Source organism: Lithobates pipiens, unplaced genomic scaffold, assembly GCF_037356315.1.
Source record: "Lithobates pipiens isolate NorthernLeopardFrog02 unplaced genomic scaffold, aLitPip1_a1.2 Scaffold_8, whole genome shotgun sequence".
Taxonomy (NCBI): domain Eukaryota; kingdom Metazoa; phylum Chordata; class Amphibia; order Anura; family Ranidae; genus Lithobates; species Lithobates pipiens.
Genome location: NW_027507903.1, coordinates 309,397,313 through 309,541,491, shown reverse-complemented (window position 1 = coordinate 309,541,491; position 144,179 = coordinate 309,397,313). Strand labels below are relative to the sequence as shown.

Genomic DNA, 144,179 nt, shown 5'->3' with positions numbered 1-144,179 from the left:
GAAGGGCATCCCAGAGCTATATGGCCATGTTTAGCGGCAAGTGAATGTATCTCTGGCACACAGTGTCGGTGCCAAGATACATCTGACCACAGACACGTGGTCTAGCAAACACGGGCAGGGACGGTATATCACTTTTACTGCCCACTGGGTGAACCTTCTGATGGCCGTCAAGCATGTAACCCATGGCACCCGTGTAGATTTGGTTTTACCGCTACAGATTGCATGCAGGCCTGGCTCTTCTTCTCCTCCTCCTCCTCCTACTCCATCCTCCTCCCTCTCCTCCTCTGCTGACTCCTCCTTTTCCACTGCTAGCGTCTCTTCCGCTGCGCTGCCCAAGCTCCCCAGAACCGATTCAACATGCCAGGTGAGACGTTGCCATCCCGTGCTGCGTCTGTTGTGCCTGGAAGCCAAGAGCCACACTGGCCCGGCACTCCTTTCAGCTTTGCGTTCACAGGCAGATCAGTTGCTAACACCGCTCAATTTGACAGTTGGTAAAGTGGTGTGTGACAACGGTGCCAATCTGCTTAGCGCATTGAAACAGGGCAAAATCACGCACGTGCCATGCATGGCACACGTCTTAAACTTGGTCGTGCAGCGATTTCTTGTCAAATACCCTGGGGTCCAGGACATCTTGCGGCAGGCAAGGAAAATCTCGGCCCATTTCAGAAGATCTTATGGCTCACCTTGCTGACATTCAGCGGCGACACAATCTGCCGGTCAGACGTCTTATTTGCGATTGCCCGACGCGATGGAAATAAACCTTCTATATGCTTGATAGGCTGCTCCAGCAGAAACGTGCAGTTAACGTCTACCTGTATGAACTCTGCAGCAGAACAGGTTCTGGGAGCTGGGGTTTTTTTCACCGTGCCAGTGGCTGCTCATGCCCGACGCATGCAGACTTCTGCGGCCATTTGAGGAGATCACCAAACTGGTCAGTCGCAGCCATGGCGCCATCAGTGACATGGTACCTTATGCCTTCTTTATGGAGCGTGCATTGCGTCGTGTCATTGATCAAGCTGTGGAGGAGCAGGAGCGGGAAGATGAGGAAGTCGCAATGCTGGATGAATTCCCAGGGGGGGCTACTCTATCTGAGACAAGTCAAAAACAGGTGACTGAAGAGTAGTCAGAGGAGGATGGTGCCGGGGCGGATGAGGAGGAGCAAGAAGAGCATGCTTTAAACCTTTCTGGGACCCCTGTTGTTGTGCGTGGATGGGGAGAGGAGAATGAAGAGGACGACATTATCCTGGATGATGAGCAGGAGCCAGGCCACCACACCGCTTCCAGTTTAGTGCAAATGGGGGCCTTCATGCTCCAGTGTTTTAATAGGGACCCCCGTATAAAAAGCATAAGGGTCAAGGACCAGTACTGGGTGGCAACGTACTTAGACCCCCGGTACAAACACAAAATGGCGGAAATGCTACCGCCGTCACAGGGGGCTGTCAGAATGCAGCACTTCCAGGCCTTGCTTCGAGAAATGCTGCATTCTGCTTTTGCGTGCGCTGGCAGAGGAGCAATTCCCACTCCCAGAGAAGGAGTTGCGGGTACCAATCCAACAGCGCCTGCAAGAAGAGGCCGGTTTGAAGATGTGTTGGTGACTTCGGATATGAGGTCATTCTTTCAGCCGACCCATCGACAGGTGTCATCCGGATCCAGCATCAGGGAACGCCTAGACCGTCAGGTGTCCGACTACATCGGGTTAACGGCCGATGTGGATGCTCTGAGGAGTGATGAACCCCTGGACTACTGGGTGGGCAGGCTTGACCTCTGGCCAGAGCTTGCCCAATTTGCAATCGAACTGTTGGCTTGCCCCTCGTCCAGTGCCCTGTCCAAAAGGACGTTTTTAGCGCAGCAGGGGGGATCGTGACCGATAAGCGTACTCGCCTAGCTCACGACAGTGTTAACTACCTCACATTTCTAAAAATGAATGAGGCATGGATCTCGGAGGAATTCAACACATGTGACCAGTAGACCATGTATATGTCTATAAACAATTTTTTTAATCGAGCACACAGACCTTCTTTCTTCATTTGGCTCACTTCCTTGTCCAAAAAAAACACACCGTACTATATGCCCATACCCTCCTCTTTGAAGAGGTTGAGCGGTGTCATATTTCTACTGGGGCTACTTATTAGGAGGGGCTCCCACCATCCCTGTGCTGTGCTGACTTCCTCCTGGGGCTGCTTATTATGAGGGGCTCCCACCATCCCTGTGCTGTGCTGACTTCCTCCTGGGGCTGCTTATTATGAGGGGCTCCCACCATCCCTGTGCTATGCATATTATGAGGGGCTCCCACCATCCCTGTGCTGTGCTGACTTCCTCCTGGGGCTGCTTATTATGAGGAGCTCCCACCATCCCTGTGCTGTGCTGACTTCCTCCTGGGGCTGCTTATTATGAGGGGCTCCCGCCATCCCTGTGCTATGCTGACATCCTCCTGGGGCTGCTTATTATGAGGGGCTCCCACCATCCCTGTGCTGTGCTGACTTCCTCCTGGGGCTGTATCTCTGCTGTGCATATTATGAGGGGCTCTCACCATCCCTGTGCTATGCTCATTATGAGGGGCTCCCACCATCCCTGTGCTATGCTCATTATGAGGGGCTCCCTCCATCCCTGTGCTATGCTCATTATGAGGGGCTCCCACCATCCCTGTGCTATGCTGACTTCCTCCTGGGGCTGCTTACGGTGCAGGTGTCAGTGCTGTATATCACGGTGCTGATGTCAGTACTCTCTATCACGGAGCTGCTGTCAGTGCTGTATATCACGGTGCTGGTGTTAGTGCTTTATGTCACGCTGCTGATGTCAGTGCTCTCTATCACGGTGCTGGTATCAGATCCCTCTATCACGGTGCAGGTGTCATTGCTGTATGTCACACTGCTGATGTCAGTGCTCTCTATCACGGTGCTGCTGTCAGTGCTGTATATCACGGTGCTGGTGTTAGTGCTTTATGTCACGCTGCTGATGTCAGTGCTCTCTATCACGGTGCTGGTGTCAGATCACTCTATCACGGTGCAGGTGTCATTGCTGTATGTCACGTTGCTGATGTCAGTGCTCTCTATCACGGTGCTGCTGTCAGTGCTGTATACCACGGTGCTGGTGTTAGTGCTTTATGTCACGCTGCTGATGTCAGTGCTCTCTATCACGGTGCTGTTGTCAGATCACTCTATCACGGTGCAGGTGTCATTGCTGTATGTCACGCTGCTGATGTCAGTGCTCTCTATCACGGTGCTGGTGTCAGATGACTCTATCACGGTGCAGGTGTCATTGCTGTATGTCACGCTGCTGGTGATCATCTCCTGCACCCTCTTCTTTGCCTACCCTGGTCCTTGACCTTCCCTCTCCTCCATTGCCTTCATGCGCTCCACAGTCCTGAATTGTCACAACAATTTCCCATATAAAAAAAGAATGCCTGTAGTTGTCGATCCCAGATTCACCTCATACATGTGTTATGTCATTGGCCATGTGGTAGGACTATGTTTGCACAGCTATTAATTATTTTGTGGCTGCAAATTTGACCTGTAGATTTGCAAAGTTCGCCTCCCATTGAAGTCAATGGGGCCCGCCGCGAACGTTCCGGTTCGCGAACTATCGCCCGCGTTCGCGGTCGGCGTTCGCGAAACGCCCCGTCGGAAGTTCGTCCATCACTATTCCGGATCTTCAGGCAGTTCTGTCGGAGATCCGGTGACGTCACGGACATCGACGTCATCAGACTCCTCTCCCCTTCCCCAAGTGCCTCCGTCTGCTAACGAACGGAAGGGGGGAGGAGTCCGGTGACATTGAAGTTCTGATTGAACGTAACGCGTGCGGAGGAGGAGCTACGTATGTCGTCACCCGCTGCTGCCCTAGAGAACTAACACGATTGTTGGCTTTACATGCTGTGTTTTTATCATCTTTATGTGAGTAGTTTGTTTTTGAACACAAAAATGTAATGTGAGCACTTAGATCTTTTCTTTCTACCCATGACCTGGCATCCTTGCTGAGATCTAAGGAGACGTGAGAGAAGTTTATGGTCCATGTTAACCCTTTCGATACCCGCTTGCATGAATAACTGTTTACACAGGGGTCCATGCCATAAGGTGAGAGTGATTAGTTAGACCGGAGGTGGAGGGATTGTCACACTACTGTGGAAAAAACAATTACTTACGTCAGTGCTACAGTCGGGTGATTGTATATAGTGTATACCACATTTACCACTGACTAATGCAGAGTTGCAATGCAAGGAGATCAACTAAAAATAGTTGGATCTGTATGTATGTATTAAAAAGAAATCGATTAAGCAAACACAAAAATGTTAATCAGTAACAGCCCTAAAATATATATGTTGTATATACAACCCTAATTCCCAAAAAGTTGGGACACTGTGCAAAATGTACGTAAAAACAGAATGCAATGATATGCAAATCTTATATACCCATATTTTATGATGTCTGGTATGACGAAACGCATCTGTCAGGGCATGAATACATGACATCGTTGCACACATGGACAGCGGCCATCTTACTGGTTGGAAACCAGAGATTTTACATGACACGCTTGTATATTATTGCTAATGTGTGAGTATAGTCTATACGTTTTTAATAAATACTTAAGTGCTTTGATATATTGCACTATGAAGCAGTCTCTGTTCTTATTCTTTTCCATCTAACCTGTGGAGAGACGCTCTCAGAGGGGACTACAGGATTTGAATCGTGTTTGTGCAGTCTGTGATGAACAGGAGCAAGGCTGATGATGAGCATTATTAGACCATCTATAATTTAATGGTCCACTCCCAAGATTAAGAGGCCCGGCGGTTTACTGTGGTGCTGGTGGAGGACTATTATTTCACCTGCAGGTTATCTCCATTGCACACCTTAGGTGCTCCCTAGGAATTGTGGACTTTACTTGTTAATGGACTTTTATTAGCTCTGCATTTCCTTTGGAAGATTTTTGATTGTTACATGCTAGCTGCTGTACTTTGTTACTAACAAACCCCAAGCACGGTGAAGTTTTATTTATATTTTTTTACCAATATTTTATTCACAATAGAAAATAGAAAACATCAAATGAAAGAAATGTACAATTTTAAGAAAAAAAAAAGGTAATTTTGAAATTAATGGCATCAACAAGTCTCAAAAAAGTTGGGGCAGAGCAACAAAAGATTAGTAAAGTAAGTGGTACTAACAAGAGAATGCTGGAAGAACTAATTAGGATAATTGGCAACAGGTTAGAAACATGATTGGGTATAAAATTAGCATCTTAGAGAGTTTGAGTGTCTCAGACGTAAAGATTGAAAGAAGTTGACCTATCTGTTAAAAGCTACCATCACTTTCAAAATTACCATTTTTGTTTTTTTTTATATGGGACATTTTCTCAGTTTAAACATGTGATATGTTTTCTATCTTCTATTCTGAATAAAATTTCGGTTTATGGGATTTTTTTTTTAAATTGGGGTTGTATACAACTCCAATTCTAAAAAAGTTGAGACGTGATGTAAAATCTACATAAAGAAAAATACAATGAGTTCCAAATCTCATAAACCGATCTTATGAATATCAATACATTATAAGTACCTTTTTTTCATAAGTGATTACATAACTACTGTTCTTAACTGCAAATGCGGATTAGAGAGCTGGGGTGAAAAACAGCAGTACACTGATCTTCCCAGTGAAGCACTGTGCAGGGAGGCATTTCAGCACACATCTGACCATTAGAGGACAGGCAGGCTGTGCTCCCAATTAGAATGTAAGATAGAAAATTGACCAAACTGGGAAATATGTGTTTATATGCCTGGGTGTGGTCAGTTTGAAATAGAAAAGCAGAGGGACTGGCAGAATCACCAGGGATTTCACACAAAAGGAAGCAATAGAAAGAGAATACCATACTTAGTACAAGATACAAGTACATGGCACAGCAGGCACATATCAGGAATATGAAATGTTGGGGTAACATTCTTTAACCACTTGCTACCTGCTCACCATCAAATGATGGCTGGGTGGTGCATCTCTCGTTGTGGGTGGACGTCATATGACAGCCTCTCAGAACGACCACTCTTGCATGCCCCCCGGGGATGCGCAGCGAGTCAATTGTGGCCGTGCTGTGTTGCTAGGACAACATGACCTGTGTAAAGAGCCGCAGCTGACAGAGTGTGAGGAGAGGAGATCCGATCAGTGGCATGTCCTCACAGGGGACAAGCTAGGTATGTAATCAGGGCACTGATAATCAGTGCCCTAATTACAATTAAGTGCCCACCAGTGCCAACAATGATTGCCCACATCTGCCAGCAATCAGTACCAGTACCAATCAGTATCAGTGTCCACAATTGCCACCAATCTGTGCCCACAAGTGGCAGCAATCAGTGGCCATTAGTGATGCCAGTCAGTGATGGCTATCAATGCTGCCCATCAATGTCCATCATCAGCCAGGAGTGATTAAATACCACCAAAAGAAAGCTCTATTTGTGTGAAGAAAATTATAACAATTTCACATGGTTACAGTGTAGCATGACCACGCAATTGTCATTTAAAATGTGAGAGCGCTTAAAGCTAAAAAATGGCCTGGGCAGGAAGTGTGTAAGTGCTCTGTATTGAAGTGGTTTTAAGAAATCAGGAAGTGGAAAAACAATAATTGTAAGTAAAAGAAAAAAAATTACATTCTGAATGCAAGAGGATTTCATATCAGCATGCAGAGCCGTATGCTGCTGTAATTTTTAGTGAAAGCATGAAGGGGGCTCTTTAACATTAATGCTTCCCTTGCAGCCCATCTTCACTCAGCTACAAACACGTCTGGGTGTGTTGAATAAATATTTTTCTGTAGTGCACCACCCCCAGCTACTAATCCACTACTGGTTTGTAGCCAACCTGTGCTTACTAATCTGCAGCGACACCAATGATAAATTACATTTAATTCCCAATGCATTTTAACTGAAAATGTACTATACAGGAGTTTTTGTTGCCATTTTTATTTTAATATTAATTTTTCCATTTCTCCCACATATACAAAAAACTAATTATACTGTAGTCACTTTTTTTGTTCCTACTATAATCCATGCGCCTGACCCCTAATCTACACACAGGGCGCCGGACGCATGGATTTCAATCGTTTTTTTTTCTTTTTTGAAGCACATGATTAGAGCCTGAGTCCACCATGTTGTGTGACATTAGAAAATTAATATTCGCTAATGCCTTAGTATTCCTGGCCAATGAGGTCTCAGAACCCAGTTCCTGTTTGGCCTGGGAGTAGAAGCAATGGCCCAACTCTTCCCTCAGCAAGCTGCAGCAGGTGAAGGGGCGGAGGGGCAGCTTCCCAGAGCACTACTCTGGATCCAGCACCACCTCCTACGCTAAGGACATGGATGGCCACCCATCTGGGTGGGGGTGGTGGTGCGATTGAGGGGACCAGGGGCAGCTTCCAGGAGCCCGCACCACCCCCGATCACAGCCCACTATCCGATTGCCCCCATCCCAACCATCTCCCATGGGGGGGTTGGCGGTTGTGCGAGTGAGGGGGCAGGTTTGCTTGCCAGCCCCCAAAAATATTGAGCACCAGCCGCCACTGGTTTAATACTGCTTTATGTCTTCAATATGCAACTGAGGTCCCTTGTAAATCCAACAACTAGAAAAATTAGTTGTTGGAATATGAGCCATAACTTTCTCACGGGTGAAGGAAGAAGAGGCTTTTGTGATTGAAACATTTCTAGGACATGTATTTTTCTAAAGCCGCGTACACACGTAGCCGTCTGTCCGACGGACTTAGTCTGGCGGACTGCCCGCCAGACTGTCCGTCGGACTTTCTGAACGGGCTACTTGCCCACACACGGCACTTTTTCAGCGGACTAATACGGCGGACTAAGTCCGCCGTACTATCCACCCTACTTTTGAAATGAACGGACTCGCCCACACATGCGGAGGAAAGTCTGCTCATTTCGAGCGCGTCTCCAGGTAGGCGGGGCCCGCAAAGGAGACGTGGCTGGCCCCGCCACCTGGTATGGACTTAAAGGGGAACCCCAACGCCGAAAAAAATCATTGTGGGGGTCCCCCCCAAAGTCCACAACAAACCCTTGTCCGAGCACGCTACCCGGCCGGCCAGGAAAGGAGGGGCGAGCGCCCCCCCCTCCTGAACCGTACCAGGCCGCGTGCCCTCAAAATGGGGGGTGCCTTGGGGAAGGGGGGGCGCGGCCCCCCCACCCCAAAGCACCTTGTCCCCATGTTGATGCGGACAAGGGCCTCTTCCCGACAACCCTGGCCGTTGGTTGTCGGGGTCTGCGGGCGAGGGGCTTATCGGAATCCAGGAGCCCCCTTTAATAAGGGGCCCCCGGATACCGGCCCCCCACCCTATGTGAATGAGTATGGGGTACAATGTACCCCTATCCATTCACCTGTGAAAAAAAGTACAAAAAAAAACACAACACACAAGATAAAATAATTTATTGCACAGCTCCGGGGGTCTTCCGTCTTCGGGGGTCTTCTTGCCGGACTCCTCCGCTATCTTCTTGTAGCTCTTTTGCTAGCGGAGGAGCCCGGCATTCTGCTTTGTCGCCGCGGCCTCTTCTTCCGACTTCGGGGGTCTTGTCCCCCTCTTCGGTTCTTCTGCCGGGCCACCGCGCCTTCTTATAGCTCTTTTACAGGCGGTGGCCCGGTCTTCTAACGCCGCCCGACTGGGTGCACTTACGGTTTTCAGCAATGTGAATGGAACAATGCTCAGCCGGACTGACAGCGCCTGTAAAGAGAGCAGAATGTCCAATCAGGAAGATGTCCACAGGAGTCGCAGCCCCTACGCTTTCCCTCCTGATCAGGAATCTTTCAGTACCGTTAACACTGTCCCTGGCAGGCTGGGTACCTTAACCTACACTGCCCACTCACAAAATGCACACCAAACCCAGAAACGAGGTCCTTAAATAGGCTCTGCCTAACCCAAGATGGTGCCAGAGTCACATGGGGAGGCAGCATCCAATAGGATAGCTTCCCCGGTGACCCAGGAAACCATAGAGGAACCCTATTCCTCCTGACATTCTCTCCAACAACAGTGCCGCTGCAGGGGAGGGCCACCTGCAGTAGAGAATATAGACTGCCCCTGCCTACAAACAGCCACTTGTTCATTTTCCACCTGGATTAGTTGATTGCTAAAATGACTTTTGTCGAGCTGGGTGGTGCCTGCATGGCAAGACTGTCAGGGCTGGACTCTCAGCAGCTCTCTTCTCTGTGCTCAGGTTGATCGGCTGTCGGATATTTGTCAGCACTCAATTCCACAGTGACTTGCCGGTGATCCTTACCTGCTTGTCAGTCCCACCTACAGCCAGCCCCTTCTGGCTAAACTGCCTTGTTAATTTCTTTCCTGCCTTTGCCTTGGTCAACATACCTGGAATTTCTCTGCTGTGTTCCTGTGAAGGACTTTGCCCGGTTGACGTCCCTTCTGGTTCCTGATCCTGTTCTGCCTGTTACTACGCTGATCTCTGGTTTCCATATTACTGGCTTGTCTGACTAACTGTTTTGGCTTCTAATCCCTGGCTTATGTTTTGACTATGTTTACTGATCTATACCATTTTTACCATTACATCAAAAAGTGTGATTTTTACTGCATTTCTGTCTCCGTCTGATTCATGGTTCCTGACAGTAGGCGAAGGCCACGAATTCAGAAGATGCACACATTCCACCGAGTGGTAATATTTTTTTACAGATTGAATGAGCAGGACCACCACATGGATCAGTTTGCCATAGTGTTACAGATGTTCTGGATTTGCACTGCTCACCTGGATCCTCCGACTGTGGCTGTTCCGGTACAAGCAGTGTTGCAGGCCATCCCTTCTGCTGCTCCAGTCTCTGTGCAGGCACCCGTCTCTAATATTACCTCTTTAAGATGTCCAGTTCTGCTCCCCAGCTATTTGTGGGTGATCCAGTTCAATGCAGAGGATTTCTCAACCAGGTTGGGATATACTTTGAGATGCTGCCCCAGGTATTTGACGTTCCTGCTCGCTCCACTTCTGCTGCAAAGATCCTCATGTCCATCAAACAGAGTACAAGGATTATTGCCGATTATGCCTTGAATTCTGTACTCTGGCAGCAGAGGTTGCTTGGAACAATGAGGCCCTCGTGGCTGCTTTTCTCATGATCTCTCAGATAACATTAAAGATGAGATAGCAGCCAGAGACATATCTACGGATCTGGAGAAGTTAATCCTATTTGCCATTCTCATTGACTCCAGACTCTGAGCGAGACCTTCCTTTAAGGAGTGCTTGTGGAAGCCTCCAGTATGTTTGACTCTGAGTTTTGCATTCCCACCCATGCCTCCTGGTACCGAGTTCCCCAGTGAAGTAGAACCCATGCAGTTGGGCTTCACACATCTCTCTGTGGAGGAGAGGGCCTTTAGGAGGATTGTGTCTTTATTGTGGCAAGGCAGGTTACTTTTTTAAGTCTTGCCCTACCTGTCCAGGAAACGCCTGCACTTTGAGGTCCTGGAGGGGACAGACCCTAGGTGGCGTTGTTGTGTCCCCAGTTATCCTAAAGTATAAGCCTCTAGTTTCGGTTAGCCTTTCTTGGTCTGAGTCATCCATCGATACACAGGCTCTAATCAACTCTGGGGCTGCAGGCCTGTTCATACATAGTTCCTTTGTGTCTAAGCACTTGATTCCGCTGCAGCTTTGTGCACTCCACTTGCCATTCAGGCTATTGATCAGAGACCTTTACAGCCTGCCCATGTGACTCATGAGACTGCTCTGTTGACCCTGGCCATAGGGGCTCCTTACTATGAGATGATCAAAGTGCAAGTCATTTCCTCACCTCATTACCCGGTGGTCATTGGTTATCCTTGGTTACAGAGGCACAACCCCTCCTTCAATTAGCATCATGCTGAGATTCTTTCCCGATGCGCATTGGCGCGTGTGTTATTGTGTGTGTGGGTATGCACGCTCTTGTGGGCACTGGTGTGCATGTGCCGGCTGGCCCGCGCATTGGTGCACGGACGTGCACTCCTGTGCGCGACGGCGCGCGTGTTCTTGTGGGCACTCGTGCCAGTGTTCGGGCGCACAGGGGCGTGTGCATGCCTGTGGGCTTTGGCACACACACGTGCGCACTGTTTGGTGCCAACCGGTCTATTTAGTTCTGCAGCACCCTTTGACTAATCATCAGCTTCCCGTGACCTTGCTCCTGTACCCGTATCTGTGTTCTGATCTCCTGACGACTCGGCTTGCTTCTCAGACTGGATTGCTGCCTACACCTGACCTCGGCCTGATTGACTCGGCTTCTGCCTACTCCTCTGTACCTCGCTGCCTGCCCGTTGCTGAACCCGGCCTGAACCTGGACTTGCCTGCTCTGCTCCTGCTCAGCACCCGTTGCATGTGTTCCTGTCTACCATCTTGCTGTCTGAAGGCCCCCTACTTCCAGCATCAGGATCCTTATTACCAGGCTCTTATACCATTCTGTACTCCTGTGCTACCTGTCCTCTCTACCAGGGACCGCGAGTAAGGGAGACCACCCTCTGCCCAAGTGGACTCACCAGTCAGGTACGTAGCAGTCTGATAGCAGTAAAATATTTTCAGAAAGTGGTTAAGGTCTTGTGCACCTCTTCACTCATCTTCCTGCCAGAGTATCGCAAATTTAGCAATGTCTTTGACAAAGGTCAAGCCGGTAGTTTGCTTCGACAATGGTCATATGATTGCACAATTGACCTTCAACCTGGTGCCCCCTACAATCCATACCCAATGGAGAGAGGCCTTTGACCCACTTGTCTATGAATTTTATTGTGGAGTTACCCAACTCCCAGGGCAACACAGTAATTTTTAAGGTGGTTGACTGGTTCTCGAAGATGTCACATTGTATTCCACTTAATAAGTTGCCCACATACAAAAAACTGGCACCCATTTTTGCTCAGGAGATCTTTTGGTTACATGGGCTACCCAAGGTTATCATCTCGGACAGGCATAGCCAGTTTTTGTCCAGGTTTTGGCAAGCCTTTTGTGCATAGTTCAGAATTAAGCTTTCCTTTTCCTCTGCGTATCACCCGCAGTCCAATGGGTCCACAGAACAAGCCAACAAAGCCTTGGAGCAGTTTCTACATTGCTATATTTTTGACCAGCATAACACCTGGTCAGACCTCTTACCTTGGGCAGAGTTTGCGCACAATAGCGCTGTCAATTCCGCTTCTAGATTGTCTGCATGTATGGCAAATTATGGGTTTCAGCCATCCATGTTGCCTGACACATTTGTTCCTCAAAGAATTCCTACTTTAGAGGAGCAACAAAGTGATCTTCGATCCACTTGGGTGCAGGCCAAAGAGTCCTTGCAACATACCAGTCAGAGGTACAAACTCCATGTTGACCGGCGCCGCCTACCTGCGCCTTTCTACCTAGTCGGGGAGAGGGTCTGGCTATCATTGCATAACCTATGACTCTGTGTTGCCTCACTAAAACTGCCACTGCGGTATATTGGGCCTTTTTGTATTCTCCATAGGATCAACCAAGTGGCCTACGCTTTGAGGCTTCCTTCCAACATGCATATTTCCAATGTATTCCATGTTTCCTTATTTAAACCTTTGGTGTGAAACCGCTTCACCACCTCGCTACCATGTCTTTGCCAGGTTCAGATTGAGAACAATGAGGAGTATGAGATACAATCTATCATTGACTCGCGTAGCTTCCGTGGGTACATACAGTGCCTTGTTCATTGCACAGTGTACGGTCCGGAGGAACACTCTTGGGTCTCATCCTCAGACAAACATGCTCCTGTCCTCCTCCGTGCTTTCCATAGATGTTTTCCCCTCCAACCTGGTGCCCCTCTAAGGGGGAAGGGTCTTGGAGGAGGGATTATTGTCAGGGCTGGGCTCTCAGCAGCTCTCTTCTCTGTGCTCAGGTTGCTCAGCTGTTGGATATTTGTCAGCACTCATTTCCACAGTGACTCACCTGGTGATCATTACCTGCTCATCAGTCCTGCCTACAGCCAGCTATTTTAACTGCCTTAATTCCTTTCCTGCCTTAGCCTTGGTCAACATATCTGGAGTTTCTCTGCTGTGCTCTCGTGAAAGACTTTGTCCGGCTAATGTCCCTTCTGGTTCCTGATCCTATTCTTCTGCCCCTGACTACGCTGATCTCAGGTTCCCTGATTGCCGGCTTGTCTGACTATCCACTTTGGCTTCCAATCCCTGGCTTATGTTTCGTGTGCACACAAGTTTTGTGTATTCAAGCGACTGCGTGCAGGACTTTGGCACATAAACGTGCTGGCATCCTGATTTCCGCCGGTGAACAATGCTGACGGCATGGTTATGCCAGCCCTGGCATGACTGTGGTCATGCCGGCTATGAAGAAACCTCACTCACTGGCTTCATGGTGGAGGAAGACATGGCGTTGGCTTTGTTAGCCACATGCGGTTTTGTAGGTAAGTATATCACTAGCACTGCCATTGTTCTCTCGGAGCCCATAATTACGTTATCAGCAGCAGCTGCATTTTCTACACTCAGTTTAACCTCAGCCCAATATGAGTTGTTCTCCTTAGTCTTTCTTCTTATTATGATTTGGACCCCATTGTTATGCCTTGCCACCATTGGCGCACACTTATCCCCACCTCCTGCATTAGGCTTCATTAGGAGGATTCTAGTTTTGTCTTTAATTGTGGCCATTGGTGTTAGTTTGGAGAAGCCGCCCACAGTACATACAGACTCTGGTAAGCCACTTTTGCTCTCCCAGATTTCATATACAACATTTGAGCTTCACCGTTACTTTTTATGGATGGGGAATTTATACTCTTCCTTACTGTCTTTACAGGGGGTGTACTATGCTTTAGAACACTCCTCTGTTCACTCAGCATCTAGGAAGAGATGACCTTGTCTTCTATTTTACAACATATTCAAGGTGACTATCCTGATAATTTTGCATTATTAATTCCTGCAAATTTTGGTCTATGGTTATGCAATAGGATAACTTTATCCATGCCCTCTAATTTAGCCTACGGTATATATGTTTTTTGCAGATATTCAAGTTTTGGCTCTGATCCTTCTGAATCCCTGCTGAACTTTAAACAATCAATTTTTCTTTAGCTCTTTTGGCTATACAATCCCTTCAATATAACTGGTCTTATAAGTACTAATTATACTGCCCTTGACCATATATTTGGATATAGCCATTTTTGGTTTGTACTTTAGATAAATCTATAATTTGTGATTTTCTCTTTATATTTAATTTGTATAGACACTATTGCCTTTGTCTCTGGTGAGCTGTGTGTGGTTTATACTTTCTCAAATGTCCGCTGGCCCTTTCTCAATCCTGGTTTATTTTAAATGAATCCATTAGGTGAGTGACAGTGGTGTCTTGGGATATTCCCTATGGCTGTTTTTGCTCCCTATCCCGAATTACTCATTGAATTCACAATATTTTATATGTTGGAAGGATCCTATCCTTTTTGCCATCTGTGGATATATTTATAAGCATCTGGACCTCTTCCGGCGTTGTTACGGGATGCCCAATTTGGTGTTAATTTGTTGTAGATTAAAACTGTACAATACTTGTAAACTATGTGTAATAATTTATGGTTATGCATAATTGGATTATAATTTTTCTGTTTCTTATGTAGGTTTACTGTTTTATATAATTTACGATTATTTCTGTCTACCTGAACCCCCTGAAGAAGACTCTATGTGTTGAAACACGTAGAAGATACCTGATCTGTGAAGCTGCGAACCGGGCAATGTCTAACTGCCTGTGATTAGCCATGTGCAGGGTTGGCTTCCTGATGGGATAGGACACATGGGGTTTCAAACACGCCCAAGCCCATCTCTAAAGTGGAGTATGAGCGGAACTTCCCTTTTCAGGTGAAGTTCTTCTTTAAGTTGAATGTCTTCATACGGTCTTTTTTTTTTTTGGAGTGTTTGTACAGACATTTTTGAGCATTTTTCGAGTACCTTTTTTTTAATATTGATAGCCAATGTAAAACATGTTACTAGGGGACAAATTGCATAATATGTGTGCTTTCACTCATTTTTTTAGACATTCCCATTGAAGTCTATTGAGGCCAAAGCTTGTAGCTCAGAAGAACCTCCTGTACTTTTTCGAACTAGAAGCTTCAAGCAACACTAAGGCCGCGTACACACGGGCGGACTGTTCGCCCAACTTTGTCCGTCCAACAGTTTCGGCAAACAGTCCGCTCAAAATTAGCATGGACGGACATGGCCACACACGACGAACGAACAGTTTGCTGAAACCGTGCGCGATGACGTGAACGGCACGTACGACGGGACGAAAAATACGACGTCCTATACACTGCATTATAGCTTTCGGCGTGAAAATCCTTTCTGAGCATGCGCGCAACTTTGTTTGACGAACAAGCCTACACATGAGCGGACTGTTCGCTGAAACAAGGTTTCAGCGGACAGTTTTTCGGAAATTCCGAAAAACCTTGTCCGTCCAACTGTCCGCTGAAACTGTCCGCTGAAAGCCCACACACGAGCGGACTGTCCGCCCAAACACTGTTCAGCGGACAAAGTTGGGCAAACAGTCCGCCCGTGTGTACGCGGCCTTAGCTTAGGTGTGAACAGGCATCATGGAAAAACATGAAATTTGGGATTTTGAGCATTTTGGAGCTTCGAGCTCCAAAATGTTCAGATGTGAATAGGGCCTTTGTTGTACTTTATATAACTTTTATGCTGTGATAAAATGCTGAGTGATATGTTGTAGAAGTGCACGGGGTATTACAGTAAGCAGCAATACAGAAGTGCATGCTATATGGCGATATGTGGATTCCTTAGTATGTGGGTGAACATGATTTGCATTTTTAAATATGAATGAAGCCAAGAACACTACACAGTGCAGTCACATGGCATGTATGCAGCCCTTAGCCTTCTACCCCCAGATGTCTCCCTTGCACCCTGCTGCTGATTGATTTACATAGATCTAACAGCAGATCATTTACATTGGAGCCAAACACTAACCTTCTGTTCCCCAGTTACCTCCTGCAATTCACATCTTACCTGGGGCTGCTATTCAGCTACTTAAATCTATCACTCCATTGTGATCACTTCTTTCTATTATGCATTATATCTGGTCAGGGATAAATATCATACTGCTAGCTACAAGACTTGCCCCTCACAATACAGATCACCAAGTATTTTAATGGTCTACCCTCTCCTTCCAGCTCTTCCACCTCGGGGTATTACCATGTCTCACAGATCTGATGACCAAAGAGGCAATTGCTATTGTTTTAATAAATATTTTGTTTTCTTCTGTATTTTATATTTTCTTGCGTATCAGTGCTGTTGATTTTCTGCAGTCTCTATGCAGCCACTTCCTATCTACAGTACATGCAAGCACTCCACTGATGGCATCTCTCTGGTTAGGTTTCCTGGTAGTGACAACAATGGACCATGTATCTGTACAGGTGGCCATACACATTACCTAAACCTAAACATTCCAGTTTGTTTCAAATCATGCAGGCCCGTAAGCTACATCATTTTTGGTAGCTCTAAAGAAGATTGCACAATCAATTTGTATAGTGTGTGTGTGTGGCCATCTTATAGTGTGTTGAAAGCCCATGTGATAGAGAGTTTTCCCCTTCTAAAGCCCCATACACACTATCAGATTTTCTGCTGAGTTTTTCCTTCAAATTTACCAAAACCATGTAGTAGAAGGGCCTGCCTGATTGCATGCACATTGAAATTTCTAAGGTTTGACCTCATATTATATGGTTTTGGTAAATCTGAAGGAAAAACTCAGCAGAAAATCTGATAGTGTGTATGGGGCTTTACAGGAAGTGATGAGCAAAGACTTTAATTAAAACTAGATTTTAAAAAGATTAAAAACAACTTTTGGAATACACCTATATAAAAAGTTTAGAATTTGGGTTTACAGTAGTAAAGCAGCAGTGGCGGCCCGTCCATTAGGGGCGCCTGGGCACCACCCCTTCTATCCACACCACCACCTATAGCAGTGATGGCGAACCTTGACACCCCAGATGTTTTGGAACTACATTTCCCATGATGCTCCACTACACTGCAGAGTGCCTGAGCATCATGGGAAATGTAGTTCCAAAACATCTGGGGTGCCAAGGTTCGCCATCACTGACCTATAGAATAATGGATAGATTCATGCATAGCATGAATCTATCCATGGCCACCACGGCCACCCCCTATTCATGCATCAGGCCCCTTTCAGGACACCTGGTGCTTGAATTACAGCGGTGGGGATGTTTTTGAAGCACCCGATTAGAGCCATGGGATCTAATAGGCTTCAAAATAGTGAATATTACCTGTGGCAACACTGATCCTCAATCAGCCAATCAGAAGCAGGTCTTATTGTTTGCCGCCCCCCCCCCCCCCCCAAAAAATAATAATTACCACTGGCCGCTACTGACTGACAGTTTAGTTCCACTTTGTACATTTCTCTGATGTACTCAAGTGATTATATTCTCCTTTTTGCACCACTTTGCATGGTTCCTGGTTTTCTCAGATATTTAGCTGCAGAACTCCTAACCTACAGCAATGCTTGCCAGCAATCATAGTGCCCCCAAGTTCCCATAATAACCACAACCTCCCCCCACAGTGCCCCTAGGTCCCCTGAGAATGCTCAACCCCCCACAGCATCCTCAGCCTCCCACAGTGCCCCCCAACCACAGTGCCCCCCAACCCCAAGCCTCTAGTTTCCCTCTGGTGCCCCCAACCCCCAATAGTGTGCCACAGTGACTCCAAACCTCTCATGGTGCCTCCTAGCCCAAACAGTGCCCTCCAGCCTCCTACAGTACCCCTGCAAAGCCCTCCATGCCCCCACACAAAAAAAACACAACCACTACTGGTTGAGTTTGCTGCAGTTAACCCCCCAGAACCTCCTTCCCCCCACAGTGACATCCAACCCCATCCAGAGCCTTCTTCCTCCCCCAGTGACACTCAACCCCATCCAGATCCTTCTCCCCTCCCCCAGTGATACCCAACCCCATCCAGAGCCTCCTTCCCCCCCAGTGATATCCAACCCCATCCAGAGCCTTCTTCCCCCTGAGTGACACCCAACCCCATCCAGAGCCTTCTCCCCCCCCCCTGAGTGACACCCAACCCCATCCAGAGCCTTCTCCCCCCCCCCCCCCCCCAGTGACATCCAACCCCATTCAGAGCCTCCTTCCCCCCAGTGACACCCAACCCCATCCAGAGCCTCCTCCTCCCCTCCCCCCCAGTGACACCCAACCCCATCCAGAACCTTCCAGAATTTCATTACTTATTTTGCATTCCCATACTTTTATAGTGCGAGGATAAACTTTTTAATAGTGTTGAGGCTTGGAAGGTTTTTTCAGGGGGTCCTGGTCTCCGTACAGTTGAGAACCACTTGCTTTACCCAGCTAGCTTTATTTACATTTATAAAATAAACACGTTAGATACATTAGTAATGTTTTGAAAACACAATAAAGAGTTTATAGCAAGCAAAAACTTTAGCAACAACAATTTTAGTAGTGCTGTCTTTGCTTGCCTAGCACCCAGTACAAACAGGCTCTATTGACCTGATTTAGTGCCTTTTCATATGCTCACAGCTAGTAATTAGTATATAAAAAAAAAGAAAAAAGAAAAATGTTATTGTCAAAACAAAGAAAATGGATATGAAATTCTGGATGCCCACAGACAACAGACGTGTAATGTGACTGCAGAAAGATCATTCATGAGAGGGATCACCATCAAAACATGTACACTGGTGTCTGCCAGGCATGAAAGTTTATCATTTTACTGGACACCCCTGTTCCAGCCTCTTTGGGGGAACAATAGGGATCAGCTGGGGAGATTGAGGCTGCTCAGTCCATTTATCCACACGCTACATACTGATGATTTTTTTGTGTCTCAATCATGCTAGTAAAATCAATAAACATTGATCATCCAAGCCTTGTACACACTGGGTTGAATAGAAAAAGCTTGAGCTGCTGTACTAAGAATCTGATGTTAGTACAGCGATCTCCCCTGCTGTTTTTTTGTGTTCTGACAAAGGGATAACCCCCCCCCCCCCCCACACCAGAACACTCCGAGCAGCTGACCGGGAGCCAGCCAGCAGACTATTTTGGGTCATGACCATAGGCGTGAGCACAGGGTGTGCCACGTGTGCCTGGGCACACCTTAATCACCCCGTGTGGCATGCACATTAACATTATTGCTCTGTGTGCTGGTGTTCTGGCAGATAGTGTCCTGCCATCATATAGTGTCCGCCCTGTACTGCGCATGCGCAGTACGGAGCAGAAGAAGCTTCGGAAAATCTCAGAAGATGAACGGCGCCTGCGCCGTGAGTGGAGGTGGTGGCCCCACCATCCAAGCGAACATAGGGTTGAGAAAATTAGAGGGCCCCTCGCGGGCTCGCTTCGCTCGCCACGATTTGGGCTCAGGCCTTGCTGCGCTCGGCTCTTTTATATTCCAACTCTATATCCACTTGGATGGTGGGGATAGAACCTGGACTCAGGTCGCAGGTGCCGTTCATCTTCAGGCATTTTCAGAATCTGTGTGTGCTGTGTACTGCGCATGCAGCGGACACTATCCGATGGGGGACAGTATATGATAGGACACCGGCAGGGAGATGGGAAAGGTTTCTCTCTCACTGGCTCTTCCATAAGAGAAGTGCTTCTGTGCTTCTTTTTCACTGTGCTGGGGGAAAATCAATATGCCGACACTATATATATATATATATATATATATATATATATATATACATATACATACACACACACAGTATCTTACAAAAGTGATTACATTTTTGTAAATATTTTATTATATCTTTTCATGTGACAACACTGAAGAAATGACACTTTGCTACAATGTAAAGTAGTGAGTGTACAGCTTGTATAACAGTGTAAATTTGCTGTCCCCTCAAAATAACTCAACACACAGCCATTAATGTCTAAACCGCTGGCAACAAAAGTGACTATACCCCTAAGTGAAAATGTCCAAATTGGGCCCAATTAGCCATTTTCCCCCATTTTCTCCCTGGGATGTGATGTGACTCGTTATCGTTACAAGGGCTCAGGTGCGAATGGGGAGCAGGTGTGTTAAATTTGAAAATAAATGCTGCCTAAACAAGCGTGGTGTGATTTGTTAGTTTTGCAGAGCGTTTTGGGATCACTGGGCAAAATCGTGGCCAGCAATCACAAACGCCCATGTGTGAACGAGGCCTGAATGAAGGATGAGCAGATGAATTAAAGTTCCACCCCATCCATTCATAGAGCACTTTTCATTAAAGCGTCTCTTTTTTTTTCCTTACCTTCAAAGTAAAGACATAATGTGCTAGTATGCATCGCATACTAGCACATTGTGTGAAACGTACCTGAAAACAAAGCATTTCAGTGATGCAATGTCATCGCTGGAGGCCACTTTCATCTTCACCCGCCTTCCTTCTGCGTCCACAGACTCCGGCTCTGTGACTGGCCTGAGGCGCCATGACGTCACTCCCACTCATGCATGGGGGAGACGCAATTTACGGCACAGGACTCTGAAGGAACAGCCCGGATGATGTCATCGGTTGCATATATAGTAAATAGCTCCTAAACAATGCACGTTAAGGAGATAATTACAATACCCATAGGTAAGCCTTATTACAGGCTTACCTATGGGTACAAATGGGAGATGGAAGTTCACTTCCACTTTAATGGAAGCTATAATACAGCTTCTATGAATGGAGGAGGGGGTTTGAAAAGGCAGGAATCGTTATCACTTTTGACGAGTGCCTGTGACAGGTCCATCTGATCGTATTAACCCCTGCAGCACCTGCTGAATTTCGATCCATCTATGGCTGGCTGATGCTGATTTAGGCTACGTTTCCACTAGTCTGACTTGTCTGCGACTGCGACTTGGGACTGCAAAGCTGCATGACAAGTCGTACCCCATGATTTCCAATGAGTACCGTTCATATCTGTGCAACTTCAAAGTAGTCTCTGCACTACTTTGGTACGACTTTTATGCGACTTGACGTCCATAGACCTCAATAATACACAAGCAATGCTTCAAGTAACATCAAAATCGCGGCAAAAAATGTGATTTTCAGGTCGCAATAGTGGAAACCTATCCTTATGCCCGGTACACACAATGAGATTATCGGACGAATGATCCTCCGTTTTTTTGCAAGCTAATCTCAGATCGAAGCTGATAAGTTTACTAAAGTCACAAAAATTTGCGCATGACAGAATAAAAATTCAGAAGTATGTCATGTGTTGTAATGCATTTTTTTTGGAATGGCAGCTGTACTGATTAAACAAAAATCCTATGATCTGGCATCGTACAATAAAAAGTTTTGTTATGTCTGATCAAATAATAACGAATGAACTGTCCTGATCGGCTCTCAAAAGCTCTGTACTAACGATCAGATTATCGTACAATCGCTCTGTATTTTTCATATGATTTTCTAGAAGATTTTTTAGAAGCGTATGATAATTGTTTTACAGCTTCAGGCACTTCTGTTTAGTCAATAGAAAGCACTAGGGGAGGAGGAGAGGAAATTAGGGGTGAAGAGCTGTATGAGAGAGCAGAAAACGCATGACGAAAAACTCTTAAAATGCTCAAATCAGGCATTCCTATTGATGTCTATGGGGCCAAAAATGCTTGTAATCTGCCAAAAAGAAGCTCATGTGACAAGCGTTTTTCTCCACGTAACAGAACACATGTGAACAGGGGCCTTTGAAATGAATAGGATTTGGCTTGTTGACTGTTTTAGAGTTGAAAATCACTCAGGTGTGAACCTATGCTTTTTGTTGTGCTTTTTACCACCATTTGCGTTTTTTTAGGCAAATTTGCTTGTTGGGCAGATGAATAAAAATGCAAATCACAGCAAAATTTTTTTCAGATGAAAACTGTACTTATTAAACGAAACTCGGACATGGAGTTCAAATCCGACAAAAATGTTATAGTCTACACATCCAGCTTTTGTCGGACGAAAAATCGGGATCAGCTGTCGAAAGCACTGTAGTAACGATCCGAAAATCGGCAGATCATTTGTCCAATGAAATTTTACTTCCGATTTTTGTATCGTGTGTATGGGCCTTTAGTGGGGGAGGATGAAGGAGGGCAATGCCTTGCCATCCTAGACTATGGGGCTGTGTGTTTTTATTGAATCACGCAGTGTGGGGAATTTATCAAGCAGCTTTGCATGGCAACCAATCAGCTTCTATCTACAGCTTATTCAGTTAAAGAGGAGCTTCAGGCTCCTTCAGAAAAATTTAGAGTCTGTAGAGACTTTTAATATTAGGCTGACTTTCAATATTAGGACACATACCTGTCCCAGGGATCCAGCGCTGTCTTCACTTGAGACAATTTTTCAACTGGCTCTCGGGTGCTGCCACCGACATCTCAGGCTAAGGTGAACCAGCAGTGAAGCCATGCGTCTTCACAGCCGGTTGTCTTCTGCGCTTGTGTGCTGCACTTTCAAACTTTCAGCTGAGCTCAGCGTGGCAAGATCAGCCAGAAGTGGGAGCAGGTACCTGTCAAAACCATGTACCCACTGCCCCCTGAAAGGTGCCAAATGTGGCGGTGGGGGCCAAAAAGCGGAGCTTACCCTTTTGGATGAAGTTCCACTTTAAAGTGATTGTAAAGCTTTGATTTTCTTTTTTTTTTTTTTTTAAATAACAAACATATCATACTTACCTTCAATGTGCAGCTTATTTTGCACAGAGTGGCCCTGAACCTCGTCTTCTGGGGTCCTCCAGCGGCTCTCACGTTTCCTCCCCACATCAGATAACCCCCTAGGAGAAGCGCTCTCCTGGGGGGGTTACCTTGCAAGTGCTCTCCTGAGTCCATCATTTGGCGTCCTTAGCCGCCAAATGTATGACTCAGCCCCGCCCCCGCATCATTGGATTTGATTGACAGCAGCAAGAGCCAGTGACTGTGCTGCTTTCAATCTATCCAATCAAGAACCCCGGTCAGAGAGACAGCGCGTCCCCGCCAGGTCAAGATCTAGGGCTCAGGTAAGTAAAACAGGGGGGGTGGGCTGGGTGGCCGGTCACTGCCAGGTGCTTTTTCACCTTAACCATTAGCCGACCAGTGCAGGACGATATACGTTGGCACAATGGTACAGCTGGACAAATGGGTGTACGGATATGTCCCCTTTAAGACGTGGCATTGTGGGCAGCGCACGTGCACCTGCCATGTGCTCCGTGACCATGCCCGCAGACTCGATGTCCGCCGGTGGCCCACAATCGTGTCACGGAGCAGAAGAACAGGGAGATGCCTATGTAAACAAGGCATTTCCCCATTCTTCCTAGTGACATCGGAAGCAGTGATCGCTGCCATGTGAGTTGACGCCCACCCCACCCCCCCCCAGGACACACTTAACCCCTTGATCGCCCCCTAGTGTTTAACCCCTTCCCTGCCAGTGTCATTTACACAGTAATCAGTGCATTTTTATAGCATTGATCGCTGTATAATTGACAATGGTCACAAAATGGTGTCAAAAGTGTCTGTGTCTGCCATAATGTCGCAGTCACGATAAAAATCTCAGATCGCCGACACTACTAATAAAAATACAATTAATAATAAAAATACCATAAATCTATCCCCTATTTTGTAGAAGCTATAACTTTTGCGCAAACCAATCAATAAACGCTTATTGTGATTTTTTTTTATACTATAAATATGTAGAAGAATACGTATCAGCCTAAACTGAGGAAGAGATTTTTATATATATATATTTTTGGGGGATATTTATTATAGCAAAAAGTAAAAAATATTGCTTTTTTTTTCAAAATTGTCGCTTCTTTTGTTTACAGCGTAAAAAATAAAAACCGCAGAGGTGATCAAATACCACCAAAATAAAGCTCTATTTGTGTGGGAAAAAAAAGGATGTCAATTTTGTTTGGGTACAACGTCGCACGACCACACAATTGTCAGTTAAAGCGATGCAGTGCCGTATCGCAAAAAGTGCTCTGGTTGGGAAGGGGGTAAATCCTTCCGGGGCTGAAGTGGTTAATGCATAGGATGCATTAAGGTGAAAAAACACAAGGGTTTACAACCCCTTTAAGCTTTAAAAATTAAAGATAGAAGCTGATTGGTTGCCATTAAGGATAAGCTCAGGCGTGTTTGCACAACTCACGTGCAGAGCCCGCCAGGAAGTCGGCACCGCGCTGTGCTAATCACAGGCAGTGAGACACTGTCCCGATGCATGGTTGCAGAGATTGGGAAATGTCTCATTGCCTGGGATTAGCGCAGTGCCGACTTCCTGGCGGGCTCTGCGAACACGCTGGAGATCATCTTTAGTTGCCATGTACATCCACTCCAGTAGCATGGAGAGACATAACTGTAGCCTCTGCATGCATGGGTGACTCCATAGGATGCTGCAAGAGAAAGGAGCCACCCCCCCCCCAGACAGGAAACCTGGCACAGAGGTGCCATGGCACCAGCTCAAACAGGAACATAGAAAGGATTAAAAGATAAAGAGGCTGCATGTTCACTAAATGATAAAGTCAGATGCTGAAAGCACTAAAAAGCTGAGAGTTTAATATCACTTTAAGAAAAGTCTCTAAGAAGATGGAGCCATGCCTTGCAGCACACCTGTTACCATGGGGTATATTTCTGGCACACACACACACTCCAATCTCCCATAGGAGAGAATGTGAGGAGCTCTTGGAGTGGAAAGAAGGGTGAGGCAGGGCACTCCTCAGCAGCAGACCCTCCCTGGAAAAGCTTGTCAGCAATGTGTGGGCTTTGGAGTGGAGTGGAGGGGAGGGGGTGGGGAATGACTGGGACCCTGTGTGTCCTCTGATCTAGGGGCAGGAGGAGGCACAGGACACAGGAAAAAGCTCACTAGTTGCTTCAAACTCCTGCCTGTCAAAGCAAGGACAGAGGAGGGGTGAGGGCTCAGTGCAGTCACTTCAGCTAAGACCAGCAGCTCACATCAACAAAGACTTCTGGCAGACAGCAGTCCTCATAGGGAAGCAATTAGGAAAGGTGAAATGTTCACATGAAGGACTTGGAGGAGGATCTCTGGCCAGTCCCAGTGATCAGATCAGGAGAGTCCCAATAGTGGAGTCCATTGACTGGCTGCACAGTGACAGCGCTGGGGGCACAGCTGGGAATGGTACACTGGGCACAGGAGCATGGAGAGGATAAAAGGTGAGTGCAGGACATGACTTTACATGGCATCTCTGGCCATCCACATACGACTGTCTTCACTCCTTACAATCTGATTGTACAATTTATTTATTTTTATATCAGAAAAGAGTTTTTATTTTAACTTTCACAGTGCATGGTATATAACATTCCGTATACAATAGCAAAACAGGACTGTAAAACGTTCGACTTTCTATAGTATATTGTCAATTGCTACAGTGTATACAGAAACTTTTTTTGTTAGTTTTTTTTTTTAGTACTGTGGCATATAGTAATATATTATAAGAAGTACAATCTATTTTAGATCTGGCACCAACTACTTAGTACAAGAGCCTGCCTGATTATATACAAATTGAATGGATCGTTTTGGTCCTGGTATTGCATAGCTATTAGATATTACACCGTCTTTGTAGATCTGAAGGAGATTGTACAGTCAGATTGTAATGTGTATGGAGATTGTAATGGGAAAACCATCCATTCATCTTACTAAGCTGACTACAGTAAACTTTACTGTCTCCCTTCCTTCATATTGTAAAGTGCTGTGCAAACTGTTGGCGCTAAAAAAATTCTGTATGATAATAGTGTGGTAGCTACTGGTTACTGCACAGGTTGATTGGAGTTATTTTGGTGAATTTATTGGAAAGAATTTGCTTATTGAGCAATATTTTGTTTCTTTATTGTATCTTTATTTATAGTTTTATATAATGTGTTTTTTGTTTGGCGTTTTTTTTTTTTTGTATTTGTTTTCCCTTTTTTGTTTTGTATTTATTTTTTTGTATTGTTACATTAAAACGTTTCTGTGACTCAAATAATGAGGCTAATAAGGGACAGCATTTTTTTTTTTGGCTCTAGAACAAGTCCAGAACAGTCAGGAGCCATTGAGGGTTCATTTATAATTGCATGGTACATCAATATCCTATGGGGGTCAATTTACTAAAATTGGAGTGTGCAGCTCTGTATAGAAACCAGGTTTTTTTTTTTCTGTCAAAGCTTAATTGAACAAGCTGAAGTTAGGAGATGATTGGCTACCCCACAGCTGCACCAGATTTTGCACTCTAGCTTTAGTAAATCACCCCCATTATTATGTCACACATTACCTTGCTGTTAAGGTAGCCCGTTGAAATTAGTATACTGTCGTCACACGACAAAATCCCAGTTATCAGACATGTCATGATCATTTTGCTGCATGAAACTATGGTACATTGCCATGCGTTACAATGTGCTGCAATGCATGCATGTCCCCACAGTGCATTGGGATTTCAAAATGAATAGTGCCACAATATGTTGATGCATGTAACTTGCTTTGCTGCAAAACATTGATGTGAATCTGCATTCAAAATCTATTTCACACTTAAAAGTGTATGTAAATGCTAACACTTCTCTTTTTTGCTCTTGTTCTGATCTGTTAGACATACCATTAAAACAATGTTGTATCTTTATGATGGGTATCCGAAATAGGGATGAGCTCAGGCGTGTTCACATGGAACACGTGCAGAGCCCGCCAAGAAGTTGGTGCAGCGCTGCGCTAATCACAGGCAGTGAGACATTGTCCCGATGTGCGGCTACAGAGATTGAGCAATGTCTCATTGCCTGTGATTAGCGCAGCGCTGCACCGACTTCCTGGCGGGCTCTGCACGTGTTCCATGCGAACACGCCTGAGCTGATCCCTAATCAGAAATAGTTGTTCATCCAGCCAGAAATCTTGAGAGCTGTTCTCTTTCTATACACAGCGTCTCTGGACTGTTATCATTGTTCCCTGGCATCTTTGTGAACCACAAAACAGATGGTGGTGTTATGTAGTCCAAGCACAGTGTTCTCAGTTAGCATTGCTCCCAGTTATCTCCATGGACCAAAAATACCTCACCATTATGCAGCAAATAGGAGGGTTTCATGCAATCCTAACACCGTATTATTATTCAGGATTTATATAGCGCCAACAGTTTATGCAGTGCTTTACAACAGGGCAAACACAATTAGGGTACAATTACAATACAATTCAATACAGGAGGAATCAGACAGCCCTTCTTGTTAGAGCTTACAATTTAGAATTATCAGTTAGCATTATTCCCTGCTATCACCATGGATTACAAAATACCTTCCCTTTAACAAACCGAGGAAGGTGTTATGTAGTCCTCACACCGTGTTATCAGTTAGCATCGTTCCCTTCTATCTCATGGACTACAAAACACCACCCCTTTTTAATGGAGAGGGCAGGGAGGTGTTTTATGCTCCACATACAGTGTTATCAGTAAGCATTGTCACCTGCTATCTCTGGACTACAAAACACCTTCACATGTTATGGAGAAGAGAACATATTTATTTAGTCCTAACACCTTGATAATGCTGTTGGTACAGTTGTCACCCTAGGATTGAAACAAAGTTAATGTCAGAATTACCAGGTTAAACTAAAGGCTAAAAATAAGAGGAATGCAGCCACCACATCTAAGGACCTAGAATCTGTAGTAGTATCAGCTGTGTTCTTGGATTTAGATATGCTTTAATAACGACCCTAATTTCACTTTGTCTATTTACTCCAATGCAGTTCATCATATGGGCAAAAGTTACCAAAAACTCCCAGTTTGTACTGGAATTTCTCAATTTTACTCATGCCTACTGCACACTGCTCTGAAAGCCTAAAGCTCTTTCTTATGAGCAGTCATGTACTCATTCAGGTGTTATCAGTCTACTACTAAGGAGTTTGAGAAGTGATGTTTCACTGAGAAATTCAATCTGATTAGTCGTATGCAGAAGTTTTCTTTCTTGAATCAGCCTATAATGAGCAGTTGCATCTGAGTCCTTTGTTGTCTACCAAAGCCAGCTCTTTGGATTTGTGTTGGAAAAGTAACAATGTAGTGTATGCGTACTTGGGTGCAGCCTGTGGTTGTGGTGCTTGCTGTGAGTCATCAGCTACAACTTTTTTCTATTATCCCTTAGCCAGAGAAGCTGACCCCCTGTAATCCTTCAGTCTCATATTACTGCTGTGTCAGATGAGTCTGTTCAGGTGTCCATAGGCATGCATAATGCCAGGGGGGTATAGGTTGACTTGCAGCTGCTAAATTCCCATAGGGAAAAGTGAATTTTTAATGTTGTTGTGGCCAGCAGGTTGTCTATCCCTGGACAAGTAGTAATGTTTCCATCTCTAAACTTTTGCATTGTATAGTCCCTAACTCAGTGCTGCAGATTGGCTGTGAGGTTAGAACGCTTGGCTTGATGCTTCGGACATTTGGGTATGATGCCAATGACCATAACTGCATTGGGTTTATGCATTCTCCCTGTGTTTGCATGGCTTATTTCCCACAACCTAAACATTTACTAGTAGGTTAACTGGCATTTGACAAAATTGGCTGTAGTATGTATGGGCAGGGTAGGCTTGAGAGGTGAATTCCTCTGGGGGCAGGGACTGTTATGGCCATATGCTGTACAGCTTGAAATGGATGAAATAATAAAAAAAAAAAAAAATGCACATTTATGGCAAAACTTTTTTTTAAATAACCTGGAACTTAGCAGAGCTTCCATTGCAGAAGCTGCTTGGCCAACCCTATACACACACTTTGCCAGGGATTTTTTTTCAGAAAATAGGTGCAAGAACTCCCCCCTTTTGAGTTGTCCCTTGTCTCCACCCCCTACCCACCTCCGAGTAACATCCCTTGTCTCCGCCCCTATCCACCCCTGTGTAACATCCCTTGTCTCCGCCCCCTACCCACCCCTGAATAACATCCCTTGTCTCCGCCCCTATCCACCCCTGAGTGACATCCCTTGTCTCCGCCCCTATCCACCCCTGAGTGACATCCCTTGTCTCCGCCCCTATCCACCCCTGAGTGACATCCCTTGTCTCCGCCCCTATCCACCCCTGAGTGACATCCCTTGTCTCCGCCCCCTACCCACCCCTGAATAACATCCCTTGTCTCCACCCCCTACCCACTTACCAGTAACATCCCTTGTCGCCACCCCCTACCCACCTCTGAGTAACATCCCTCGTCTCCATCCCTTCACACCTCCGAGTAACAACCCCTTGTTTCCGCCCCCTACCCACCTCTTTTAGAGAATATAGTACCAATTATTATTTTATGGCATTAAGTCATTTGTATACTATTTGTTAATGAGAACAAAAAAATAAAATAAAATAGATCCCCCCCCCTCCCCAGAAGCCAGCATAATAGACCCTCCACTATCACGTACCATTGCATGCATTCAGTGCTGGAGGTACGGGAACTGCGTTTCCCCCGCATTCCCGCTAAAAAAAAGCCCTGCACTTGCAACCCCTTTCAGCCAGTGTACTGTAGTAGCACTAGCATGTTGATGGCTGCTTGTCTACCGCCCATATCACTAATCCCCATTTTACTTGCTGTACTTATAAAGTATTGTAGCCAGATTCAGTACTTGTCTTCTCATAGGTTTCCTTTTAACAAGAGCAGTTCAAGGAGCATTTTTAATTTTAAATATTTCCACACTAGATATCATTAAAGTACCTTATACCACAGGGGTAGCTGATAAGAACTTCCAAAATTTGGTTGCCACACCTTACAGGTGTAATTAGATCTCATAATGAAGTGTTTCCAAAGTAAAGTGAGCAATGATTACCTTTTGAAGGACAAAGTCGATATAACATGTAGTTATGTATCATTTATGCTTAAGAAGAAAAGGAAAGAAGAAAAATTTACTTTTACTGGTTCATGAGAGATTTTTTGACAAGTCCTTTATTAAAAAAATAAAAATAAATAGCTCTGTCTTCTCCCCAAGCTGTCTTCTCCTGCCACTGTCTTCTTCCTCTCTGCTGGTTACCCACTAAAAACAAAAATGTCGTCCGCTCTTGTCCTAATGCTGTCTTCCTTCGTTGTGACGACCACCCCCTGTCTGACATCTCTCATGTAGTCATGGGGCACGGCCATCCGATGATATCACAAGGGGCGAGCTGTCTGGTGACTTCACCGGATGGCCACGCCCCATGACTACATAAGAGATGTCAGACAGCGGGGAACATCGCAACAGAGGAAGACAGCATCAGGAAAAGAGCGGATTCTTTTGTTTTTAGCAGGTAACCGGCAGCGAGGAAGAAGACATTGGCATGGGAGAAGATGGAGTCGGGAGAGACGACGGCAGGAGAAGACGGAGATATTTCATTTAAACCCGCTCCTTAGCAACCAGCTATATACTGGTTACACGCAAAACGCTGCAAACATGCTTTGGGGGGGAGAGGGGTGGAGCTCATGACCCTTTCCAAAAATGCAGAGGCACAAAAATGCATTGATGTGAATGTGTTCCATAGGAACCCATGTGAATGTGGGAATTTTTGTCTATTCAACCAAAGTAATGCTTTCTGGTACTGATGTCAGATGAGAAGTCTTGAATTGCAGTTAACATTCCAGTTTACCCAAAAGGTGTTCAGTAGTGTTGAGGACAGGGCTTTGTGCAGGCCATTCAAGTTCTTCAACACCAAACTGATCTTGTCTTTATGGACTTGGCTTTGTACACAGGAGCACAGTCATGATGGGAAAGGTCCTCCCCCAAATTGTTACCACAAGGTTAGAAGAGCCTAAAACATCTTTGGTTTAGCATTCACATTACCCATCGCTGGAAACACCAGAACGCAGTCATTTGGGTTGGCATCCACATACGTTTGGCCTTATAGATCATCCCACCAATAGACTTCCCTACAGATATAAGAAAATCTCCCAGCAGCTACCAAAAATTGAAAGACAAATTGGGTATGCTGACCTTTTTAACAATGCTGGTGTACGTCACCCCTCCCCCACCCCATTTGTTACGTCCTCCTCTTTGTTTGCACAGGTTGAGTTTACTGTACAAATTAGTCATTTCTATGGTGCGTTGAGCTAGGTGAGGGGCAAAGCTGCAAGTTAAAACGCGTATCTTACCAAGTGGTTTGCCTGCCTCAGCGGAAAGTGCAGAAGAAAAATTATGTAGCTGTAAAAGAATGTGACCACTACAAGACCCTCTCTACCTCCTGGCTTATATTTGCCACTCTATAAATAAATAGTATTAGAAAACTATGTGTTTCCAAAGCCTCATCCGCCGACAGACTGATCCACCTGACTGGCTGATGTTGTTATTACTTTGGGAATATGGTTTCAGTTGACAGATAGAGGCACTGCGAAGTAGATTTGCTTATATAAAGAGCTGCTGATGAATACATTGTTAGATTGTCTCTGCAGTTATTATGAAATTATATCTGTATATTGGCGTTATATCTGCAATCATTATGAAATGTAGTATAAAGGAGTAAAGCCCAGATCAGTTAAAATGATTTCTGGCCATTTGCACAATAAAAATAAACTGGCTCTAATGAAGTGTGATCCATTGTTACTGCAGCGTTTTATTACACATCTTACTTTTACTCGGGTAGAAGTCTCATCGACAAACATTCAGGAGTAATTAGACTTGTAGTTCTGTTTGTAGTACACTGACCACTGTAGGTCACTTGCTCAGCACCTCCTCCTGCAAGATAATTTGCGATTGGAGGAGGAGCCGATAAGCGTCACAATCTGCCTTTCTCTAATCACAGAAGGATCATTAAGCCAACTTGCTGTTTGTGAATTGCAAACTAATATTTAAAGCGGAACTTCAGTAATTTTTTCAACTTTCCAAATATTAAATCTTCTACTCTTGTTGTTTTAACTTTTGGATAGTAAAAGATTTTATTTTCTGCCATTAAATCCCTTTATACAGCCACTTCCTGTTTCATGTCCACTAAAAAGCCTAGGCTTATGACATCATGCACAGCTTGCTCTCTCACTCTCCTGAGTTTGCCAGGAAGGGAGGGGGTGAGTCATAAGAGGGCCAGTGAGAGCTGCAGAGCTGGAGTTGTGCCTCTGTGTAAATCCAGGAAGTGAACAGACAGCAGCTCCAGCTGCCCACAGTTAAAATGGATGCAGCCAGACTCGGTGGAGGGAGAATTCTGCATCATATTTGGCAAGTACAGAATCGCAGTATATATAAAATAATATGCAAAGTGGTTGGAGGGAAGCGTCAGAATGGCAAAGAGGTTTTTTTACAACTTGTGTGAGCAGACTGCAGTTCCTCTTTGAACTTTAAGTATTGCAGCTCTATATTAGCAAAAAGGACTTCTACTTCCACTTCTGCTGACCTGCAACAATGTATTCCTGCTTCCAATGTACAAATGAGCCCCTAAATTGAAGCTTAAAGAGCTGACTCTTTTCATGATTATGGAGAAATGAAAACGAGAGGACACAGGTTTTCATGTGCTGTTGGAATGCACACAATTTTTTGCATGCTTTTCCCCAGCGCAAAAATGTGAAAGCGAGCATATACATTATTATATCCCAAAATGCCTGGCAATCTCAGCGTGCAGTGACACTTGAAGTATCATAATTAGTTTCTTATCTTAATGTGGACACTGGATTGGCTAGAAAGGAGGGTTATCGAGAGGGGAAAGCAGAGATAATATAGCAGACAGTCGATGAAAAATACAATAAACACATTTTCAACATTTCTGGATCATTATTCACATATTGCAATTTAAAGAGGGATTCCACCTACAAAAAAAATATTAAAAGCCAGCAGCTATAAATACTACAGCTGCTGACTTTTAATAAATGGACACTCACCTGTCCCAGGGTCCAGCGATGTCGGCAGCCGAGACGGATCGATCACTCGGGTCTCGGCTGCTGCTGCCGCCATTCTAGGTGAGGGAATCAGGAAGGGAAGCATTGTGGCTTCACTTCCCGGTTCCCTACTGTGCATGCTCGAGTCACGCAGCGCACTAGGAATGGTCCGCACTGTCTTTGGGACCTGTGTGTGTCCCAGCAGACAACGCGCCGGGACAGGAAGAAGCATAGACTCCCGTGGGAGTCTATGTCCGGAAGTGCATGCAAATACCTGTCTTAGACAAGTATCTGCACCCCCCTCCCCCCTGAAAGGTGCCAAATGTGACACCGGAGGGGGGGGGGGGGCTTCCGATGAGCGGAAGTTCCACTTCAGGGTGGAACCCCGCTTTTAACCTTAAAGCTTGGGAGGAGTCAGATGAGGTTTTATCCTTGATTATTTTGTTCTGCTGTCTAGGATTTTGGTGTCACTAATTCCCTTATAAGGCTGGATTCACACCTTTGCAGTTTTAGTGCTTTTTGTATTTTTCAGATTTGCACTACAGTCCATTTAGCATGGTTTCCTACGGAGCACATTCTCTGTAGTGCAAATCTGCAAAATGCAAAAGAACTAAAAATGCGTAGGTGTGAATCCAGCGTAATAGGTACTGAGCATAGACTCCAAGGGAACCTGGAAGTTCTCATCAGATCCCCCTACTGCCTCAGAAGGACCAGAGTTTCATAGTGTCTTGGACAGCAGTATAGATCCAATGGAAGAAATAAAGAGAAAAACTTATTTTTTCAGTTGAATTTTACTTTAAGAAAGTTTAACAATGTCACAGTCTAATGTACATTGAACATTGTGACATTGGTGTTTGCTAAGTTTTTATTTTTTATTTTTTTTTATCTTACGTATACATGTACACAGGTTCGTTTTAATGTCGTTTTTAGGCAGTTGTGTTTACAGGCTTTTCTTTGAAGGCAAAAAACAAGTTCAGACGCTGAAGTGTCTGACGTTTCAGACGCCAAACACGGTAACTTGCGTTTAGCCATGTTTTCATTTTTGGCTATTTTGAAAAAAATAATATTTTCTTTTTTTTTTTTCAAACGCTTCTAAACGCAAATGCAGCTAAACGGACATTTTAAACATGGGTTAATATTTGTCAAGTTAAATCGTTCAGGAGAGGTTGTAAAAATGTCCCGTGTACAATTAAGCCTTAGTGTGTATTGTGGAGAAAAAAAAATCTTTGTCCTATCCTCAGTACAGTACTTCATTTAATGTAGGGGAACTTTTTAAAGTCAAATGATTGCACCGTGGGTAGCAAAGGTAAAAGGCAGAGCTTTGTCAATTGTCAGGGTAATTGTCTGACAGAGATGGAAGTGATCATTGTGACACAGTATGTGTCATATCCTTTGAACATTGCGCAGTAGGGGTCTTAGTGGACTTATTAAAGAGGCCTGGGGAAACACATTTAATTTGTCTGTAAGACGCCCTGTGATCTCATACAGGATACATTCACAGGTGACTTTGTAGTAGCAGTGCTAGTGATTACAACATACCTAGGTTAATTACCCAATAATGATGTGGTCCTTCTAATCTTGTAGAAAGAGAACGGCTAGTGCCATATATTGTCCTTGGCTGTGATCAAATCATGTAGGTTAAACATGTACTGTCCTCTTCTAAAAAAAATAAATAAATTATATTCTCACCTAGTGGTTTCCATAATTGCTACCCCCAAACAGTTCTGAATTTGCATCCTATTCTGGGTTAGTGACTAAGACAGTATGAAAACTAGAGACAGGCAACTAGCACATTCAGAAGTAGGTGGACAGTGTCAACCTTCTTTGACATTTCATTTAAGGTATCTAAAACCTGCCTGTAGATGCACAATCCTTTTTTATCAGCCAGTGCTTCCAGAAACAAGATATGGGAGTAGTGCCCTCTCGCACATCTGGTCCTGGATTATCAGAGGAAGGACATTGTGAATGGACAAGGTTTCCTAAAGTGTCACTTCACGTGAGCCTTGGATGGATGTGTATGTTAAGGCCAGTAGTAGGTTGGGGCAGTTATCGTTTGTTTGTACTGTTGGTTATTTGGTGAGGGGGCGCACTGCACACCTGCCATTGTGCAATTGCTGGGTGTCCATTGTGCCCCTGTGCCTTTTGAGGACTGGGCTCCCTCCAGGCAAACCTGACCTCAATCTATTCATTACTATATATGCACTCCTACTATGGAGACTCTCAAAATGTATAGAGTTAGGACCGCAGACAATACTGAGGTGTCTTGTTGCGGTCTCTGCAGCTTATTCATGTATTTGCAAAGGTGCACAAACTAAACACCTGTTTTTAACGTGAACTGTTAGGACAATTCAGTTTGTTGCAGGCTGGTTGGTAAGTTGAGCTGGGAATTGTTCTTTCTCAATTGACGTTGGTTGTTGGCGATTTGAATTTGTAGTTTATTATTTTGCTTTTGGACACCAAGAGAAAACCACAGTCAGCTTTTTTTTCTTTTCTTTTTTTTTGATGGCTTAATTGATTTCTCCCAGTTGGGTTATTTGGCTTTGAGCCTGTAGGCAGGTGCAGTTTACTTTCTCCACTGCAGGTACCCTGCCTGTTCGTAGCAGTAAGGGGAAGCTTCCTGACTAGGAGGGGAAGCATAGGGTCGCTACTTCTTCCCACTTGGGCGATCTGATCTCTTTACAGAAGCTTTATATTCGGCTGATACCTGCTATCTTCACATTACTGGAAACTTCGAGTGATGGGATACTTCTGGATACTATAAATTCTAGTCCTAGCTATAACCTTATTATTGTTAATCTTACCTTTATTATAATTACCTGTACTTCTCCGTTCGCCACACGCATATTCTGCGTGGGGAACAATGTATATATAAAAGTGACCCAACACAGATGATTAGATCTACACACTGTTCAATTTATTGGTCCTGGTACAGCATATTTATAGTATACCTTCAAGATATAGCCCACCAATGGAATATTACCAATTCAAGCCATACCAACCGCCTCTCCCCATGTACATACAGTTATTCATAACATTTCTCGCTTGTCACTGTTCAGACAGGTTTTTATAACCGCTTTTATAACAATACACAGGCTTCACATCACTTTGACCCAGGCGTTAGTTTTGTGGTTAGGACACGCTCTCCTTCTATATGAACCTACACACCTGGTGTTTGAAACAATTATTTTAAGTGTAATAAAATGTGTTTTATGTCCATACATCTGACCACTACCTAATATCTTTTGGTTAGCTTGATTCAGACATTAGGCTGAATATACAAACTAACACCAGACCATGGTGAGGATCCTCCTTTATTTGCCCAGCACAGGATGTAGATTAAAGAATCTGGTTGCTTCACACAAAGCCCTTTCATTTAAGAATCTTAAAGCATTTTCCTAAGGCAGCTCTGTCTGAAAAGAGATTTACACCATATGGAAGGAAAGTCTCGGGTTGGTCCAAATTACAGTATCCTATGGCTAGATCCATATTTGCAGATGAAACTAACACTTTATCATGTTCAAAGCCTAAAGCAAACAGTTGCTTTCTCCACTTTCCAGTTCTGACATGTAGAAAGAAAGCACTTTATAAATACTTTCCCCAGCTGTGTGTGGCCTTTGTGCTTCATGCCACAGAACTCTAGTGCAAGTGTTATCATCTGCAATTGTTCTACTAAAAATAAAGACGAAGGATCACATTTCTCTACACTCTGGCAATGGCAGTTTTGGCTTGCTATAGTGGGCTCTATTTAGCAATAAGAGCAGTCTGATCTGATGTAAGAAATATGGAAAAAAAATATTATTTTAGTCTTGGATATAATAATATGCATTCATTTAAAGAGATAATGTCCCCTAAATGGGCACAGTGACAGTGCCTCCTGATAGCTCCCTTCCCACCAAGGTGTATTCACCCACCTGTGCCCTCTCTCCAGCTTCAATCCATTGCTTTAACAGAGTGTGGCTTTCAGGTATGGGGGAGACCTGAATGAGCAGATACCAAAAGTGAGTACACCCCTCACATTGGTGTAATTTTTTTAATTATATCTTTTCATGTTGTAACACTGAAGAAATGACACTTTGCTACAATGTAAAGTAGTGAGTGTACAGCTTGTATAACAGTGTAAATTTGCTGTCCCCTCAAAATAACTCAACACACACACGGTGCCATACATGGCTAAACCACTGGCAACAAAAGTGAGTACACTCCTAAGTGAAAATGTCCAAAGTGGGCCCAAAGTGTCAATATTTTGTGCGGTCACCATTATTTTCCAGCACTGCCTTAACCCTCTTGGGCATGGAGTTCACCAGAGCTTCACAGGTTGCCACTGGAGTCCTCTTCCACTCCTCTATAATGACATCACAGAGTTGGTGAATATTAGAGACCTTGCGCTCCTCCACCTTCTGTTAGGGGATGCCCCACAGATGCTCAAATAGGGTTTAGGGCTGGAGACATGCTTGGCCAGTCCATCACCTTTACCCTCAGCTCCTTTAACAAGGCAGTGGTCGTCTTGGAGGTGTGTTTAGGGTTGTTATCATGTTGGAATACTGTTCTTCAGCCCAGTCTCCGAAGGGAGGGGATCATGCTCTGCTTCAGTATGTCACAGTACATGTTGGCATTCATGGTTCCCTTAATAAATTGTAGCTCCCCAGTGTCAGTGGCACTCATGCAGCCACAGACCATAACACTCCCACCACCATGCTTAACTTTAGGCAAGACACACTTGTCTTTGTACTCCTCACCTGGTTGCCGCCACACACGCTTTACACCATCTGAACCAATAAGTTTACCTTGGTCCCATCGGACCACAGGAAATTGTTTCAGTAATCCATGTCCTTAGTCTGCTTGTCTTCAGCAAACTGCAGGCTTTCTTATACATCATCTTTAGAAGAGGCTTCCTTCCGGGACGACAGCCATGCAGACCAATTTGATGCAGTATGCGGTTTGAGCACTGACAGGCTGACCCCCCACCCCCCACCCCTTAAACCTCTGCAGCACTCATACGTCTATTTCCCAAAGACAACCTCTGTATATGACGCTGAGCACGTGCACTCAACTTCTTTATGTAGAGCAACATTTCTTTTTTTCAGATCCTCAGAGAGTTCTTTGCCATGATGTGCCCTGTTGAACATTCAGTGACCAGTATGAGAGAGTGACACCAAATTTAACACACCTGCTCCCCATTCACATCTGAGACTGTAACACTAATGAGTCACAAGACACCGGGGAGGGAAAATGGCTAATTGGGCCCAATTTGGACATTTTCACTTAGGGGTGTACTCCCTTTTATTGCCAGAAGTTTAGACATTAGGCTGTGTGCTGAGATATTTTGAGGGGACAGCAAACAATTTCATTGTTATACAAGCTGTACACAAAGTGTAATTTCTTCAGTGTTGTCACTGATGAATAATAAAATGTGAGGGGTGTCCTTACTTTTGTGAGATACTGTAATATTAGAGCATGGCAGGGGTAGATGTACTGGCAAAAAATAGATCCTTCAGGCAGAGCTGTGCAGGGGAGCAGCTGAATGCAGAGAACAGTGATGATACTCATGCTATCATGGATCACATGACATAATACTTTCCCCAGCTGACACATAACTAAGTCCAGGAGAAGCACGGGTCCCTGTCACTGTACCAGCCATCTGCAACTTCCCTGTGCAACTTCCCTGTGCAACTCTGCCAGGAGGATATTTTATTTTATATTATGTATTACTATCCCTGTCATGCTCTGGTTAAATTGAATCCCTTCCTAAAAGAAACACGAAGGCTGCTATTGCTGACACCCATCTGAAAATGCTAGCTTCTTTGTTTATAAAGTCTTTCCTCTAGTTTCTTAGTCACCAGCCTGGAACATGTATGCAGAACAGGAAAATCTGTTTACCAGCAAAATCCCTATCTGTATATTGAGTTACTTAAAGTGGAGCTCCACCCAAAAGGGGAAGCTCTGATTGTTTGCCTCCTCTCTCCACACCCCACCTCTGCTGCCACATTTGGCACCTTTCGGGGAGGGGGGGATTGGGTACCTGGTTTTGACAGGTACCCACTTTCACTTCTGCTGTCTTCACCACCGCAAAAGCTCAGGCAGAAGTTCGGCCCCCTCCTCCTTCCCCACCGCTGGGCCATTCACAAAATGCAGTGCGCTTCACGTATGCTCAGTAGGGAACTGGCTATGAAGCCACAATGCTTCATTGCTAGTTTCCTTTAGCCGAGACCAATTGTAAAATCAGCTAGGGTGAAGACACTGCTGAATTTGTGGACAGGTAAGTGTCTTAATCTTACAAAAACAAGAGCAATAGTATTTGTAGCTGCTGACTTGTAATTTCTTCTGAAGGAGCCTGGAGCTCCGCTTCAAAGGATTGAAGCCAAAGGGCCAGCACAACAGCCAAAGAACTAGCATTTGCAGAATGAGGCATTAGCAAAGGTAGCTTGTTTGTCTTAGGAAAGGTTTCTTTTAAAAGGTGAGTTCAACTAAGAATAGTGAAGGAAAATGCTAAAGTTCTTGTTCCTCCAACACTGCATTTGGTGTTGCAAAAGGCCTTTTTTCCCCTAAGTCCCCTGTGAACATTTCCCTCTTCCCATTCCAGTTCTTACCTGGAAGTCTGAATAACAAAGTCTTTTATTTAGTTCAGAGGACCAGAGTTTTGAGGCACTGGTCTAGATGTCCCCATCTCCTTTCACAATATACATTTTCTATTCTGGCGGTTCCTTTAAATCTTCTTCCTTTTAGTGATCGAGATGGCCATTGATGTCACTGATCTCAGTTTGTGTGATACAAAGAATCTTTGTGTGAAGCAGCATACTTGGGTTGTGATGAAGTTGCCCATTAAGAAGCTTTTTGGCTTGCTGAAATCTAGGAGTGCCAAGCCTGTCTAAGCAGCTGAACACTGGTGTGCAATGGGTTTGTGGCTGGGAGGGTGTAATAATAGTTCTAGCACCTCAACAGCTGTACAGTCGGGGGGGCTGTGATGCCTCTTCAGAATTATTATGTTGATTTGTTTGGCTCTCTATATAAATTACGGATTTCTTCCTGCCAATTTATATTAAAATGGCACATATAACATACATTTATTTGAACTTCAACATTTTCTAAAATACATAACAGTGGCTGCCATTTATTGAAGTCTCTGATATAAGAATGGCCCCAGTTGTCTATACCATTGATTCTGAAACTTTTTTTAAAACTTTTTTTTTTTATAACATATGGGGCAGTACTGAGGGTCATTTTGATAAATGAAAGTCTATAGCAGTGATGGCAAACCTTGGCACCCCAGATGTTTTAGAACTACATTTCCTATGATGCTCATGCACTCTGCAGTGTAGATGAGTATCATGGGAATTGTAGTTCCAAAACATCTGGAGTGCCAAGGTTCTCCATCACTGCTCTATAGTGTGTCATACTGGCCATACATCATACTGAAGAATCTGTTCAATAAAATAATCAATTTACATATTCTTATTGGATCTAGCAAACATCACATGTTTTTTTACTACCATTTTAGAGTCTTCTTGCAAGTTGTGTTGAATCCAAATGAAGATGAAAGCAATTGGATGGGTAGGAAAATCCCAATAATTTTCCCATCAGTCATGGAGTGTATAGGACAATTTCCCAGTTTTTGGGCTCCTGCACACGACAATCTTTAAACCCATACATACAACAGTTACATTTCCGGCACATGCCGAAAATGTAACATTCTCATTGGTTGTGCTCTCAGCCAAACTATCCAATGGCTGGTATCTTAACCAATTACATGTGCAGCTTCATGGCAGTTGTAGATTACAGAGGCGAAGATGGTAGCTTTCTTGGCAGAAAACGACAGATGGGTTTACGTTTACTTCCAATTTAAGGCGTATGGGCATGCAGAGTAAAGTACAGCTGTAGTTGGGGTTCCCAGCCACAGCTGCAGTGTATTTTTGCCCATAGACCTACAGTACAAAAAACACTGTATACTGCTATACACCTGTAAACACTGGTGCTAGCAGTTACTTGTACATGCGTACAGGATGTCAAATTTTACATTTTGAAAAATATACCTGTATTGTAGAAGAATGCCTTATTCATGTATTCAAGCATTGAGTTGTGTACATAGGTAAAAGTATCGTCCCTCCTTGAGTAGTAGGTACTTGGCCTATTTGAAGGTTCGTGGTGTGTGATGAGGTGGAATTCAGGAATGCTATTACGTAAAATATTGAATTAAAGATAGCATTCCAGTTAGCTTACTATTAAAAGTGCAAACCCCACCAACAACCTCCTGAAAAATTAAAATATAGGACCAAACCTCCTAGCCCCCATTGTACATAAAAAAATAATGAAAAGAATCCAGGTTTTAACCAAAATCTGTTAAAGGAACAATTTGTGTGATATAACGAATACATATTTCCCATTAGATCAGAATGTAACGGCTAGATATTTATAAAATCTTTTCAACTACCCAACACGCCATTGACATCTAGATCTGTATCACTTGTAGACATGGCATATGACCTGCCTAAGGTAACAGGGTGGATAGGGTAATGCAGCTAGAAGTATCCCCCCTACTGTGCTCAGTTCAAATACAATCCATGAAGAATACAGAAAGCTGGGATATTCCCACCCTTAGCACCTCCACCTCCACCCTGCTTTCTGATTCTACAGGATAGGAGCATTTCCTTGTTTTCCGGCTGTGTCTCTCCCAGCTCCCCCCTCCTTCTCCAGTAAGACCTGGCTCCGGCACAGGATGCAGCTCTCACAGGAAACTTCTGAACTGAAATCTCTGACCTTGGAGCTGCACCTGATCTATCCCACCCCCCATAAGGGGAAGGGAAGGGCTGCCTCTGACCACAGGAACAGCAGCTACAATGGGTGGGGGGTTTTCAGACCTTACAACAATATACCTAGAGCTGGGTGGCGGGGGAGTAAGAATGAAATATCAAATATTTCAAGTGGCGTATCAGCATTTCTTATCAGTATTGTGCAATGTTAATAACTAACAAAAGTGCATAGCTAAGTAAAATCAAATCCGTGGAGTTCTTGCACAAATAAATTCATTCCACTGATCAAAGGAAAAGTCTACTGTGATTTGTGGCAGCACAACCGTTACAAGTCAGTGAGTTTCATGCACTTATTTTCTGCACATTATGCACTCTTCTTAAGCAAAATATATATCCTTTTGTGGTTTAAATGCGCTAGTTGTTTGACAGAATGGAAAAATTAGCTTCTGTCAAAATAAATTAACCTCTGCTTATAGTAGATTAAATATTTTTTCCTAGAATTTTTTTTTTTTTTTTTTTGGGTCAAAATAAGTTTTATTATTGGCATGTCCTGTAAAATATTTCTTTCAATAATTTACTTAAATGAAAAAACAGTGTGTGTTTAGTATCATTTTATGTTGTCCCTTCTATTTCTGTATGTGAATGTAGGCACTGTCATTTGAAGAAAAAAAACATCTAAGTACCTTTTTCCTAATTGATATACAGCTGTCACATGACCCAGATCTTTCCCAGCCTGCAGGGAAACATAAGCAGGAGGAGCTTCTATTCCCTTACTGCTGGTCACATGTTAAAAAAAAAAAAAACAGCCTTTGGGATACAGAGTTCAAATAAATAAGATCAAAAACTGTTTTAAATAGTCATACAAATATATATTTCAAATCTTTTATTATTATTTTTTGGCAATAACATGGTGTGGGCGGATTTCTGCCAGTCACAGGCTGTGTCATGCCCCTCTAGCCTATGTCTTATAATAAGAGGGAGGTGAAGTCGCCATCAATCATGTAATATCCCACCTCCATTGTGTTTAGCTAGTTAGTGGGAAATTAAGTGAGCTGTCATTTGCCACTGTGTATACACTCACCAGGCAAATAAAGCACAGATGACACTAAAAACCTTCTAGGCTACTTTCACACGGGGCATTGGGGGTGTCGGCAGTAAAGCTCCGCTATTTTTATCAGCGTTTTACTGTCGTTTTTGCAGAGGTTTTTGGCCGCCAGCAGATGCTTTTAACCCCCGCTAGTGGCCGAAAAAGGGTTGAAATCTTCCGTAAAAATGCCACTACTGCGGTACTTTGCCGGCGGTTCGGCAGCACTGCCCATTGATCTCAATGGGCAGGGGCGCTTTAGGAGTGGTGTATGCACCGCTCCTACAGCGTTGCAAAGATGGGGCTTGCAAGACTTTTTTTACCGTCCGCCAAGTGCACCGATCCAGTGTGAAAGCAATCTGGCTTTCACATTGGAGTGAGAGGAGGCGCTATTTTTAGCGTTCTAGTGCTTGTAAAGCGCCTCGGTGTGAAAATAGCCTAAAGCTGAAATCCAGTTATGATCTTTACTGCATACTTGCATTGTTCCAGCTTGGACCAATGTACAGTGCCTTGAAAAAGTATTCCTACTACTTGAAATTTTCCAAGTTTTTTTTTTTTTTGTCATGTTGCAACAAAAAACTTAAATGTATTTTATGTGTAAGACTAACAAAAAGTAGCACATAATTGTGAAGTGGAAGCAAAATGAAAAAATGGTTCTCAATTTTTTTTTTCAAATGAGTATGTGCAAAGTGTGGGGTGCATTTGTATTCAGCCCCCCTGGGCCAATACTTTGTAGAACCCCTTTTTCGCTGCAATAACAGGTGCAAGTCTTTTTGGGGAAGGCTCTATCAGCTTTGCACATCAAGCGCTGCACAAACTGTTGGCGTTATATAAATGCTGTATAGTAATAGAGTGACATTTTTGCTCATTTTTCTTTGCAATATAGCTCAAGCTCTGTCAGATTGGATGGAGAGCATCTGTGAACAGCAATTTTCAAGTCTTTTCCACAGTTTCTCAATTGGATTTAGGTCTGGACTTTGACTGGGTCATTCTAACACATACATATGCTTTTATCTAAACCATTCCCATATAGCTCTGGTTGCATGTTTATGGTCTTTGTCCTGCTGGAAGGTGAACCTCCGCCCCATTCCCAAGTCTTTTTTTCTAAGATTGCCCTGTATTTGGATCCATCCATCTTCCCATCAACTCTGACCAGCTTCCCTTTACTTGCTGAAGAAGAAAAACCCCACAGCATGATGCTGCCACCACCATGTTTCACAGTGGGGATGGTGTGTTCAAGGTAATGTGCAGTGTTAATTTTCCGCCACACACAGCGTTTTGCTTTTAGGCGAAAAAGTAACATTTTGGTCTCATCTGACCAGAGCACCTTCTTCCACATGTTTTCTGTGTCGTCCCCCACCCACATGGCTTCTCGCATACTGCAAACAGGACTTCTTATGGCTTGCTTTCAACAATGGCTTTCTTCTTGCCACTCTTCCATAAAGGCCAGATTTGTGGAGTGCACAACTAATAGTTGTCCTTTCGACAGATTCTCCCACCTGAGCTGTGGATCTCTGCAGCTTCTTCCTAGTTACCATGGGCCTCCTGGCTGCTTCTCTGAATAATGCTCTCCTTGCTTGGCCTGTCACTTTAGGTGGATGGCCATGTCTTGGTAGGTTTGCAGTTGTGCCATACTCATTCCATTTCCAGATGATAGATTAAACAGTGCTCCTTGAGATGTTCAAAGCTTGGGATATTTTTTTCCAACCTAACCCTTATTTAAACTTCTCCACAACTTTATCCCTATCCTGCTTGGTGTGTTCCGTGGCCTTCATGATGCTGTTTGTTCACTAAGGTTCTCTAACAAACCTCTGATGGCTTCACAGAACAGCTGTATTTATACTGAGATTAAAGGTGGACTCTAGTTACTAATTAGGTGACTTCTGAAGGCAATTTGTTGCAGTAGATTTTAGTTAGGGGTAAACTAGGGGTTTTGTTAGGGGTAAAGAGGGCTGAATACAAATGCACGCCACACTTTTCACACATTTTATTTGTAAATAATTTTGAAAACCATTGATCATTTTCCTTCCACTTCACAATTATGTGCCACTTTGTGTTGGTCGATGACATGAAAAACAAATAAAATACATTTAAGTTTTTGTTAGGGCCGGTTCACACTGCGGGCGATGCGAGGCGACACGACTCTCCACGCCGCAGTGTGACAAGTCGCCCCCGTTCTGTACAATGGAACCGTTCTGAGAGGAGCGACTCGAGTCGCTCCGACTCAGAAAAAAGGTTCCTGTACTACTTCTGGGCGACCTCGGGGCGACTTGCATTGACTTCTATACAGAAGTCATCTGCAAGTTGCCGCTGAGGTCGCGGCGAGGCAAGTCGGTGTCGCCTCGCATCGCCTGCAGTGTGAACCGGCCCTTAGTAAAATGTGGAAAATTTTAAGGTGTATGAATACTTTTTCAAAGCACTATAAAGCTGGCCATACACCTATAGATTATCTGCAGATTTTCTATGGTCAGATGGAAAAAGTGCAACAGATTTCTCCATGTTCGCTAAACTGGGTGGATGGAGGAATCTCCCACTTTTTCCATCTAACCATAGAAAATTTGCAGATAATCTATAGGTGTATGGCCAGCTTTAGTATGCATATCTTGAACCTGAGGGGGGCTGTAGAAGCTGATGATCACTACTAAAGTGATGGCCAAAATATTCCAGGTCAGTGCCCAGAATATGTGATATCACTGCCCTTCCTCTACACCTTTACTGGTCAGCTTCCCCAGTGGCCATTGTAGTATGAGATATACATACTTAGCCCCAAGAGCATACCTGCAATTTTGGCTTTAGGACTGGATTCACACTTTTATGTGAAACTCTGTGGTGTGGTAATAGGCATTACCGTAAGGAGTGGATGCCACCTGAGATGGCAGTGTGGACACTCTGGCCTCAGTACTTCCCCCTCCCCCCATGAATGCTGCCTGAGGCAGCCAGTTCAACTTGCCTCATGGTAGGAATGCCCCCTGAGGTAACCTGGTCATTATGATGATGAATTCCTTATTGTGGTGCTTTGCCCTCTACTGTACAGGACATTGGGTGTCATTCAGAATGAATGGCACTGTAGCGCACTGGACAAATTGGGTTTCCTTCTTTTATGATAATGTGAGCGTTTTACTGTATGGTACCTCAAGTCACCCATCTGAATGGGCCCACAAAAGTTTCTAAGATTTTTGCTGCTGTCCATGTCCACATCGGAGTTAATTTGTCTCTCTTGCTGTCTTGCTCATGTGCTAGTACTGGAACAGGGACAAAACAAACAGAAAAAAACTAGAGTTTATAACTCTCAAGCAAAAGATAAGTTTAGGTTGGAGTTGGGCTCTACGTTTATATCTGAGACATTGGTAATGTGACAAGTAGATCTGTACCTTTTTTTTTTTTTTTTTTTTTTTTTTTTTTTATACTGTCAAAAGAAAGATCAGCTTTTTCAAAAAACACAGGCACCTCAGTGTTGTATGAATGAAGTGCTATACTCATCCGTGGAGTTGCAAGCATTTTTGTTCATCGTGCAAGCTCTCCCCAGTCTGACTCTACAATGGTACATTTATTGGCCTTCAGCTCTCCCCCAGGTGCTCTGTGGCCAGTCTGTGGGTAGATGTTCAGAGTATTGGTGGATACGTAGCTGCCAGCTTGTGCCCTATACTGGAGGCATTGTATAAAAGGAGCCAAAACCTGAACACTAGTTCATTCCTTGCTCCATCCCCGTTTACATCATTTGTACAGGGATGGCTCTTGGTTTACTCAGTGATTTACAAAGTATCATGCATGTCTGGACTGCTCTGTCAATAAGCTCCTTTCAGTGCACTAACAATGACATGTCACAACAGTGAACATTGAACAAGTACACCTTTGTTATTCGACTGTATCACAAGAAAATTACTGCAATTTTGAGCAGCTGCTATTAAATAAATGACATAATATATATATTTTAAGACTTTAAGTTAAGAATAGTGACCGATCAGAGGCTGCAGTTCATTTTGTTAATGGGTTATATATGTGCAATCTTCTGTGTAGTGTACCATAGGGCAAGATGGCATTTCCTTCAACAGGAGGGAGGGTGATGTGATGAGGGAGGGCTAATGTTTGCATTGTGCAGAGCTGGGGATGTATGTGTGAGTGGATGGATGTGACGGAGGTTGATAATTTGTTCAGAATGTTTAATAAGATTGGGACAGATTTGTTGAAGCTATTCATCACACATAGGGGAGTACTGAATATACAGCACATAGTAATACAGTTGTAGCTTTAATAAGCATTTACACGGTCTAGTGGACTATTGGGATCGATTTTGTAGACATTTACAGAATAGGTTATTTTGGCAAGCATTTAAACAAAGTATTTAAATTAAAATAACACTCATTTCACTGCCTTACATTCAAATATACTAAAAGGGTTAAGTGAAGATTAGCCAATCTGCACTCCTTTTCTAGCAGTTATCACATGGCCAAATGCCTGGGCATCTGGTCATGTGACCAGCCACTTTGGGAGAAACCTTGTCTCCAGGATGGGTATTTTGCTCTATTAAACATATTTGGATTTAAAGCTATAACGTAGATGGGTCTGATATTGGGTATGCTTATATGTTATGCCATGTAGACATGACCGGACTTTCTGGCAGACTAGGTCCGACCGGTCTTCCTGACGGGTGTTCCGACAGACTTCCCGAACGAACGGACTTAGTCACACACTATCACACCAAAGTCCGGATTCGAAACGTGATGACGTACGACTGGACTAGAATAAGGAAGTTCATAGCTAGTAGCCAATAACTGCCCTAGTGTTCGTTCATTGGACTAGCATACAGACGAACTGATTTTTCAACTGGACTCGAGTCCATCAGAAAGATTTGAAACATGTTCTAAATCTAAAGTCCGTCTGATTTTTTGACAGCAAAGGTCTGATGAAGATCACACACGATCGAATTGTCCAGCGGATTCGTTCCATCTGACCTTTGCTGTCAAAGTCTGGTAGTGTGTACGCGGCATTCGATTTTCTAGATTTATCACTAAATGTTAACTCTTGTTTTACTATAAAGGTTTAAAGTTACACTGTCGCACAAATTCAAATCTTAAAAACAGATGTTCCTGCAAAGAAGAAATGAAGTACCTTTCCCAATTTCCACACCACTTTGCATTTCTGTCAATCAAACCGTGACATTTACATGGCTTTGCCACAAAGCACAAACCTGTTTTGGTAGGAGAGGAGGAGACCTGATCTTTCTTTGTAGTTTCACTTAAAGGGTAACTCCACTTCCATGGGGAAAAAAAAATAGCAAATAAAGAAAAAAATAATATAGAATTGTGGCACAAGTGAAATTTTTATTTTTAATTAAAAATGACCTTTCCTTTTCAATCTGCAGCCGCTGTAATTTTCTGTAAATGCAGTGCAATATCGCTACCTGGAGTTGTTCTGTACAGAGTGTGTACTGACCATGCCCCAGAAACATAATTTCCTGCTTGTGTGATTGGCTCACCAATTTTCCCAGAAGTCTGCCTCAGATACAAGATTTCAGGCATCCCCTGCAACAAAAATGTTGTTTTTTTGGTGAAATATTTCCAATAGGAACACCTCTAAAGGAATGCAGACCCAGCAGATTTCCTCATTAGTGCTCTGCAGCTGCGCAGCTTAAGGATAATTATGAAACCCCTCCCATTAGACCCAGTTAGAACAGAGGTACAAAGGAACATACAGGGATTTCTTCAGAATAACAAAAGATAGTAATCTGCAACAAAGGTTGTTATAATCCTTGCAATCTACAGAGATCACCCAGGGGGAATGTTTTTTCTCTGCAAAAGTGGAGTTACGCTTTAAAGGACCCCTGCCCATCCAGGAAATAGAGAGTGAAAAGGAGAAGCAGCATGCTAATGGGTTCATCTCTTTTAATCTACCTTCTAATAGGCCTTGTGCACACTGGGCATTTTTACAGGTGTGTCTGGCTTGTGTTTTTTTTTTTTTTTTCTGCCTGCCTCTATATTACCCTGCATGTCAGTCTATGTGTCCATGCACACATAGAATTTTAGCAGCATTTAGTGGCAGGAGGGATTAGAGGCAGGGAAAAAAAGGCCCACTGTCAGTGGGTCCAAGAGCAGCAGAGTTGTGGCAAAAAAAAATGTTTGCCGCTGCCAAACACTAGGCTAGGCATTTATTATTTTTAATAGCCAGAACAAATTAAAAATTTTGGGCAATAAAATAAATTAACGCCCAAACACCAATGCTGCTAAACTGGTTTGAAAAAATGCAGCTTAGGTGAGTTTTTAATGCTGATTTTCTCCCATCAGGAGAAACTGGGTTTACAATAAATCGGTGTGCATGAGGCCTTAACATGCTCTTTACACTGCATCACATATGATTAGTTTCTTGTGCTGCTCCTCCATCCCACTGTCTGAGCTCTGCTTTACACACTATAGAGGAAACTGCAAGAGGCTGATAGGGAGTCAAACTCGGGTACTAACATTACATGCACTATATAATAAATACACTTAACAAATTGAAGCCAAATTGCAGCTAATACTTTATAAGCAGTTACAGCAAACCATTTTTTTCCTTTTTAGTGTAAAGGATTTACATGAATAAAAACTGATCACTTTTTAAGCACCCCTGCTGGTGTTAAATGGTTAGTCTCATCTCGGTGTAGCACTACTACCTCAGGGGCTGCCGATAACCGCTTCCTCTACTCCTGCACAGCTAGGCAACAAGCATTTCTCACTTCCAACCGTACAAGAAACAGTCTCAGAACTTGGTTTTTTTTTTTTTGTTTTTTTTTTTTTAGGGGTGATAACTTGGATGGGGAATAGGGATTATGGGATGCCCAGCTTGACTGAAACCATAAACGGAGACCAATTCTTTCCTTTGTACAAGATACTGAACTATCCTCCTTCCTGGACACTGACAGTTTTTGGTGATCAAAAGCCCCTTGAGGACTAAGAACTCTGTCCCTTTTTAGAAAATAGCATAATGTGTTGTAAGCTGCATTCAGGAGTATCTCCAATGCCTCCGTAGAAACTACTCCCAGCTCTACTGCCTGCAGGAATGGCCAGCTCACCAGGCTGCTTGTTCACCAGGCTGCTCCAAAGGTCTCCCAGGGAAAGAGATAGGAAGGGTTAATGTGGCAGTCTCTCTCCTTGTGAATCCCTGGGTGTGCTGATGTACTCACTCTGTCCTCTTTGCTCCCTGCAGCTCCTTAGGCAAGATTCCTTTCCTTTGCAAACCATAATGCTGTCAGGATCTTCCCAAGCCAGCCTGAGCCCAGCCTGGAGGCAGAATCCACTCACCCAGACCCAGGGATCCCTCTCAGACCACGACAAATGCCTCTGCACTCCATCTCCCACCCAACTCCCTTGCTAGCATGGCTCTCCCATATTTAAGGGCTGACTCAACCACCCTGCCAGGACATTGTTCCTCAAGTATGCAGATCTGGCCTCCGCCCACTAACTTCTAGAAACTTCTCCAAACTTCCAGATCCAGGGGAAGGTACCGGAGACCTGCCTCCTGTAGAGCCATCCAGCCTGACCAACAGTAACTCTGACCCAATTTCTGACTCGCAAACTAACCATGAGTCATATCCTAAATTTGCCTGCACTAATATCTGTAACTGAAAAATTCTGCTGGAGAGCTTATGCTAACAGATTACAGATAACAGATTTACTAGCAGGATCAACAGATAAATATAATACTGTAGAAGAAAGCCTAAAAATGAACATGAATGCAGCCATCAAATCTAAGAAATGGTAAGCTGAAATATAATTAATGTTTGCTTTTGTATTCAATACTGCTTTAACTTTACTTTAGAAAACTAAATATTGGCTATTTCAGGTTGTATTAGCTGTGTGAATAATGGTATGATTACAGAGATGCTCTTGCCTGCATTGTCATAAATGGGTAACAAGATGTTTCCTAGAGGTATCTCGTGTCATTTGGTCCCTCAATGAGACCACACAGTAAATTTCTCACAAAGGTCCCATTGTTGTGTTTACTGCACAACCCTATTGTACTATCGCACTGCCTTATCTTGCTGACCAGTGATGGGGTATGTGTATTTATTTTCCTTTTCAAGGCTTACACGCCAGGCAGTCTGTTCTTTACCACTGACATCTTTAAAACCATCAGGCTGTGCCCACCCCTAACAAAACTCCCAGTGCTGATAGATTCACATACCTGTTTCCTGACAGGTACATGAACCGGTGTGTCTACAACACCCTTTAGAAAATCCCCCCATTCTGTTATTTAACCATCATATACCAGCTGTCGGTTAAAATTGGGAACCAGAACCAAAGTTCTTATTCAAGACCCTCCCATAGGGGTGGCCTCCAGGTTTGCATATGCAAAAATTCTCGTGTTGCCTGAGACAGCCACCAAAACCTCCCAGGTGCAGTTTTTCTAGTACAGTTGGTTACAGAGAAGAACAATCAAATTACTTTTGGGCAAAAAAATAATAATTTTTCCTTTTCAAACAAATTTTTTTTCCTTTTGCTGTGTGAAGTTAATTCGTGTTTTCAGGCTGGTAAAACCTAATCAGTCGTAGCGTAGTTGTGATGTAGATAGATGTCTCGTGAGCTACCAATGAAGAGTGTCCAAAGAATGTTTTAAATGTAAGAGAACCAATCCACAGCCGCTGAGCATATTCACATTCCCATAATCTGTGTATAAAATGTTAAAAATTAACAAATGCAGCGCTATGTGATATAGCACTCACTCAGGTGAAAAACTATATGTTTTATAATAAATATATATATATATATATATATATATATATATATGTGTGAGTGAGTGAGTGCTATAACACATAGGACTGCATTTGTTTATTTTTAATCATAGTGTAGTTCTAGTAAATATAGTATCAATGGTCCTTTAAAGTGTATGTAAACCTTGACCATGAACTTTTTTACTTCTTCTTCTGGTCTTTCTAAATATACCATTGAAGGCATACCATCAGAAATTAAAGGCTAAGTTCACCTTCCTTTTTTTTCTTTTTCCTCTAAATTCCAGCTCCCCTATGTACCACTTATAGCATTCATGCAAACATATCCTAGCTTTCCATAAAAACTACAGACACTGTCCTCCATCCATGATTCCAAACGTATCTATTGCTTCTGTCTTACGACCTTACAGACTGTAGGTTATGACCCAGAAAGGAGTTGACCAGCTGATCTCATTAGCACACACCCTGCATCATCCACTCTCCCACTCCCAGCTACATGTTTAAATGAAATGCAATCAATCAGTGATCACCCTTCTCACTAAATAATCAGATTGCATAGTGTATGGCCATCTTTATACAAGTACATAGGAGGGAGTGGACGTAATACAGAAGCAATAGATACATTTGGAATCATGGATGGAGGACAGTAAGGTACGTGTCTGTAGTTTTTTTGGAAATCTTTGATATTTTTGCAAAAAAAAGTACATGAATGCTATATTGGTACATAGGGGAGCTGGAATTTAGAGGAAAAAAAAAAGGTGAACTTGGGATTTAAGTAGGCAGGATTAACCCCATGTGCATTGGAAGTCAGAACAAAAAATATATTGTGTAGTCATGCCCAAGAGGAAGGTAGGAACACACTATATTTCTGCCACATTAAACATTATTCTTTAGTGTTTGCACATTTTTTACCCCTTTTAAACACGCTGCAATGTGCAGCAAGAAATAAAACCATGTTTTTTTGCATTGACATTTTGCTTTAAATAGCTGTGCCTCTGTACTTGAAGGGCAGCTGTTTTACTGTAACCAATATGATTTGTGAAGTTCCTATATAAAGATCCATAAGTGCATGCAGCCACAGAATTATGTGAGTGTGTGTGTGTGTGTGTATGTGTATGTGTGTGTGTGTATATGTATATATATATAATAGTAAAGAAGTATGTGTAAGTGCAAGTTTGGATTAAACAACTGTTGGAACATATTTTCTTTTAGAATACATGGCCATTTTCACCTGTTGATTTTTATATCTGTGCCCTTGCAAATATCAGGTAGATGTCAGGTTGTAAACCCTTGTTTTTTAATAACAAACATATCATATTTGCCTCCACTGTGCAGTTCGTTTTGCACAGTGTGGCCCCAAACCTCGTTTTCTGGGGTCCCCCGGCGGTGCTCGCGGCTCCTCCCTGCATCGGTAAACCCCTTAGGAGAAGCGCTTTCCCTGGGGGTTGCCATGCGGGCCCGCTCCCGAGTATGCATTACAGTGAAAAAAACACGATCCCTTTAAAGAATATGTTACACCAACATCTCATATACCTGATATGCATCTTTGGTACTATGTATTTGTGTTAAAAGTATCCTGTTCTCTTTTGTATTGCTTCCTTTGTGTGAAATCCCTGGTGATCCTCCCACTCCCCCTAGTTTCCTATTTCAAACTAGGTATGGGGGCACAAACTTCACAGCATAATCAGTTTTCTGGCTGTGATCAGGCTTGTGCTGATGCGCCATTCCCTGAGAAGATCTGTGTGCTGTTTCTCCACCCTTAGCTCTCCAAGCCCAAAATATTTAATGTGTGTGTGCCTATGTTTTTCCTAAAACTTAATGGGTTGTTGAACAAGGTAAGGATTCACATATACTTTAGAAATTTAGAGAGGACCCCCCCCCCCCCCATTTTTTTACGTCTATAACCAGGTTGTTCATAAGAAAACATATATACATGCCCAACGGTGCAGTTCATGTGGTGTAGAGTACCCTGTACCTTCTGGGATGCATGACCTGGGTATTAAAAATGTACCTTCAGAAGTCACCTAATTAATAGAGTCCACTTTAATCTTTGTATAAATGTAGCTGTTCTGTGAAGCCTTCAGATGTTTGTTAGAAAACCATTCGTGAACAAACGGTATCATGAAGGCCAAAGAACACACCAGACTGGTCAGGGATGAAGTTGTTGAGCAGTTTAAAGTTTGTGGTTCTCATATGCAGTGAAGATCTTCTTTAAACTTTGAGTTGAGCCTTGTTATAATAAAGTTTAGAATTCTGCAGGAAATTACCATATCTTTAATGGAGTAAGAAGGTCATGGAAGCCTTTTTTTATTTTGCCCTTTGAATGTCTCAGAAACCTTAGCTGTGAGTGTGATGCTAGATCTTCAGCTGCAGGTATTTGTCCAATTTCATGGCTATTGGCCCTGAGTTTTCCCCTAATGAGGATGTCAGGACAATTACCATACTCAATGGAAAGTAACTCATCTGATGACCTCTGCTGTGACCTCTGGGTCTGTGTATATTTTTTTGTAGGCAGATAGAATATCTGAAGGTTTTTTTTTTACAAGGCATTTCTGGCCTATCCTAGAACCGTGAGAAGGTACCTATCATTTGCACTCAGCTCGGAGCTACAGATTTTTTTTTCTTTTTTGCTGCTACAAAAACAATAGTAAATGAGTAGGTTCAAAGTCTGCCCAGCAGGAATACACACTTATCACCAACATGCTTAAAAAAGCCAGGATCCATCGGAGCCCTAATTACTATTTAACATATTATTATTTGGGTTCTGTAAAAGTACACACAGGATTTTGTAGTGGAAATTCCAATTTTTCCTTTTAGAATAGAAGAAAATGTTTTTGGTCATAGGCAAATACCCATGTGAAAAATTTCCATATGGAAGAAGCCATTCTAGATACACTGGCTTGATACTAGTTCTCAGGCAGTGACATTGATGCTGTTTCATTTCACTATGAATAAAGTTGCTGGGAAACTAGTATGTGGACTGGTAGGCTTTCTCTTTGCATCCTCAGATGTTTTCCTCTTAGCAGCTTCCCTTTAAATGTCTGGCTGCATTCACACTTAAGTGGAGCATCTTTGGTGGTTGTTAAGTGTTTTTGCCCATTTTAATTTCAGAGTTTTTTGCTTCAGTTTTTTTTTATTATTATTATTATTAGCCAATGGAAAGCTAGTAATTAGGAGAAAAAAAGAGTGATATGCTAATTTTCATGCACTTTTGTGCATTTTTTGCATGTTCTTATTGATGTTTATTGGGGCCAAAATGGTTGAAGCTTATAGCTCGAAAAAATCTCATGTACTTTTTCGAGCTACAAGCTTCAAGCAATACTATACTCTGGTGTGAACAGGTACAAGTGAAAACAATAGGATTTTTGATTTTGAGTGTTTTGGAGCTTCAAGTGAGCAGTGTGATTCATACATGCATCAGTTTGAAACAAAATATAGACTATAGAAACAGCTACACAATGGGGGTTATTTACTAAAGGAAAATCCACTTTGCACTGCACTTTGGAAGTAAAGTCGCTGTAGATCCGAGGGGGACATGCAAGGAAAATAAAAAAACAGCATTTTAGCTTGCACATGATTGGATGATAAAATCAGCAGAGCTTCCCCTCATTTCAGATCTACCCCTTAGGTTTAGGGAGACTGCACTTCCAAGTGCACTTGCAGTGCAAGGTGGATTTGCCTTTCGTAAATACCCACATTGTCATGGTTTGGAAGTAATCTGGATGGCCTTGCTATTACAAAGTCATAGATTCACAACAGGAAAGTCGATATTTTGTACATGCATTTCTTTGTATGACCACCACAAATTGTGACTGCTCCATGTCTGATGCCCACAAGATCCCATGTATTGCTTCTGTATTGCTCTGTTTTCTACATTCTTACGTGTTTGTGTTGTTCATATGCAATATAAATTGATTACACATAGAATGAACCTGTCAATATCTGAATGATGATGCTCATGTAATGCAGGTTGCGAAAGATCAACTAATAATTTCCCGATCTCTCTAACTGTTATATCCTTTTGTCTCTCTCTCTTGGGCTTCACTTACATTGCCCGGCAATGTTATGACCTCAGAGTTGTTCCTTCCTTCCTCCAAGAGATCATTTCCTCCTCATCCCAGGTGATGGCTGAGCAGTCCTCCTATGGTGTATGCACTCAGCTCTCTATTGATGTCCCTAGACTTATGTTTACATGGTCCTAAGCTTGTCTGCCTGTTTATTCTTTTATGGGTCATTTATCAAAAGGAACACATACTTTATATAGTTTGCTTCTATTTTAAGAATGGTTTTGCTTCCTCTGTATTAAAACATTGGGCCTCCTGGCAACAAGGCTTTTCGAAAAAAGTGGCGTGAGCTTATGTTGTAGCTCAGAGGTCAACACGTGAGCAATGGATTGTGGGAAATGCCATATCAAAAAATAGCTTGGAATCCTGACTGTTTGGGATGTGGGAATTTATTGGGAAACATGATCTATTGAGTGGGCATTAGCAGATCAGATCACAGCGTTCTGGTCCCGAAATCTGTAGACAATTGGCAAAGGTTGACAATCCTACACTTTGCAAATACAGGGCAAAACAAACAGTTGTTAATATCAGCTCCAACATTAGCACTTCTGTTACTCCCCTTCCACTCATTTGCCCACCACGAGGAAAGAAAATTACCTGGTATTTCCAAATATGGGGTAGCATAGAACCCACCATGTTTCCCTTCATGTTACATGTTTATGCTGGTGGAGGCTGGCATTAAAGACAACCTGTTATTTTAGCCTGCATGTGCAAAGCACAGGTTCAGCTTGAGCTTGGCTTTAAAGCCACTGCCAATGTTTCTACACTATTAAATGTAGAGCTCTAAAATAAATACATAGCAGGTTGGCAGTTCTGGAGTAGACCTTTCAGCAGCTGCCAGCCATAATAGAGGATTCCACAATCTTGATTCAGGAATGGCCCTGTGAATTCCTATTCTGCTCAAGATGATTCTCCTCCCATATATATATATATATATATATATATATATATATATATATATATATATATATATATATATATATATATATATATATATATATATATATATATATATATATATATATATATATATAAAGTGATCCTGCAGAGATGTTTCAGTACGTTACCAACGTTTGACATACTTCAAAGGTGCTTGTTCTTGCTAATCTATTAAATGAAACCTTATGAGAAATACAGATGTAACCCATCCTTCTGAAAATACAGGTAGGCTGCCTGTCTCTGGTTTAAATACATTAAAGGAGAAGTTGGGGTTTGCAAAAAATAAACATATCTACTTACCTCTATTCTGCAGCATTCGTATGATGCTGCAGCTGTACCACGTTGGCTGTAAGACTGAGAATGGAGCAATCCCATACATGCTGATTGCTCAGTTCTTGGTCTGCTGCAATGGAGAGCAGTGACTATCAGTCAGTGCTCTCCACTTTGCTCCTGCAGAGCTCACTGAAGCGCCAGGCAGGGAAGGGGGGTGGGTGCAGCTGACTCCGTGTTTCAGCTGAGTGCTGAGAGGAGAGACAGCTGTCAATCAGGCAGCTGGGTGGACCTTGAGAAACAACAAGTAAGTGTACTCCTGTGACATACAAGAAGTATGGTGCCTTCTGGTTTTCCTCAGAGGTGTCTTGGCTAAATGCCTGCAAACTGCTCAAAAATTGTCAACAAGCCAGTAGGTGGATCAAGCCTGCCTTTTTGTTACACAAAACCACAGCATTTCAAGCTTGGGCATTATGAAGGCCATCCACTGGCATTCTAACACTCAATGACGGCTTCAGGGCAAGAGATAAGAAACATAAGACACATAGAGCCATGGCTCAGCCCCACCCCCCGCTCTCTCCTCATTGGCTCACTTTCTGTAATTGATAGCAGTGGATGCCAATGGCTCCTGCTGCTGTGTTTCAGCCAATGAGGGGAGAGAGAGACTTGGGACGGCCGAGGCTCCCATACACATTGCTGGATTGAGAAGGGGCTCAGGTGAGTATTGGGGGCGCTGTAGGGGGAGCAGCACACAAAGGTGTGTTTTTTTTTTATCTTCATGCATAAAGGCAACCTTCAGCCTTTTCAACCACTTTAAGCTGATCATATGCATAGGTATAAAAGTAATACTAAATAACTACAGTATATTGTTCTCCACTAAATTCATCTTCATAGTCTTTTTTTTTTTTTTTTCACTGACAAAATTATAGATTCAGCAGCTATCCAATATATAAATCTGAAAAGTATAAATAACCTTAATAAATTCTTTTAGTGAAATGCCAAAAAAAACTAAAAGTAACAAGCCTTTCACATTTTTTTTTTTTTTTTTATGTTTTGACCTTTTGTCTACTGATTAAAAGCCCAAAATACCATGTAAACAAGTTCCTTTTTATGTGTGGAACTAGCTAAGAATAGTTGTAGTCTGTATGGGTTATGATCCTTTGAAACTTAGTCTTGTTCTAAATTGTTTATTCTCCAAGGAGGAAATTCAGCAATGTAACTCCAGAAAAAGCCCTGAAAGGCTAAACCAAAAGTGAAGTTCATGTATTGTCCTCAGTAAGACCCTGGAAAGTCACAATGGGGAATGAAAGTGTCAACCTGATAGGCTGAATGCATTTGGTCCCATCTTTTGAATATCTTGGTAAAAATATATTCCAGTAGTAACTCGCAGCTGCTAAACGGACGTTTAGGAGCAGTTAGGTGTTTTTTTTCAGCAGCCTCTGAACTTGCCTCTGTTATCTTATGTGTTCATGTACACTCAGTCATTTATAGTAGGATAGAGGCAGTTTGGCCCCTTTCACAGTGGGCGGTTTTCAGGCGTTACAGCGCTAAAAATAGCGCCTGTGTAGCGCCTAAAAAAACAGCCCCTTTCACTCCAGTGTAAAAGCCGGAGGGCTTTCACACTGGAGCGGTGCGCTGGTAGGACGGTGAAAAAAGTCCTGCTAGCCGCATCTTTAGAGTGGTGAAGGAGCGGTGTATTCACCGCTCCTAAACCACTCCTACCCATTGAAATCAATGGGGCAGCGCGGCTATATCGCCAGCAAAGCGCCGCTGCAGCGGCGATTTGCAGGTGGTTTTAACCCTTTTTTGGCCGCTAGCGGGGGTTAAAACCTCCCCGCTAGCGGCCGCATACCGCTGCTAAAATGACGGTAAAGCGCCGCTAAAAATAGCGGCGCTTTACTGCCGACACCCACACCGCCCCAGTGTGAAAGGGGCCTTAAAGTGGAGCTCCATTAATCTAAAAGTCAGTAACTACAAAAAGTGTAGCTGCTGACTTTTAATAATCAGACACTCACCTGTCCCACAGTCCAGCGATCCTCCTCTCTGAGACGCTGGCATTCTAACTGTGGGCGCCCGGCTGTGGCTTCACAGCTGGGCACGCAGTCGCGCTATGAATGACTGGGCAATCTTCTGGGACCCGTGACGTGTCCCAGAAGATTGCAGGGAGGGAAGGGAGGAGAGGTGATCTTCCTTCCGTTGCCACGGAGCCAGAGGAGGAAGTGAGAGCTGGGTGCCTGTAAAAAACGGGGTACCCGCTCCACCCCCAAAAAAATTACATGCCAAATGTGGCATGTCAGGGGGTCATCTGCACTTAAAGCAGAAGTTCCATTTTTGGGTGGAACTCCGCTTTAAGGTCACAGGCAAGCAGATAAACCGCGTTCAGGACTGTAGTTTACTGGCATTTCAAATGCAGTAACCTGCGCTTATGCGCATTTGCATTTATAAGCGTTTTTAAAGAGGAACATGTAAAATGTGGAAAAAACACAATTTTCCCCATATACTGTTGCCTGCAAGCAGAGAGAGGGGGTCCATAGTTAAAGAACACGGTTCTCTCTTTTCTCACAGAATGGCAGAAATAGTAATTAGTACTTATTTTTCCTGCATTGTGGGCATTTTGGAGGATCTCCTGGGGTAATCTCTAAGGGCCGGTTCACACAGCGGGCGAGGCGACACGACTCGCCTCGCTCCCGCAAGTCGCCCCCGTTCTGTACAATGGAACCGTTCTGAGAGGAGCGACTCGAGTCGCTCCGACTCAGAAAAAAGGTACTACTTCTGGGCGACTTCGGGGGCGACTTGCATTGACTTCTATACAGAAGTCCTCTGCAAGTCGCCGCTGAGGTCGCCGCAGGTCGCGGCGAGGCAAGTTGGAGACGCCTCGCCGCGCCTGCAGTGTGAACCGGCCCTTAAAAATGCACATAACCGCTGATAAACACACATGAACGCGGTATGTAAAAGTGGCAAAACTGAAGTTTTTCCCCATTGGTTATGGGCTGTCAAGTTTCCAGCTTTCAGAAGAGGTTTTCAAATGTCATGTGTTTGGCCTATAATATTAACAAGGGCCCATTATAATGGAGTGAACCTATTATTCTTGACACCTGCTCTTTTAGGTGCTTAAAAGTGATTAAAAGGTCTTTATTTTTTTTTTTATTATTTATTTTTTTACTTACTTGCTCTGTGCAGTTGATTTTGCACATAGCAACCCAGATTCTCCTCTTCTTGGGTCCATAGAATGCATTAAGATAAAAAAACACTTCTGACTGTACAACCCCTTTTAATTGGTGCACAGCAGCTTTTTTTAGTCAGCCAAAACTTTTTTTTTTCCTAGTTTTTGCCAGCGTGAGGAATGGTTTTCTGGCTTTTGTAGCTGACTGTGCCCTGAATAAAATCAATAAAATCCTACAGGGATTCTAACCTTTCTCCAATTTAAGCAAAACTGGAAAAATGTGTTCAATTTTAACTCCTGTTGCACAAATTCATTTTAGAATTGGGTAGCTCTAGGCAGTTAATTTTATTTTTTCTTGAGAATGTACTTTTTTTTTTCTGTAAATTTGGGAATGTTCCTCTGATCCAAACATTTTATAGTTCATTTTATATTGTAGACCAGGCCTTCTCAACTAGGATTCCTCAGAGATTGGTAGGGGTTCCTCGAGCAGTGGTAGATTCATCTCCTAAACTACAATAACCACAAATGTCATTTTTCACTGACACTACAATTTTTACAGTGTTTTATGTGTTTCTTTAAGGCAACTATTATTAATTTTATATGAAGATTAATATTGTCTTGAACAGGAGGGGGTGTTGTAAAATAATGTGCTCTGGTTGTTAAATCCTCTAGGTATACCATATTCTTCATTTTTAAAACTCAATTTAACTTATATTGTTATAAAATAAATAAAAAAGCACATCTTTTTGCAGGTAAAAAAAAATGTACTTTTTATTTATTTTTCTATAAGCCTGCAAAGCATTGTACCCTCGATCAGCAGACACTCTGTAAGCCTGCTCTTACCTCGTAAGACTCGTAAGACTCCATGATCTACCTAGAGCTCTCAACAGTGCCCTTGTAGTTCATTGAGAACTATAAGCCAACAGTTGCAAAGGTTGTCCGTATTTGTAGTTTTCACATTCACAGAACTCTGACGTGGCCGGAGCCACGCAAGGCTTCCTTATCTTTATTTTATGATAGCGGGTGAGGGGAGAAGATCCCCTCCCCGCTCACTGTCACATACAGTAACATGTTGCACCCTGAATATGGGTGTAACATGTTTCAAAAGGGGAACTTCTTTTGTTAGCTGGTCATAGATGGATAGAAATCTGGTTGGTTCCACAGGGACCTGCCGAATTTTGATCCATGCTTGGCCACTCCACTCAACAGAAGTCAATCTAACAATCGGCCTCTGTCAAGCGGGAATGTTGAGAATTTTTTTTTTATCACAGCTGCTGATGAGTGTAATCTGACAGTGGAAATTCCTGACTGTCATAAATAATACAATGTCCCAGTGGGAAGGATTCCCCTATCCACCTTGACTGTGTGGATGGAGGAATCCGTTCATGTTTTTTTTTTTTTTTTTATTAACAACAATGCACTTTTACTGATCACACTAATGTATTGTGATGGGTGAATATATTTACCTTTTTTAACAGGGTTTCGCTGAGACCTAAAATTGCTTTCAAGGGTTCTTTCAGGGTAAAAAGGTTTAGAAAGCTTCTTGTAGACCAGGGATATGCAATTAGCGGATCTCCAGCTGTTGCAGAACTACAATTCCCATGAGGCATAGCAAGACTATGACAACCACAAGTATGACACCCAGAGGCAGAGGCACGATGGGACTTGTAGTTTTGCAACAGCTGGCGGTCCGCTAATTGCATATCCCTGTTGTAGACCATGTCTGATGGCTGAACCTGCTTAGAAAAGAATTGATTGCTACTGTTTTTTCCTGGTGATAGTCAGATGTTCTTCTTCCCTCTGCTCTCCATAGACACAAACAACGATTGTTCATAATAACAATCATTTGATGGCCAGGTCATGGATGCAGGCAGCTGTCACATTTTCCACATCTTCCATTTATGTGAGAAATGCTGTCGTCATTAAATAAATTTATACATACTCTACCACAATCTGAAATTCTGTGGCCAACCTTTGTGCCAGTATCCTGGTCTGTTCAGTGTTGATAATATTTTAGACATCTGCCTATTGTACTGCTGTACTGTTGTTTGGGTATATGGAGTGGGTGCATGAGTTGGTATGATATATGATGTTTTGTAGGTTACAGAGAGACCCCAGCATTTTAAAATAAACCAAGACCAATAGAAATCCAGGCCTGGGTCTGACCAAATTTGGCAATAGCCAATCAAATGTTGACAGGTCAATTTTATTACAAACGAGCCCCATCTTTTGTCACAGAAATAATAATAAAGGCAATAAAATTGGTACTGCTGGGAGGTATGACTTATGTGATCTTTGCAAGTAGTTCTTGTTTAGTAATGGAAAGGGTGTTTACACATTCAGAAATCTTATTTTAGTATTTGGTTTTATAATACTTTTGGGTCCTTGTCAGAATTGGTGTACCACACCCTGCCTTTGTTTCTTCGTTACTGTTTGTTCTATAACCCAGAAGTGAAAATTTTAGAGAAAGTATGAAATAAGTCATAGGATTGGAAATTGTACTTCTTTGCGTTTTTTCACAGCCAGTCATTGCTTGATTGTATTGAATACACACAAAAAATGCACCTTTCGTATGTATTATTTCTCTCATTGCCTATTATATACCTCCCCAACTTTCTGAAATGCTATTGAGGGACACTGTTTAGTACTTGGACACACCCATGCGATGCTCAATGCTTCATGTACAATGAAGAACTGATACTCAGAAATAATTGGTTAAACGCACAAGTGTTTTATTTTAAGCACTACTATTTCTTTATACCGTCATTTTAAATGAACAAATATAATAATTTAGTGTTTGGATATATGGTTTACTGCAGCACTTCTAGTAACTAAATAATACATTGCATTATAGAGGTCTTTACATCAGAGCAAAAAGAAGGACATATGAGGGATTTGGGTCCAAAAAAGGAACAGTCCCTCCAAATCAAGGACTGTTGGGAGCTATGCTATAAGGAGGTCAGATATGCAGATATCATATTGAAGGTAGAGAATGGGAGTGCCGTACATCCCACCACAACCTATTTTATGGAAATCCAGAGTAATTATCCTTGAAAATCCAACATTGCCAACTGTTGTAATTTTTTTTTTTTTTTTCCCGTTCCAACTATAACCAGCTGGGTGGGGAGCAGATATCTGATGTCTACATAAAATTTGCATCGCCAGCTCTCTAGACAGGATCCTACCACTGTTTTCTTTAAGGTGTATGTAAACTTTAACAATTAACTTCTCTTATTTGCTCCCTTTTGACCTGTTAAAAAATATTTAAAGTGTTCTGTTTTAATTGATTCATAAGTGCAAGGAATCACCTATTAATAATATCAGAAATTAAGAGCTGTCCTGTGTGTTGTGCCTTGCTTTCTGTGTTATATCAAGAAGCCTAGTGAGCCATCCCAGTTCTTATCTTGGGACTACAGCATAACTCCTCTTTATGTTGTAGGGATCAGGATAAGGGATGAGTTTGAGTTGTTTTGCAAAAGACAGCTAAGCTGGGCTGACACTTCTCTGTCCAGAAAACCGATGTGTGTTAGCCCATATTGGGGGTTGAATGCATTTATAGCAGATCAGCAGGTATTTTTCAGTACATGCAGGGTCTTAAAAGGGATTAAATATGGCAATATGCAGATATTGCAGCAATATTTTTTTTTTTTTGCCCTGACAGATATTTAGAAAGTAGTGTTAAACCCAAAAGCAAACACTTTATATATTGTAATTCCTAGTTGTGGTGGCTGCATCCGTTTTTTTTTATTTTTTAGGCTTTTATTCCTTTATTTTCACCTGTGATCTGGCCAGCAAGGCCAGCCATACACGTTTCGAATCTAGGCCAGTTAAGCAGATTCGAACCATTAATGGGCAGGCTGGATGTACCAAGATGTTCAATCGATCATCTAGGGTACAACTAGCTTGCTTGATTCTCTTGCTTCATCTCTAGCGGCTGCTATAGCTGCTAGTTATGATCACTGTCTTCCCAGCGGTTCTGGGTTTAATACAGCTTTATTATACTATGTTAATCCTAATATGGCCAGTGTGAAATATGTTGTAGAATATGCCAATGCTATATAAATTAGAATTAAAATCCTATCCTAACTAAATTGACATCGCTATAGCCGCCAGCAATAATCACTTTGTGTTCTCCTGGCTAAGACATGTCCCCCCATTCCCTACCCAGGGAGAACACAATAGCTCTGCGAGAGGAATTCCCCCCATCAACAATGGCTGTGTTGATGGGGGAATCGAGCAATTTTCTTTTCTGCAACCCATAGTTGCAGGAAAGACAATTAAATCATCTATATCCAGGTTTATAATAACATGTGGAACATGGGCATGCTGCTGCTTTAGACCATCTTGACCCATAATTGCAAGAGGCTGTCATTAACCTTCTGCCCAACAAATATTCAGTCAAATATTGCTTGAGAATCCAGGAAAATGCCTTTTTTTTTGTGTTGTCTCCCCTATACATTGTAAAGCGCTGCGTAAACTGTTGGCGCTATATAAATCGATAATAATAATTTTTTGAGGGTTATGGGTGTTCATATGTGCTCAGTTAGTGGCTGCAATATTTATTATGTGTTTTAAAATAGTATTCTGAATGCCCTTTCATCTTTTTATTCTGCATCTTATACCTCCAGTAATTTATTATTTTCATCCCGACTGATGTTTTTGTTTTTAGCAATGGGACTCCACAGTTCAAGAGAATGTGCCCATCCAACAGGAAACCTGACAATACCAGTGTTTATAGAAAAAAATAAACTTTGCGTTGCTTTGTGCCTTACCCTGGATCTGTTGCACATCCAGACTATTACATCAACAACCGGAGCAAAACATCTCCTTTTGTCTCTTGTAAATTAGCTGAGATCATGGATCTGGTCCTAAAATGCCATAAATGCCAAGACTACTGAAAGCAGATTAGACTAAACCTAAACCTAAAATACTTGGCCTAGTGATGAAACCACAGCTTATAGCGCAGTGTAGTATTACCGTGTTGTCACCTGCTAAATAAAGAAGCACACAAGATTGTGGCAAATTCATCTTGTCCTATTTTCTGAAAAAGGATCAGTAGAAGATTAATTTGAATTGGCTGCTATGTATACCTCCCAACTTTATAAGATGGGAACAAGGGACATCTATTAGCGAACATATGTAGGCATAAGACACACCCACTGCCACGCCCCTTAAAAGGAGAATTATACAAAAAAAATTATTAGGCAAACCCAATTTTTTTTACCACTACTATTCCTTTATACTTATGGAATTTACAAATGCAGCAATTTAGAATTGGATGAAAGGTTTAGCACTGGGAAACACTATATAGATCAGACCAAAATGAGGGACAAATGGGGAGGAAAGAATGACGTGGGGTCTTTGTTCCCTCTAAATCAGCGACAGTTGGGAGCTATGGCTATGTGTTTTTGCAACATTCACTCTACCAAAAAAAAATCTGTTAATACACCTTGTTGTCAAACATTGGTCAGTGGGTAAATCAACCAATTTAATCCTGATGTTAAGAGTCATCACTAAAGTCACAATGATTATGAATGAATGTGCAGCACTGCCCAGAGAAGCCACTGGATTGGGTTCTCCTGCCCTGCTCCAGAGGTGACCCCCACCCTGTACCTGGACCCAAATGGCACCGATATACCTGAAACTGTTGAAGCAGGCTTTATTAAAGGAAGCAAAAGGCCTGGAAAGGAAGGAAGGTTAGATTAATGCAATTTGGACAGATTAGAACAATGTCTTGTATCGGAACGAACAATATCAGGAAAATGGCCTTCAATGGCTATTAAGGAGGTTGGCCTAATTACAGGTCCCTACCCCTGACTAGATCACAGGCCAGTGGAGAATTGAAATGCCTGCTGATATCAGGACCTTGAACTCTCAATGGAACGCTTAATCACCAAATGGGAAATTTGTAACCCACAGATTAAAAAAATTTACCTTACGGTCACCCCTGGGAGAAATCCCCTAACAATAGTAAGCTTATACTGAACAGCAGTCAAACACACAGTGATGGCCTATAGACTTCTCGCCACACTGGAGCTGTCCTCCCCGACACACTTGCCTCCAGAAATGGCTACTTCTGGATGGATGTACATTGAAGCTCAGCAGCAGCTTCTGCGTGGAATCAGGTGAAAGGTAGCCTTACCCGGCCTGCAACTCTTGGTCCCTTTGCAGGCTTTCAGCACACGCCTTTCAACACAATTCAATTGCAACCTCTTGCCATGCAGTTCTGTCTAGGAGCAGCATGGATTAGTAGCAGAGCAGCTCATTATTTCAGCACACTTAGTCTAAGCGCAACACCTTACTTCAGTTACATTTTTTTCAAGATGTCATTATCCTTGGGTACAAATATTTCCCATTGATGCCCCTAATAAAGTTCAGTAAGGATGTGGACTTAAAATTAAAACATGTATACCGAAGGTCTTTTTATTCATTATTATACTGTAAGTGAACTAGAAAGAGCACCAAACAAATTTCTTAAGAGTTCAATGCAAAAGACTTGCAAAGCTTTTTGGGAGTTCAAAAACTACTGTGATGGACCCCAAAAATGCATTGCCTTTTGGCTCCCTGGTTTTCCTGTTTTTTGTGGCAAGAATCAGGGCTGATGGAAGGTTTTTTGCCACCCCCTGGCTCCACCCCTGAATCCCCCCCTTTGCTCGAGCATCAGTGTGAGCAGAGCTGGCACTAGAGGAAGCATGCGGTTGCAGTAGAGAGCAGTGATCATAGAGGCGTGCAGGGGATGTTTGCTTCCATTCCATCAGGACATGTCTTCCAGTGCTGCGCCTATATAATGACACTGCAGAGCAGCTACCCAAGTAACACGCAGCAGAGGCATCCCCTGCATCCCCCTAGATGTGCACGCTTTATCCCAGCAGCGCCCACTAGAGGTTATAACATTTATTAGAGGTATTTATAATACAGCACTGAAAACATACATAGCGCAGAGACAGAGAGTAGGGAAACTAGCAGCCTGGCGCCCTAGACAGCAGTGCACCCTAGGCAGCCGCCTAGTTTCCCTAGTGGTAGCACCGGCCCTGGCAAGAATAAAGAAATTTTTGAACATTTAGGACAGTTGCTTGGTGCTCACTTTTTGATGGTTCACTTATATGCACATTTCTCAGTTCAGGTGACCCATTTTGTTCTACTTTTTGGAGAAATGCCGAACTCAAGCCATCAGGCTCAACCAAATGCTCTTGTTCCACAGGTTAAAGATTTGAGTCCAGCACCTCGCTGCCACCTCTCTTTGACCTTCATTTACCATTAGGAATTTAGATTAAAAAACAGATTGCAGTTAAGAATTTACGCATTAGAAATGTTACAATTACAAATTACAAGCACTTCTTGTAATGGTCAATCAGCTGCACAAATTGGATAACTGCCTGTCAAGGTCAGTTTCAATCAGATGTAGCATGGCTTATGACCACAGTGAAGCTTCATGTATTTGTGCATGAAGGATTATGGGAAATGATGAGAAAAAAGCGTAATTGTAAAATGGGTCTGTATTGCGGGGGCAGGTGGATATGGTCCCAGGCTGATAAGAATCTTTGTCTGCTATGAATGGGAGGATCTCTCGTTTCGTATACACGTCTCTGAACCACAAACATGAAATAAATCTGCACATAAGTGAAACATAAAAGCTTGACCCTCAAACCTACAAACAATTCTACTTTTGTTTTAAAGGAGAGATATCACTTATCAGTGCCTGGGGGGAATGAGTGGGAACTAAGCACTCCATTAATCCCTATCCTCACACACTCGGTTCAGTCCCCACTTTCTGAGAGCTCAGAATAATTACCCACTCACAGCTTCCTTTTCTGCTTTACCAATTTGATTACAGGAAGCCTTTTAGATATGCTGGATGCTCAAAAAAGATCCTTTTTAAGGAAATCTATACTAAGGGCAATAAACTTCTTGACTTTGCAGTGTACGCCTGTTTGTTGATGATTACTGATGCAAGGAGCACAAGTGATTTGTAGGAAATAAAGTGTACATATATCTGGTCTATATAACTTCATAGGGTTGTAAAGTTGTGGGCTTTTATTTTTTATTTTATGAGTGTCCAAATTAGCTTTTGTGAACCAAGGCAAAGAAAGCAAACACCATTTAACCTGGTCTACGGGTGAAGTCTGGTTTCTATGTGCAGCACTACCCGCATAGATTATGGGATGCCCAACTTTAGAGCAAAAGAACAAAAATCCAAGGACAACTTCTTCCCTATTTACAGCTCCACTTCTTCCACCTGCACAATACTTGATCCTTGTACAGCTTCACTTGATTTACTCTGCAGAACTCCAACTGATTTATTCTGTGGACGCTAACAGCCTCTTGTTAGCTCAGCAAAAGGCACTTACAGACTAGAAACTCTCATTCCCTTAGTAAAGTAGCACATGTGGAGTAAACTGCATCTTCTGATTCCTCCTAGACACTGATCTCAGCTCTACTGCTTGCAGAAATGCTAACCCACCTGGCTGCCACCAGCCCACCTGACTGCTTCCTCTTCCCAGTCCTGATTGACACACACTGGAGATTCCCCAGGGCAAGGTTAGATGAAGACTTTGCACGCTGCTGTCTTTAAGAAAGACCTGCTACAGCTGGGAGTCTCTCCCTTTGTCATTTCCTGCACCATGCTGATCTACTTGCTCTGTCTCTCTTTACTCCTGCTGCCTCTCCGGAAAGCTTTCCTACAACTGCCTCCTGTGATAGGATCCTTCCAGGCCAGCAACCCGATTTCCAGCCCAAGGTAATCCACCCCCGTAAGGGGTGCCTTAAGGGCCACCGACCGACTCCCTCAACACTACTTCTCCATCTTCCACATGACTCCCAGCTGGTATGACTGATGGCTTTTTAAGAACTCCTTAGTCCCTTGCCAGGCCTACCTCCTGGGGATTGGCTAAGGGCCCCTAAATATGCGAGGCAACCCCTCCTAGCTTCCGCCCACTAAATTCTACAAGATTCTACAACAGAACCAGGAGGAGACACCAGAAAGCTGCCTGGATGAGTCATCCAGCCCTAACCTCTACTTGCCTTGACCCAGATTCCATGACTCAGGTTTATCCCTGGGCCAGACTAGATTTGCCTGCTCTACCGCTAGTAGCACACTAGAGGGTGCTACATATGAGTAACTGTACATAGTCGTTTTATGATTTAAAACTTTTTAAAAAGACCTGTTGTGCTAATACTTTAAAAGTATGGGGTTCATGTTTAAATAGATTAAAGGACAAATTGTGTTGCCTGGCAAAACCATGTGTGGTTATTTTTGTAAACCTGAAAAATTATGCCTAGAACCTTTTGAAAGCTAAGCATTTTTTTTTTTATATCGGATGACTTATACATCCTTAAAAACTAATTTTGGTTTTATCTTACCTTTCTGCACCTTCAGAAGTTTTTCCTTGTACTCTTAAACTGTCACCTGACCTGAACATTGTATGCAGCACTAAGGCTGAGCCATCCCATTCATTTCAATTGGTTCTCCCTGCAGTGCTCCAGCTCCAACCAACCAAGAACATGGAATGCTCGCATGCATCTACTGCACTTGTTAAAGTACCTTTCACAACACATTCCCTCCAGACCAGTCCTTCTAAACTGAACTGCACTATCCCCCAACACCCCAAAAACAAAACCGTCTGAGCTGTTTGCCTTAGTCCCACAGCCATAGCACTCTCTCATGTCTACAGCCTTGACAGGGAAATTTCCTTTGGCAGAGGGCTTCAATGTGGCCATATAGCAAAATTGAAGCTCTTGGTGTTTGGCTTCATTGAAGTCAACAGGTACTGAGTTCACCACTAAGAGAATTTTAAAACCAAGGCTGTAAACACAGACGGGGACTGGTGCTCTGGGGTGGGGAGAGGAGTGATGCCAGTATAGATTAGTTTAGCAGAAGATATACCTGTATATTAAAGCCATAGACCTGGAATGGAGGCTATAGGTGAAGTCATGGTTCACCAATTAAGACTAAACTCACACTAACCTGCTTTACTTATGCAGGAGAAATTAACCACTATTTAAAATTGTTACATGCATTTATATGCATGTATGTCATTGTCAGTGTGAATGAGGCCTTAAAAGTGTTAACGTTGGTTACTATCTGCAAGTTAAACCATCCAGGAGAGGTTGCAAAATTGTCACATGTACATGAAGACGTGGAGTTTGCATGTTCTCCCTGTGCCTGCATGGTTTTCCTCTGGGTACTACAGTTTCCTCCCACACTCCAAAGAAGTGTTGTTAGATTAATTTGGCTTCTGTCTAAATTGGCCTTGGTGTGTGTGTGTGTGTGTGTGTGTGTGTGTGTGTGTGTGTGTGTGTGTGTATGTAAAGCTCTGCATAAATTGTCGGTATTTATATACGTACCTGTAATAAAATAGGGATAAACCTCTGAACATTATTTGCTTATGCTGTGGAAGGGAGCAGGGCCTGTTCAGGTATATCGCAAACACCACAATAGCAAATGGACAAGCTTTGCAAACCGCTTGATCGATCCTCCCCCTTTCCCAGAAAAGTCTCGTTTTCTGATGCTATAGAAATGATATTGTGGGTAAGGATCACCAAATGCCTTTGGCCATCATTAATACATAAAGCAACATAACTATTTCTATCAAATCTTCCTTTGCGAAAGCTATCATTTCTCTTCCTTCTTCTAGAGTCTTCTAGTCCTGTTCCTAATGTCAAATTACAAAAAGCACTGCGCTATCTAAACAGAAAAAGCAGCTAACACACTAAAAATTGATATCTTAGTTCAGATAACATATATAATAAAGAAGTGTCGCACTAAAATTTACAAAAACGTATGTGCACAAATCTGTGACCAAATCTGTCTTTCCCTTATGTGTCATATATGATTTAAGTGACATGAATTATCATGATTATCGAAAAATGAACACAAATATTAATTGAATGACTTCAATATGAACATATATATATATATATATATATATATATATATATATATATATATATATATATATATATATATATATATATATATATAATATAATATAATATAATATAATATAATATAATATAATATAATATATATATATATATATATATAAAGAGAAAAGAAAATAAGTGTCACTCATTAAGCTCAATAAAGTCCTTTCTCAAAAGAGCAATCAGAGTCCCCCTTGGTGCAATAAAAAAAGGAAGATATGCCCTCCAATCCTCGGGATTAAGATGTGCAAACACCCTTGTGCCAATACCACCACCTTGAACGGATTTAGGCTTACCGAATATATCTGACCCAAAAGAACATATATTCCAAGGGTCAATCGCATTTTAGTCTGAGGCGACTGTAGATCAATCAAACCAATGAGCACTAGAACTTGGAATTCAATAGTGAAGATCTCTTCCAGGACATAAAAACACACAGAACCAGTATCCTCCAATCATAGAACAGGCCAAACTCCCAGAGATAGACATACAGTATGAAAAGATGGAGCCATATAGCGAAATTCCATATAATAACTCGATTTATTAAGACAAATATCAAACTTACATTTAAGTAGTTGATCTAAAGACTAAAGCGCGATTGACCCTTGGAATATTTTCTTTTGGGTCAGATATATTCGGTAAGCCTACATCTGTTCAAAGTGGTGGTATTGGAACAAGGGCGTTTGCACATCTTAATACTGAGGATTGGAGGGCATATCTTCCTTTTTTCATTGCACCAAGGGGGACTCTGATCGCTCTTTTGAGAAAGGACTTTATTGAGCTTAATGAGTGACACTTATTTTCTTTCCTGTTCCTAATGGTCATTATGGCTATTATATGGTTACAGCAATACCCATTGTAGCTCTGAGTTTTGTACAAATGTGTATGAATTATTTAAGGCAGTGATATTTTAATGCTAGTTCACACCAGACGCAGTTCCTTGTGCTTTTTTTCTGCACTAAAATTGCATGCACAGTGTTTTCCAGGTATTCCAACGGCTCTAGTTCACATCATGTAGTCAGTTTCCGCTGCAGAAACTAACTGGGATCTGACTGCATGGTTTTAACTAGAGCCATTGGAATACATGGAAAACAATGTGCATGCATTTTTAGTGCAGAAAAAAGCACACAAAACTGCACGGAACTGCGTCTGGTGTGAACTGACCCTTATACAGGCATACCCCACTTTTAAGTACACAATGGGGTTTATTTAATAAAGCTGTAAAATGCAAAATCAGGCTCACTTCTGCATAGAAACCAATGAGCTTCTAACCCCAGCTTGTTCAATTAAGCTTTGGTGATAAAACTTGGAAGCTCATTGGTTTCTATGCAGAAGTGAGCCTGATTTTGCACTTTCCAGCTTTAGTAAATAAACTCCATTGTGTACTTAAAAGTGGGGTATGCCTGTACATGATTAAAGTGGTTGTATACCCTTTTTTGTAACTTTTACCTACAGGAAAGCCTATAATAAGGCTTACCTGTAGGTAAAAAAAATATCTCCTAAACCTGTACGGTTTAGGAGATATTCCCCTCGGTATGCGCCGCTGACTGCAGCGGCGCATGCGCACGAGGGGATTCTCGGCCTGAAAATCCGGCAGTGGCCGGCGGCCGGAAAGAAATCTCCCGCGCGCAAGCGCGGGAGTGACGATATCGCGGCTCCGGCCACTCACAGCGCCGGAGCCGCGATACCCGGAAGAAACGCTGAGGGAGCATGTCAGCTCCCTCGGCGTGGATCGTGCCAGATGTCGGGGCCTCGTTCTAAGGTAAGTATTTTATAATGAGCTAGTATGCGGTGCATACTAGCTCATTATGCCTTTTGCTTTGCAGGTTTTAAAAAAAAAAAAAAAAAAAAAATAGCGGGTTTACTACCGCTTTAAATAATCACAAATCATGGGAAAATAAATGCATTCTACAACCTGTGTCCAACAAGATACTTACTCAAGTCATAATAAAGCAAATTGATTTCCAAATCATTATCTTGCTTTCTTTTGCTTCATCTTGAAGTTTTTGACTTTTTAATATCTGTTTTAATTAGTATTTCTTAAAGAAAATAAGTGCACGCTTTTCGCTGTGATTTCATCATTGACATCTGCACAGAATTCCTTTCTAACAGTGGGTGGGTCACCAGGTCACTGTGGCTCGTGGAGAGGCTGTGTGCTGTATGTCTGCCCTGATAATTATAGCAATGCCTTGAGTGATTGACCATGCTCTGAGACACATACTCTGCGATGACTTCAGAGGTCTACAATGTGTCTGTTAGGATGAAGGAGGCACATCCTGGCAGAAGACTAGGGCTTTTGTTCTTACTTTGTCCCTACTAACCCTTCCAAAGCTACTTTCTCCATGTAGTTGCCTTTTTTGTTTTTTGGATTTACAACTACAAACTATAAGCTACTAGATGCAGTCACCGTGAACTCATGGCATTTGGTCGTACACTGGCCATGCATATAAGGATATTATCTTCAATGGGCATACCCATAAGAATAGCCTAGCAGAACTTTCAACATAACCTGCTGCAAGAGGTAAAAAAGAGCTGTGCTTCTGATAACCACTCTGCCTGTCTGATTACAGGGGACATTAAGAAATAACTAGAAATTCATAATAGGAAATTAGCATTTACACCCTCTGCTGTAATGACCTTGCACAGGCCACAATTGAAATGCATCATTGGAAAGATTGGTGTCAGTGCAGCTAACCCCCAAAGCTTATCTGTTTGCTGCCAACTAAAAATCCTGCCAAGAATCTCTTGCAAGCAGAGTAGCACTATTTGTCTCCGACAAAACTCACCAAGTAGTATTTTTGTTCTGCTTGCATTCAGTGCCCAGACTCCCTTAGTACTAGTGGGCCCACGTTTTCTGCATTAGAGCTTCTATCACTCACAACATCAACGGTCACCTCTAATCTACCTTTTACATGATGCTGTGTTCCCATATAGCACAGAGGCAGCTACAGCGAGGGCAGTTGGACACTGGAGTAGTCTACAAATAGAAATTAGTTTTTTAGTAGGTTCAGCTTTTCCTGAATAGGCACCTGTGCAGTGTCCTGAATAATAAAACGGTGGGTATTCAGTGTAAGAGCCAGTGATTCACATTAAATTTGGATAGACAATCTTGGCTCTATCCCTGCCCCTAAGTATCGATGTAGTGACCAACATGTGTGATGGTACAGCTTCCTTTCTGTCAGTTTGAGACCAAGTGAACTCAAGCTACAAATTTAAAATGATGAGCAGTGTTGTATGGACCAGTAATCAAGGCTGTAATCAATGGAAAGAATTTTTTTTTTTTTTTTTTTTTTTTAAATATAAATTTTATTAAGTTAACTCCGGTAGGGAATACCCCACAATACAGGCAGTAAAAAGACAAAAAACAAGTAGAGCCCTCAGTACAGAAAGCAATATAGTATCAAGAGCGTGTAGTCACTCAAACAGTGCAGTGAACCAGATACAATAAGACAACAGGGTATATAGGAGAGCATTGCTTTCGCAGAAAGTAAAAACAGTGAACCTGCGAGCTCCATGAAATGCTACAGGAGTGGGGTATAATTTCTGAGCCTCCTCCGACTAACCACAGGGAGGAAACTCAGAGTTACCGGAGATGGATAGGGGTAAGAGTAGGAGGGCGGGAATGAGGGGTGGAGAAGAAGAGGTGGGGGAGGGGGAAGGAGATAAGGGACAGAAAAGAATAAAGAATAGAACGACAGACATGGCGGTGGATCGGGTCATCCGTTCCGTAAATGGGACCAAGGGAGGATCACGACTTTAGCAGGGATTGGCCTTCCACGGAGAAGATAAACAAGCACCAGTTATCCCATGTTTTTTTATAAGTCTCTTGTTTGTGCTGTGCAGTAAGGATGAGGTCTTCTAATTTCCGTATGTCCTCCACCTTCCGCAACCAATGCGCCACTGTTGGTGGGGCACTGTGCTTCCAGTATAAGGGAATACATGCCTTAGCTGCATTGAGGAGGTGACACATAAGGGATTTCCTGTATTTTTTAAGGGGAACCACTGATAGAAAGCGGCATCATCCGGGATGGGGTAGGCCGCGAACTGCTGAGATATACGACGGACCTCCACCCAGAATGACTGCAGTCTGGAGCAGGACCAGAACACGTGGAACAGAGTACCCTTCTCCTCATTACAGCGCCAGCACCGATCTGAGGACGAAGGGTAGCACTTGCTCAGCCTGGAGGGCGTTAGGTACCAACGGGTAAGGATTTTAAAGTTGGTTTCCTGCATCTTGGTACAAAGAGAAGATTTGAGGGCTAGAGTGATAATACGGTTTGTTTGGAGCGGTGAGAATTCACGGTCCAGTGAATTTTTTATTTTTTTTTATTCTACTACCTACAGTTACTATCCATAGCTGTCCTGATCCATCTTTTGTCAAGAAAACTCAATGAATAGGGACTAATAGATAATTATCAAAAAGTCAACTCAAGTTAGAATCAACTCCATGGCATCTCACAGATACATTTATTATCTAGTTATTTACCATTTGTAAATAGTCAGTACCCATGTACAGTAAAGTATTCAGTAGAATGTAAGACACTTATGCCGCATACACACGACCGGTTTTCCCGTCGGAATAAAGGTTTTTCCGACAGAGTTCCACTGAAACTGTCTTGCATACACACGATCACACCAAAGTCCAATCATCAAGAACGCGGTGACGTACAACACGTAGGACGGGACTAGAAAAAGGAAGTTCAATAGCCAGTAGCCAATAGCCTCCGTCTCCTACTTACTTCAGAGCATACGGAATTTTTGGTCCGTCGGAACAGCATACAGACGAGCGGTTTTCCCAATAGGAATTGGTTCAGTCGGAAATATTTAAAACATGTTATATTTCTAGGTCCGTCAGAATTAAAAAAAAAAAAAAAAGGCTTACACACAGTCGAAATATATGATGAAAAGCTTCCATCGGACCTTTTCTGTCGAACATTCCGCTCATGTGTGCGCGGCATTAGGCGCTTTTCACACAAACAGCCGTGTTTACCACCTCCCTGAAAAGCGATCTCCATTTTTCTTTTTCTTTTTACTGCCGAACAGCAATTTCGCATTGCAAGACCCATGTCTTGACTGCAAGCCCAAGCATTTGACTCCCAGTTGAGGCACCATACCATTACTTTACATGGGAAAGTTTGAAAGGCGGTGCCGCTTGTTAAATTCAGTGCGTTGCGTAAAAGTTGCTGCACCACAATCAAAAGCAATGTGTCACCTGAGCAGCACCATGTCTGCCTATAGTTTGGGGATGGGAGGAGGTAAAAACAGACCAACTGCCAGTTTTAACTATACCCCGGCACCTCCCCCCTTCCTGCCGCTAGCCATGTGAAAGGAGCATTAAAGCTATTAAAGCTAGCCATTTTTTATGAATGAAAATAACTGAACTGATTGCGATATCCACACATTCAAGGTGGATGGGGGAATTCTCCACGCTGTGCTATTGTATTCTGATAGTGGGGAGACTTTCAGCCATTGCTTGCATGCGCTGATTAAGCAGCTAAATTTCAACACAGGGATTTGAACAGAAGTCGATAAGTAGATCAACTTCAATTCCACTGCAGACGTGGATTCAAATTTGGCTGATCCCTGCTGAACTGGCCAAATTTTGATCTATGTATAGCCAGTTTAAGTTTCCTTTTGAACTGAAATGAGATTCCTGTGCCTCTGTGTCTCACCTTTCACCCTTTCTCACCTTCAAGAATGTGATATCATTGTGTTTAGGATCATAATGTTTACATACACACTAATGACATTATTCCTTGGTCACTAGAAGCACTGCTGACACAGGGAAACCTCGGGTGACCCTTACTATAGCTTCTGGATCAATGGTAGTTTTAAAAAGCTTTTGTATGCTCTCTAGGGATGTGTAGACCTTTCCTGTGCATCAAAAAAAGCTGTAATTCCATTTCTTGCAAGGTTTTCTACAATACTAAGAATTATACCTCTGTTTAAACCCAACTCTGACCAAAAATATTTTTCTGTGTTGTGGTTAGATTTATATTTTCAGTATTGTTTGTGTCCATTCGGAGGTGATCTACCCTCAGTTCCTGGGTAGTTCCTGGCAACGGTTTTCAACCAAACATTTAGGAAAGTTACTATAGCTAGGTTTTTTACAGTTCTTCTGTGTGGGACTGCAGCACCTTGTTCTGTGATTCTGTGCATCCTTCACTACATAAAGCTACATAGGCATTGTTCAAAACCAGGGGAAAGCCATTGAGAACTGCCAGCTGCACAAGAGTTTACATGAATAATTTTTAGGCGCGATTGCATGGTACTATACAAAGAATACAGAAATATATTTGTTAGATTTTACACTGCGTAATTATGTTACAGAAAACATCTTCACAATAGTTTTCCTCTTAACTATCAAATGGGAAATCCGGCTGGTATTTGTATCATGTTATTTTTAGCTTTAGGGTGTCCCCTTTCCTGAGAAATGTACCGCTATAGCTCTAACTGCTTCCTGCACATAGGACTGAAGGAGCAACAGGGACTATTGTTAAACAGCTGTTAGAACACACACATCACACAAAACAAGAGCCACAAGCCGGAACGCTGCCTGAGCTGTTATTGGCTTCTACACTTCTCAACCCAGGCCAAGAGGCAATAGCATGAGCAATGTGGCCAAGAAACAATCTAGAGCGTTGGTCAGCTTGATACAGAAATCATTAAATCTGAGGTCAACACCTTACATAACAATTCCTGTTGACATGGACTATTCATTTAATCCTTTATATAACTATTATTATTCTACTGCTGAATACACAGGTCCAGTCACATGAATCCTGGCCCCATTTTAAGTGGCACTGCAACAAAGTCAAAATGTACCTGCATTATAGCAAAAAATCATGCAGGTGCTTTTGTTTTGTGTTGCGGTGCTTCAAATTGATTGGTTATTGATTGGCATTGGAGCAAGAAGAAAGGTTTAAAAGCAGTAATGTGTCAAATGTATTGCACTTTACCAATTTTCAGCTATGGTGGCTGCATTTGTTTTCTATTTGGGCTGGTGATCCAACCAGTAAGTCTGTTACTTTTCTACTTCCTTTAAAAAAACTCAACTAAACCCACTAATTTAATGATTCTTCAAAATGTTCTATTCAAGGCATACCCTGAATGACAATTGAATCCTACTGTTCTTATGTCAGCTCTCAACCAAACTGTCAAGCCGTCAAATGACTGGTGTCATAACTGATCCAATGTGCAGCATCATGGCAACTGCAAATCAAACAGAAGTCAAACTGGCAGCTTTCTTGGCTGTAAAGGACAAAAAAGTTTCTGCTTTAAAAGCCTGGGTTGTCTAGCGAAAGTGGCAGTTATGAGGGCTGAGACAAACCATTTAAAGTGGAAGTAAACCCTGATGCTTTGACATGCATGGCTAAAGCGTTGATTTACGTTACTCCAAGTCTGATACATTTTTTGCATAGCTTGGACTAATGTAACCATGCCTGGCCGATACCCCTGAAAGCTGGAAATCGCCGATGTGGTCAATACTACTGCAGTGATCTTCTCATGCTTCTGGGTTCTGTCTTGAGTGGCCAGCCTGATGCATTGTGAACACAGGTGGTTGGCCATTCAGCAGAGGCACAATTCAGAGAATGTTTTTCATATTCTAAATGAATGCAAAGTATTCTCTGATTGGGCAAGATGGAAAGGTGGGTGGTCACGTCACTGTAGTAATGATTTCCAGCTTCCAGGGGCATCAGCCAGATATGGTATATTCATAGTTACAATGGTCCAAGCTATGTAGGTATGTTCAATACCTGGAATTCCCCTTGAAGCTATATTAATAACAAAATCAATTGTTTAACAAGGAACCTTTTGTGTGGACTGTGCACCCACATGACCACGTTTGCAGTGAGAAAATTATACCAAAATTTAACTGGATGTCCTTCTGATTTGCAACACATCTAGGTGCTTTGGATCAAATGAATGAATTGGGTCACTTAAAGAGGAACTTTACTTCCCCCTGTTTTTTTTTTCAATCTCTTTTTACCTGTTTTACAGGGTTTTCTTCATACTCCCCTTCCCTCCAAATTGCTTTGCTGTGGTCTGCTGCTCTTTTGCCACAAGCTGACCATCCACCCTTCCTACATCATTGGGAGTCTGCTGTCTCTCTTGCAGGTTTTTGCAGTCGGCTCTCTATGATGCACCGCCAGTTGGAGGAGCAGGACACCTCATTCTGTCCCAGGCAAGAATGCAGACAGGGGCCAGGCTGAATTTAAAAAAAAAAAAAATGTAAACGCGCGTCTCTGAAACCCCCTGGATGTCTCTCTCTCATAGATGCCAGGACAAGAAGAGACGCCAGAGCCAACTTGTGAGAATTCCAAAGAGCTGAGACTGCCTGTTTCTGTTCTATTTCACCTCTCACACATTTTCCATTTAAAGGATAGCTACTTTCAGGGCCTTTGGGCCTACCTCCCCTTTCCAGATGCATGCTTACCTAAGTAAGGGGCAATGACTCACAGCAATCTTGGGAACCTCTGTCTGAAATCTTCTTTCCTCTGCAGTTGACACAGAAGAGGGCTTCAAGTCTGATTTTAAAGATTTCTGTGGGTTTTGGTCACCCGTGTCAGTTGAGTATGCATCTGGGGTAAGATTGGTGTTGGACCAAAGGGATTACTAAAACAGTTATCTTTTAAAGGGAACCCTTCATTTGCCAATTTAGGGTGTTACCTGAGCTGTCCCGTGTATAGCAATTGCATATGAATGCATAAGGTTGGGTGAGCCGTTGTTCTGCCAAAAACTGTCCCCCCATCGGATAGTGTCCCCCCCGGAGCACAAGGAGACTCCGAAAGTCTCAGAAGATGAGTCCAGGTTGAAGCCCCACCATCCAAGTGCAACCACTTCTTGTTTTTATGTGTGGCTACCTTTTTTTTTTTTTTTTTTTAGACTTTATAATAAATGGACTCCAGGCATATAACTTTGAATCCTGACAAGTATAAAGTGGAGTAACTGTGACAACCAATTTGGGGTCAATTCTGATTTGTGATTGGTTGCTGCCTTTTATACGATGAGCTTCTGAAGCCATTTTTTTATTATGAAAATAGATTTTGCTGCACAATAAAAAAATCTTTTTGGCAAATAGGCATTGTTTACTTTTTAATGCATATGTGGCAGAGCCATTCATAAAGATCGTAAAACATGATTTCTGTGATTCATCACAAAACAAGATTTGTTCTAGGATGGGTAGATGTCTCGTCATCCCATTGTTCTTGTGGTACATCTTCCCATGCATGCTTCTACTTAATCTTCTGGTATCATTATAAGATAGTATGGCCTGCTCTATGGCACTGCAACCTGCAAGCTATTTTATCTTCATGCTCAGGGGTCTGGCTATCTGTGCCTATTAATCTGCTCCTCTGCAAACAAAGCACTTCAAAGGCAGTATGTTTTCCCTGCAGAGTAATCCGATCTTACAGTAAAGCAAGTGAACTCCACGCCAGCAGGAAATGTTTAATCCATCCAGTGACTGCTGTGGCCCCATGCTGCTGCTTAAACTCCATTCCACTATGGTGCTCCTCCATGCTCGCAACACTGTGCCATATTGTTACTTTTTCTGTGCAGCAAGGGTGATGATTGGAAAATCTCAGTAATCTTTTTTGCATATGGTACAGGTTCACGCCAAATCCCTTTGAACATGAAACCTACACAGTGTCACTAGCTTTGATAATGTATATCTTCTTGGCAGGGAGATATTGAACTAGTTGGGCAAGTTTGCTTTTGCTTAGTGCAATAAACCATGTTGTTTTAAAAGTAGCTCTTATCACTGTCTGTACTGACCACATTGGTGAAATGCCTAGGATACAGTGGAATCTTTACCCTTTTTGTAACAAGTTTACAAAGCAAAATGCAGTTATTAAAAAAAATGTAACCACTTCTTCCAGACCAGGCTTTTTCTGACTATATATATATATATATATATATATATATATATATATATATATATATATATATATATATATATATATATTATTTTTATTTATTTATTTTAAAGAAGAGGCACCCTAGAGAATAAATTGGTGGGTTTTGCAATGTCACATAGTATTTGCGTGGCAGTTTTTCAAATGCAATTTTTTGAAAAGACACTTTTTTTTTTAATTTTAATGCAAAAAACACCCTATGTTTTTATAACATATAAAAGATGATATGCTGAGTAAATATATATCTATAATACCCCAAATCCATCCTCTGCTCTTTAAAAGCATTTGATCCCACAAAGATTGGTGTTTTTGAAAGCTTTTGATTTTTGAAAATGGCACTGTTGACATCCGTGTAAACCCCGAAGTGATGTCAGGTCATCTCTTCCGGGTTACCATAGCCAATCAGAGTTGATCTGGCCTTTGTTCAGCGCTCTGATCAGCTGACCGAAGTGCTGGTTGGTTGCCCAGGAGCCCGAGAAAGCTGTGGAAGGTGGGGGGGGGGGGGATTATACGTGTAGTTGGCTGCTAGTTGGCAATCGTCGACTCTACAAAATTGTACCGGAGGAAAGCTGCAGGTATCTTCTCGGTATAACCACTTGAAGTCCAGCGACATATGGGTGTGTCGCTGGTCAATAAGTGGTTATTCTGACTACAAGAAACTAATGAAATCTGTTTGCTGTGGGTAATGTCAACTTACAACGCTTTATGCTACATTAAATAATATACCAGTTCAGGCAGCCAGCTTCTGGATCAGTTGCTTTGCTATTCTTTAACACTGAAATTACTGTCATAGGACACGTATTGATGACAACTGAGAAGGGGCTTCCTCTCGCTTTTGGTTAAATTTCCAATCGCTGCCTTTAGTGTTTCTGGGGCAGAAAGTCCAAAGAGAGAAAGAAAACAAAAAAAAAAAAAAAAACCTCAAAGATTTTCCAACCTAAAGGTCAGCAACATTTTCAGTTCAAGTGTAATGTTGGCCATACATTATATGCAAAATTGTCCGAAATTCAGTCATTTAGACAGTTCATTTGTTTTTCGGCCAGTGAATGGGCACAAAATCAATAATCGTTGAGCCTCTTTGAGCCCAAAAAAGGGACACGTTTGGAAATTTTCTGCTGAATAAACGATAAATTGAAAGGTTAATGTGTTTCCCGTCTGAACTCTCTGCACTAGGTATGTGTATAAAAACTATAAAAAAAAATGCATTAATTTATGTCCACTGAATGATTTATCAGTCATTACATGATGGCACTATTGTTTGCACTCACGGCCGAATGTTTGTTTTTTTTAAAAATGGGTTTGGCCGATTTTTCGTATAGTGTATAACCAGCATAATTTTCATTAACGCTATCCAATAGTTTGTTTTCAATTTTTGCACTCATGTAACATGTTATGAGGTCTCTGTGGACAGATTCTCCTACCTGAGCTGTGGATCCCTGCAGCTCCTCCAGAGTTACCATGGGCCTCTTGTCTGCTTCTCTGATTAATGCTCTTCTTGCCCGGCCTGCCCGTTTAGATGGACGGCTGTCTTGGTAGGTTTGCAGTTGTGCCATACTCTTACCATTTTCGGATGATGGATTAAGCAGTGCTCCGTGAGATGTGCAAAGCTTGGGATATTTTTTTTATAACCTAACCTTGCTTTGAACTTCTCCACAACTTTATCTGAGGGCTTCACAGAACAGCTGTTTTTACAATATACTGAGATTAAATTACACACATTTACTAATTAGGTGACTTCTGAAAGCAATTGGTTCCACTAGATTTTAGTTAGTGGTATCAGATTGAAGGGGGCTGAATACAAAAGCACACCACGCTTTTCATACATTTATTTGTAAAAAATTTTGAAAACCATTTCACAATTATGTGCCACTTTGTGTTGGTCTATCACATAAAATCACAATAAAATGCATTTGTTTTTGGCTGTAACATGACAAAATGTGGAAATTTTCAAGGGGGCATGAATACTTTTTAAAGGAACTGTAAATATCCCAATAATGACTGTGTTTTGGCACCTTTTAGTTAGTTCGAAGATTTGCCTTGGCTGGCGGGTTTTAAAGCAATAACCATGTGCTTGGGTTGACAGACTGGCTGCCACGAACTTCCCTTTTCCTCTTACAATCATTCTTCCTCTTTTGGAGGGAGGGTGGAAACCTTTTCATTGATAAATCCTATGTGTCACTCAGAGTCTAGAGTAAATTTTGGCGATTCTCCTTGATGAAATGTGCTGAGTTCTGCTACAGTCACTGTTTCACTTGGCTGGCAGAAGCTGGAAGGAAACAGAAGTTCTGCATAGATAGATATACATTAGCTGATGTGTTTACAGCCAGGGGAGGCAGGAAGGGCAGCGATCATAAGGTGGGGGTGAAATGTTCATTTACATCCAGCACAGTAGCAAATGTGCAAAGAGACTCCGATTGGGTCATCCAGAATTATGTCACCAATGTTCAGGCAAACAGCAAGATTGACATAAATAATCAGGCATGTGCAGGTATGTTCCAATTATTATAAAAGGAGGAAGTAAGAATCTAAACTGTAATATCTTTTTTAGTTCACTAGGAGTGGTTGGTAAATTAAATTGCAAAAAAAATAAATATGCTGGCTTAAGCTGCCCATAGACGGCTCGAATCTCAGCCAGTTCAGCAGGAACTGGACAAGATTCAAACCATGTATGGGTAGGCTGAATGTACCTAAGTTGATCTATCAACTTGGGTACAACCAGCATGCCGGATTTTACATGCAATTAAGCCTAGAAGCTGTTATAGCCACTAGCAATAATCGCTGACCCGGCAGGTGGGATTCCCGCATCAACACTGTCTGTGTTGATGGGGGAATTAAGTGATTTTCTTTCCTGCAACCCTTGGTTGCAGGACAACAAATCTCTCCATCTATGGATGGCCTTAAAGTGTATTTTTCAACACAGCTGGCATCATGTCTGACTATATACAGCTTTCTTAAGCCAACACATTTTTTGTGAATCTGTTGCAAAGTTTCTTACCTGGAGATTTTGCTAGTAATGCCGCGTACACACGATCAAACAATCGGGTGGAAAAGTCCAGCAAACTCAAGTCCGCCGGACAATCCCCCCGTGTGTAGCCTCCGGCATACTTTTTGGACCCGAAAGTACGGCGGACTTAGAAAGTAGTTTTGCACTCCAATCTTCCCGCCGGACTGGCATTTTGGCGGACAATCCGGCCGTGCGTATGCCAGTCCGCTGTACTTTTGAAATGAACAGACTTTTCCCGCCCGGAGAAAAGTCCGCTCATTCGAGCGGGTCTCCAGGTAGGCGGGGCCCGCGAAGGAGACGTCGCTGGCCCCGCCACCTGGTATGGACTTAAAGGGGAACCCCAACGCCGGAAAAAAAACGGCGTGGGGGTCCCCCCAGGTCCACAACAGACCCTTGTCCGAGCACGCTACCCGGCCGGCCAGGAAAGGGGGGGACGAGCGAGCGCCCCCCCTCTTGAGCCGTACCAGGCCGCGTGCCCTCAACATGGGGGGTGCCTATATAAGTCACCGCGTGCCCGGTCCCCGTCATTGTGAGCGGAGGACTCGACGAGGCAACATCTGAAGAAGAAGAACAGAAGGCGGCGGTGACAGCGGCGACAGAAGACCGGGCCACCGCCTGTAAAAGAGCTAGAAGAAGGCGAGGTGGCCCGGCAGAAGAACCGAAGAGGGGGACAAGACCCCCAAAGTCGGAAGAAGAGGCCGCGGCGAGGAAGAAAGCCGGGCTCCTCCGCTAGTAAAAGAGCTACAAGAAGATAGCGGAGGAGTCCGGCGAGAAGACCCCCGAAGACGGAAGACCCCCGGAGCTGTGCAATAAACTATTTTATCTTGTGTGTTGTGTTTTTTTTATACTTTATTTTACAGGTCAATGGGTAGGGGTACATTGTACCCCATACTCCTTCACATAGGGTGGGGGGCCGGTATCCGGGGGCCCCCTTATTAAAGAGGGCTCCCGGATTCCGATAAGCCCCTCGCCCGCAGACCCCTACAACCAACGGCCAGGGTTGTCGGGAAGAGGCCCTTGTCCTCATCAACATGGGGACAAGGTGCTTTGGGGTGGGGGGGGCGCGCGCCCCCCCCCTTCCCCAAGGCACCCCCCATGTTGAGGGCACGCGGCCTGGTACGGCTCAGGAGGGGGGGCTCGCTCGTCCCCCCTTTCCTGGCTGGCCGGGTAGCGTGCTCGGACAAGGGTCTGATGTGGACCCCCACGCCAATTTTTTTCGGCGTTGGGGTTCCCCTTTAAGTCCATGCCAGGTGGCGGGGCCAGCGACGTCTCCTTCGCGGGCCCCGCCTACCTGGAGACCCGCTCGAAATGAGCGGATTTTTCTCCGGGCGGGAAAAGTCCGCTCATTTCAAAAGTACGGCGGACTGGCACACACACGGCCGGATTGTCCGCCGAAATGCCAGTCCGGCGGGAAGATTGAAGTGCAAAACTACTTTCTAAGTCCGGCGTACTTTCGGGTCAAAAAAGTATGCCGGAGGCTACACACGGGGGAATTGTCCGGCGGACTTCAGTTTGCCGGACTTTTCCACCCGCTTGTTTGATCGTGTGTACGCGGCACAACTGGCAGCTGATGGCACATATATGACAGACTGACAGCACTGTTGTTAATTGTGAAGCTCTGGCTTGGTGTTGTCTGCCTTCAATGGGTAATGCTGTTACTGGCAGGATATCCAGAAAAAAAAACTGCAAGAGTCATAGACAAAAAAAAATAGTTTAAGCCATAAGACATGATGCTAAACATACTGAAAAATTGATTTTGGGTTTGCATACCCTTTAGTCAGTCAGGCAGCACATAAGGCAATGATAATGAGAAAAGTACACCGATCCATAGTAATGATCATAGATTATTTCAGACAGGTTACTATGGTTTACTTTCTCTTGTTCTTCATCAATGATCTTTGTACCAGCTTACTAGTGATAATGTCCATAGTAACAGAGCAAATTGGCATAAATAAATGTATATGTAGGTTGATTTTAGGAAAAATAATTTTGAGATGAATGTTGTATTTCATAATTCAGAACTACTTTCAAAGTTGTAATGATCTTTTTTGTATAACTGTAGAAGATTGTAAAACAGTGCCACCTGTATGGTTTATCATAGCATTGTATTCCAAAAAGAATACTAAACATAATGCAAGTTTCCAGGGTTATGAAAGATTCAGAATATACACTCTTAAATAATTTGAGTTGTGCAACTTTTCTTATAAAATATTTGCCTTTGTCTCCTTTATTGAGCTTTATTACTGTGAATAAGTCTGACAAGGATGAGAGGTTTCCTGAAGTTTGACAGTTTTTACTTGACGCATAATATAATGCTGTGAAGCAATGCATAGGACAGGCCTAAGTGTAAGGCTTCAGGTATCCCCCCGTAACGCAAGCTGAAGTTGCACACTCCGAGTTCAGCTGGTCATACACAAGAAGGTTAGGTTGAGCAAGAGAATCGATACAGTAGACTCCTCCTTTCATGCTAAACAGTGTAGATGGAGGCATCTTCCACTGCTGGCTATTGCACTTTGACATCTGGAGCGTGCGGCTGTCAGAATTCCCGAAGAATGGCTGCAGTCATGGTTCAGACAACTTTTCTCCTTCTGGCAACTTCGAACAGCAGTTTGTTGTAGTAGTGGTGTCAGATGGGCCAACCACAGCTCTAATTTGGCTGATTCACAGCTGGCAGCTCATGGGCAGCTTAAAACCCAAGCACACATGGGCCGAATGCCAGGTGACATCGGCTGGTTCAATAAAAAACTGTCTGACAGTTGGCCTGTATGTATGGCAGACATTTCGACAGAAGCCGCCGTTCGACTGGTTTCTGTCAGGTGAGCATACTGGAAAACCAGCAGCCGACTAGCTCCCGAACAGAGATCTCAGCCAATGGCAGAAAGTACTGACCATAGTGTTCTGGTGGGGGCTGTCAGAACACAGTCGCTCAGTGGAAGAAATCACTGTACTAACATCAGATTGCTAGTACAGTGGCTCCGACCTGAGTGGACATTTTTTTTCCGTTCAATCCGCTGGGTTGAATTTAAAATGTATACTAGGCTTAAGGCTCAGTAAGTCAACTTTAGATCTCTCACAAGTAAGACGTTAAATGATTAAATCATTTTAAGTTTCAGTGTATGATATAGTAATAAAAATACTAATAAGAATAAAAATGTGTAATAACAATAAAATGATTGAATACAGAACTAATTTAAGACCGGATTTTCAAAATCATCCTCTTAAGAGTCATGACTCTCATTAGCTGCAGTCCAAAAATAAAAACATTTACCTCATTCTATTCAGTAATTAGTTTTTTCTTCAGTCTGTTCCTTTTTTAAGGTTTGGATTATCAAACAACAGTAGTGTCTTAATATGACTGCTACATAAAATTGGGATGTTTCTTTGCAGATTTTTCAAATCAGCAAGAGGTGGAGGTTTGAAGTCCAAGTTCTATATCTGCATTCTTCTTACCCAATGGCTATGACCTGGCTTCAGTCGGTGGAATGGCATGGTCCTTGGGAAGCAGTACATTACTCCAAGGATACAGCATTTTCTATTTTTACATGAAAGGCCAAACCTTTGTACCATGGGGTTCACCAACACTAACTTTCCTTTTTTTTGTTGTGTCTGATCTTTGTTCACACATTTGCCTGCTGTGATCTGCTCAGTGCTTACTTCAAACACACATATGAACGGTCTAACATTTTCTCTAGAGCACGTTTTTTTTTGGGCCACATGTGGCCCTCACACCTTTTTAACTGAACCAGGCTTCAAGCTATGTTCCTTTGCATTCCTTGGATAATTTTCCAGATGGATACTTCTTAAAATAGTTTGAGAAACCCTTTTTAGGGATGTAATATAAGTTGCAGTTATTGTCAGCTTTTCCTATTCTTGGGTAGGTGTACCCTCGAGTAGACAGAACGTTGACCCTGCAATTTGCTCTGTCAAAATTAGGTTCTTTGAGATTGATATGCCTGCTCTATTGGATCTAGTGATCTCTACCAGTTGTGTGCAATGTGGAGTGATATTTGGGTTTCCTTGATTTGCCTATAGGAAGCTGATGTGGTATTTTGGACTTCATTTTGAAATCAAATCCTTTTGCCCCTCCTTACTCCTTAATTGTCCCTCATTTACATTTGACGTATAGCACTCTCTAACAAATGTATTAAAGCATCAAATATTTTTTTATTACACTTCTCCTTTTATCTAGCCTGTCAATTATTGTGTTGAAAAATCAGTATAGAGGAAAAGTAATAGTAAAACATACTTCTGAGTTTAACCAGTCTTTATTTTTTATGTATTTATTCTTTATGGTCTCCATAACTAGGGCTGTATGTTTTAACATGTACTCAGTGCAAGAATGTGTCCCTCTTTCCCATTTCAAAAATGTGAGTGCTATACCAATACTTTGACAGTGTACATTGGAAGGCATACAGTATGCAATGGTTCTCCTGTTTGTCAAAGGTGGGAAAATGTCTTTAGGTGATTTGGGTAGGTTTAAAAGGTGTCCATACCCTAGTTGGGCAGCATATTTGGTCATTTTACTTCAAATAATGACTTCAGATAAAAGATTAAAGAAAACCTGTTATGAACAAAACCTAGTGTCTTCAAATGCTGAATTGTGTTTCTGAAAACACTAAATGCTGGCTGTCATGCTGACCCACTGGCTTCAATGCCTTCAATTGCTTGGTAGAAGCATGCAAAAAAAAGACTTCAATCTATATCAAACTTTCTTTAATCCACATACTTGTTCTGGGTACGTGATTTACTATAGCCTGGCCACTAACATTTTAATTAGTTCAGCAAAGGCATCCCCTAGATTTCTCTCCTAACAGGTTTACTTAATGACACTTTTGTCCCGTACACACGATAGGACTTTCCAACACCAAAACCCTGGATTTTTGTTCGAAGGTTGTTGGCTCCAACTTGTCTTGCATACAAACGGTCACACAAATGTTGGCCAACAATTACGAACGTGGTGATGTACAAGACGTATGGCGAGACGATAAAAAGGAAGTTCAATAGTCATGTGATATCTCCATTACGAATGCTAGTTTTACAAGACTGAGCGCTTCCGGCTCCTACTTGATTCCGAGCATGTGTGGACTTTTGTACAAAGTTTTGAGAACCTGATAGCCAACATTTGTTGGCAGAAAGTCTGACAACAAACGTTCGATGGAGCATACACACAGTCAGACTTTCAGCCAACAAGCTCACATCCAACATTTCCACATTGGAAAATACGACCGTGTGTACGTGGCATTCCTCTTAATGACATTCATTCATCTTTTTAGTATAAGCATAAAAAAATAAAAATAAATTAAGGTGTCTATTAATATACACTTATTGCATGAATGTCAGAAACATTCATGCAAACTGAGCAAAACTTTTCCATATGACCAGTGGCCAAAATGCGGTATAGTGTTTTGAAAAACTTCAGAGAGAATATACTGCATTTTGGCTACTAGAGGGAGCTGATGATACGGGCATTCATCTATTAGAAAAAAACAATAAGAGAAAGTTTAGTTGAGCTTGTCGGAACACACCTGGCATTTGGCCAACAAATGTCTAACAGACTTCTCTATAGGGATCTATAAAATTTAGTACCAAGTTATCATTTTTTATTTATATTTTCTTAAAAAAAGAATAATAATGCAGGCTCGTTCTTAATAATGGGCCTGCATTGCGTCTCCATTATATAATTTTTTTATTTTTTTTACTATTTTATTTGTTTATTGTAGAAAATGACCTAGCTATTTATTGAAAGTAAAAACTGCTGAAAGCACAAAGGCAGTCTGGGTGCCAGAGATTGTTGCAGAAATGAATGAGCTCACATGATCCGCACAGTGAGAAAGGGAGATGGCATATTCACAGCATTCACAGAAAGAAAAATGAAAGAAAGAATGCTTGTGAGATGGACAATCATGAGAAGTCTGTGAGGAAGTCTAGATAGCAGAAAATAAAAGAGGGAATGGTGTGGGAAGGAAAAAGGTTTTCAGCACAGGGATCTGTCCAGGTGCTGGCCCCCTGTTCATTGGCGCCTCTCACTTTGCCTGTTGACTCTTTTTGGCCCTAATCCTTTTTTTTCCCAGGATTGTTTGCTGGAGCTGCTGTGATCCCAAGCTCTGTTTGTATAGCAGGAGTGTCATCTGTTGCTTATCACTTCCCAGCCCTGCTAAATGCTGAGGTGTGAAGATTACATGAAACTTGTCACTTCCAGGTGACTAAGTACACCACCCACCAGTCACAGTTCACTATACTTTAATATGATTTCAGGGTAAACGGAGACGATCATGACGCAACTAATATGATTTCTTTAGGATTGGATAACTACGTAGATGTCTTTGAATAGTTCACCATCAATGCATAGATCAAAATTCGGCTGGCTCACCAGGGACCAGCCAAATTTCAATCCATGTATGGGCACCCCCAATTGAGAAAAACCTGACAGGCTAGTTGTACAGAAGTTGATAGGTAGATTGACTTCTGTACAACTAGCCTGTAGGGTTTTTCTCAATTGATCAGTGCCATCAGCTACAGCCAGCAGCACGGATCATTGTATTCTGACAGCGGGGAAGGCTCCCTGCTATCAGAACTCATTAGCACAGTGAAGAGGATTCCCCCATCCATGCATTCAATGGTTCAATGAAAAAAAAATGTTGAATGTATGGGCTGCCTTAGTATGCAGTATGCATCCTGGGAACATTGCATGCACAGATGATTTTGTTACATCATAAAGAAAGAAAGAGAAGGAATCCATTGAGCGAATTCATGACTTGCTGGTTGGAATTCAAACCAAACATTCTTCAATTTGAAAATTGAAGGAGCCTGGTGGCAAATGTGTTGATTGAATGGTGGCTGCATCTAATTGGATGTTGTGTTACAGGTTTTGCTGTTATTTTTTGCACGGCAGAATTTGCACGATTCTGCCCGTGGTTTCAGATATGCAAAGTCTGAGCGGGGCCTAAAGGAGATATAGACGGCAAAAACAAAAAAACCCAACAGGTGTACTAAAACCTCTTCACTCTATCCAAAACAAAAAAAAAAGCTTTGCCTTTCGATATACTTTAACCCCTTCGAACCGAGCACCTCCTGGCCCTTTAAGAGTTCTAAAAGCCGTAAGGAGACATGTGACTGCTGTGATTGGCTGTTACATGCACGCATCACCGCTGTCACAACAACTGATCCTCGCTGCCTAATGCACTGGGAGCGTACGTGGAGCATGCTCCCATGGTAAGTTGTTTTAAAACGGCAGCATATATGCACCCGCTCAGTGTTAAAGTGGAGTTCCATTGATTTTTGAGATATTAAAAGTCAGCAGCTACAAAAAGTATAGCTGCTGACTTTTAATAAGCAGCCACTCACCTGTCCCACGGTCCAGTAATGCGGTCGCCCGAAGCCTCCATTCTCTCCCCTCCTCTTTGCGGCACTGACATTGTGAGTGTGGGCGCCCGGCTGTGACAGTTTTTACTTTCTGCTATAAAACATACACAATAAAAAAAAATCAAATTTCTTCATCAATTTAGGCCAATATGTATTCTTGGGTAAAAAAAAAATCCCAATAAGTGTATATTGATTGGTTTGCACAAAAGTTATAGCATCTACAAATATATTTTCAATATATTTATGGAACTTTCATTTTATCTTTATTTTTTTTACTATTAATGGCGGCGATCAGTGACGTATAGACTGCGATATTTTGGCGGTCAATCTGACAATAACTGACACTGTGTGTTTGTGTATGTGTGTATATGTATGTGTGTGTATGTGTATATATATATATATATATATATATATATATATATATATATATATATATATATATATATATATATATATATATATATATATATATACACGTAAGTGATCCTGTGCACAGCAGCCGCCCTGTAGCAGTATATCTGCTATAGGGCGGTCAGCAAGTGGTTAACACTGACTGGGGTGCTTACATTGATCAGCTTACTAACGTCCACATGGAAGAAAACCATCGGGCCTTCAGAAAAAAACTCAAGACCCACCTCTTCTAAAGAACATGAAGCACAGGACGGATCAAGCGCCTTGAAGCAATTTAGTTTGCATTTGTAGCGCTATACAAATCATTCATTCATTCAGCTTTTATTTATTTATATAAACCTTTATCCCAAAAGGGAAGGCTGTAACAAGCGTTTATTTTTTCCATAAAGAAATTTTTTTGCACTCAAGGCGCTCAAAAAGAATTGACAAGTACCATAACAACATAATATGAAGTGTAACAAGGATATAGCATAATAAATATGTGTCTGAAATAAAAAGCAAAATCTGCTAACTGATGACGTTTTAGCTGGAATTTGGCTTCAGCTTATTGGTGTATCTGCTGGTACATCTAATACCCCCCCCCCCCCTCCAGATTTACAATGCTGCTGTCCAAATATACCCCCTTTGCCCCTTCATTTTTTAGCTAGACCATTTGGGCAGAGGCTGGTCATTAGGCTGGCTTCTTTTGAGCAGAGGTACACATGTTCCATAAGTCAGCTGGTTCCTGCTGAACCAGCTTGACAATACACACCTTTGTTGTAGTTCTCAGACTTCCATTACTCTGCTCAGCTGCTATTGCTATCCATACCTTGTATGATGTTGTGTAAACTTTGTTCGTCCTCTAATACCGTCTTCTCTTCCTTCCTGCAACATTCCACAAGAAGGTGCAAATAGCCATGTCAGAAAGAGGATATTAGACACTTCCTTAGCTAATTCATTATAAATGGTTTTAGTTGTTATACCAAACACAACATAGATATCCTAAACTGGACAAACATTTCATGATTCATTGCTCCATCGTATATATATATGTACAGCAAGGCAAAATTCTACAAAAGTCAAGGCAGCCAGGATTTTAATGTAAAATACTTTTCTTAACTTCTTAAAGTGGTTGTAAACCTCAGTCATGGAATCTGAGCAAAACATGTATATCTGTAATGTTTAAGTTTTTTCACTCTGGTGCTTCGTTCCTCTGTTATCAACATCACTTATGAGTTTTCTTGACACATGAAATAAATTTGTGTCAGGAGGGGGGGGGGGGGGGGGGGGGGAGAGCTCACAAAGGAGCTTGTCTATTTGCGACACAGTTCTGTTATGTGGAGGCGGTTGTGCCTTTCCTCCAATAAGCTCTCACACACTGTAACTCTAGCCTCTCCACCCCCTCCTGTGTGCTCCTGACAGATAAAGAACGATTTTTAGCAGGAGCTGCCCTTTTTAAAGGGGTGTAGGTATGAGAAGACTGCAGATAAACAAGTAAAACCTATGTAGGAGGATTTGTTTCATCTCTGTATTGTCTGAGGCTGTTCTCTTCACTGGGTAAAGGATAAGTACAGCCAAAGCTCGTTTGCACTCCTGTGACCCTTTTTCAGGAGAGAGTGGGCTAACGTCACAGGCTCAGGCAAGATCATGACAATGAAGTCAGGATCCACCCACATGCCTGCACTGGCACCCTCCACAGCCCAGAGCTCTAGTAAGCACAGGGGGGCAGAACAGACAATAGTGACTGACAGTCACCAGCTCTCTTCTCAGGGAACTCTGAGAACCGAGCGATTCATCAGTGTTTAATCACTCGGGTCTCAGAGGCAGCAGGGGACAGATGCAGCATCGGACCAATGCTGCATCCACCTAGGTAAGTATGATTCTGAAAAAGAGGAATTAGCACACCTGTTAGGTTTGTATTGCTGTCTGTGCCCAGGTCAGGGAGATTCACCCTGTCTATTTGTCCTGTTTACCCTTAAGAGATAAGGGGATATCTTCCAATAGGGACACTAGTTCTTCTGACAACCTAGGATTTCCTCACTTGGGGAGATTTTCCCTCACTTCTCTTTTGGGACAGGAAGTGAAGGGAGATTTCCTCAATAGGACACAGATGTAAAATAAATAAATAAATAAAATCTGAGGAGTCATAACCCTTTCTTACTATGCTACGATACACCATAAGATAAGTCTCAGCTGCTGGAATCCCAACTCTCTACAGGAGGCTCCCCAGGGAAGACCTACAAATGAAAATAACTGCAACATTTTCAAAGTGCAGCACAAAACTGGACCTCTGAGAAACTATAGACTTGTTTACAGGTTATAAACATTATTGGCTGAATCAGAGGATTTTATGTCTGTGTCCTACAGGCACCCAAAATCTCTTCTCTGATTTTAGATGAGAATGACTGATTATATGTGATTAGCAGGGATGGGCGAGCCATTTTCGCCCGAGCATAATTTCGGGCCAAACTTTATATGTTCGGTCGTTCGGTTGTTTTTTATTTTCCTTGTATATCCCCCTCGGATCTACAGTGACTTTACTTCCCAGTGCACTTTTAGTGCACTTTGAAGTGTACTTGCAGTGCAAAGTGGATTTGCCTTAAGTAAATAACTCCCATAGTGTCGGTAATCTTGACATTAGTGTATAGCTAGAGTAGGGACAGTTCAGATGGCGTCAGTGTAGTGATGGTTGAATTTGATTGTGATACTGCGAGTTTAACGCCATTTAATTCTCTGTGCGTTACTGCCAGTTTAACGCATATAGTTCTATGTGCGTTACTGCCAGTTTAACGCCATATAGTTTGGCGCATTATATTGCAGCATATTATAGTGTATCCGTGGAGTGTGTCTGTGTAGTGTGAGTACTCAAATTAAAGTGCTCTAAACACCTCTTTACATTGATTAAAATGCATCTACGTACAGATTTCAACTTCTTCTTTTACGTTTGCTTATAAGCATCACCCCCTCCCTCCCAATAATGTCTGGGAGGACAACAAGTAGAGGTAGACGTTCCCTTGTCACTGTAAGGTGGCCAGCAACAAATGTGTCCACAGGCAAAGGTGGAAGTGGTGGTCAGTCCTCAGGCAGGACATCATTTCCTCTGTTTTAGTGAGTTTGCCTGTGCTATCCAGCCATAGCATGCAGAGGAGGTGATGGACTGACTAAACCTTCCTCATCCTCCTCATCCTCTGTCACGCAAGCAGAGACAAGTGTGCAGTCCCTGCAGTTGCCAGAGTGGATAAACCTGCCTCCTTGTACACATTTCTTCCTGCCATAGCCCCAACATCAGCTACTGAGGAGTCAGCTGAGTTATTTGACCACAGCATTAGCCACTTGCTCCTTGATGATGCCCAGCCATTGCTGGATTCAGATGTTGGTTCTGAGGTTGAGGATGACGGGAACATGAGCCTAGAGAGAGGGAGGAACACCGGTAGACAAATTGGCATTCATGTTCCCCATGCCGCAGCATATTGCCAAGTTGTCTCCAGTGGTAATGATGAAGATGATGGAGATGGTGAGGTCACTGATGCGATTTGGGTGCCAGAGCAGAGGAGGAAACTGAAGGTGAGGTGGCACAAACCCAAGGAGGCTGGCATTAAGAAAGAGTAGAGAGCAGCCACCCTATTCCATCACATTCTGCAGCTGTTATCTCCCGGCCCACTCCCCAAAGCTCAGCTGTCTTGGCCTTTTTCAGCACATCTGCAGCAGATCAGTGTTTCTGTCTGCAAACTGTTTCTCTGGCAGATCAAATGTGGCAAAAATACCAACCATTTGGGTACCACATGCTTAACAAGGCATTTAACATCTAACCACTCAGTCTGTTGGCAAGAGCACCTAAAAGCAACACAAAAGGAACACAAACCTGTCCCTCCTCCTCCTTCCTACCCACTTCAGTCTGCCAGGTCCTAGCAGCACATCTGCCAGCAGCACACCACCAGCTGTAGACTGTAACCAGCAAATATCTCTGCCCCATCTGCTGCAGCGTAAAAAAAATACAGTCCTTGCCACCCACATGCCCAGCGTCTAAATGCAAGCTTGTCAAAGATGTTTTCCTCTCCAACTTCTGCCTTTCGTCCTGGTGGATTCTGCCCCCTTCCGTGAATTTGCACAATGTGCTGTACCGCAATGGCAGGTTGCCAGTCACTACTACTTTTCACGTAAGGCTGTTCCATCTCTCTACCATCACGTAGAAGGGAATGTTCTGGCATCGTTGGGCAAGGCAGTCAGCTGTAAAATCCACCTTACTGCTGACACGTGGTCCAGCAAGCATGGGCAGGGACAATATATTTTGTTCACAGCACACTGGGTAACACTGTTTGCAACTCAAGGATGCAGGACAGGGCTTAGTGCTGCAGCTTGTTGTGTCCCCATGTCTCCATACAGCTGGTGTTGATGACGCCAGACCTGTGAGCTCTACCCCCTCCTTCTCTGCCACTTCTATGCCCTCCTCTGCAGAATTGTCCTATGAACTTCAGGTACCCCCTATGCATTCAAAGGGCTATTCCCAGACTCAGGCTAAAAGGTGCCATGCAATGCTTAAACTGGTGTGTTTAGGGGACAGGAACCACATCGGTGCAGAGATTCTTGCAGCTCTGCAAGGACAGGCCCAGAGATGGTTCACATCACACCGCTGGAGCCAAGAATGATGGTGTCCGATTATGGCTCAAACCTCCTGTCCGCCCTTAGACAGGGAAAGTTGATACATGTGCAATGCCTGGCACATGTCCTCAATTTGGTGGTGCATTGTTTCCTAAGTACATACCCAGGGTTGCAAGATGTACTTTCAGGTGGTCATACACAGCCCGTGCTCGGTTAGCTGAAATTCTGCGGAAATTCCACCTGCCCTTAAACCGCCTGATTTGTGACATGCCCGCCAGTTGGAACTTGAATTTGGCACAATCCCTGTTGTGTTCCTGCTGGAGCAGACTCTGCGTGGCATTATGGACAGGGCACTGGAGGAAGAGGAGGACTTCCTTTCATCTCAAAGCCCATTTTATCCAGACACCATCATTCCTATGTCACATAATACACAGGAGGAGAGAGAGGGGAGGAGGATGAGGAGGGAGGATTCTGCCACTTTCATAGGCTTCGAAAAAGAGAAGACATGCGTTAATCTGTAAGCGATGGCTTTCCAACCCCAGGACCCTTGGGAGTAGTATATGGCTGGGAGGATGAAGTTCCAGATGCTGTCATTCCGAGTGACCCTGAGGAGTCTGCTTCTCAGGCCTCTGCAAATTTGAGATGCATGGGCAACCTCATGCTTCAAAGCCTGCAAAAGGACCCAAGAATGTGTGGCATAAAGGAGAAGGATGATTAGTGGTTGGCAACCCTCCTTGACCACAATTATAAGGGGAAGGTCTCAGAACTCATCCCGTCCCCACAAAGAGCTAGGAAGATAAAATCTCTTGAGGACACGTTAAAGAGGATTTTATCAAACATTTTCCCTGACTTCAGTAGGTTACAGTGTGGTGGAAAACAATGTTTTGAGTCTTCTGCTGGTCAAGAGAGGAGCGTTGGAGAAGTCGTCCGCCTAAGTAAGGCATTTCGGAATTTTTTTATTCCTCGCCGCCCAGGACTGTCAGCTTCCACATCCCATCGGCAGCGTCTGCATCACATGGTGGTCGATTACTTCGGCGCCAAAACAGAGATGGAGAGCTTTCCAGCTGAAGATACACTGCCTTACTGGGTCATGAGAGTAGACCACTGGCCAGTATGCTATTGAGTTGTTGGGCTGCCCTGCATCCAGCATGCTTTCAGAACGGGCATTCAGTGCTGCAGGAGGTTTTGTTACTGATCATAGAATGCATCTGTCCACAGACTGCGTGGACCGTTTGACTTTTATAAAAAAAAAGGAATCCGTCCTGGATTACCAGCTATGAAGCTCCTGATGCAGATGTCACTGATGAAATCTTTTTGGGATGTGGAATCTCTGCAGGACTTTGAGGCTGCCTAGCTTTGAGGGTGTTCAATCATTTCATCCTGAAGAATGTTTTTGGTATAGGTTTCATGGGCACATTTGGTACCCAAAGACCAATTTTTCTGAACCTGTTTGACAGGTGCATATCATTGCAATTTTTTACAGCAAGGCCAATTCTTGCTTTCATAAAGAGTATCTCTATAGGGCTACAGTACAGTATATTAATTCATGTCCCCCAGGGCAGGACCCGAACCCCCTAACCATTGTATGCCCAATTACTTGCATATAAGCCTTCAAAATGGGTACCTTTAATTTTTAACATTCGGGTCCCATTGACTTTAATGGGGTTCATTATTCGGGTCTGAGCTTTCGCAAGAGTTCTGGTGCGAACCGAACAGGGGTCGGTTCGGCCCATCCCTAGCGATTAGATTAGAAATGTGTTTTAATTGCTGTCCCCAAGATATGCAGGCTGCCATAATAACCATGATTGGACCAAAAGTTGCTGTTGGTATATACCTCCACTTATTTATTTAATTTATTTCATTTGATGCTATTTTGTTACCTTTTTTTTTTTTACAGCCTGTATGCCACTTTGTTACTATTTTTATATAGTTAGCATCGCACTTTATTACCATTTTTACATAGCTTGTATACATATTTGTTACCATTTTTATATAGTCTGTATGCCACTTTACCATTTTTTTTTTTTTTTTTTTTTAAGTAGCTTGCATTCCTCTTTGTTATTATATTTTATAGCCTGTATGCCACTTTGTTACTATTTCTATAAAAGTATTTCTATATAGTTTGTATACCTCTTTGTTACCAATTTCTTTTTTAAAGCCCAATGTCACTTTATTACTATATTTATATAACGCTGTATGCCACTTTTTACCATTTTCTATATAGCCCTCATGGCACTTCTGTTATAATTATATATAGGAGTAAAGCCAGCTATACATGGATCGAAATTTGGGCAGTTAAGCAGGGACCAGCTGAATTTCGATCCTTGTATGGGTTGAACAGAAGCCAATTGGTGGATTGACCAGCCTATCACCTGCAGCGCTATTGTATTCTGTTCATCCACACTTTGAATGTGTGGATGTGGGAATAGGGTCAGTTTTTTTTTTTTTGTTCAACCTCCTGGTTGAACACAAAACTGACAGTTTGCACCTTGCTTTACAAAATGGAGAGAGAGAGTACAGATAAAACACATACAATACAAGGGATATTAGAGGGCCCTGCTTGTTAGAGCTTATCATCTAAAAGGAAGGGTCAAGTGATATAAAAGCGGTGGAAGAATGTACCATTTTACGTAATGTGTTAACCTTTTGCTGTACTTGTTTATACTGATATGTGAATCTGATAAGATTAATTCAGAGAGATGCTATAGATAAAAGACATTGCCAGATGTAACACATGCAGACAGTTACCGCTTTGTACTTGGGTGGTGTGTGATGTGTAAGTAGTCTATGCCATGATTGCATTATTAGTCATGCAATGACCCCAGCATTGATGTTCAGCCTCTGTAAAAAGCTGAGATAAAGCAAATCGTCATTCCTGTCTCTGCATTACTTCTCCAATACTTAACACTATTCACATTGCACACATTACATACATTCCACCTGCCATGTTATGCTCTTGAGATAGGCCTGGACCTCCAAAGTGCTGATGTTCAATTTTTTTGTGAAAGTTCATGGACTCTTTTCAGTTCTGTTTTTCGTTAGGGAATATAGTCCACACCATAACCTTTTTAAGTGTTCCCACACAAATAAGATAACCCTGGACCACCTACTATGGGTGCTCCACAGCAGGTCCTGTGGTTATTGCGTTTTGTGTACTCATGCGGAATTGGCTTAGCATTGGTATGTTTGTCTCTACTAGCAATGTAGAAGAGGTGTAAATGTATTAAAGGTGCCAAATGCTTAGCAATTAATAGGCTAGACTGAGCAGTGTATGGGTGCTCCAATTATTTGTTATAGTATTAAAAGGCTGGGGTGGAAGAAGTGGTTGTAGAAGAGCCCCATCTTTATATATTGGTTTAGTGTTAACACTTGTACAGTATATTTGGTAACTGTGGTGCGTAACATTTAGAATCAAGCAGATTCCACTGTGAAGATGTACATTCATCCAGTGCTCTGCAACAAACCGTATGATCTAAAATAGTATTTACATATTAGGAAAGACTGCACAGTGTTTTTTTTTTACTTTTTTACTCAGATGTGGCGGTAGAAGGATCTCTAAAGAACATACCTGTGATTGTAATGTATTCCAAAAGCGGTTATATTAGAGTGAGACATTCCAACCCCCAAACTGATTTTTCTGTTTAATGGTGGCCATACATGCTTCCATATTTTATTTTATTTTTTTAACTGGTTTACGTGTGAGTCAATCAAATTGATTGAATCTGCAAACAATTGTATATCCATAACTTCCCTTGTAATTGATTTAGACCCAGTTTCAGGTTTTTTGGCCACGGCAAAATATTGTCAACTGTGTTGCATGAATCTGCAACACTGAGATATGTTCTGTTATTTATGAATATAGATGTATACAATCAATCAGATTATGAGATTAGAGATGTGATTTGATAAATGATGATCATGAGTTATAATCGTACCTTTAAATCCACTTTCCCATTTGTGGCATATCGATCCAATTCGTTGTTGACTATTAATTTGATTATTTATTTTTGGAGAAATCAACTGGAAAAGAAATTGCACATTTATTGAAGTGTGTAAGGCCACCATTAGGGTGGAATAAGTAGAATTTGATCCTTCAATGGGTCTTCCTAGCTCTCTGTGATCAGCAAAATGCCATGCTCAGCTGCCAAACCGTGCCCACTATTAGAAGAGAGTTCCCTGACTGACAGAGCTGGGACAAAACCTAGCGGGGGGATATTTAACGTTGAATGGAAAACTCTGTTTTGGGTAGTAAAGTTCTGCATTCAGTGATAATATAGAGTACATCCCTTCTTGAATAAGTCTGCATGGTGCCATCAAGTTTCCGTCAAGTGTTATCCAAATGTTTGCAATGTTACATAGTGTATGTGTAAGGAAAATATAGTTTCCATTTAAGAGGTTCTCCAGAATAGAAAAAAAATAACATTATCTTGTAACCCATCTGCTAATATTTCTTGGTGGATTGATGTCAGATAAAATGTCACACAGTGATAACCAGGAAATTTTTGTTGTTGTTGTTCGTTTCCGAAACCAAAGGGGCAGGAACTCCACCATGTTACTCAGAAAGGTAATGTCATATCTTTGGGTTCCAAATTGTTAGAGAACACCTTTAAAAATGGAGTCCAATCATTAGTTCTTCTAATGCTAATTTGAGTTACTATGTATTCTTATAAACCAGAATATATCTTGTAAGCTAATCTATTACCATCTAAAAGGATCTAAAATTGTATTTTTTCCTCTAGTTTTAGACCAGCTGTTGCCGGAGTTGAATGTGTTACTAAAGCTTCTGGATCATGAATTCCTCAGTGCCACCACCAGAGAAAAGCAAAGTGCAGTATGCAGCATCCTGCGACAGCTACAGCCTTCTCCAGGTATAAGCGATTGACCATCTCAATATGGGCGCCTCAGATTTATTAGATACAAAGCAATAAAAATAATTTTTGTGGAGATGAAGCAGGCCTGAAATGTGATATTAAAAGTAAAAAAAATGTCAAAGAGAAAATCCCTTGTGAGCTACATTTGTAAATAGTGTTTACACTATTTACAAATGCAGCTCACAAGGGATTTTTGCTTTGACATTTTTTTCCTTTTAATATCACATTTCAGGCCTGCTTTATCTCCACAAAAAGTATTTTTATTGCTCTGTATTTCACTACCCTGTGTTAATAGCTTTATTATAGCAGAAGTCCACTTTTAGAGATATCTTCAAATTATGCATCTCTGTGATCCCTACTAGGCCAGGCCTTGTGTTCCAAATTGTGAGCAAGATCATCATTTGGCAGCTCATGTGCATACCTTTTTAAAAAAAAATTTTTTAACACAACCTTCAGAGGTCAGCTTCCCTTTTAAAGCAAATTATATCTATGGTCAAAATTGAAAATAAATGTTTACAATTGAAAATGATACCTAACACGCTTGTTAAACACAAAATAATATCTCTCTCTCTCTCTCTCTCTCTCTCTCTCTCTCTCTCTCTCTGTCTCTCTCTGTCTCTGTCTCTGTCTCTCTCTCTCTGTCTCTGTCTCTGTCTCTGTCTCTCTGTCTCTCTCTCTGTCTCTCTCTCTCTCTCTTTTTTATATATATATATATAAAAAAATGTACGTGTATTTATTTGTGCTTTTACTCAAATTTTGCAGGAGATGACCTGGATTTCCAGTATATGAACACTGCTGCCTATCACAATGGCACAAGCTTTGTGGAGTCTCTCTTTGAGGAGTTTGGTATGTTTGTGTTTGTTGATTAGGCCAATAAGCCATTTAGATGTTTGTTTATTTTGTTTATGCCAGTACATGGTGAGTGTGACCTGAGAAGATCTTTTGAACATCACCAAGCATGCTATAGCTTTTCCTTTCAATGGTGGTAAGGAATGACTGTACGTGAGAAATTTAATTTTTAATTCTACAACCATTCACACCAAATACAAGACCAAAGCATTGTGAATAGTGGAATAAAATCCCTTCTTGCAGATTTATTTTTTTAACAACTTTATATTGAAATACAGAAGTGTCTGGGACTTTAAATGTACCTCCTTGGGTATAATGAACACCAACCAGTGAATCCTAAAAAGTCCTGACCACTGAATAGTAAAAATGATGGCGGACAGGATCCCCTCTCGTTCTGGGCTGATGTCGACCCAGTCTTACCACACTTGCGTGCCCGTGACGGCACGTAGCACAGCAACCGTGGTCGCACCATGTTCCTAGGATCCCCTACCTCCGTAAAGAGCTGATGATGCGTCAGTTTAACCATGTGATCGGCTGTGTTCAATCACAGCCAGTCACATGTAAACACAGAAGTGCCGATCACCTCTCCTTGTCTCACAATGACAGAATGTGAGGCAAGAAGAGGCAATCAGCGGCATCTTTTCATAGGGGAGACCTGTACAGGTAATCAGGGCACTGATGATCAGTGCAGTGCTCATTAGTCCCCATCAGTGCTGCCTTTCAGTGCCGCCTATCCATGCTGCCTTTCATTATCCATAAGTGCCCCCTATCAGTGTCCATCAGTGGCCACAAGTGCCACCTATGGGTGCCACCTCATCAGCGCACATCAGTGAAGAGAGAGAAAATTACTTATTTACAAATTATTGTCATTCAAAGTGAAACAGTGCTAAAAGCTGAAAATTGGCCTACGCAGGGAGGGTGTGAAAGTGCCCAGTATTGAAGTGGTTAAAGTATCACAAAATCTTAAAATAAAACTTAATTTTATTTAAAGTATCACAAAATCATAAAAAGGTTTGTTTTAAAAATATATACACAAATTAGTTGTCCGGGATGAGATTTGTCCTGGTCTTGGGATCCGATTAATGGGCTTAATAGCCCATTAATCGGATCCCAAGGCCAGGATAAACCTCATTCTGGAAGGCTGATTTGTGAATGTTTGTGAATGAACAACCCTTTTTATGATTTTTAAGCAAAATTACGTTTTTATAATTCACTGGTTGGTGTTCATTATTCCCAAGGAGGTACATTTAAAGTCCCAGACATTTCTGTATTTCAGTATTTGTTTCCTAGGGAATGATCCTTCTGGAGGGTAGGAATTTTATAATGTTCTACCCCCTCATACAAAATTCAGGCTTTTTTAACATCTTAATATGATATAGTCTAATACAGCAATTGTTGCAGAATGCTTAATAACAATTGTTACAACCACAATGAGCATTTTCAGTGCCCAGCCTCACAAAGACCTGTTATTAAAAAGTGAATGATGTTACGGGAAATTATATACATTGCACGTTGAACAGCGTATTTAAGCACTTTTCTTTCAAGTACTTTGTAGGAATTTTGGCTTATGTATTTTGTTTAACACTTATTAGCTCAAAACATGAATTGTTTGAATGTTGTAAACCTCAGAAAAAAAAATCCCCCCCCCCCCCAAAAAAAAGAAACCTGCAAGACAAAGGCTGTCACACTTAAGCCAGCCATACATGGATCAAAATTTGGCTGGTTCAGTAGGAATCAGCCGAATTTCAATCATTTTTGGGCAGGGAAGTCGATCTACCAATTGACTTCTGTACAACCACCCTGTTGGAAGATTTCTGCTTAATCAGTGACTATAGCCAGCAGCACTGATCAGTGCATTCTGATAGTGGGGAAGTGACCCCACCATCAGAATACAATAGCTTAGCGGACAGGATTCCCCTATCCATGCCACCTGTGTGGATGTTTTTTTTTTTTTCCCAACACACTGGTTGAATTAAAAAATAGACCATTTATGGGCAGTTTTATGCAGTTGGATTTTTGTTTCATTCATAGATTTTAACAGAACCCAGGAAACCTATTGTGATTCTCCCATCCCCATTTTGGGAAGCTCCAGTGAGCTTGCTAAAGGTGCCTAATATGCCTCTAGCCTCCATCCGTTTTTGGTTTGCCATACTCTTTAAAGCAAACCTAAACTCAAAACTAAAATGTCATATATTGTAGTTTACCAGTCCTTAGAGATAGTGACTGCATTATTATTTTTTTCTACCGGTAATCCTGTAAAAAACACACTTTATGTCCCTGGGTAGCAATGCTCACTCCTTCACTGTATCTCTACACAGAGCCCTGGTTGCCACCCAGGCTGTACTTCAAACATACCTGCCTTTGCTTATCTCCAATTACATGCAAAATGACAGGATTAGTAGTTTACTCAAGAAATGTAACACTATGTTGCCTCCGGCACATAGGAAGTGACAAGAACCATGCATTTCTGGCAAGATCATCAGTTATTTTCTATACTTGCTAAAAATGTTCTTAGCCTAAAATAAGAAAACAATGCAGCAACCACATCTAAGGACTGCTAAGCTGCAATATATTAAACTTTTTCTCTTGGGTTTAGCTATAATATAAAATCATCTTCTAGTTCATTTCAGTTGAGCGGTATTATCGCCAAAAAGAACACGTTCTTATTGTAGAAACTTTACTGTTGGCCACCCAACACAATTTTGCTTTAGTGACGGTAACCTCAGCAGCATTATTGCTCATGAGTCATCTTGTTAAATCTTTATAGAAATTTTGTGATTTTGTCTTTCACTCAAATACAATGAATGGTCCTGTTTTCTATGAAATGTTATAGGAGGCCTTCAGGACTAGCATTAGCTCAGTGCTACACATTTATAGGTTGTAAATAATATGTTGTTTTCACGTCATGAAGCCATTTCTGAGGTAAAATGCTAATTGTTCAAATTTGTTCTTTAGATTGTGACCTGCAGGAATTACGAGAAATGCAGGATGAATACAAAGACACGGAGAGCCAATCTCCTCCACCTCCTCCACCACCATGTGCCCCTCCACCACCACTGCCTACCACTCCCCCGCCAGAAGATTACTATGAGGAGGCTGTGCCACTTGGGCCAGGAAAGCCCACCGAGTATATAACATCTCGCAGTAAGCAGTGTTTGTCTTTTTTTGTCTTTTTCATCTATAGCCTGGTCTACTGTAGCATTAAACTGAACGATCATAGATCATAACTAATATGTATTTACTTATTGTAAAGCAGGCCATAAAAATTGAAGATGGCTCGAAATGTCATCTGGATGTTGACCAGACCTGGCCATAACAGATGTGTCCAATCTGAAAGGTCCATATTGACTGAGGGAAAATAATGATTGAATACACGGACAGATGCAAATTGTGGACCAGATCGTCTTCTGTTGTCCATATGGGGATTTATTAGATTCTGTGCTATAGATTAAAGGAAACCTGTGCTGATGAACTATAGAGGGTACAATTGAGAGCCTCTCTATTTAAACATATTAGATATCCATGTCATTCTAATCCAGTAGCTATTTTCTGAGGCTCTGATATGAATGCATGTTTATTAAACATTCTAATGTTATTTTGCCCCCCATGCTTGTTTAGATCTATGCCTCAAAAGTTATTAAAGCCAGAGACAACCAGACAATTACGTTGTAGTATTTTCAGAATGAGGGCAGCAATGACCGGCTCCTTACTCTTCCGTAAAAAATTTTATTTTTTTTTTTATTTTAAAAATGTTTTTATGGGGGAAAAACAGATTAGGAGGATAAAAGAACCCCACCCTGTAGTTTTGTTTAGTGTACAGTCGATGATGGGTGTCTGTTAGCATTATTTATGCATGTGTGCTAACATTATTATCTCTCCAGGAAATTACATCTCCCCGTTTTTTCCCAGTAACCATGCTGTCATTACAGAAAAATATCTGATGTGCCAGAAATATATGCTCCTACCCAGGGCAGGACATGGCCTGAAGTTTTGTTTATAAGGGCCCTGTCACACAGGCTGTCCGATCAGGTCCGCCTGTCAATTTTTCAGGCAGGCCCACAAAAACCGGATGGATGGGGGTCCTATTTTCCATTTGTCTGGTGGATAGGATCGGATAGAAACAGACAGGGGGTCCCTTTCCATCCGATTTCTCCATAGAGGAGAGTGGGACTGTGTCTGCTCTCCGCAAAGCAGGACCTGTGATCCGCCTGCTCAATGGGGATCAGCGGAGCGATTCCCCCACTGAGCAAGTGGAATCCGCTGCACGGAGGAGCCCACCTGAAAGGGGCCTAAGTCAATTAAACACCTTGACACATTGGGGTTGATTTACCAAACCTGGAGCGCCAAGAATTTGTTGTAGCTGTGCATGGTAGCTTCTGTTCAATTAAGCTTTGACAAAAAAAAACCCTGGAAGCTAATTGTTTTTTATGCACAGCTGCACCACATTTTACACTCTACAGTTTTAGTAAATCAACCCCATTGTCTAAAGCCAACCATAAGGCTGGGTTCACACTGCTGCGGGGGGAGATCCGGATGTGATTCGCACCGCAAATCACATCCGATCTCCGTAGCGATGCGAGTTCAGCCATACAGATAGTATGGCTGAATTCGCATCGCTCCCACAGCAAACTCGCACGGGACCCTTTTTTTGGTCCCACCATGCGATCCGATTCCTGTGCGAGTCGGCAGATCGCACTGCGATATGCGGACGGATCTGGGGGTGTCATTAACATATCATTGACACTCCCAGCCGTCCGCATAGGGCAGTGTGAACTGCTGGCGGGAGTAATGCGATGCGGGAAAACGCCGCGGATTCGCGGCGTTCCCGCATCGCTGTGGTGTGAACCCGGCCTAAATGTATCAGAATTAGGCCAGTTCAGCAGGGACTGGCTGAGTTTTTTGATAAATGTATGGGTAGGCTGATTGTTTTGGGTATAACCAGCCTGTCAGATTTTTTACCTTTTGATTACTGCCAGGGGATCCACCTGCCAGCAGAACATACTAGTGCTGCAGGAGGCATTCTCTCATCAACGCTGACTTTGTTGATGGGGGGAATTGAGCAATCTTCTTTCGTTTCACCCGTGGTGGAAGGAAAGAAAATCAAGTCATCTATGGGCTGCTTAAGGCAACCTTTCTCAACTGAACATGCAGCCTAGGTTTGTCATGGAGCTGTCATCTCCCTACTGGCCTATTGTAAAAAATAAAAACAGCCAGAAGGTGGATGCCTGTTTTGAAGTGCTGTTTTATAATCCACAATTTAGCAGTCACCCTTTGGTGGCCAGTGTGCTTTTTTAATGGCTTTGAATTTAGCCATCATTGGACCAATCCAAGTGGCTCTGTACCTTGTAATTGCTGTGATGACCAATCATCACATATGTAATCTGTAGTCCTGGTGCATGCTAGAAGCATTACATGTTTACATGTTACACTACATGTTTTGGTGTGCTCTACTTGTTGCTATTAGTTCCACCCCCTTTAGTGCCTGGGAGGAACAGTTTAGCATCTTCCCCCTGGACACTAGATGATCTTGTCCCAGCACTGCTCCTCTCTCTTTTTGACATCAGTGGTGGATGGTGCTCAAAATTTTTTTGGGGGGAGTAAACTAGCTGAAAAAATTCAGAAAAATACTGAAACAAAAACATCAATTGCATGCTCTGTGCCCGTCATATGCGGCCAACTGTGCTCATCATATGCGGCCAACTGTGTCCATCAATTTCATCCTCTTTGCTCATCATAAGCAGCCACTGTGCCCCACAAATGCAGCCAACTGTGCTCCATCAAATGCAGCCTTCATGCTCGTCATATGCAGCCAACTGTGGCCGTCATATGCAGCCAACTGTGGCCGTCATATGCAGCCAACTGTGGCCGTCATATGCAGCCAACTGTGGCCGTCATATGCAGCCAACTGTGCCCGTCTTGCAGCCAATGGTGCCCATAATATGCAGCCACTGTGCCCCGCAAATGCAGCCAACTGTGCTCCATCAAATGCACCCTTTGTGTCCATAATATGCAGCCACTGTGCCCCCTGCCTCCTGTCTGCACGGCACTTACGGCATCGTGGTGGTGGGTCAGGCGGCGAACTGTGGGACATGTAGCACGATGATGGATGCTGTGTCCTCCGTGTGCCTCGTCTTCCTATTTTTCTAGGCAGCCAATGAGATCGCCTCTACCTTCAGCCAATCAGGTGCCTAGTATTACATTTTGAGCCTCCTGATTGGCTGAGAGTTGGTTCTGTGTTAACAAAGCAAATATTATTTTGCTTTGCTAATACACCAGGGTGCACTGCGAGCGCAATGGTTTGCGCTCGCAGTGCACCTTTTTCAAAGCCTATTGAAGCCTATTAGAGCCTATGACTCTAATCAGGTGCTTCAAAAACACCCCCCGCCACTGTAATTCAGGCGCCCAAAAAGAGGCCAGACACCTGAATGGGGGTGGCTACAGGGGCCATGGATAGATTCATGCAATACACAGAGGGGGTGGCTGGAGAAATGGGATGGCGCCCGACCACCCCTAATGGACTTATGACCATATACTTTTTGGCTCTGAATTCCAAAGCACGTGTTGTCGGCCCTGAATACTTTATTTCTGATGGATTACAAGAAACCCAGACCTCTGCTCATCTCCTGCCACCCTTCTCTCCATAACTGCTCCATTTGCACCAGCCGAGTACAAATAAAGTTATCAACTCACAGGATTTCTAGCAAAATCAGCTGTTCTTTTTTGCACTCATCAAACAGCTATAATAATAATAATAAAAAAAAATAACCAATCTATTTAGCAGACCAAATGTGGAAAAATAAGAGATGTATTGTTAGGCTTTACATACAATTAGATTTTCCACTTCCCTTGTCAGTGCCTGTAGTCCATTTTACTTGTCACAGATGTTGGATTATTATTTAGCATTCAAGCCAATGAGGGAATTTTTTTAACAAAGTGTAGACAGGGTGAGACAGAACTGCTGGAGGTGTGGAAGCAGGTGCATGGGATATTTACACATGTGCTTCACTTATCACCTATCCACCAAATACACTTGTGGAGTTTTCCTGTTAGCATTTGTACCAAATGTGTGCGTTTGTATTAGAATATGATGAGTGATTTACTCGATGCCAACTGTTTATCTTTCCATAGTTTTATTTCTGATGTATTTCCTACTTTACACAGACAGTTCCAGCCCTCCCAATTCCATAGAAGATGGATATTATGAAGAAGCGGATAATAATTACCCCCTTACCCAAATAAATGGAGAGCAAAAACATTCATGTAAGTGACAGTGCATATAAATGCATCTATGGAATGAAGGGGCTAAACAGTCTTAAAATTATTTTTTATACAACTGAGGTTTAATAGAAATGTCAAACCCAGTTCACGTTTTGAGTACCGATTGAGTAGATTTAACAGCATAATGTATCCTAACTGTGGTCAATATGGCGGGTGTATACCTAGGTGCACTAACCCAAAACCACCAATCATAGTAAACTCAGATCAGAAAAAGATTGGTTGCTGCACATAAAAATACTATTTATTATACAGGTGTAAATGAGCCCTTGATGGCATATACTGTAAACATAATAAATTGTTAGCCCCTCACAATACATAAAGTAGATCTTGGCAAATCTAAAGGTGATTGTACAAACCTTCTACAATAAGATTGTAAAATATGTGTGCAGTCAGAGAACCAAGCCCCAGTTTTACAATATGCTGCTATATGTACTGTATAAAGTGTAACAACTATTAAAATTAATGACAGCCGCAAATAATGTAGAGGTTTTTCACAATCCTCCTCTAGAATACAGTCTAGATCCTGATTAGAGATTAGCTTAGGCATCCTCCGGTCTTGCCTCTATCCAAACTTCAATGTTTTTTAGTCCTATCATCTGCAGGCCCTTTCATTCACCAACCCGCAGCATGCATAAATACACAATAATCATGAGCGTGTGCCAATATAAAGGCACTGCTGTCCTGCGAGGCAGTGAATAAACCATCCTACAGATTATATGACAAAAAAAAGCTTGATTTAGATAGGTGAGTTTGGAGAATGACCTAGATCACCTCTAACCAGAATCAAGACTGTATTTTAGAGAAGCATTCCCATTATTTGCTGTTGTCATACATTTAATTTTTTTTATTTTTATATAAAATTATAATGTTGTCATTAATTTTAATCAACAGTTGTTACTCTTTTTATACGGTACATATAACAGTTTAAAACTGGGGCTTGGTTCTCTATGGCTGTCCACAGATTTTACAGTGTTGTTGTAGAATGAAAGTATGAGGTGAAGAGCCGACACCTTGTCCTTCCGATAAAAGTACTTTAATGATAAAGGGTACATTGTGCAAAGTTGCTGTAACTTGTACACTTGTACACTGTCCCTTCATCTATAAAGTAATTTTATCGGGAGGACAAGTTTCAGGCTCTTCACCTCATACTTTCATGCTGTTTAAACTGCCAGGAAGACACTGTGAGCTTTGGTGCCCCGTTGGTAGGCCTCCAGGGGGAATTGATCTAGGCATATATCTTCTGTTGCAGAATGTTTGTGAGCCTGAGTTGATCTCTAATCTTGGTCAATCCGTTTTTATGCCTATATTGTTTGTTATAAAATTAATAATTTAATTTCCCTATCTACGGTACAATTCAAGATGAGTTTTTTATTTATATAAATGCATCCAGTTATTTAAAGTTGTAATTACCAAAGTGTTCTTGAGTGTGAATTTTGTCATACTTTGTGAGGCTTATGCCTGGTACACACTCCAAAAAAAGGTCAGTTTTGGTCAGAGTCGCTGTACTGACCATCCAAAGTTAGTTCAGCGATCTCCCCCTCTGAGCTGTTGTTCTGACAGGAGGACTGCCTCCGCCAGAACACTCCGATCAGCGTTCTCTGTCATTTTTTTTATTGGCTGATGTCTCCTGGCATTCGGTGTGTGTGTACGGGGGGCTTTATCGTCACCTGTGAATGTGACTGCTGGCTAAGAAAGGTTTGGGAAATCTGTTCTTTTTGGTTGCCTATATATGAGAGAACTACTCCACTGACCTCTGATGCACAGATTTGGTATTTTGTTAGGGATAGTGCAGATACACAGATCAAGTAAGCCAGCATCCCGTCGTCTTGGTTTCTGAAATCTCTTATCCAACTCTTGTCTCTTATCTTATCTTATCTTATCTAATCTTATCTCATCTCTTATTCAACATAACCATTCATGGAAATAGTTCCAATCCAATAGCATGCAGCAACAGTCCTGAAGAAGGAGGCATCTTTCCCCTTCCCCCCAAAACACGTTGGCTTGATGCACATGTTGCTACTTTTTAATAGACGTCTATGAACTATACTTTAGAAGCTGCAATTCTGTGAACTCCTGGCGCTCCTTCCTTTTAAGCCAAGTCCACAGATCAATATAGGTCACTAAGGCTGATGTAGATCAATGTATTCTTACTGTGAACTCAAGGAATTTCACCATAGCCTCCAATCAAATTCATACTCTTAGGGTAAGTCTGCTGACTGGTGGCTGAGAGGTAATTCTTGTTCTTAGTTGATATCTAAAGCTTGAGCATTTAATTCATGGTTTTTGGCTTGCATAGACCAGAAATGTTTAATAAACCCTGAGTTGTGTTTCTTTGTTTGCAGATAATGAGTCTGATGGTCTAAGCAGCTCTTATGAGTCATATGATGAAGAAGATGAAGAGGGTAAAGCTCAGCGTCAGATGCACCAATGGCCTTCCCAAGAGTCGTCTCTGCACCTGGTCCGGGACAGCAGAATATGTGCATTTCTCCTGCGCAAGAAGCGCTTTGGCCAGTGGGCCAAACAGCTGACACTAATCAGAGACAACAAACTACTGGTAAGAGAAATAAAGTATTCTACATGTAAAGTTCTTTAGAAACAAGCAGTGAAAAATACTATCCTAGTGATAAGACACGACCGAATTCAACAATACACTGACACTGAGGGAAGGAAGGAAGAAAATATTTTCTGTTACGTCATACAGAATCCAAACAGTCTGAGTGCCAGAGAGGATTTCCTGCATCCACTCTTCTGTGACCACTGTGAATGGAGCCGGAGTGTATGAACAAGGTGTTTGGAAGGGAGAGCTGGAAAGCATTGGAAAAACATAACCAACCCGTCAGCTGTCACATTCTGGCACACCACAAATGAAAAGTGCTGTTTGCATTGGCTAAGCTCTAGTCACTGTCAGCGTGTTATATATTTGGCAATCAAGTAGCATGGACCCAGTGCCACAAGCTCACCTCTAAACTTTGGTCTGATGCCTATGAATTATATTATACCCAGACTCTCTTGTAGTGATCAATACTATATATATATATATATATATATATAATCTATCAAAGGTCCACTATTATTCAGAAGTTCAGAAACCTGTCTTAAAAGAAATATGGTGGCTGCATTTGCCTACATGCTTCTGAAAATGCTTAGTTGTAGATTCAATTTCAGTTTTAGATTCAGTTTTTTTGCATTTGAACAATTAACCCACTAATTAATTAAACAAAAAAAAAAAATAGAAAATACTTGCAAGCTTGAACCATCTAGATGGCTACATATCCGCTTTAGGACTCCCACAGGGCTCCATAGGTCTTGGTGGCACAGGGGCACCGAGAGCGCAGGAATATAGCAGCTCATCCTGCCATCCTGGTTTTCGGACTATTGAAAAAAGGTTTAAAGAGAAAATAAAAATAAAAAAATCAAGTGCATGTGAATTATGTTAATTTTCTCTGATTTAGGGAAAAATGTACTTTTAATATCAGTTTAAAACGCATCACATAACAGGTTTTTTTTTTAAGCAAATGTAGCAAAAAACTGAATTTCCAGCTAACTCTACTTTATATTTAAGCTATTATCTCTTTTTTCCTAGGCAATGAACAGAAATATAAGTATGGAACTTTGGTCACTGTATGTTGTGGGGTTGCATTAGATTTTTAAGTTTTTATACAATTTAAGGTCATAACTTACATTGTTGTTCTGCACAATTGCTGTCTAATAATGTTATCGATGTCATCTTACTAATGTCAACCGATAACATTGATTTTCTGTAGTGTTACAAGAGCTCCAAGGACCAGCATCCTCACTTGGAAATGCCACTGCCTCTGTGTAACATCACCTATGTCCCAAAAGATGGCCGACGTAAGAAGCACGAGCTACGTTTTTGTCTTCCCAACTCAGAGCTACTTGTGCTGGCGTGTCAAAGTCGGGAGCAGGCTGAAGAATGGATGAGGGTGAGAGTCAGAATTCTTTCCCTTTTTGTATTATGAATTTTCCTGGTACAAACTATACACAGATGGCATTTACTTACAAAGAAATGCTGGAATATTATATGTGGTTAAAGTGCAGTGTATTCATCAGTGGGATTTTGCCAGTAGTAATAAACTAAGATTGTATTTGGTCAGAGGACGGCTGAATATTGCATCTGGGAAGAGAACGTTGCTGAATACAAACATTTGTCTATAATTCTGGAGACAAAATCTGCTCTGCCTCATTTTGAATTATTGAGCTTAATAAATCTAGTTCTGCAAATTCTTATGTAAATAAAATTTCTGATAAAACTATATCTATTCATTTTCATACAGGTGATCAAGGAGGCCAGTAGCCCTACTTCAATGCACTTAACTGCTTCCCCAGCACTGAGACATAAACTGGATCTGGACAAGGTGAGGTTGTCTGAAAACACAATTGTTATACATCTATAAGGGAGAGGCTTCTCATCATTTATTTAAAGCATTCCATTCCAACTTTGACCAAGATTTTCCCCCTTAATGACCAGGCCATGTTTTGCGATATGGCACTGCATTGCTTTAACTGACAATTGCACGATCTTGCGACATTGTACCCAAACAAAATTTACGTTCTTTTTCCCCGCAAATAGAGCTTTCTTTTGGTGGTATTTGATCATGTCTATGGTTTTTATTTTTTGCGCTATAAACAAAAAAAAAGCGACAATGTTGAAAAAAAATATATATATTATATATACTTTTTTTTACTTTTTGCTATAATAAACATCCCCAAAAAAAAAAAATGTCTTCATAAGTTTGGACCAATAAGTATTCTACATATTTTTGGTAACAAAAAAATCGCAATAAGCGTATATTAATTTGGCTTGCGCAAAAGTTATAGCGTCTACAAAATTGAGGATATATTTATGACCTTTTTATTATTTTATTTTTTTCACTAGTAATGGCGTGAACTGTGTTTTTTGCGGCAGACAGACTTTTTTGGGACCATTGACATTTATACAGCGATCAGAGATAAAATATAGCCATTGATTACTGTATAAATGTCACTGGCAGGGAAGGGGTTAACACTAGGGGGCGATCAAGGGGTTAAGTGTGTTCCCTGGGAGTGTTTCTAACTGTATGGGGCTGGGCTGACTGGAGGAGGAGAGATATCGCTGTTCCTAATCATTAGGAACAGCAAATCTCTCTCTAACTCCCCTGCTGGCTCTTGCGGGTCTCTGGCAGACATTGAGGCTGCCGGCCACGTGCATCGTGTGTGCCCCCCCCCACGTGCCTGCTACGTCTACTTAAAGGGGTCGCGTACAACTACGGCGATTTGTGTAATGGCTGGTCGGCAAATGGATAAAGGAGAGGTTTGGGGTAAATAAAATAAAAAACAAATATACATACTCACCTCTATGCTGTAGCATCAGTGTGATGCTACAGCTGTCCCATGTCTGCTCTAAGGCCAAGAACTGAGCGATCACTTCACTGGTGATCTCTCAGTTCTTGGACATCTCAGAGCAGAGAGTGGTGACTGTCAGTCATCTCTCTCCTCTCTGCTTCTCTGGCACTTAGTGGAGTGCTGAGCTGGAGATGGACAAGCACACGCTGAGAGCCTGAGCCAGCTGTCAGTCAATCGGGTAGCTGGGTGGATCCCGACAATATGGTCAGGATCTCTCAATATTACTACAATCGACTCTCTCTCTCTCTCTCTCTCCCTCAGTGGAAGCTCAAGGGTTATGGTCAGGATCCTTCCAGAGTCTGGATGGGCTCTGTGTCGTCAGCTGATTCTGGGTCACAGGAGAGCAAAAGTAAGTGCACTCCTGTGACCCACAAGTTAAGTATAACCAAAAAAAGCTTTGGCCAGACGTCTCTTTTAAGGAGACCCAGCTATTCCGATATCTCCAGGTGTTTGTAAAGCTTGTTGACCATTTGCCATATGCAAACATACACAACATCGAAGAATTGATTTATAAAATTTAGTACAGAGAATGCAGGAACATGTGTGCCAACTATTCAATCGTTTAATATTGAGGCCCGGGTATCATAATGGTAGTCTTAATTATCTATCTGAAATCTTTACTAAAAGATCTGGTCCCCAATATGTATGGTCCTGACCCTGACAGTGCCAGTCCTTTTTGTGAATGTTTTGGATAAAAAAAATGTTGGTAACCCGTTCACAGTCTGTCTCATGCTTGTACAACAGAAGTGTATGTTTGAAATAGTAAACTGTATCTTTTATGTGAGGAATATAAGGAATATTTCACAGTGAACAGCCAGAACTGAGTGATTCCAGATTTTATGGCAGCAGCTCCCTCTACTGGTGAATATCTAGAATACGGGAGCATGCTGCATAAAGATGTTTGTATCATATTATTATTATACAGGATTTCTATAGCGCCAACAATTATACCTTAATATCTATTTAAAGTGCCATGTATGCAATTATTTAAGCAAAATTGTCCTTTTTCATGTATATGTATTTTTATTGTTTATTATTCCTATGAAATCATCTGTTAATCAGAGTAGTTCTTAGCCATGAACTGGTAAGCTGGAACAAAGTAAGCACATAGTATACTCCACAATTAATGTATCATGTGAGATATCGGTCATTTCATTTGTGTGATGTAATGTTTTTCTTTTCTCACAGAGGTTGTCCCATGACAAGACATCTGACTCTGACAGTGCAGCGAATGGTGAAAATAGTTCCCCCAGTAGTGGGAAAGAGAACCGTGACAATGGTAAGTAATATTTTAATGATGTTTCTTATTAATCACATGCCATATTTATGTGTTCTGTATCCATACAGTATATGCTTTGTGCAAACTGTATGTGTTGGAGAACCAAAGCAAACACCCCCATTTCTTAATTAATCCATACCTGTATTACATGTTTTTTTTTTTTTTATCTGCTTAGAGTTCAGTTTTACATCTGCTTAGAGTTCAGCTTTACAGACCAACCCACTTTAAACAACTGTGTCATTATAAAACTTAAACATACTCTTTTGCTTCTCGTTCACAGTCCAATTCCAGCCTGGGAGCAAGTTGGCGCCCAAACTAAAATTTGTATATATTGACATTTTAGACCTTTTTTAAAGCAAGGTGGGCATTGAAATAAATATATAGACCTGTTGCAATGGCAAGATAAGATTAAAGAATGCAATATTTTTCCCCTAAAAGTACAAATATACAAATTGGCCATAAAAACCAGTACAACGAAATATAAAAGATGTTACTTTGTGGCACTATAAGATTGCCAGTTTGGAGAGTATCTTTCAGTAATTTTTACCTATCTGTGTCAGTCGCTGCTGTGCAAGGAACAAACCTGCATATGTGTGCCTTTTAGGTGGTATTAAAGATGGAATCTTTAAAATGTTTGTTTTATTTTTCATTTCTGACCTCTACCAGCAGTGAAATGTCGGAGAAGTGGGTTGGCTGAGTTGAAAGGTTCCATGAGTCGGGCTGCGGGGAAGAAAATTACAAGGATAATTAGTTTTTCTAAAAAGAAGCAGTCTGCAGAGGAACAGCACACCTCGTCCACAGATGAAGATGTCCCTTGTTGTGGTAAGGATTTAGGTTAATGGCATCATCGGAACCATAACTCCACCATAATCTCTTTTTTAGTTTGTGCTTCGACGGACAGTAATATTTATATTTAAAATAGGCTGTAGTAAGCACATCAGACATACCACAAAATAAATAGCTGTAATATCGATGAAATCCATGAAATGGCTTTCTGCCATTCCCATTGATGTGGTTTATTTTCTGTTTCATGGAGATGATCATCATCACATCTATCCCATATAGGGGAGCGGCACACATTTGTCCCCAGAATCAAGGAAAATATTAATATCTGTTCATTCAGATTTTTTTCAATTTTTTAATTTTCTTCAAATGCCCTTAAAAGTGGCATATTTGACAACCAGTGTGCATGAGGCCTTAAGCAAAATAAGAGCACTTTGCTTCATTTATGCACAACTGCTACTGAAAAATGATTACCGTAGCATAGAAGAGGAAGAAATTGCAACTGCAAATTTCTATGCATGGTTGCTTTCACACTAGTTGGTAGGGATGTATAATTATGATAGTCTAAAGTTATTATGAAAAATACCAAAAGCCACACAGAGATATATTATATATATATCTCAATACAGTGTATCTCTAAACGCTGCAGAATTCATCCGGCTGCTTCTGTCTTCTGTCACATCATCAATAAACACCAATGACCCAGTGCCACTGGAAGCCATGCATGCGCATGCCATCACACTGCCTCCACCATGTTTTACAGATGGCATTGTGTGCTTTGGATCATAAGCTGTTCCAAACCCTCGCCACATGTTTTTCTTCCTGTCATTCTGGGACAGATTAATCTTATTTTCTTCTGTCCAAAGAATGCTTTTCCATAACTAGGCTTTTTTAGATGTTTTTTGGCAAAGTTTAATCAGGCTTTTCTATTCTTCAGGCTTATGAATGGTTTGCACCTTGTGGTGAATCCCCTTTATTTTCTCTCGTGAAGTCTTCTCTTGATTGTAGACTTTGACAATGATACACCCGCCTCCTAGAGGGTGACCTTCACTTGTCTGGATGTTGTGAATGGGTTTTTCTTTACCATAGAGAGGATCCTGCGATCACCCACCACTGTTGTCTTTCATAGACGCCCAAGCCCTTTTATGTTGCTGAGCTCACCAGTGTGGTCTTCTTTCCTCAGAATGTTACAAACTGTTGATTTGGCCACTCCTAATGCTGCTGCTATCTCTGATGGATTATTTTTTTTTGTTTGTTTTTGATGCCTTACAATGGCTTGTTTCACTTGCCTTGACAGTTCCTTTGAACACATGATGTCGGTTCACAGCAATAGATTCAAAATGCAAATATCCCACTTAGAATCAACTCCAGACCTTTTACCTGCTTAATTGATGAAGAAATAATGAAGGAGTAGTCCACACCTGGCCATGAAACAACTTTTGATTCAATTGTTCAGTTACTTTTGGTCCCATGCATAGGCGCGAGTGCTGGGTGTGCCTGGACACACCCTAATCACCGTGCTGTCTCCCGAGATCTGCTCTGAAGTGTTGCATCCAAGGGATGTGTAGCCCATGCTGCCTTTTGAAACAGTTTCACATTGAACAGATTGTGAGGCTTGTAAGAGCCACTCTGTGTGTGAAACTGTCATGTAATGTAACTGCTGTCACAACTCATGTCAGGGGTGGGTGGGATTGAACAGCTATCAAACACCAGCCATATAGGATGGGGTCAGGGTGGGCCGCTACATTTATGTGGCTCTGTTCCCTTTCTTTAGCAGCCTAACTATTGACTGGTGTTTGATAGTTGCTCGGTCCCTCGACTCCGCCCATCCCTGACATTACCGCTGAGTTGACAGCTGGTCTCTCTCCCTGCAAGCAGTTACATTACATGACAGTTTCATATACTCAGTGGCTCTGGCAAGCCTCATGATCTGCTCAATGTGAAATTCCCCCTCTCCTTTGTCAATGCCAATCAGTGATGTCTGTCAATGCCAATTAGTGCTGCAAGTCAGTGCCACCTATCAGTGCCCATAAGTGCTGCCAATTACTGCCCATCAGTGCTGCCAATCAGGGCCCATCAGCACGGTCTATCAGTGCTGCCTATCAGTGCCCATCAGTGTTGCTTATCAATGCCAATCAGTGCTGCAAATTAGTGCCTATCAGTGCTGCCAATCAGTGCCACCTATCAGTGCCGCCTTTCAATGTAAGTCAGTGCTGCCAATCAGTGCCCATCATTTCTGCCAATCAGTGCCCATCAGTGCTGCCTATCAGTGCCGCCAATCAGTGCCACCTATCAGTGCCGCCTTTCAATGTAAGTCAGTGTTGCCAATCAGTGCCCATCATTTCTGCCAATCAGTGCCTATCAGTGCTGCCTATCAGTGCTGCCAATCAGGACCCATCAGTGTGGCCAATCAGTGCTGCCAATTAGTGATCATCAGTGCTGCCAATAATTGCTGCATAACAGTGCCACCAATCAGTGCCTATGAGTGTCCATCAGTGCTGTTGATTAGGGCCCATCAGTGCTGCCAATCAGTGCAAATAGGTGCTAACAATCTGTGCTACCTATCAGTGGACATCAGTGCTGCAATCAGAGGCACCTATTGGTGCCAATCAGGGCTAAAAATCAGTGCTACCAATCAATGTCCATCAGTGCAGGGATGGGGAGATGAACTCTTCAGCTATGCACATTGTCCATAGAGGAGGGGTGGCCTGGTGGGGCACAACTGAAATCTGTCTTTTTATTAATGCCACATCCCAATAATTTTGTTGGGGGCCACAAAAGTAATACATGTGCAAATTACCAGACGGGCTGTACGAAACCGAAAACGTGGGCCGGACTATGGGCATGCCTGCTCTAATGTATGGAAATCTCAAACTTCAATATTACCACAATACTGGTCTCTGTGATATGCAACTTATAATACATTTATTATTACATTATGTATCTTATATTCTAAAAGTTTCATTCAAACAAAATGAATAGTTTTGGGTAAATGCTTTTTTCAGTAATGGTGATTTAATTAAAATTTTCTCTGTAATTGCAGAAATGTGTTTCACAATAAAACCCCTTACTAGTAAATATAATTTTGGCCTTTTGATGCTATGTTGGACAATTTTCACAATATTGCTTTGTGTGAGTGTCAGAAAGATCTGTATGTCTCTTAATTATCCAGTTCACACTGACAGGAAAATTAAAGAACATGCTGTGAATGGGATCAGCTGATGACAGCAGATGTTAGACCCTGGTCTATCTGTAGCCTAACTGGTCATTTTGCTTTCAGATTGAATGGCAGGAATGTACAATTATGACAATCTTATTAGGCAGTTAGCCAAGAAATAAGTTAATTCGATAATAACACAATTTAACAAAAGGACAGAAGGGAAGTCGATTGTTACACATGAAAATGTTTTACTTCACTTCTTTGCTAACTTTCTTTGCTGTCTGTCATAGGTTTCTTGAATGTACTTGTGAACCAGTGCTGGAAGGAACGTTGGAGCCGTTTAAAGGGTTACACATTGTACTTTCACAAGGACCGGAATGATCTACGAACTCATGTTAACTCTATTGCACTGCGGGGCTGTGAGGTCTCACCAGGGTTTGGACCAAAGCACCCATTTGCTTTCCGAATCTTACGTCAAAGCCAAGAAGTCTGTGTTTTAGAGGCAAGTCTACAACCCCCCCACCAAAACCCTTTTGGCCTGTCAGAACCCTGTAAAAATAACTGGTATTAGGTATAAGGGAGCATACAACCTTCCTTCCCTGTTGTAATGTTTAGTGCTTCAGAGGCAAATCACCAAACCTGAGCACCATCATGTGGTGGCAAGTGGAAGTTCCTTAGCCATCTTTAACAGACTGATATAGAGTTTACTGAGAGCTTTGTATTCTGGGCTCCAGTAGGCAGGCTGAGCTCAAAGAAGGTATGTTTTAGTAGCAGAAGAGGTTGAATATAATAAGTAACTAACTGCTTTGTCTAAACCTGAAAAACCCATGACATAATATAGCAAAACCCCAAAACAAAAATTTACTAAACTGCAACCTACTGCTGCATTAGACTTCATTGTAATTCATGCTAAGAGCATTTTTTTTAGCATGTACAGAAGATACCCGTAGATCTTGTCAAAAATGGATGTCCTTGTCATGTCCCGTGAGCTGAAATCACCAACAAAGTTATTGTCCTTCTGTAAACTACTAAGCCCATCACCCGTTTATCCCCCCCAAAACCTTTAATTCATTCTCATAGGCGTGTATTCTTAAATATTGAAAATGTCATAACACCAGTTTGCCATATCTAAGGCCTGTGCTTTATTTTCTTCTTTTTCATTTTATTGCAGGCTAGCTCCTCTGAAGAAATGGGTCGGTGGCTGGGGTTACTGTTGGCTCAGACTGGTTCAAAAACCAAACCTGATGCTCTGCACTATGACTATGTTGATGTTGAAACAATAGCCAACATCGTCACTGCTGTGCGGCACTCTTTCCTGTAAGTAATCAGTTGTTTGATAAAACTTTCTAAGCTTGTCAAGTGTGTGTGTGTGTGTGTATATAATATATATATATATATATATATATATATATATATATATATATATATATATATATATATATATTCGATAGATAGATAGATATATCTATGTACATATGTGCATACAGCATGTATATTGCGATGTTTGGGGGTTGTTAAGCTCAGTGTAGTGCGTAGAGTGAGTATAGTCCATGCCAGTTTTGATTCTTCATTTTCTGTGTGAACGGGTCAGGACCAATAGATGCTAAATAAAATACAATGTAGTCTGCTTCTTTTTTTTTAAGAAGGTATCTGAGAGTATCTGTGACTTTTTTTAGGTGGGCAAAATCTTCACATAGCAGTAGTAGTGATTCCCGAATCTACGATGATGTGACCTATGAAAAGGTAAGTTAATCTGCTAGCTTTCCTTTAAAACACATGGTTAAATTTGTGGCTTTCAAGTGGTATACTTGGATGATGCCTATTTTTTTTTTCTGTGAGTGACCGGCTTTTTTGTTAAAGTAATTCTAGCAGCTAATTAATGCACTGGCTTACCACAGAGCTTTTTGAGGAATGGAAGTTCCCCAATCAGCTCTATGGTATAGGAAACTGGAAGCGACCTGTACATTGTCACTTCCAGTTTCCCATGTCTGATGTAAACTGCGCTATTTTTAAAATAGGAAGGCATCTGATCACATCGATCCCAGTGTGGTCAGATGCTTTTAAGGGCAGAGTAGCCATCTGGCCATCTCTCCATACCTGTCACTGCCCATTGCTGTCACAAGTGATCAAAAAAAAAAAAAAAAAAAAAAATTGAAAGTGCCTCCATCTGCCTGTGCTCATTCACAAAGGCGAACACACACATTGGTCCCACATGCATACGTAAACGTTGATCACACCACACATGTGAGGTACTGCTGCAAATGTCAGCTAGAGAGCAAGAATTCTAGCACCCAAAAACTCCTGTGTCACTTTCCACTGATGACCTGTAAAGGCTTTTAAAGCGTCCCCTATGGAGATTTTTATTACTGTAGTTTGGCTCCATTCCACGAGCATGAGCCTTTTTAAAAAGTGATAGGTTAGGTGTCTATTTACTTGGCGTACTGCCATATTATTTTTATTTTTCACCCAAAAATTGGGTATTATGTTTGTGTGCATTAAAATTCATTAAAGTTTATTTCCCCCCCCCCCCCCCCCCAAAAACAGAAAACCGCTGCACAAATACTGTGTAATGCCGTGTACACATGACTGGACTTTCCGGCAGATTAGGTCCAACAGTCTTCCCGATGGACTTTTCAGCGGAGTTCCGACTGACTTTCCGAATGAACGGACTTGGCAACACACAATCACACCAAAGTTCAACGGATTCGAACTTGATGACGTACGACCTGACTAGAATAAGGAAGTTCATAGCTAGTAGCCAATAGCTGCCCTAACGTCGGTTTTCGTCCGTCTGACTAGCATACAGACAAATGGATTTTTCGGCCGGACTCAAGTCCGTCGGAAAGATTTGAAACATGTTCTAAAGTCCGCCTGATTTTTCGACAGCAAAGGTCCGATGAAGCCGACACACGGTCAAACTGTTCGACAGATTCGTTCCATCGGACCTTTGCTGTCAGAGTCCAGCTGTGTGTACATGACATTACATATAAAATTGCAAAACCCACCATTTTATTCTCAAGGGGCCTCTGCTAAGAAAAATATATAATAATTAATTTTCTATCCAAAAAAAAAAAACAGCTTTTTTACATGTAAACAAAGTTTTAGAAAAGGCCTGGTCTTAACGTGGGTATACTATACCTATCTTTGTGCTTTCTATATAATGGCCAGTAGTGGGAGCTGTTCAACTTTGCTTTTGCGAATTAACATGCATTCCTTTTACATTGTCTAGGCTACAAAGTATTTACTGCTTGTTCTGTTTTATCTCTGAATATCTCCACAGGAGTGGTCAAGTAGAGGTATTTAAATATATTGCTAATGTGTATAACACATTCCACATGCACCTAACGAATCGCACACAATCAATAGTATTTTTAGAATGGTAACTATAGTGGATCTCCCTTATGTAACTGTATAAAAAAGACTTCTCTGAATCAGTCTGTTTTATCTCACAACTGCCATTTAGAGACTGTCTGAGACAGCAATTTAATGTAATCCATGGCATTATTAATTTCTGCAGATTAAATATGGGGTCAATATTATCAGTACAGGCAAAACATTGATTTTAGTTGATTGTGGATATGCTTCTAGGTGGAAGATCCTAAGCGCACACAAGGTGGAACGCAAGTAAAACGCCATGCCTCATCCTGTAGTGAAAAGTCACGGAGAGTGGATCCTGAAGTTAAAGTCAAGCGTCACGCTTCAAGTAAGCCCTTTTTATATTCTGTTAGAAGATAAAGATAAGCTATTCCAGATAATATGCGATAGCAGTAAATTTGTAGACCTATTCAAAAAATTCCATTTAGCTAAATGTCAAATTTTGCCAAAGTGATTCTTGTAAATAGCAAATATGCATAGAATTATGGAGAATATTTATATTATATATATATGATCCACCTGTTTCAGATGCCAACCAATACAAGTATGGCAAAAACAGAGCTGAGGAAGATGCACGGCAATTTGTTATTGAAAAAGAGCGCCTGGAAAAGGAAAAAGAAGCCATCCGGAACAAGCTGCTAGCTTTTAGGAAAGAAAGGAGAGAGCTGAAGGAGCTTCTGAAGAATAGTACAGGTAAATGAAACATTACTGCTGTTTTTTAACAGTGAAAAATCATTTGCTTTGTGACTCTGTCTTACTTTCACTTTTAGATTGAAGCCTAACATTTTAAATAACGCCTTTATACAGAAATATCAATACTGAAATAAAGCTTTGAAAAAAAATTACCTTTTCCATGCAATATTTTTATTGTTTTTAAAGAGGAAGTAAACCCTGATGGGTTGTCTTACTCTTTGTTTCCCTGCCAAGGTAAAGCATAATGGGCTACTATGCATGGCTGTGGCTGTCTTTTTGCAAATATCTCCTAAACCGTGTAGGTTTAGGAGATATTTCTTGGGCCTACAGGTAGGCCTTAATCTAGGCTTACCTGTAGGTCAAAGTGGTCTGTAAGGGTTTACAACCACTTTAAGTTATAAAACAAAGGGGAACGCTTTACTGGTTACTATAGTACATTATCTCTCATCAGGATTAAAAGTTAATATAGGCCAGCCCTAGGTTCTTTAAAACAGAAACCTTTCCTTATATCCACCAGTAGCTTCCTCAAGGTATTCAGTTGTGCATATTGTTATCATTCACTTGTCATTACTAACTGTTATTGCTGCGAGCATTATTTCAACCAAATCTTGGCTGTAACCAGGATTTGGCTGACTAATCCTTCATTTAAATCTCTCTTCTTGAGTAAGTAAAATTAGAGAGCTTTGAAACTACTTTCTTTGTGTCTGTGTGTCATTCAAAGGTATACACAACATGTCTGAACCTAGAGTGTCAGAGGGGCTGGAGAGTTCACAAGGCCATTGCTGCACAGGAGAACATGCAATACCAAGCAGCCCCCAAGGGAGCAGTGCTATGCATGCATTTGCCCTTCCATGTGCTCCTTACTGTAAAGGCCAGTTATAGGTGGGGGCAGGGGCCATCTCTTTGTTACTGGTGTAAATTTGATCAGGGCACACATGGGACACCTTTGCTGCCATTGTGGTATGTGTTGGGTGTCCAGTGTGCACCCTGTGTTTTAAGGAGGACTGGACTACCTCCAGGCCCACCTGCCCCTTATATACCCATTATAATGCATTCAGAGTTGTGGAGATGCTCATAAGTAGTGTTAAGACTACAGGGTGCTGTGAAGAGGCCTTGCAGCTTACGCATGCAATTGCAAATGTGTGCTAACTAGACCCCTGTTTTTAAACGTGGACGGATAGCCAGGTTAATTTGGTTAGTAAGCAGACTGGTTGGTTAGTCGAGCTGGGAATTTTCTCTGGTTTTGTCTTTCCACCAAGTTATAATTGACCTAAACTAAAAGGATACAAAGATGGTAAAACATAATTAAGCCATGTTTTGAGCAATTTAGAGTAGGAGTCGTTTAAGATGCTAGACATTTTTTTTGTTAATCATTAAAGTGATCAAACGGTCTTTCACTTCTTGAAAGGGGACAAAGGGTTTCTTCCAAGCTTTGCCTATGGTCTGTTTGGCAGCCAAGAATAGGTAGGTCATTTGTTTGTTGATATGAGAAAAGGTCTGTAATTGGGCAATGCAATAGGGCCAGCTTAGCGTCTTTAGGGGTCATTAATTGGAGCATTTAGCTCAACCCACAGACCCTAGACTAGAACACAACCAATCATGGGCACAGCCACCAGATATGAAGGACAACCTCGTGCTGTCCACGGCCCCTGAAGCATCTCTCGCTGCAGTTGGGGTTTGCATGACCTATACAGGTCAGGACCCAATACCAAAATATTCCCTTTTCATCCCACGTTTAAACTGCAAAGTTAAGGTGGTAAACTACGCCCATATTAAATCTCCCTTGGTGATCTTCCCATCCTGGGAAAAGTCAGATGTTTCATCACTACGTACCAAGCTATCTCAAGTACTGAGCACATAAATAGGTTTTCAGTAAACATGGACCTGTGCTTCAGATTTCTGTCGTCTAGAGATTTCTACACTGGTTTTATGGGCCACCACTACCCACGGTAATATAATAGCTCCTGTAGGAGCTCCATTATATTAGCATGGATAACCCACAAACTCCGTTTTCATTTGCACTATCTGGCATAGCAGTAAAGGAATGATTTTAGTTTTTGTTTTATCTGCTAACAAGATGTGTATCCAGTTTCATCCATATATAGGCCCTTTGTACAGTATTGTGGAGAATTTACTTATTGGATAAGCTTCTAAAAACCGATTAACTTGTTTATAGATAATCCTTTTTTGGGGGGGGATTGAGTGGAGACAGGTTAAGGTCCATTCAGTGCTTTCCCCCCTAGCTCCTGTAGCAGTAACAACCATAAAATATTGGCAACCCCATCATTTTCTCAATGACAATGGTTGCCAGGACATATACAAATGGTGAATCCTCCCCACAGGAACAAAGACAGCGGTAAAAACTTGGCAGGGTTTCCAACCATTCCCTACTCTGAAACTAAAAAAAAAAAAAAAAAAAAAGAAGAAAAGCAAAGAATTCCTATGTATTGCCAACTCTGTGTCTGTTTAATGCTTTATGATGGTAGCATTATTAACAACAGTTGCACTTTGATTCCAGGGAACAAGCAACAAGAACTGGAGGCAAAGCTGGCCTCACTAGAGGAACAGTGCAAGGACAATGAGAAGAGCCGTGTAGACCTGGAGCTTCAACTTTCAGAGGTGAAAGAAAATCTGAAGAAATCCCTTGCTGGAGGCCCCTCTCTTGGACTGGCAGTGACTGGAAAACCTGAAAATCCTGTAAGTAGACCAAAACGCACAGTCAGTCAGGTAGTTTATGATCGGATATTTTTATGTAAACAAATCAAGGTTTGAGTGCAATTTGCAGCAATACTCAGTAAAAGGTCATCCCAGCCACCTCCAGAGGAAGAGAAATCAAACAATGTCAAATCATGGCCAATATCACTACAAAATAAGAGATCTCACAATTTATAGCTAGCATAACTAGAATAAAGCTAAATCATTTAAACCCTGCATATTCAGTTGCTATTTTTCTACCACCATTAGATTTACAATCCGCTATTTGGTGGTAGATGCAGTTCGCAGCCAGACAAAATCAGGATTTATATAAATGTACTCCTGCATGGGAAGAAATTGTGCTATGATCTGAACAATTCAGATGCAGTCATAGAACAACTTGGGTTCATGCGGACTCAATATGATACAAAGGATAATTCATACCATTGGAATGTCAGACAAGCAGGCTAAAAAATCTGTTAAAAATAGTCCTACTATTTCTACCGACCAGAGCAAAGCGAAATTGTAAGCACAAATATTCTCTAATAGGGAATTGCTTAAGGGGAAAATATAAAAGTCAGGTTGTTCCTGATAGGAAGATCAGAAACTGCTTTGTATGAGGTCTTAAAATATAGCTGTGATCACTTTAAAGTGCTGAAAAAAATTAAAAAAGTGAGAGGAGAGAATTATGCAATCTGGCACCTACATGCATGCTCATCTTCCTTGGGCTGCCAAAGATCCCTAAAATACAGGGTGTGCTCAACCAGCCCCTGTGGTTTAACACTCAGGTCCACTCTCTACATCCCATGGCTAAAGACTGGCCAGCCAGGCTGTTCTCCAAACATGGCTCATTAATGGGCCATGGGAAGCCTTCAGGAGAAGTCCTAAGTCTAAATCCTAGTAGCTAGTTAAGATACAGCCATAACAGGTATAGAGTGTCCCATGTTTCAATGAGCAAACCTGCCAGTCTATCAAGGTATTTGCTTTCTATCTATATCTACTCCCTGTTTTAAAATATTTAATGATCCATTTAGGTGTGCTCAACCAAATCTAGCAAAGACACACCCGTTGATATTTAGGTCCAGCACCCATATTTGCTCATGTTTGACTGAGGTAAAATTCAACATTTTTAATTGACTGACTAAAGAATGAGAAAGACAAGTCACAGAATTATAATGGATATATAAATGAATTGCCCCAATTTAAAATAATCACACTGTGTTGCTTATCTTTCACTTATAAAATTCAAGTGAAAGATATAACACTAGCATGTCAGGAAAAAAAATCAAAGAATTGGTAAAAGGATCACTCCCTCCTAAAAATTACTTATAAGCTCAGTCGGGTGTAGCTAATTCCATTCTCAATGGCACACAAAGCCATTTGACTTTCAAATGTGATCAGCTGTGGTTATTTTGATTAGCTCAGCATGAAAAGGGCTTTCCTGAAGCATTTTTTTCCCTGATAGTGCAACTGAAGCAAATAATCAACCATGGGTGGCAAGGCACAGTAAAGATCTTTGGGATAAAGTTGTTGACAGGCACAACTCAGGAGATGGACACCAAACATTTCAAAGTCTTTATCAATGCCTGGAAACACAGTAAAGTCTATTATTAAGAAGTGAAAGGTATTTGGTACAACACAGACAATTCCTGGATCAGGACATTGCTCCAAACTGAATGAAAGAGCAAGGAGGAAACTGGTCAGAGAGGCTACCAAGAGGCCTACAGCAACTCTGAAGCAGTTGCGGGAATTTATGACAAAGAGTGGTCAGAGTATGCATGTGACAACAACACAAATTTTCCACAAATGTTGCTTATATGGGAGGTTTGCAAGAAAAAAAGTCTCCTCAAAGGCCACATGCAGCCAGGACTGAAATTTGCCAAAACACACCTTGAAGATTCTAATGCCGCGTACACACGAGCGGACTGTATGGCGTACTTAGTCCGTCATACAATCCGACGGACAGTCCGTCATACTTTCGACTGAACGGACTTGACCACACACGGATGCACAAACAGTCTGTCGAAAGCTTGCGCGATGACGTGTACAGCGCGTACGACGGGACTAGAAATAGGAAGTTCAATACACAGCAAAGCACCCTTCCGCCGTGTAAATCCTTTCTGGGCATGCGCCATTCTTAGTCCGTCGAACTAGCCTACTGACGAGCGGATTGTCCGCTGAAACCAAAGTACGACGGACAGAATTTCGAAAAATCCGAAATACTTAGTACGCCAGACTGCACGCTGAAAAATTCCTCTGAAGCCCACACACGAGCGGACTGTCCGCTGAAATGTGTTTTGACGGACTAAGTACGCCATACAGTCCGCCCGTGTGTACGCGGCATAAGGCCACATGGAAAAGGGTGTCCTGGTCAGATGAGGCCAAAAAAATAAAATTTTTGTCTTAACACCAAAAAATATGTCTGGCAGAAATCCAATATAGCTCACCATCCAAATAACACCATTCCTACAGTAAAGCATGGAGGTTGTAATACCCTGTTATAGGGGTTGTTTTTCTGCAGCAGGGACTGGAGCATTTATCAGAATAGAAGGGAAAAGGGATGGACCACAATACCGTAAAATTCTTGAGGAAAATCTGCTTCCCTCTGACAGAAAGTTGTCAATGGGAAGAAAGTTTACCTTCCAACATGACATTGACCCAAAGCACAACACAAAAATAACCACAAAGTGGTTGAAGAAGAAAAGGATGAATGTCATTGCATGGCCTAGTCACAACCCAGACTTCACCACATTGAAAATCTGTGGAATGGCTTGAAGACTGTAATCCAAAAATGGTCACCATCAAATTTAACTGAAACTGAGCAGTTTTACAAAGAAGAGTGGGCAAATATTGCAAAGTCTAGATGTGCAAAGTTAGTAGAGACAAAACCCAACAGACTAAAGGCTGTAATTAAAAACCAGCTCAACAAAATACTGACACAAGGGGGTGATCTTTTTTCCAACTCTGTGATTCTAGTTTTGAATTTTTTTTGACATGTTGGTATTATATCTTTCAATTTGATGTTCTAAGTAAAAAAAACTGTGTCTGTCTTCATCCCAGACCACAAAGCAACAAAATGTGATTATTTTAAAGGGGGGTGATTCTTTTCTATACCCACTGTATGTTACAGAAGACTACAGGACACTCCCATTAACCTTGTGTAAAGCTTGGTAAAGTGCACCTGTAAACAGAATAATATGAGGGGTACCATTGCTGGTTTCTTTCTGAAAATGCTAGTTGTCTGCTGTCTATAGCTTTAATACATTTAGTCACTGACCTGAACCACGTATGCAGCAAGTGAGTCAAGGAAAGGTCAGGATTCATTCATACTATATTGTTTTGTGCCAGTCACTCTGAAAGTATTGCTATACCAAAGCATCAGTATTGGAGCATCCTCCGTGGTTTTTCTTATGACAAGTTTTGGTCTGCTTTGGATTAAGTCACTTAAATTTAACCTAAAATGAGTGGACTCCTATGCAATACCACTTGGACAGCATAAGCATTTGCCTGGAATCATTCTTTCAGTCTCCATATAATAAGTTAAAATCTTTTATACAGTATCTCACAAACGTGCGTACACCCCTCACATTTTTACACCCCTCACATTTTTACACCCCTCACATTTTTGTAAATATTTTATTATATCTTTTCATGTGACAACACTGAAGAAATTACAGTTTGCTACAATGAAAATTAGTGAGTGTGCAGCTTGTATAACTGTCCCCTCAAAATAAATCCACACAGCCATTAATGTCTAAACCGCCCCAAAGTGTCAATATTTTGTGCGGCCACCATTATTTTCCAGCACTGCCTTAACCCTATTGAGCATGGAGTTTACCAGAGCTTCTTCACAGGTTGCCATTGAATTCCTTTTCCACTCCTCCTCTATGATGACATCACAGAGCTGGTGGATGTTAGAGACCTTGCACTCTTCCACCTTCTGTTTGAGGATGCCCCACAGATACTCAATAGGCTTTAGGTCTGGAGAAATGCTTGACCAGTCCATTACCTTTACCCTCTGCTTCTTTTGCAAGGCAGTGGTTGTCTTGGAGGTTTGTTTGTGGTTGTTATGTTGGAATATTGCCCTGCAGCCCAGTCTCCAAAGGGAGGGGATCATGCTCTGCTTCAGTATGTCACAGTACATGTTGGCATTCATGGTTCCCTCAATGAACTGTAGCTCCCCATTTTCGGCAGCACTCATGCAGCCCCAGACCATAACACTCCCACCACCATGCTTGACTGTAGAAAAGACGCACTTGTTTTTGTACTCCTCACCTGGTTGCCGCCACACACGCTTGACCCCATATGAACCAAATAAGTGCATCTTTGTCTTATCAGACCACAGTACATGGTTCCAGTAATCCATGTCCTTAGTCTGCTTGTCTTCAGCAAACTGTTTACAAGCTTTCTTGTGCATAATCTTTAGAAGAGGCTTCCTTCTGGGATGACAGCCATGCAGACCAATTTGATACAGTGTTCGGCATATGGCCGGAGCACTGACAGTTTGACCCCCCACCCCTTAAACCTCTGCAGCAAATATGGCAGCACTCATATGTCTATTTCTCAAAGAAAACCTCTGGATATGACACTGAGAACGTGCACTTAATTTCTTTGGTTGACCATGGCGAGGCATTTTCTGAGTGGAACCTGTCCTGTTAAACTGCTGTATGGTCTTGGCCACCGTGCTGCAGCTCAGTTTCAGGGTCTTGGCAATCTTCTTATAGCCTAGGCCATCTTTATGTAGAACAACAATTATTTTTTTTCAGATCCTCAGAGAGTTCTTTGCCATGGGGTGCCATGTTGAACTTCCACTGACTGGTATGAGAGAGTGATAACACCAAATTTAACACACCTGCTCCTCATTCATACCTGTAACCTTGTAACGCTAACGAGTCACATGACACCAGGGAGGGAAAATGACTAATTGGGCCTAATTTGGACATTTTCACTTAGGGGTGTACTCACTTTTGTTGCCAGCGGTTTAGACATTAATGGCAGTGTGTTGAGTCATTTTGGGGGACAGCAAATTTACACTGTTATACAAAAATGCACACGCACTACTTTACATTTTAGCAAAGTGTCATTTCTTCAGTGTTGTCACATGAAAAGATATATAAAAAAATATATAAAAATGTGAGGGGTGTACTCACTTTTGTGAGATACTGTATATGAATATATTTACAGTTACATTAATTGTTTTATAAGAATCATCCAATCATCCATGTTCTTTACAGACCCCCAAGACCCAGCAAGAAAGTGAACGCCCTGTACCTGTCAACAGTGCAGCAGAACTGAGACGCAGATCGCCTCCGATAGCAACAAGCAATAAAGGGAAGGTGTTACAAAAAGCCAAGGTAGGCTAATGCCCCCATTGAAACACTAGGTGGCTTTATCAGCTCACATCCATAGCAGGTGTAGCTCTTTTATATCTGCCAGTATTTTACAGGTAAGGTTATGTGATTGGAACTGAAAATCATAGTTACACAATCGCCCAACATTGTCCTTTAATGGGAGCAATAAACACATAAATATGTGTTTACTGCTTGTACCTATACAGTACAATGTCAACCTAATACTGAGCCTCTTACATACATAGTTAATAGTTCCCACTCACCCAAACATCAGTGCTAGCCATCCTATCATTATAAAGAGGGAGGGGTAAACAGGCGCATCATTTATTAAAGCATAAGTACATGTTACAATTGGTAAAACAAATGAATTGTCATGCTGCTCTTGCACGAGTCATTAATAGTGGTTGTAATAATAGGATTTCTGTTCATGCCTTCTCCAGAGTGTCTGGAAACATGTATGTAGCACTCTCCTAGTTGCTAGATGAGGTAAATTTAGTTGGCTTCTCTGTAGGCAGAGGAGCAGGGGTTAATTTGTTTTTGACCATGCAGTGCTTTAAGGCTGTGGCTTTGTTGCCTCCCCCTGGCTTCTAGAACTCACTGGATAGTTCTAGAATTTAGAGGGTGAAGTAACAGAGGCTGCAACTGGAATATTTATGGAGTTACCACCAATCCCTAAGGAGGCGAGGCTCAGTGAGTTGGGGAACAGTCCCATGAATAGTCAGAAGAAGCCTAGCAGTTGGGGAGCAGAGTCCAGGGTTTAGTTGCCTAGAGGGGACCCCGGTGCTGGGAGGGGCTCTGCTCAGGAAGGAAGGAAGTCAGCCAGCTAGGCTAGTTGAAGCCATCCTAAGAGCAAGGCCTGGGCTGTGTAGCAGAGTGCCCATACAGCAGCCTCTTGGATCCCAGGAACTACTAAAAGAGACATTTCACTTTACCCCAAGCCTGTACAGAGAGGAGAGTAAGGCTGCAATACTTTACATGTCCAGGACCAGGGGATAATTTAGAGCCAGCGCAAACAGCCAGATGCAACCACATATCTCTAGCTTGGAAAAGCAGTATCCAGGTGCTTTGGCATTCCTGCAAGGAGCATCAACTATATCTTCAGTTTGGAACTTTTTTGTTTCTATTTTAGCTGCACAATCACTCCCAGTGGTGGACAGCACAGTTGAAGTCAGTTTTTAGCAGCCTTAGCTAAGTCATATTAGCAAGTCCTCTATTCTAAATCCTTTATTCAAGTTCTTTAGTTCTGGACACCTCATGCATTCCTATTCTCTATTCCCAAAATAAACACAAAACCAAACCAAAACCCCAAAACTGTTTATTGAGCCTGTGTAGAAAGCATGAAAATTCCTGTTGCCTGGCTGTGCGGGAAAAGACCCAACAAATTTGGCAGCTCCTACGGTAGTAAGCGCTACATGTATAATCAGAAATATGCTAAGAGAAGGGAAGGACAGATTGGTGTTTTCAAGTGTTAGATTTGGGAAGGCATTCACAATTACCTTACCTGCATGATCTCTGTTATCTTATGGTGCCGTGCATGTTGAAAAGGATCTTCTTTATAATTTTTATCAGCACTTAGAAGACAGTAGGAGAAGGAAAAAGGTGAAATGCTGTATTCATGTATACATTTATTTATATATATATATATATATATCATACAGTAGCTTCTGTGTAATTTGTTCTGTAATGTTATGGAAAGTTACCTTTCCATTTTAACCTCCTGCCAGCAAAGTGTACTACATAAACATACATCAATATCAGGAAAACAGAAACCGGTTAGGATCATCAGTAGAAACACTACTAAAGTTCTCACGAAGTACATTATATAGTTGACCCAGACGGCATTATTTTTCGCCAAACCGTGTCATTTTAAATAAGCTAGTTTGTTTTCTAAAGAACATTTACTATTTATACTTGCAGATTATATTATAATAAATATATATTATAATTATTATTTTATATATTTATTTTGAATAAATATATATCTATATAATGTGTCTCAGAAAAGTGAGTACACCCCTCACATTTCTGTAAATATTTTATTATCTTTTTCGTGTGACAACACTTAAGAAATTACACTTTGCTACAATGTAAAGTAGTGAGTGTACAGCTTGTATAACAGTGTAAATTTGCTGTCCCTTTAAAATATCTCAACACGGTTATTAATGTCTAAGCCGCTGGCAACAAAATGAGTACACCCCTAAGTGAAAATGTCCAAATTGGGCCCAATTAGCCATTTTCCCTCCCTGGTGTCATGTGACTTGTTAGTGTTACAAGGTCTCAGGTCTGAATGGGGAGCAGGTGTGGTATATTTTGTGTTATGGCTCTCACTCTCTCATACTGGTCACTGTAAGTTCAACATGGCACCTCATGGCAAAGAACTCTCTGAGGATCTAAAAAAAGAATTGTTGCCCTACATAAAGATTGCCTTGGCTATAAGAAGATTGCCAAGACCCTAAAACTGAGTTGCAGCACAGCGGCCAAGACCATACAGCCATTTAACAGGACAAGTTCCACTCAGAACAGTCCTCGCCATGGTCAACCAAAGAAGTTGAGTGCACATGCTCAGCGTCATATCTAGAGGTTGTCTTTAGGAAATAGACGTATGAGTGCTTCCAGCATTGCTGCAGAGGTTAAAGGGGTGGGGGGTCAGCTTGTCAGTGCTCAGACTATATGCCATACACTGCATCAAATTGGTCTGCATAGCTGTCGTCCCAGAAGGAAGCCTCCTCTAAAGATTATGCACAAGAAAGCCTGCAAACAGTTTGTTGAAGACAAGCAGACTAAGGACATTGATTACTGGAACCATGTCCTGTGGTCTGATGAGACCAAGATACACTTATTTGGTTCATCTGGGGTCAAGCGTGTGTGGCGGCAACCAGGTGAGGAGTACAAAAACAAGTGTGTCTTGCCTACAGTCAAGCATGGTGGTGGGAGTGTTATGGTCTGGGGCTGCATGAGTGCTGCCGAAAATGGGGAGCTAGTTCATTGAGGGAACCATAAATGCCAACATGTACTGTGACATACTGAAGCAGAGCATGATCTCCTCCCTTCGGAGACTGGGCCACAGAGCAGTATTCCAACATAATGACCCCAAACACACCTCCAAGACGACCACTGCCTTGCTAAAGAAGCTGGGGGTAAAGGTGATGGACAGGCCAAGCATGTCTCCAGACCTAAACCCTATTGAGCATCTGTGGGGCATCCTCAAACAGAAGGTGGAGGAGCACAAGGTCTCTAACATCCACCAGCTCTGTGATGTCATCATGGAGGAGTGGAAGAGGACTCCAGTGGCAACCTGTGAAGCTCTGATGAACTCTATGCCCAAGAGGGTTAAGGCAGTGCTAGAAAGTAATGGTGACCACACAGAATATTGACACTTTGGGCCCAATTTGGACATTTTCACTTATGAGTGTACTCGCTTTCATTGCCAGCGGTTTAGACATTGTGTGTTGCGTTATTTTGAGGGGACAGCAAATTTACACTGTTGTACACTCACTGCTTTACATTGTAGCAAAGTGTCATTTCTTCAGTGTTGTCACATGAAAAGATATAATAAAATATTTACAAAAATGTGTGGGTGTACTCACTTTTGTGTGTGTGTGTGTATATATATATATATATATAATATTATATTATACTGATGCGTGTAATCTTTTTATTTCAGGAATGGGAAATGAAGAAGCAGTAAACCATAATTTTATCCAGTGAAACAAAATGGAAAAACAAAAAAATCCTTCACATTGTGAAAGTGTTTGTGATGGGGCGACTGGTAAATTCAGGACGTAGAAAGTTTGTCCAAGCTGTGCCCAGACTAAGCACAAGCACTTCGAGTGCAAAGACTGAATCAGACTAAACAGACAGAAGATGGATATGTGTGTCCTAGACGCCATTACAGATGTATAAAATCATTTCCAGTACTAGAAGATGACTGATGATTGATCAACGAATTATCGAAGTGGAATATTTGGACAGTTTACTCTACAAGAGACCACATCATACTCTAGAATGTGTGATGGTCCTTACTCCAGATGGTAAATGCAAGTTAATGACAGTTAATTACTGCCGAAACTCAAAAAGAAGACTGATGACTAATACGGAAAAACAAATGGTAAAAACTGAACTAACAGGTTGCAGTTCTGCAATGTAATCTGCTCACCTAAAAGACTTAAGTGTGTCATTAAAACTAGCCCCTGCTTATTTAGAGTCCCTATGCAAAGTCATTGTGGTACCGCTTCCACTTGAATCAACAAGCTGTGCACTACCATTTATGGTCTGATATGGCTTCAATACTATAACAAGGCAGTCACAGAGCTTAAAGTATCCTGGAAGGAGGACACATCTTACTTACTGCCCACCCACTGATTAAAACAGAACATTCATGAGGATTTCGTTTAGTATCTCTACAGTTCTGTAATTACATTTACCTAGGCAGGGTTGTGCAATAAGGAAATGCAACATGCAATGAGTGGAGTAACTCATACGAAATTAGATTTTAGCTTAACATAATAAGATCATTCTAAAACTAATTTGATGACTGGATTATGCAGTTTACTTTAGTTGCACAACCTTCTCGAAGGTAATCTTTATGGAGAAAAGGGAGATATCATGACCGACTTGTTTCTGAATTTGCATGCCTTAGAGCTTTCATTCTTATCCTTGCTTCACTACTTGGTGACACCTTATTTGCACATGTACAAAGTCAGTGACTCACTGTAGAAGTAGTAAAATGTAGAAAAAACAAGTGTCACAGTAATTCCAACCATCTATCAGAAAGTTTATTCCACAAAGAAAGCCAACATATTTGGGGACTCAAACTCTCCCCTTTCTTCAGGACTTGTAGAGAGATGGTGGGTCAATGGTCTGAAATGGTAAGGACAGGAAGAAATGCACAACACCAGATGGACACCTGACATTGACAGCCTAATACCAATGTCAGGTGCTCACACAGTGTTGTACATACCTTCCTTTCTTCACTACCTTGATCTATGACCATAACTTTACAAGCCATGATAAAGGGGGAGTGTTTGCACCCCGAAACACATAGGCCTTCTGTATGCAATAAACTTCACAATGGACTGTTGTTGTTAGTGTGGTGCTCTCATTATTTCTAAACTTCGGTGACTTTTTCTGGGGGTCCTTTGGGATACCCCTGTTGATAGAGAGCTGCCCCTAATCCCTCAATTTTAAAAAACAACTTGTTTGTATAGCACAGCTTAATTTGGCGCTCCTACACTGCACAGAATCTACATCGCCAAGTAGTAAAGTAGGGATAAGGCTAGCCATACATTACACAATTTTTCTTGCACAGTTTTCCTTTAGATTTACCAAAACCATAAAATATGAAGTCGAACTTAAACATTTTCAATTTGTAAGCAGTCAGGCAGGCCCTTGCAGTACATAGTTGAAGGTAAATCTAAAGGAAATTGAATAAGAAAATTGTATAATGCAGTGTTTCTCAACTCCAGTCCTCAAAGCGCCCCAACAGGTCATGTTTTCAGGCTTTCCATTATTTTGCACAGGTGATTTGATTAGCTGCCTTAGTAATTACCACAGCCGTTTCATCTGAGAGAAATCCTGAAAACATGACCTGTTGGGGTGCCTTGAGGACTGGAGTTGAGAAACACTGGTATAATGTATAGCCAGCTTTAGATGATCACCCTGAAACTTGTACCTTCAAATTCAGAAATGGCAACTCCCATATTTCTAACCTGACAGATTCCCTTGAAATGAGCCTGGCTATTAATGGGAATGTTTACATTGTTCCAGCACGTATTAATCTATCTTTACAGCTGTTAATGTTCATAATTGAATGTTCTGTTTGGATGTTGGTGAAGGAATATAGTAGTGTCTTTGAAGAGCATTCTCCAATCACTGATGATTCAGCAAGTGCCTTATTGGATATCTGACTTATGGAATTCTGCAAGTGGAAAAGATGCATATTGATGGATAAACCAGCTGGTTATATATAGTTTGACTTTGTAACTATGGTGCCAGTAATTTACAAAGCACCACTTTAGAGCTGTGATTTGTGGACTATTGTGCTGTATAAAGGGAAACCCTATATTTGAGATGTACACAGAGCCAAAAGATGAGCAAAGTTGTAAAATTTGAAATACCTCGTTGGGTATAATGTAAGTGATAATGAACTGAAAAAATGATTCTTAGAGCTAAACTACATGGGCACTTTTCATCCATGTACATTGTGAAACAGAACATCACCCTGGAATTATCCAGGACTATTGTGGCTTTCTGCAGTGAACTGCGACCATTCTGTTCATTCCATTCTCTCGTAATTATATTCGCTAGCTGTGATCACTTGCAGCTTACCATGTAAACTGTGGTGTTATGCAATTATGTGTAGTTAAATGTGCACCATATCAAAAACCTGTAACTGCCATACAATTGTCCAGAGAAGTGAATGGCTGTAATTAATCACTGTAAACAGTGCAATAGTTGTGGCAGAATTCTGAGGTCTCATGAATGAAAACTGCCCTTATAGCTTGGCTCAATATTTTCTGCATATTGTGCCACTATTGTACAAAGAGCTGTATGCACTTTACGAATCGTACTTTTGTTTTTCAATAAAAAGTTGATGTACCTAATTGTGTTCCCTCCCCTTTATCTCCTGCTAGTAAAATTGGACTGAAGGAACTACTCAGGATGTGCAAAAAAGATCATTATGTCATTTAATATGGTTTCTCCCATGTACCTACTGTATATAATTGCAAATGATACATGCAAACATTAAAGGTCCATACACACTGGGCATAAAACTACTGCTGATACAGGCTTTTGGCATTTTTTTTTCTTGAGCCTGTATAAGCCACTCTGTGTTAGGGCCCTTTCACACAGGCTGTCGGATCAGGTCCGCTGGCCAGTTTCTCGGGTTGACCTGATTGGACCCACCATTCACCTCTATGGAGCAGCGGATGTCAGCGGTGACATGTCTGCTGACATCCGCCATTTCTCAATCCACTTTTGTCCCCCCAAATCCAGACAGATGGTGGCCCTATTTTCCATCCGTCAGGCGGAGGCGCCCGTGTGAAAAGAGCCGAAGTATCTCCACTGAAGCATCATCACCAATCCTTTTTACACAACAAGCCAAAATTTTCAAAATCCTATTGTCATAGGGACATAAAGTGGAGGTTAAAACTTCTGAACAGGGGTACAGACAGCAAAATAAACATTACTGGGGTGTTAACCCTGCCCTATGCTATCCAAAAAACATAAATTATTTTTTTGGCTGAAGCCACCCTTAAAAATTATACCTGTTCCAACTTACAAACAAATTCAACTTGTGAACAAACCTACAGACCCTATCTTGTTTGTAACCCTAGGACTGCCTGTATAGTGAAAAATGAGCGGAGGGGAAAGTTTTGGAAAAACGCTTATAAAAGCAAATTTCCATAAACCCTTGTGCAATACGAGCCACCATGAGCATTTTTTATGCTGCTTTTCCAGACAGAGGTTCTGGCATTTTTTTCAGCCACCTAGTGTGCATGGACCCTAATAGAGTTTCATGAGATAATTTACATCAAGTTAATATGTTTTATATGTGTATACATTGTCTTCATGTTGTTTTTTGAAATAAGGCAATACTAGTGTGCCTTATCTGGAATTATGTACATTTGCTTATGATTTTTTTATTGTGTGTAGAGCACAAGGTGCGTGTAGAGCAAAAGTAGATTTTTTCAGCCATGATGTAAACAATGTGGAAGGGTGCCTTGATTCTCGAAACGAACAATATGTCCATCTCATACACATACCTTTCGCCTTGTACTCCCCAGAGTGCATGAATTGGGCACCAGTAATGCAACATTGCATGCAGGAAGGCCAGCACTCCATGTAAAACATAACTTTTTAATGAACAAGACCAGTCGTCATTGTAATGCTTTGAAGGCACACAGTTCCTATATTATAAAAACGTTCTACAACACTGAACATTTTTTGTTACAATAGATACACTCCTAAACTGTGTGAACAGCCTTCCCAGAAGAGTGGAAGCCGTTATAGCTGCAAAGAGTGGGCCAACTCAATGAACCCTATGGACTAAGACTGGGACGCCATTAAAGTTCATGTGCTTGTTAAGGCAGGTGTCCCAATACTTTTAGTAATTTAGAGTGTATATACAGTGGATATAAAGTCTGCACACCCCTGTAAAAATGTCAGGTTTCTGTGATGTAAAAAAAAATGAGACAAAGAAAAATCATTTCAGAACTTTTTCCACCTTTTCATTTGACCTATAAACTTTACAACTCATTTCAACAAAAAAAAAAATGAAATCTTTTATGTGGAGGGAAGTGAAAATATGTTTGCATGAGTGTGCACACCCTTAAACTAATACTTTGTTGAAGCATCTTTTATTTTATTACAGCAGTCTTTTTGCAAAAACCCTTCAAATCTGTCCGATTGCAAGGGCATCCCCTGTGCACAGCCCTCTTCATGTCACCCCACAGATCTTCAATGAGATTCAGGTCTGGGCTCTGGTTTGGCCATTCAAAAACTTTAATTTTCTCCTGGTGAAGCCATACCTTTGTTGATTTGTATGTATGCTTTGCGTTATGCTGAAAGATGAAGTTCCTCTTCATGTTCAGCTTTCTAGCAGAAGCCTGAGGGTTTTGTGCCAATATTGACTGGTATTTGGAACTGTTCATAATTCCCTCTACCTTGAATAAGGCCTCTGATCCAGCTGAAGAAAAACAGCCCCAAAGCTTGATGCTGCCACCACCATTCTTCACGGTGGTTATGGTTATCTTTTGTTGACGTGCAGGGTTGTTTTGTACCAAGCATATCTTTTGGAATTATGGCCAAAAAGTTCAACTTTAGTTTCATCAGACCATAACACATTTTCCCACATGCTTTTGGGAGACTTCAGATGTGTTTTTGCAAAATTTAGCCAGGCTTCGATGTTTATCTTCATAAGGAAAGGCTTCCCTCTTACCACTCTACCCCATAGCCCAGACATAAGAAGAATACGGGAGATTGTTGTCACATATACCACACAGCCAGTATTTGCCAGATATTCACGCAACTCCTTTAATGTTGCTGTAAGCCTCTTGGCAGCCTCCCTAACCAGTTTTATTTTTATCTTTTTGACAATTTTGGAGGGATGTCCAGTTCTTGGTAATGTCACTGTTGCGCCATATTTTCTCCACTTGATGATGACTGTCTTCACTGTGTTACATGGAAAATCTAATGCCTTGGAAAAATTTTTACCCTTCTCCTAATTGATACTTTTTAACAATGAGATCCCTCTGATGATTTGGAAGCTCTCTACACACCGTGGTTTTTGCTGTAGGCTGCGAGTAAGGGTCCTTTCACACGGGGCGGATCAGTTCTGATCCGCCCCGTGGATATCCGTTTGCTCAGCGGGGATCACTCCGCCGATCCCCGCTGAGCAGGGAGATGACAGCTCCGTCTCTGCACACTGCGCAGGGACGGACCTGTCACAGCGCCGCTCTCCCCTATGGGAGATCGGATGACGACGGACCGCAGTGCCCGTCGTCACCCGATCCGATCCGCAGACGGATGGAAAAATAGCTTTTTCCTCCGTTACACTTTTTCGGATCGGAGCGGGTCGGATGTCAGCGGACATGTCACCGCTGACATCCGACGCTCCATAGAGCTCTATGGAGCACCCGTTCAGGTCCGCCTGAAAAACTGACAGGCGGGCCTGAACGGAACGTCAGTGTGAAAGAGGCCTAAGAAAATGTAAGGAAAAACCTACAAGAACAGCTGAACTTTATTTGGGGTTAATCAAAGGCACTTTAAATGATGGCAGGTGTCTACTGACTCCTATTTAACATGAGTTTAAATGTTATTGCTTAATTCTGAAAACAGCTACATCCCCAGTTATGAGAGAGTGTGCACACTTATGCAACCACATCATTTAAGTTTTTTTTTTTTTTGTTTTGTTTTTTACTCCCCCCAAATTTGTTTGTTTTTCAATTGGGTTGTACAGTTTATAGATCACATTAAAGGTGGGAAAAAGTTCTGGGAATTATTTAGCTGTGTCTCATTTATTTTTACATCACAGAGACCTGACATTTTAACTGGGGTGTGTAGACTTTTTTTATATCCACTGTATGTGTTTGTGTTATATAATTTTGGAGGGCCAGCTTCAAATGTAGGGCTCGCAGAGAGGAGGTTGAGACGCCAAACTGTGTGCCGTTTTTCTCACGAAAGGCAGGCGTCCCAATAGTTTTGGTAATATAGTCTAGATCATCTTTAGATAAATATTATGTATCTTTTTGACAACTGTGGCTATAGATATAATACTTTTCTTTACCAGTCTGTTCATCTGTTCACCTGCAATATTGTTTACGCTGACTGGCAAACCCTGAGTAAACCAAAAAACGTCTGTCTGAATGATCTGAGAGTCAATAAACCACAAAGACAATTCACCTGACCAAATGCCAAGTCTATCCATTGCACGATCCACACCCTTCAATGTGAACCTAAATAGAAAAGGTCAGTCATCCTGCAACTTTCCCAGAAAACGTCAACTTTATTGGATGACCATAAAAGCACAAACACTGCTTACACATTTCAGACTAGTTGTCCTTCATACGGAATCTGGAACAACTAGTCTGAAATTCCTAAGCGGAGTTTTTGCCTTTATGGTTGTCAGTAAAGCTGAAGTTTTACAGGAATGCTTTTCTAATCAAGTTAAATGACCTGAGGCTGACTGTAGATGGGCAGATGTCAGAGGCACTACTCATCCCTTTTGAACAAAACCCATTGGTGTCTTCTGTTGTCACTTTTGTCTCTAAGTGCATGTACATTTGCATGCAGAACACATACAGTAAAATGCCTGATCCCTTTTCTGTGGCACCCATTTAAAAAGAAAGAAATGACTGATTCATGATAGATTCAGCCCATCATTTACTGACAATGATTTGTTAAAGGTGAATTCCAGATATGGATTTTTTTATACATAGTTACATGGCTCCAGATTGGAGCCGTGTAACTATGTATATATCATATTTGGCCAATGTCCCTGGAAGCTGGAAATCACTGAAGTAGACATGACTTGGTGATTTCCACTTGCTTCTAAGTCCCCTGCTGAGCGGCAGGCCTTGTCCAATCAGGGAATGCATTGCGTTCATTCAGTAAATGCAAAGCATTCTCTGAATGGTGCCCCCTACTGAGTGGCTGATCCTCTGTGTTCACAATGCATCAGGTAGGCCACTCAGCATGGCACCTGAAAACAAGTGGAGATCACTGGAGTAGTGGTGTCTATTTCAGTTATTTCCAGCATCCAGGGGCATCAGCCGGGTTTATTATATACACACTTTGTTCCAAGCTGGTCCAATGTAACAATCTATATACAATGCCTGGAAGTCATCATTAAAGCAGAGTTCCAAACAAAAGGGGACACGCCCCTTTTGTTGCCACATTAGGCATCTTTTGGAGGGGGAGCGGGTACCTGGTTTTGACAGGTACCTGCTTCCATTTTCAGTGGTTGCTGATGCTTGGGTTGTAGAAATCTACAATAGAAAATTCTAAATTTGCCATATTTAAAACATTGCAAATGTTACTGTCTCATTGGAAATTACATTCTTTATAAAAATAAAAAAGAGCATACAGACTGCCCCAGTGTTTCCATGGTTACAAAAAGTTCTATTTAAAACAATTCCACTTTTGTTCAGAAAAAGAACAATAGACAGATCTCCTCCTACTCAATGACATGCTTTATAAAGATTTAGCAAACATTATTGCAGAGACCTTCTCCTGTTTCTGACACTTTCAACTGACCCCTGGATTCTGCTCACTTCCTACTACTTACGTTTATTTCCTACCGCGTGAAAGCTGAGGGGGAAGGGTTTGGCTAGCATAGCAAAAGCAGATTTTTGAGGATTCTGTATGCAAACTGTACAGAAACTGTTACCATGGTTATAAGACAGCTATACAGTAAAACCTTGGATTGCGAGCATAATTCGTTCTGGAAACCTTCTTGTAATCCACTCGTATATCAAAGCGAATTTCTCCATAAGAAATAATGGAAACTTGGGTGATTCGTACCACAACCATTTATTCGCAAGTCCTTCAGTCTATAGGCCATATATAAATATGATAGGAATGCGACTCCGAGGCAACTTCAGGGAATGTCTGGGTAATCTTCCTGTAATGTCAGATCCAAATTACATCAATTAAGATGAGGATCCGACCTAGGGATCATGCATAGGAATCTGAGCTTTTATTTCAGCTTGAAGAAGCTTGTTTGTGCTCTCGTGTACATTTTTATTGAGCTTCTTTGGGCATGAGTGTTTGTTTTCACAAACCCTCCTCAAAGTCTATGGGCACAAGTCAGATAGAAGTCGCCTAGAAGTAGTCGAGGAAACCTTTCTAAAGTCGGAGGAACTTCAGTAGCCTTAATTAACCACTTAAGCCCCGGACCATTTTGCTGGCTTAAGACCAGAGCACTTTTTGCGATTCGGCAATGCGTCGCTTTACCTGACAATTGCGCGGTCGTGCGACGCGGCCCCCAAACAAAATTGACGTCCTTTTTTTCCTCACAAATAGAGCTTTCTTATAGTGGTATTTGATCACCTCTGCGGTTTTTATTTTTTGAGCTATAAACAAAAAAAAGCGACAATTTTGAAAAAACGCATTATTTTTTACTTTTTACTATAATAAATATCCAGAAAAAATATATATAAAAAAGTTTTTTTCCTCAGTTTAGGTCGATACGTATTCTTCTACATTTTT

General features: G+C 42.0%; 1 protein-coding gene and 1 non-coding gene across 3 annotated transcripts; both read left to right on the top strand.

The window, feature by feature from the left end:
• The first annotated feature begins 24,615 nt into the window (after positions 1 to 24,615).
• Positions 24,616 to 138,070, top strand: AFAP1L1 (actin filament associated protein 1 like 1). Of its 2 annotated transcripts, none has more exons than XM_077472731.1 (18): positions 24,616 to 24,995; positions 100,472 to 100,600; positions 101,366 to 101,449; positions 104,408 to 104,596; positions 108,614 to 108,712; positions 111,073 to 111,284; positions 112,495 to 112,674; positions 113,026 to 113,106; positions 115,322 to 115,412; positions 116,082 to 116,234; positions 119,646 to 119,857; positions 120,527 to 120,672; positions 121,032 to 121,098; positions 122,944 to 123,058; positions 123,259 to 123,423; positions 125,942 to 126,120; positions 131,352 to 131,471; positions 135,133 to 138,070. In XM_077472731.1, the coding sequence occupies exons 1-18, from the start codon at positions 24,980 to 24,982 to the stop codon at positions 135,154 to 135,156; spliced, it is 2,262 nt and encodes a 753-aa protein (XP_077328857.1). In that variant the 5' UTR covers positions 24,616 to 24,979; the 3' UTR covers positions 135,157 to 138,070. The 2 variants fall into 2 exon arrangements, with proteins under 2 accessions (XP_077328857.1, XP_077328856.1); XM_077472730.1 differs by having other exon boundaries at positions 24,617 to 24,995; positions 116,079 to 116,234.
• Positions 78,699 to 78,831, top strand: LOC143965197 (small nucleolar RNA SNORA14). Its single transcript, XR_013271580.1, has one exon. It is a non-coding gene; the product is annotated as a small nucleolar RNA SNORA14 (small nucleolar RNA).
• Positions 138,071 to 144,179: the final 6,109 nt, after the last annotated feature.

Coding starts and splice junctions, on each gene's coding strand:
- AFAP1L1 (XM_077472730.1), top strand. Junction 120,673..121,031: donor GCTGTGCGGCACTCTTTCCT/GTAAGTAATCAG, acceptor GACTTTTTTTAG/GTGGGCAAAATCTTCACATA. Junction 126,121..131,351: donor CTGGAAAACCTGAAAATCCT/GTAAGTAGACCA, acceptor TGTTCTTTACAG/ACCCCCAAGACCCAGCAAGA.